The sequence below is a fragment of the Eleutherodactylus coqui genome, chromosome 6 (assembly GCF_035609145.1).
Source record: "Eleutherodactylus coqui strain aEleCoq1 chromosome 6, aEleCoq1.hap1, whole genome shotgun sequence".
NCBI lineage: Eukaryota > Metazoa > Chordata > Amphibia > Anura > Eleutherodactylidae > Eleutherodactylus > Eleutherodactylus coqui.
In genome coordinates this window covers 201,643,129-201,781,761 of record NC_089842.1, presented here as the reverse complement: position 1 = coordinate 201,781,761, position 138,633 = coordinate 201,643,129, and the positions used below count along the sequence as shown (strand labels likewise).

The following is a 138,633-nucleotide window of genomic DNA, read 5'->3' as shown; positions in this document are numbered from 1 at the left end:
AGATAGCAATGTGTGCGGATATCTGCATGCAAAAATTATACAATTGAAAGCAGATTCCACGCGGATTGTATTTTTCAAGTGGACATGAGGCCTAAGGCCGCCTGCAGACGGCTGTGTCGCATCTAGCTGCTCGCAACGGGACCCGACCTGAGCTCCTGCAGAGAGCAGTGCGGAACTCGCCCGCTCCTGCAGTTCTGACGCATGTGTCAGCAGCCGGCGCATGCGCAGAGCCGGAGAGTAACGTTTCTGTACAGGGCTCTGCGAGCCCCGCACAGAATTAGAGCATGCAGCGGTTTGTTTTCTGCACATGACTTGGCGCAGACAAACCACGGCCTTCTGCATTGAAATGCAATCCTATGCAGGCGTCTACTGCCAGAAATGTACGGTGCTGCGTCTGGCATAGACTGAAGTGGCAGCGGTGCTCACTCGTCATCAGCTGATTGGCAGGGATTCTGAGAGGCAGATCACCACTTCACTGCGCATAGATCATCAGTACTGGAGTCCCAGGGAACCCTTTTAACCCCTTGCCACCGCAGCATGTGAATGTATATATGTTAGGAAGCAGCTTTCTGGAATGGACTTGCATCTACATCCTACAGATCTGAGCCCACACCATCTACTGCTGAAGACTGTTGCTAATCACAGTTGGCCTCCCGAGCCACAGCGGGGATGGGTGAGACAACCGATTCCCGCTGTTAATGCTTTGCATGCAACGATTGCTGTTATTTCATTAGGTTTTTGCATGTAATCAGATATACTTCAGTCTAAGCCGACCTGAGTATAAGCCAAGGTACCAACTTTTACCCCAAAAACCTGGGGTCTATTATTGACTTGAGTATAAACCAAGGGGTAATATTAGGTACCTCGGCTAACACTTGGATCGGCTATACTCAAGTATGCATTGTGGCTGCTGCTACAGGCCAAGTGGGCAGTATACCCCTAGGTAAACTAATTAAGGGGTGTATTGTTAAAATTTTGTGGCTGCTCAAGAGCTCTACAACTGTGCTATGGGGCTTTAAAGGCCTTCAAGCAAAATGTCTGTTACGTCTGCTGCTGGTATATGTTGCTCAAAGCTTCAGTTTACTAGCAGCACAGCCCTGAGAGGGTTAATTGATTGAGCTGCCTGGGTGTGGTACTTCCTGCAAGCCAATCTCCTGGCTCTGTGCATACATATAAACCCAGCTCTTGGCAGTCTGTGTCTGGGTTTCAGACTGAGCAGTTATGAATCCTTGGCTTGAGGTATCTGCCTTTTTCCCACGCAGAACTTGTAAGTGGTTATGTGTCTCTCAGCTTCCCCAAGACGGTTTGGACACCTGTAGTCCTTGTCTCTGTTATATGCATTCCATTTACAGCTGTGGCCTCTGTACGTCTTGTCTGCTCTGTGTGTCAGTTAGTGTAACTTGACACAGTCTCCTATCTCACCTTGTGTAGCTGACTGTCTATTCCCCTTGGTATGAGGACACATTGACTTACTGTGAGTTTCACCTGTGTGTATGTGAGGTAGGGGTATTGTCTGTGTGGTTTTCACTATATTTGATAGTTGGCGGTGTGCCCCATGCTATGTCCTGCTCCACTTGCAGTTGGCAGTGTGCCCCCTGCTCTGTCCTGTCCCAGATGCAAGCTTTCTGTGTGATCTGTGTCTTGCAGTTTTATGCCCGTTTGTACGTTTACGTTCTGTCAGTTTAGTGTAACCTCATCTCCTGTGTGAATGTTGTCCGGGTCTCCTGGACTCATGGTTAGTGTAGGGAATAGCGGTATAACCAGGAGCTTAGAAGTTCGCCCGCTAGCTTCACGTTTTGTCTAAAATGTCAAGTAATACCTGTTCTTTATAATCTGTTAGTAGTGGTTGCATTTTTGGCTTCTGTATGCAGTGTTTTCTATCTCTGTGTATTTTGTTCCGTCTCTGTTATATGCCATGCGTGTGTCCTGTTCTGTGGCTCCTAGGATCAGCTATGGCCCAGTTCCGAAGACCGCTGGGCTGCCCTCTTATTTGGGCGATGTCTACGCTTAGGTTGGGCCACTGTCAACCCCCCCCCCCCTTTTAGCACAGGGTCAGTGGCATGGATTCCATGTGAATTTCCTGTGTGCATGTATACTACTAGACTACTAGTCCTTTGGTCACGATGGTGTTGGCAGTCTGCTAAATCTGCCCACACGATCATAACAGTCTGTTCAGAAAGCCACATAGTACTGATTACATTTTGGGTCCCATTTGTGCATACTAACATAACATTAGGGCCACAATGGGTACATTTCTGAAAACAATACAAACAGGGGTATCCATTTTGGGGTGTCAGTGCACATGAAAATGATTTTGGGGGAAAAAAATTTTAGAATAGCACATTACCCGAACACTTTTTTTTTTTTTTTAAATCTAAATTGCATTAATTCCTGAAAATGTGGGATCTAAATACTCCTGACACCCCTCAGTGAACACATTAAGGGGTGTACTTTGTAAAATAGGGTCATTTTAGGGGGTATGTATTCTGACACCCACGAGCCTTTGCAATCTTGGCTCGGTGGAGAAAAAAGGGTTTATCAAAATGAGGAAAAGTAAGATTCAACTTGAATGTCTCCTAAATGGTTCCAAACAAAGGATGTCTTTGCAAATGTGCGTCCAGAATAAAGTGAACAGATGGAAATATATGTTGGCAAAGATTTGTAGAGTATGCTTGCACATAGGAGATAACATTTGCAAATGTTAAAAAATTACAAGTTATTCAAAATTTTGTCAATATTCTTAATTTTAATTAATATACACAACTTCTAACTGCCCATTTTTACCACTTAAACGAAGTACAACAAGGCACAGAAAAAACAATGTAAAAATCACTTCGATTTGCAAACATGCCTATCTTGAAAGCGTCCTACTGAGCCAACATCTAGGACCGTCAGTCTCTCTGCTGCTTCAACAATGAATGTGAGCAAACGCAGTGTGGTAATCTTGAAATAACTTATCAGCTCACCTGTAAAGAAGAAGGAAAAAAGTTTGCTTTATTCCGGTGGTTTGCGTACTTTGTGGCTAATAAATCTCTAAACCGCTATAAGCTACATACTGTCCCTGCTTTTCTTCACCACAACTTTAATAGATCCAGACATCTCATTTGGACAATTGGTATGTTTTTCCGAAGCTTTGTTAGCTGTGCGCTAATTTGGTACAGTATTGTGATGGCACCTGTACGTTTGCAAGAAAATAAATAAAAGCTATTAGTGTATCCAGAGGAGCCTACGTACATACACACACAGTAATATATATACATATATGAACATAATAGCAGATGCAAGTGAAAACCTGCAAATATGCGCCAAATATGCACATATGAGCAGATGCTAGTGAAAACATGTAAACATGCACATATGAGCAGATGCAAGCGAAAACCTGCAAATATGCACATATGAGCAGATGCAAGCAAAAACCTGCAACTAGGCGCAAAATGTGCACATATGAGCAGATGCACGCAATGAAAATTTTGGCAGATGCAGCAGCTTACCTCAACGGGTTATGTCAGCTGGTGTCCGAGCGAAGCAAAATTCTTCTCAAAACGCGTCCAAACGTCAGGATCCTCTCCACACGTAAGTTTGCAAAAAGGCGCACGAATCTCGGGTGGCCGCGTCTCCACACGTAGCGCATGAATCTGCAAAAAAAAGTCAGGTGGCGTGGCGCAAATCTCAGGTGACACCACACGTAGCACACGAATCTCGGGTGGCCGCGTCTCCACACGTAGCGCACGAATCTCAGGTGGCTGGGTCTCCACACGTAGCGCACAGCGCACAAATCTCAGGTGGGTACTCACCACACGTAGCGCACAGCGCACTAATCCCAGGTGGGTACTCACCACACGTAGCGCACAGCGCACTAATCCCAGGTGGGTACTCACCACACGTAGCGCACAGTGCACAAATCTCAGGTGGCGTCTCCACACGTAGCGCACAGCGCACAAATCTCAGGTGGCCGCGTCTCCACACGTAGCGCACAAATCTCAGGTGGCCGCGTCTCCACACGTAGCGCACAGCGCACAAATCTCAGGTGACCGCGTCTCCACACGTAGCGCACAGCGCACAAATCTCAGGTGACCGCGTCTCCACACGTAGCGCACAGCGCACAAATCTCAGGTGGGTACTCACCACACGTAGCGCACAGCGCACAACTCTCAGGTGGGTACTCACCACACGTAGCGCACAAATCTCAGGTGGCTGCGTCTCCACACGTAGCGCACAGCGCACAAATCTCAGGTGGCTGCGTCTCCACACGTAGCGCACAGCGCACAAATCTCAGGTGGGTACTCACCACACGTAGCGCACAGCGCACAAATCTCAGGTGGGTACTCACCACACGTAGCGCACAGCGCACAAATCTCAGGTGGGTACTCACCACACGTAGCGCACAGCGCACAAATCTCAGGTGGGTACTCAGCGCACAGCGCACAAATCTCAGGTGACCGCGTCTCCACACGTAGCGCACAAATCTCAGGTGACCGCGTCTCCACACGTAGCGCACAGCGCACAAATCTCAGGTGGGTACTCACCACACGTAGCGCACAGCGCACAAATCTCAGGTGACCGCGTCTCCACACGTAGCGCACAAATCTCAGGTGACCGCGTCTCCACACGTAGCGCACAGCGCACAAATCTCAGGTGGGTACTCGCCACACGTAGCGCACAGCGCACAAATCTCAGGTGGGTACTCACTACACGTAGCGCACAGCGCACAAATCTCAGGTGGCGTCTCCACACGTAGCGCACAGCGCACAAATCTCAGGTGGCTGCGTCTCCACACGTAGCGCACAAATCTCATGTGACCGCGTCTCCACACGTAGCGCACAAATCTCAGGTGACCGCGTCTCCACACGTAGCGCACAAATCTCAGGTGGGTACTCACCACACGTAGCGCACAGCGCACAAATCTCAGGTGGGTACTCACCACACGTAGCGCACTACTAGTGACAGCTGGCTCCTGCTGCGGGATAGCGCGAGATCTGCTATGATCTCGCGCTATCCCTGTGACATAAGGGTACGTCACTTTGCAAGAAGTACCACCCTGCCATGATGTACCCTTATGTCATGGGGCAGGAAGGGGTTAAATAAACAACTTTTCACACAAAAACAAGTCCTCAAAACAAACATGTCAACAAGAAAAAAAAAAAAAGAGTTCTGATCCCAGGAATGCACAAAAATAAAGACTGAAAAACTGGTTGCTCATTAGTGCTTAAACCAGGTCAGTCATGAAGGAGTTAACTGCGGGCATTCACTGCTGGTCAGTGAGGTTACAGATGGAGGGTTGTTGGGTGAACTGCATGTAAATCTGCAATAGTTTGGAGGACTCCCAGCAGACAGAGGGGTTCTCCTCCAGGAAGCAGGCGGCACATGGTTAACTACCTGAGCCGGGTGCGGGTGGGTGCTGTCTGTCAAGGACCTCTGATGTCACACTCATGTGGCCAGTCATGTGACCAGCCTGTGGGAGGAGCCAATCGGGACTTTACTTCAAGAAAGAATGCTTACAGAACCAGAGAGAAGCCTGTTTGTTCCCTGGACGTCTCATTGGTGGCTGCCAACACGCTGCGGGAGGAGAGGTAACCGGAGAGGAGCCACGTCTGCAGTGTTCTCTGCATGGGTAAGTCAGCCTTGCCTCGCCTCCCCTCCTCGCTCCTCCCTTCCAGCAGCCACACACCCCAGCCGCACCAATCACGCAGCTGCTAGTGTAATACCGGTCGCCCTGCTCCGCCTTCTATAGAATGCACAAGTGTGCATTTTGAATATGGCGGGGCTTCTGGGCCCCCTGCAGAGCAAGGGCCGGGTCGCAACGGCGACCCTTGCTCCCCCTCACGATATGCCTATGCTTAGGGGGAAGTCACACGAACGTATATCGGCTCGGTTTTTACGCCGAGCCAATATACGTTGTCCTCGTGTGCCCCTATGCACTATTTGCAATGGGAAGAGGCGGGGCGGGGCTAAGTTCCAAGAATTAGCCCCGCCCCCGTCCCACCTCTCCCCATTGCAAATAGTGCAGAGGGGCGGAGAGGAGGCAGAGAGGGGGGCAGGAGCTCAGTTCCTGCTCCTGGCTCTTCCACCCTCCCCCCCCCCCCCTCCCTGCACACGAGGACAACGTATATCGGCTCGGCGTAAAAACCGAGCCGATATACGTTCGTGTGACTTCACCCTTATGAGAACGAACCTCTGGAGATCACAGGGAGCCGTGCAGGTGTCATGGCAGCCACAGGGGCCTTCTGAAAGGCCCCAGGGCTGTCAAAGCAGAATGCCTATCCAGGCATTCTCGTGCAGTGGCTTGGTAGACCGCCTGTCAATTTGCAGTATGATGTAACGCTATGGCATTTCATCATATTGCAAGAGCGATCAAAGCATGACATGTAGAGATGAGCGAACGTACTCGTTTAGGGCTATTTCGCAATCGAGCATCGCTTCTTTCGAGTAACTGTCTACTTGGGTGAAAAGATTTGGGGGGTGCCGGGGGGTTGCAGAGGGGAGTGGGGGGGGGGGGAGAGCTCCCCCCGGCGCCCCCCGACTCTTTTTGCCCGAGTAGGCAGTTACTTGAAAAAAGCGATGCTCGATTGCGAAATAGCCCTAAACGAGTACGTTTGCTCATCTCTACATGTCATGCTTTGATCGCTCTTGCAATATGATGAAATGCCATAGCGTTACATCATACTGCGAATTGACAGGCGGTCTACCAAGCCACCCCACGAGAATGCCTGGAAGGCATTCTGCTTTGACAGCCCTGGGGCCTTTCAGAAGGCCCCTGGCTGCCATGACACCTGCACGGCTCCCTGTGATCTCCAGAGGTTCGTTCTCATAAGGGTGTTTCTCACCTCATCTTTCTGCATTTTACATACAAAAATGACAGGAAAGGGTTGTGACCCGGCGGCCGTCGCAGGCAGAAGATGACCATCACCACTGTATGCCACGGAAAGGGGGTGAACGCGCGTGTGAACTGGCATTTCAAGCGCAACCCGATTACTGTAAACCATGTTTATGCACAAATACGCTCCACTGCGACAATAGTCTTGGCGCGTACATTCGTCTGCCGAAGCCCTAGGGCCTCTTTCACACGGCGATTTAGCACGCCGTTTTCTGTGCAGAAAAGCGGTTGCAGAAACTGCGATAATTTTTACATGCATTTGCGCTCCCGCTATTCCATTAGAGTCTAAGGGGGTAAGCAAATGCGCTCTCATATGCATAAAATTGCGCCGAGGGCTCCTTTACACAAATGTACTTTAGTCCCCTTATAATCACAAGCATATAAAAAGGGAAAAAAACGAAACCGCGGATCTCTATGGGATTTCAGTGGTTTCGTTTTCACCACCTCCTTTCCTGCCTGTGATTTCTACGCATGATTTGCCCGTGCCGCCGAGCGTAGTTTCGCCTGTGCTAGTCTGAATAAGCCTTAGGCCTTATTCACACGACGAATTATACATCAGTATTTTGTAAGCCAAACCAGGAACGGGCGCAAAATACGGAAGAAATGAAAATCTTCCCAATTAGACTTTCTCTACACTTCTGGTTTTGGCTCACAAAATACTGAAGAAAAATATGCCCGTGTGAATAAGCCCCTAATTCTGTGCATGGGGGAAGGGGGGAGAAAAAAACCCCTGCAGCTTTAGGCGTTGCATTCACACGCAAAGGCATTGCGTGGAAGAATTGCGGCAGCGCAGCATTGCTGCAATCTAATCCCTTTTGGAATTAGCGCTGTCTCGTCCATTCACAGGGCTGCATCGCGTGAATGGACTCCGCTGCCGCGGTCGGCAGAATGGCTTTTGTTAAGCCTTAATAGCTAAATAGAAGCCCGCTGTCTTCTGCAACAAGCGCCGGTAAACTCCCTCCCCCTCTCTGCGGTTTTCGTCAAAAAATAGGTCATGGCTCATATTTTGATGCTGTGCGGGAGGGGGGGGGGGTAATAATCGCCCATGTGATAGAATGCATTGGAGTCCAATGCTTCACATGGCGACGATTTGTGGGCGACGTTTGTCTGCGTGAAAACATTTGTATGAAAGCAGCTTTATGAGTGCGATATCAGTCTGATTTTCTTGTAGCGATATTGCGCTTGCCCGCGTATGTGTATTCGCATCTGCAGATATTTTGCTGGCTTTTGTGCATTCAGAAAAATTCCCACCGCTGCTCCCAGCTATTGAAATTAGTCTGAGTTCTGGATGTGTTCCTTTCCTGCGCAATTACGCAGCGTATCACGCACCTCCTGGCATATCACATGCATATTTGTGCATCCCCATTGACTTTATGGGGACTTTTGGTGTGCAAAAGTGCCGCAAAATAGAGTATGCTGCATATTTTGTTTTTGCGTGAAATGTAAAGATGCGCACTTGTGAACGAACCCGTTCGTTAGGGCTCTATTCGCTGCATAAATGCGCACGCAAACACACCCATGTGAAGCCAGGCTTAAGAGTTCCTTCACATGGACATTTACACGCGTGTGTTAGCATGCGCAAACTTTCTGAGCACAATATGCAGAGAATAAAACCCATTGATTTCAACGGATTGGTTTTCGTTTCCTTTCTTTGCCCAAATGCGAAAAAACCGCTGCATGCTCTACTTTTGTGCACATTTAAAGTCTATGGGGGGTGCGCAAATGTGCGTGCAATACACTGTTCAATCCCACGAGAAAAATAACACACCTGGAACTCATTAGGGTAAATAACCATTTAAGTCAGGGAGTGTTTGTCTGGTGCACGCAAATGAATAGGCCCCGTGATGCAGAAATGACAGTAATACACACATAAAAAAAAACAACTTGTTCACTGCGTGCAAAAACGCATACGCCCATGTGAAGCCCTGTAAATTTCTTAATTTTTCCTCCGGTAAGTGGCACACCATTGCCTCCGAATCAATAGTGATGCCCAAAAAACTTAAACAAGTTGTGGGCCCCTCCGTCTTTTCAGGTGCCAGAGGCACCCCGAAACGTTTTGCCACCCATTGCAAGGTCCCCAGCAAGTTCGCACAAACCGGCGAACCCCTCGGTCCCACGCACAAAAAATCATCCAGGTAATGAATGACCGACTGCACTGCCGCCGTGTCCCTCACTACCCACTCTAGAAATGAACTAAACGCTTCGAAGTACGCACATGAAATGGAACATCCCACGGGCAAACAACGATCCGCAAAATAGCTCCCTGCCCAAAAACACCGTAAGAGCCTCACACTTTCCTGCGCTACTGGGAGCAAGCGAAAAGCTGACTCTATGTCAGCCTTCGCCATCAACGCCCCCCTACCACATTTCCGAATCCACTGAAGTGCCGCATCAAACGATGTATACACTACCGAGGATAGCTCGGGGTCTATTCCATCGTTTACTGACGCCCCTTTTGGGTATGATAAATGGTGAATTAGACGAAATTTATTCGGTTCCTTTTTAGGTACCACTCCCAATGGTGACACCACCAAATCATGCACCGGCGGTTCTTTAAATGGCCCCGCCATGCGCCCTAACCTAACTTCTTTCATTAACTTCTCTGCCACCACTTCCGGATATTCTAACGCCGAACGCAAATTTTTTAACGAAAAGGGTAGCCCATGAACCGGGGGCGGGATGTGAAAACCATCCCTAAAACCCTTAAACAATAACTCCGCCTGGGTAAATGGTTAAATGTGCGCCCAAAATAAAGTAAACGGGTGGAAATATAAATCTTAGCAAAAATTTCTATATTATGTTTGCACATATTTAAGATATTGCAGTTGGAAATGTGAAAAAATGACGATTTTTTCAAAATCTTCCCAATTTTGGCGCTTTTAATAAATAAACACAAATTCTATTGGTCTATTTTTTCCGCCTAAATGAAGTACAACATGTGGCGAAAAAGCAATGTCAGAATCGCTTGGATATGCAAAACCTTTCTGGTGTTTTTCCATGTTAAAGTGACACATGTCAGATTTGCAAAATTTGGCCTGGTCATTAAGGCGCAAACAGGCTTGGTCACTAAGAGGTTAATGGGGTCGGCTTCAGCATCGCTGGCTTCATTGAAAGCAATGGCTAAACCTCTGCGGCAGTAATAGTGACCCCCAGCGGTAATTGTGACCCTGAAGGGATGCAAGGCTGTTTTCCAATGAAAACTCTTGCATCCCTGGGGAAATCACATGGTAAGCAGCGCGATATGGAGGCGGGATTCACGGCCCCACATCACGCTCGCCCGTGTGAATTGGCCTCAGGGCTCATGTCCACGACCGTATTTTTACGGAGTATCAAGGGTGCGTTGCATGACACGCAGTGAATGGAGGCAATGAAAGTCAGTGGACATGCTCTATTTCTCTGCACATGACATGCAGCCCTTTTATGGGTTGCGTATGATACGCTGTCCATACGCACACATTGCGAGAGGGCAGTGTTTCGATACACATTCCTGCTCTGAACAGAGCGGGAATTAAAAAAAACAAAATCACACTGCGCATGTCCGTGATGTGAGATTAGTGGGCATGCGCAGTGCTATACTTGCCACATACACGACCTCTGCCGGCAGAGAGTATTGGTTGTAATTTGTAAAACACCGTGGGAGACCCACAGTGTATTACGTATACGCCCGTGGACATGAGCCCTAAGGTTGCTTTCACACAGGCGTCTGTTAAAATGCTGCATTTTAAAGCGTTTTCGAACGCCATTTTTAAATGTGTTCAACAGCGTTGTGTAACTCACTCCATCATTACAATGGGTGATATGGGGCATTAAAAAGGGCTGAAACAAACTAAACTAGAGCAGATAGCGTTAGAAAATTGTAGTGTTCGAACGCTCCCTGAGAAGCTCCATTGTGATCAATCAGTGGGTTTTTTTGCGGCTTTTCACAAACCACGCTAAATGCTGTAAAAAACATTCTGTGTGAAAGAGGCCTTAGTGACAAAGTCTGTTTGCTCCTTAACCCCTTATTGACCGCCCTATAGTGTTTTTAATCCCCACAGCCATAAAAACATGCTCATGCTGAGGATTACAGCCCTGGGGGCTGTGGACATGACAGCTCCTTGTTGTCAGCTGCCGCAGTGACCACCAGTCACGCTATTGCCGTTATCCAAGTAAACAGTTAAAAAATTTAAAATGTCATCTTTCCTCATATCCGTGAGTGGAGATGAAATTACATACCTAAAGCCCCCGGATTTATCCGCGGACCTTACCCCAGATTGCCGGGGTAATTTAAAATCTCCCTGTTGCTAGCAAACGTAGCTGAAAGTCTGGAGATTTCACGATGGGCACCGGTCCCGAGTTACGTGTAAAAGTTAAAAAAAAGTTAATGTTTCATCTCCTGTCATGGATCAGATTGGTGAGGGGAGATGAAAATATTTCCGTAAAGCCTGCAGAAATGTCCCCCGACGGGATCTTTATCCTTCATCACATGATCACCGTTATCCAAATGATAATGGTGATCACGTAAAAGTTGAAGTTTAATCTCCCCTCCTGTTGAATGACAGATTTGCATCTCATTAACAGAAGCCCGGGCTCAGTCTCCGATCATGGAACAGATCCTTCAGTCGCTTTGTTGAAATTGTCATTTAAAATTATGGTGGTATCATCATCATCATCACAGCCTTCACAGGCCAACCGTGAATGACAGGATGTTCAATAAAGGCCGCCTGAAACGTTTAGTCTACGGACGGCTTTATGTTCTCTTCACTCGTGTCAGATTTGTTGCAGAAATCTGTCCCATCCGTGTGTAATGGGGTCGTCTCGGCCGCACAGACATGGGTTTCTGCAAACATCACCCAAATTAAATTTCTGCAACAATTCTCTTGTGTGTAAATACCGCCTTAGTGTAGGCCTGCATTGCGTATAACGAGCACATGATACACGGTGAATGGAGTCTATGAAAGTACATTGATCCATTAACACTTGTGTATAATCATTTTGTATAATACGCACATAAATAGGTACGCAGCATGTTCTACTTTAGGGCTCATGCGATGTACGGCCGTGTGACACGTGGTGAATCAGTATATCAGTGAGTATATGGCCGCTCTGGGATTTTTTTTTTTTTTTTGTTGTCTGACTTATTGATCCATTCACATTAGCGTGTAAACACTGTGTGTAGATCCGAGCGAGGAAAAGATGGCAGCTTGCTCTATTTCTCCACATACCACGCAGTGTGAGCCCTATACTTTTGTATGGGCAGCGTATATACAGCACTGTCCATACGCAATACATATGCAACCCCCACGATGAAACAGAGCAGGGAATTAGAAGAAAAAAGACAGTCACACATCGCATGATCGTGTACGTGAGATGCGTAGTCATGCGCAGTACACTCGCTGCCATACGCAGTCTCTGCCGACAGAGTCGGCATCACATAGACCGTTAGTACACTACGGGACACCCGCATTGTTTTATGCATATAGTCGCTTATAAATTCTATTGGAAAATTTTTATTTTTGATTATACAAGGTATTACTTTTATTTGCTGAGATTGAAATACCCTTCTAAGCCTTCAGTCACAGATCTTGTATGTCCAGGTCATTCAGACGGAGCTCCCGGACACAACAATGAGCTTTCATTAGTCAAATGGAGACAAAAAAAAGTCTGCGTCAGTTTAGTTTGGTTTTCTCGCTCCGCCATATTTTCTTTGGGCGACTTTCAGGAATCTTTTCATCTGGATATAATGTATGTCTATAATCTACACTATCTATCTATCTATCTATCTATCTATCTATCTATCTATCTATCTATCTATCTATCTATCTCTATACAAATAGCAAGATTTATTTCTCTATATAATCTATAGTTGGATGGATGGATGGATTTATGTATGTATGGTGGGGGAAAAAAAGGCCTGCTGTACATTTTAACTTCTTCAGTTGACCATGCTGATCTATTCTTATTCTTACTAGGGTCTACTAATGCCAGCCCAGGGGAAGCCAATAAAGCCCTATGGGGTTGAAGCCAATTTTCCTCATTTTTGGGAAAAAGTTTCCGTCCGTCCCCACTCGAAATGCGTCCATCAAAAAGAGATCTCTCAAACCGACCGACGGACGCACCTTTAGAGGCAAACTAGTGCTTGCTTCTAGTGTCATCGCCTGCTTAACCATCCTGCGTAGGGAGGTGATGCGTCCTGCAGGCTCTGCAAGCCTAGGATTTGTGAACCGAGAGCAAGGCAGGTGGTTTGGTCTCCGCAACCAGAAAGGACACACACAGGGTGGTCAAATTAAGAAAAAATGTATTTACTACAGGTTAATAAAGGCAAGTTAATGGTAAAAGAACAGGAATAAGGACAAGCACAATACACAGTATAGTTTGAACAATTCAAGTTAGATTTCACAATATATTCCACGTTTACTATGTCCACCTCCACAGCACGGACACTGAAAGAACAATAGTCCCAAAACTATCCCTAACTGACCCTAACTTCCCATTTGGGTGCGCACCCCTCTTACCAGTGGTCCAGGTGGACTGCTTACAGTTTGTAGAAGCGCACGTTGGGGCCCGATGTCGTCCCTTTCTAGTATAGCGAAGTGTCCTCTCCTCACGGTTATCACAACATCCGAGGCAATAAGATTCTTCTCAGCAGGCAGGAAAACAAAATGGAGGCAATGAAATCCAACAGCAAGTAGCTCAGCACACTGACAGTCCTGCAGAATCCATACACCCCGGTGTGATATAAGCCAGGGGTTGTGCAGTTACCGTCCGGTACTCAACAGCACTGCCAGTCTTTAGCTTTGGCGGCAATGTCCACAGCCACAATGTCAGTATTACTGGTTAGCCACTGGGCACAGTCCTTTCAGCATGGCTCCACTGAACATACTGTCTCTTTACACTCTGTCTGCCTCTGGACTGAATTACACACAGGTTAGCTGCACAGGAAAGTCCTATAAGATCTCCACACACTCTCAATGCAGCACAGACACTTGGTTCTCTCTCTGCAAAGATGGCTGCTGCTCTCTCTGTGTCATCACATCCTGCTTCCTTCTCATACTGGCAGGCTGACCTCATAGGGGTGTGTCCCTCCAGCATCACATTCCCAGTGCAGGGGCTGCTGACCAGAATCACAGAAACACATATACACTCAACTTTAACACAGTTTAAACAAATGAAACTTGGCACATCATTGGGCTGTATATTAGGACAAGTATATGCACAGAAGCAGCACTCCTATTGCCATAAGGCTGGGACACAGTCATCATCCAGCTCCTCAATGTACACTGCGTTGGCCAACCCTCCACCCCCTCCCACAACAGGCAGTGCGGCATGCCACGGTCAGCATAGATTGCTGTGAGCCCCAGCCAGCTCCCTCTGTAAACCCTTTACATGCCACGATCAGCATAGATTGCTGTGAGCCCCAGCCAGCTCCCACTGTGAACCCTTTACATGCCACGGTCAGCATAGATTGCTGTCAGCCCCAGCCAGCTCCCTCTGTGAACCCTTTACATGTTGCGGTCAGCATAGATTGCTGTCAGCCCCAGCCAGCTCCCCCTGTGAACCCTTTACATGCCGCGATCAGCATAGATTGCTGTCAGTCCCAGCCATCTCCCACTGTGGGATAGTACAGGCTCAGATTCTGCTCCCACGAGTTTACAGCAAGTACCAGCCACAAGGACATAAGTTATCTCTTAAGGGGTTAAACCCTTAATGCCACCGGATGTACGTCTGTCCTGGCTGTGTGGTACTTGCCACAACAGGACACAAACGTACATCATGTGGATGGCGTGGGATCAGAAGCTGAGCTCACACCATCCGATAGTGGGCTTCCCACTGCTACAGCGGGGTACATAAGGATAGCGATCCCTACTATTAAACTCCTACATTCTTTTGAGATGGCAGCAAGTAAAGGATTCCCCGAGGGAGCGTGCTCCCTATGTTATGTCGTCTGGCCCTTATAATCGTGGCGGGCCTGATCTGGATTATTTCTCCAGCAGGCTTTGGGGTATTTTGCCGCTTCCGAATTATGTCGTGTGCACACATCGTCGACCAGAATCCGACACAAATGCTGGTCTAAAACCGGGAGAGTCTCTACAATGTGTAGAGGCTCAAGCCTTTTATTATAACACATGACAACCGCCCTTCAATGGGCGTGCAACAGATTACATCAGTAACATATAAGATTCTCATTTGTCGGGTCATATAGAATCTCCCACCTCTCTGCCCACCCTCTCTCACGTCCGCCATAGTATGGACTTTGTCTTCTTTAGCATGCAGACAACCTTAAGGAATTCTGTGTAGTTGACAAATCATTTGTTTAACTAGCTTGTGTTTGAGGAGTGGAAGGGGGCCTAGGTAAACACACAGTATTGAACACAGGATATACACATAACACTATAGCCCTTAACTCTTAGAGGTCTCTTGTGCAATCCCTATGTACTTAGAGCAAATACTATGATTAGATTGTGTGTGTGTCCTTTAAACTCCTCAGAGCTGAAAGTCATTACAACAGCAAAATACATTTGGGCTATACAAATCGATAGACATTTTATAAATAATCATCATGTCTATCACAATCCCCCCTTAAAATGTCTATCCTCTAATTCTCTATCTAATTTTCACAGTTTTCTGCGCATGAGCCTATAACTGGAGCGCGTTGAAGGTTTGTTTTAGAGTCTTCAAGGGGGTGTAGGACTTGTCCACTCCTTCTGGGGATGCATTCAGCAAACTCATGGTGGGGGCGGCTTTTCCAGCATCAGTTTCACAGGTGTCTCTGACACAGGGGATAACACAGCAGACTAGAACAGAAAAGGTAACCATCAGTTCACATACAACAGCGACGCCCGTCTGTGCCAGGATCCTTTACCACCCGCTCATCCATGGCGAGTACTGGTCCCAAAAGTTAGCTCTTTTCAGTTAGCGCGGTCAGCTTTTTAATGGCAAGTGCGTCTTTACCCGCGGGTCACGTGTCGTCTAGGATGTAGGTACAACAAGTCTCCCCTATCATCTTACAGACACTCCCCTTTTTAGCTAAAGTCATATCTAAGGCCATTCTATTTTAAAAAAAGTCATAGTCGAGGTAGGTCCTATTGGTCGACTAGTCCCTATAAGGCGTCTCTAGTATAATTTATAAACCACTGCTAATTATAATAAACATAATTAATCCAATCAACGTTTATTTACCATAATGACCAGGAAAATGGACTCGATTCTAGTTTTAACTTGGTCTCTAATTTTTAAAACTTGTCAGGTATCCCCCTTGGCTATCCTATGACGTCAATGTACACGTGTAGATCAAAACTACCACCAGGGGTCTCTCTTCTCGCTCTAGCATAATGTTACAATACTAGTAGCGTGCACAGGTACGCACGGCGTGGGACTCCCTAATCTTCACCCACACCAATGTCCCTCCTGGAGATAGTCCTAATGGTGAACACGTCCAAGTCGCCTCACCCTTGCGTCAGGGTTTTCCCACTGCCCGTAAGTCCCTACTCCTAGGAGGGGGGATCCCTACCTCACCTCAGAGAGAGGCCATGGATTCCCTGGGCTCATTTCCGGGCATCCATACCCTCTATCTGTACAAGTTAACACCCCACAGGGTGTGCCCTCGCCGGAACCTAAGGTCTTCTGCACTATCCCTTGGCAAATGGGAATTCCACTGACAATCCATCTTAGGAGATCGGGGCAGGCACAGTACTAGTACATTTCTCCTTTTCTTTGGTAGCGTATGTGGTTGGCATTATCGGAACTGGCTCTTCATCTTACGGCGGAGGGGGTTAATTATGGGCACGGGACTAAGTGAAGGCTTCCATTCGGCTGCATCTACCATATCCCTTGTTTTAAACTTCCCTAAGGGATCTGTCCTCCCGTACCGGTATGTCCCCAGACTATAAGTCTCCCCGTCCCCTGGGCTTGGATCTCCCATGGTTAATGTAAAAACCGCATTAAAACCAAGCAACATACTAAGTTCAGCCTTCCAATACCTGCTGTCCTTATTATTCTCAAGGAGGTTTATACGACTAATTAGGGATTTCCCGCTCTTATCTTTCTTATTTAAGGCACTTCGCGATTTATAGGACCAGTCTATTCCTGCGTTCCATCCCACTAATCCCCAATAATGGCAGTCTTCTCCCCAGACATTATCAGTGGCGCAAACATATTGTATTCCCCGGGTATATAAGTCATATAACCAGCTGGACTGAGCTAAATCTGGCCTGCGGTGGGATCTTGCGCCTAGACACGGGACCACAGTACAATAGTCGAAGGAATATGCGGCTACTTGAGCATTGGACGAGTTATACTAGAAGGTAACCATACCCTCATATTCTTCCGACTAAGGATTCCAGTTGCCACCCTCCTCTCTCACTAGCCCTAACCAGAGTAATGTCTTTGGCACAACTAAGACTGGTCTCCCGGATCTGAAGCTTTCTTACAGTATGAAGCATGGATCCATGTAAGTCTTTCGGCTAGTTTCACAGCTGTGGCAGTAGTCAGAAGCACCTGGTAGGGGCCATCAAATCGGGGCTCAGGAGGGTGCTTCCTGAGGAACTTCTTGACGCACACCCAATCCCCAGGCTGCAAGATATGTGTCCCAGTGTCTGCCTCTGAGTCTGGAAGAGAACACCTGTGCATAGGCTTTGGTTAGTTCTTTAACAACGGAAATCACATACTCAGTCAACACATCAGATTGTAATTGTAACCACTGAGGATAGTAAAGACCTAGCCTTGGGGCTAGCCCAAACAATCTCGTAGGGAGATAATGTATAATCCCCCCTGGGTTCATATCTAACACTGTATAAGGCTATTGGATGACAGTCTTTCCAAAGTGGCGTCATTTTTAAGTATCTTACTTTTAGCGTGCCACTAAGTCTCTCCACCTTGCCACTACTCTAAAGGTGGTACAGTATGTAAAAGGCCTGGGATACACCCAGAGCAGACATGACATGTTACATTCACCTGCGAAGTTTATACCTCTGTCTGACTCTGAATCACTTCTGGTACCCCATATTCACAGTTTACCTCGTTCATGAGCTTCTTTGCAGTTACCTACTTGTTTGCCTTGGTAACAGGGTCAGCCTCCAACCTGCAAAGACATCAACAACAACAAGCACGTATTCATACTTCCCAACAAGTGGGAGCTGAACGTAGTCAATTTGCAATCCCTGAAATGGGTAGAGTGGTCCCGGCAAGTGTGATGTGGCAAATTTACTTCTGCCCTGACTCACCTATGGCATAGATCATGCTAAACTGGACAAATGATGCAGCAGCTACAGAGAACCCAGAAGTCGCCCAACCTCTTTCAAGCGTCGTCGTCAGTGCTGCTTTACTAGGTGGGTCTTTGCGTCCATCAGCTGGGCCATCATGGGATACAGGAACTGTGGTGGGCAAGTGCTGTTGACCGTTCACCACACGCTGTCCTGTTTCTGCTGCTCCCATATTAGTCCATTTATTCTTTTCTTCCTTGCTGGCTTGTAACTGTAAAAGTCTTTAGCATATCAAAGTCCAAATTTTTGTCAATGTCCAAAGTTTTTTACCACTGACTCATGCTGTCAGTATCTTTTCTTCTTTCTTCCACGGCTTGAGGGCCGCTGCCTTTGCTGCGCTGTCAGCGAGGGTGTCGTCTCTCGCCTCTCCAGTGTAGGAATCGGTGCGAACTCTCAACTTTGTCAGGTAGAAGCAGGGCCTCCATGCGACTCTGTACCGCTGCACCATTCTCAATTGGTTGTCCTGCTAAGGTAAAAAAAACTGTCTGGCCTTCCATATTGGGCCGTAATCATGAGCTGTGCCAAATGCATACGAGGAGTCAGTGTAAAGGATTGCCGGTCTTACCTCTCGCCACTCTACACGCCTTAGTGATGGCCTTTAATTCCGCTTCTTGTACTGAGACATGCAGAGGCAGAACTTCTGCTTCTAGGACATCTTGTTGTGTGACCACTGCATATCCGATGTGGAGTCATCAATCCTCACCCTGGTAACATCTGCAAAAAGCTCAACATATGCATTATCAACAGAGGTTCTGATAACTGTTTGCATACCTGCACTTTCTTACTGAATTAGTACTAAATAATCGTGCTGATGTTCTATTTCACATGGCTCGGAATCTTGTTATCTTATTCCATTTATTTTTATTTTTTTCAAACCCAATAGCTGATCTACAACACCTAGATCATCTATGGCCCAGATCACCTATGCCTCCCCCCTTTTGAAGCGGAATACTCAATGGAAAAAGAGTCATTGCGTTCAAACTAGTAAACCAAGAGGCACAAAAACAAACACTTTGTAGGTCAAGGTGACATTGTATGCAGCGAAGTCTGAGCGAAAATCTCCTTACAAAAAAAATGTTGTTTTTTTTCCCTTCAGGTCGCAGTTAGTATTTTTTAACACAAGGGGGCGCCACACAATTCAAATTTTACGTCACCCAGTGTAATAGTATTTCAGGGTATGGCCAGCGTTTAGCTTTTACTCTCCTGTCGAAATATAATTATAGCTTCAGTGTAGACTGACACTAGAATATACAAAAGACTTAAAGAAAAACTAAAGAATACGGATGACTTAACATCCTACTCTGGGCAATTCAATCCCTCTTTCTTCACATAAAAAGTTAAATTACTTCACCAAATTGCATGAAAAAGTTTGCTGGGTGACTATAGGGAAATTATTCCATCTGTAGGAGCCATCCGTAACATCATCTGTCTGAGTATCCATTGGAGAAACGGGCAGTGGAAAACAGAGCCCCTGGGAACATGAGAGCGCGTCCCCTGTCATGTATTCCTGGTCTCTGCCCCCCATGCATCAACTCCAATCTTCCATGCACTATAAACCAGCTTAGTCATCTACTATGTCCCAAGCTGCATCTCCACAAAGGTTTGTTTCCCTGAACTTATCACACATCCAAAGTGGCCACATCTTGGAGCGTAACAAAGTCTGGTCAAACAAAACCTTACTTCAGACAATCATGATGTTAGCACTGGATACAGTGGCATTGGGGAATATAAGCCTCCCAAATGCAGCAAAATGGCCGCCATAGGCAGAAAGGGGCGGGGCTACAGATCTCCCAGGTGAGGCAAAATGGCTGCCGGAGGAACGGGCGGGGCCAGGGGCAGCAGCACTTCCAGGTGAGGCAAGATGGCCGCTGGAGGAGGAAGGGGCGGGGCCAGGTCCTGTCCCGGATGGGGAGGGACCGGAAGTAACATCACACACCCTGAAAGTGAGCACATGGGGGGAAGTAACTTCAGGGTGGGGGCAGGCCTCACTACATTTACTGCAGAGTCACACTATGTTGGATTGTAAACATTGCAAGCACGGCCGCCATTACAGGGAGGGGCTGTAGTCAACACAAAGACATTACATTGTTCATAAGCAATACACATACCCCACTACATGCTTTCCCCTCTTCAATCTCTTAACTACGTTATACCTCCTCCTAGCAATCTAAAAACACCTTTCTTTCTGCTGGGCTTCCTGCTCATCTTCTGAAAACTTTCTACAGTCTATCTTACCTGTCCATGACCTGACATTTCTTTCTGCAACTTTTCCTGATCCTTTCCCATCAGCAACCAAATCACAAGCTCTATGACCTTTGTCCTTGCTCACTTTGCTCAACTCTATTCTATTCGAAGTTTCTATTCATTCTATTCGAAGACACAGTAGTGTTTCTCTTGTAAAATCTGCTTTCTTCAAATCCTTCCCATATAACCTCTCTTTCCCACTCAGAATTATAATGCACATTAATTCTACAAAACACAGGGAACGACAAAGTAAACAGAAAGGGTTAATTGGAAAAAGCTTTCAGTTCACTCTTATCAGCAGCCCTCCCCCCAACAATAAACACTGCACATTCTTTCTATAGTACCAGACAGACGGGATTACTGGAGAATACCCACAACGGCTCAGGGTATATATATATATCTCATCTACCTTTATAACAGCCCACCGTATACTAGTAATCCCCAAGAGCACTCCTTGTACACGATCTAGACAGGACATTTAGCTATACACAGAGACTGACGATTATTTTCAATGACCAAAACCTCAATAATATTCTGGAGAAATCAGCCATCACAAAGCACGGCTATACCTTTCCACATATGAGAACATAACACGCTCAATCATAAATGTAAGTATACGTATCATAAATCTTCCTAACCTCACACTAGTTTTACCTAGGAGCACGTGTCACTGGCGTGTTCCCTCAGACTTAAACAGCCGAGTCCGCCCTCCCGACACATTAACCCTCACAAAATTTATCTCTTGGTCTTGCATACACAATTTTTAACCGTCTCAGACACAACAGCATACACAGCGTACAAAATACCCCTAGACAGGTAACATGGTGATTTTTCCGAGTGGACAGAACTAGAGTTATTACCTGTCTTTCAGTGAAGGTCCAGTCTGGATCAGGAACAGGCAGAAAAGCAGTCAGAACCCAGCTCACATCGGTAGATTTACATAAAGCAATCTTACCGTGTTCTGTAGATTTTCGGGCCCCTGAGTTCTGCGTGCCATCTGCCGATCTCTGTACGTTCCAGGCTGTGACGTCACAGATCCACTCGCTCACCCAGGGACTCCACTGATCTGGATTATGATTTCTCCAGCAGGCTTTGGGGTATTTTGCCGCTTCCGAATTATGTCGTGTGCACACATCGTCGACCAGAATCAGACACAAATGCTGGTCTAAAACCGGGAGAGTCTCTACAATGTGTAGAGGCTCAAGCCTTTTATTATAACACATGACAACCGCCCTTCAATGGGCGTGCAACAGATTACATCAGTAACATATAAGATTCTCATTTGTCGGATCATATAGAATCTCCCACCTCTCTGCCCACCCTCTCTCACGTCCGCCATAGTATGGACTTTGTCTTCTTTAGCATGCAGACAACCTTAAGGAATTCTGTGTAGTTGACAAATCATTTGTTTAACTAGCTTGTGTTTGAGGAGTGGAAGGGGGCCTAGGTAAACACACAGTATTGAACACAGGATATACACATAACACTATAGCCCTTAACTCTTAGAGGTCTCTTGTGCAATCCCTATGTACTTAGAGCAAATACTATGATTAGATTGTGTGTGTGTCCTTTAAACTCCTCAGAGCTGAAAGTCATTACAACAGCAAAATACATTTGGGCTATACAAATCGATAGACATTTTATAAATAATCATCATGTCTATCACAGGCCGATGGGTTGCCATGACAACAGGTGTCCCTGCTTGCCATTACCTATGATCACTACTGTAACTGATGAGGCATTGCGGTACAGAAGCCTCTTGTATAATCATGGCTGTTGTGGCCCCTATAGAGAGAGATATAGATATTCAACTTTTCTGTGCATTTTCCTCTATTTCTTATGGGGGGGGGTGAAGACCCCCATATTTGGTATCACCATATCCGTAATGGCCTGTACAATACACTGAATACACTATTAAACACAGAAAAACTGGAGAAAAAGACAAACCTCTAATAAATGGAGGCAAAATACTAAGTGATCAAAAGTATGGACCCAAAATGGGGCAAAAAGCTCGTCACGTAGAAAGCAAGGCCTCACATACCTCTGACCGGGGAAGATGCAGAAGTTATGGGATGCTGAATGCGGGGATGGGAAAAGAACTTCCAAAACCAAGTGTTGTGTTTGATATGGAGATAGTCTGCCCCCAGCAGGACACAATGTATCCGGGCATTAATGCTGGAATACATCACAGGCATCGAGAGATGGGAAAATAAGAACTACACTTCACCAGCCCTCATATGGCCATGTCCTCAAGGGGCTTCCAAGAAATACATTGACCCCCTGAGCCGTGGGGAAGGGGGGGACAAACACAGGGCAGTCAGAATAGGACAGTCATGGGAACAGCCCTCCGGAACAGGACCAATGCTCTCTACAGTGTGAGGAGACCACACAGGTGCCAGGTACAGAAGAATGATGATGTCATCATCCAGCTCCACTACATACACCGCGTCGGCCGACACTCCACCCCTCCCACAACAGGCGTCTGGCAGTGTGAAGGGACCACACAGGCGCCAGGAGCACGATGATGATGTCATCATCCAACTCCGTGCCGTACACCGCGTCGGCCGACCCTCCACCCCTCCCAGGGGAGTGACGCCACAGCAGCCGGACAAATTGTATGTTCGACAGAATGGCTGTGACCAATCAGAGGCAGCTCATTCAGCAGGAAGGGATTTTAAATCCCCGGCTGCTGAATACTACTCACAACTGGTCAGAGCAGTTCAGGAGGACTGCCGCCGGCCGCGCTGAACTCCGTCTGCCGGGACTAGGTGAGTATATATATTTTTTTTGTTTTATTCAGCCCATAAGGGTGACTGCACACTACAGTTTATTTTTTTCACTGCGAAATTTGCAGCAGTTTTTTTTCTGCAGGGGTCTATGGGACTTGTAATGTTAAAATCGCAATCGCGCAAAATCGCAATTTACCGCAAAATCGCGATTTTAACATTACAAGTCCCATAGACCTGACCAATGTTTCCATCTTGGGTAATAGCACAGTCCTAAGCGATATGGAGTGGAATTGGCATACGAGCTGGTATGTGGTTTTGCTTTCAACAGTTTCTACCGCACGCAGATGCACGGTGAATACAATGTTGCGCGCTGGGGAAAACCCCTGGAATAATCCACAGCAGGCAGGCGAGCAAAGTATTAATAAGGGGGGGATTGGTTAGCTGCCTGCAACTCTTGCTTGGACCCGAATAAGGTTTTGCCTGCAACGCGGCCTTCTACTGCTTGAGGCGACGTGACATTCATGCACAAGGCACAGGTGCTGGCCAGTTTCTGCGGGCACCCACAGTGCAGCGTTGCATTCTTGAAACCATTGCTTGACCCTTTCCCTAAAATCAGGAAGATTCGCTTACACCTCTTATGGCGTATAATAGCTGTCTCCTGGGATAACAATAGCAATACTGAGAATAATGAAAATGAAACGCATCATAGGCTAAAGAAATTATACGCACGGCAAGTCTTTTCTTCAGCCTTACATTACTATATATCTATATATGTATACATCCATATATTTGGGTAGAAATCCATAAAAATATATATCGATATATATGTATTTCTATATATTTATATAGATATTTATCTATACACAGAGACAGATAGATAGATAGATAGACTGTATGCAATAACCCTGGATGTCTGACAGTTGAAGCTGACTGGTGATGTCATTAAGGCTCTATTATGACACGTACAGCTTGGAACCATAAATACTACAGCACGGCAGCCATTTACAGCCAGTCTCCATTGGAGATGGAAGTGGGCTGAAATGTACTGGCCTATTTTCCCAAGACACCACAGCAACCGGACAAATTGTATGTTCGACAGAATGGCTGTTTTATTCAGCCCATAAGGGTGACTACACACTACGGTTTATTTTTTTCACTGCGAAATTTGCTGCGTTTTTTTTTCTGCAGGGGTCTATGGGACTTGTAATGTTAAAATCGCAATCGCGCAAAATCGCAATTTACCGCGAAATCGTGATTTTAACATTACAAGTCCCATAGACCCCTGCAGAAAAAAGACGCTGCAAATTTCGCAGTGAAAAAAAACTGTAAGGGGAAGTCACCCTAAGGGGGAAACGGCGGCCTATGAAATCTGATTGGTCGCTGCTGCTACCATTTATAAAAAGGTCGGCTCAGTTCTTCCATGGGTAAGAATAAGGTAGGTACATAGGGAGGCAGGTAGGTTCAGTTTTTGTAGGTTGAGGAACGCTTATGGGCAAGGCCTTATGTCTGAACACTGGCGCATGAAATGGCAGAGAGGCCCGGCCCTGTGCAGTCGCTGATCATTGGCGTCAGCTGCTGTCTGCTTTCAAGCATGAATCAGGGGCTTGACACTTATCAACTGGCTTTGATTGTGGGTCACGCAGGTTGGTTGCAATGCCCTAGTATGAACGATACCTGGAACACAAGCCAGTCCTTAGGATGCATTCTAACTCAAGAGCACGATCACGTTGTGCCTGACCAATGTTTCCATCTTGGGTAATAGCACAGTCCTAAGCGATATGGAGTGGAGTTGGCATATGAGCTGGTCTGTGGTTTTGCTTTCAACAGTTTCTACCGCACGCAGATGCTCGAAGGATACAATGTTGCGCGCTGGGGAAAACCCCTGGAATAATCCACAGCAGGCAGGCAAGCAAAGTATTAATAAGGGGGGGATTGTTTAGCTGCCTGCAACTCTTGCTTGGACCCGAATAAGGTTTTGCCTGCAACGCGGCCTTCTACTGCTTGAGGCGATGTGACATTCATGCACAAGGCACAGGTGCTGGCCAGTTTCTGCGGGCACCCACAGTGCAGCGTTGCATTCTTGAAACCGTTGCTTGACCTTTTCCCTAAAATCAGGAAGATTCGCTTACACCTCTTATGGCGTATAATAGCCGTCTCCTGGGATAACAATAGCAATACTGAGAATAATGAAAATAAAACGCATCATAGGCTAAAGAAATTATACGCACGGCACGTCTTTTCTTCAGCCTTACATGACTATATATCTATATATGTATACATCCATATATTTGGGTAGAAATCCATAAAAGTATATATCGATATATATGTATTTCTATATATTTATATAGATATTTATCTATACACAGAGACAGACAGACAGATAGATAGATAGACTGTATGCAATAACCCTGGATGTCTGACAGTTGAAGCTGACTGGTGATGTCATTAAGGCTCTATTATGACACGTACAGCTTGGAACCATAAATACTACAGCACGGCAGCCATTTACAGCCAGTCTCCATTGGAGATGGAAGTGGGCAGAAATGTACTGGCTTATCTTCCCAAGACGCCACAGCAGCCGGACAAATTGTATGTTCGACAGAATGGCTGTTTTATTCAGCCCATAAGGGTGACTACACAATACAGTTTATTTTTTTCACTGTGAAATTCGCAGCAGTTTTTCTTTCTGCAGGGGTCTATGGGACTTGTAATGTTAAAATCGCAATCGCGCAAACTCGCAATTTACCGCGAAATCGTGATTTTAACATTACAAGTCCCATAGACCCCTGCAGAAAAAAAAACGCAGCAAATTTCGCAGTGAAAAAAAACTGTAACGGGAAGTCACCCTAAGGGGGAAACGGCGGCCTATAAAATCTGATTGGTCGCTGCTAGAGATGAGCGAACGTACTCGGATAGGCACTACTCGTCCGAGTAATGTGCCTTATCCGAGTACCGCTGTGCTCGTGCTCAAACATTCGGGACGCGCTGCGGAGCGGGGAGCTGCAGGGGAGAGCGGGGAGGAACGGAGGGGAGATCTTTCTCTCCTTCTCTCCCGGCCGCTCTGCCCCGCTCCCCGCTCCGACTCACCTGTCAGCAGCGGAGCGCCCCGAATCTTTGAGCACGAGTACAGCGGTACTCGGATAAGGCACATTACTCGGACGAGTAGTGCCTATCCGAGTACGTTTGCTCATCTCTAGTCGCTGCTGCTACCATTTATAAAAAGGTCGGCTCAGTTCTTCCATGGGTAAGAATAAGGTAGGTACATAGGGAGGCAGGTAGGTTCAGTTTTTGTAGGTTGAGGAACGCTTATGGGCAAGGCCTTATGTCTGAACACTGGCGCATGAAATGGCAGAGAGGCCCGGCCCTGTGCAGTCGCTGATCATTGGCGTCAGCTGCTGTCTGCTTTCAAGCATGAATCAGGGGCTTGACACTTATCAACTGGCTTTGATTGTGGGTCACGCAGGTTGGTTGCAATGCCCTAGTATGAACGATACCTGGAACACAAGCCAGTCCTTAGGATGCATTCTAACTCAAGAGCACGATCACGTTGTGCCTGACCAATGTTTCCATCTTGGGTAATAGCACAGTCCTAAGCGATATGGAGTGGAGTTGGCATATGAGCTGGTCTGTGGTTTTGCTTTCAACAGTTTCTACCGCACGCAGATGCTCGATGGATACAATGTTGCGCGCTGGGGAAAACCCCTGGAATAATCCACAGCAGGCAGGCAAGCAAAGTATTAATAAGGGGGGGATTGTTTAGCTGCCTGCAACTCTTGCTTGGACCCGAATAAGGTTTTGCCTGCAACGCGGCCTTCTACTGCTTGAGGCGATGTGACATTCATGCACAAGGCACAGGTGCTGGCCAGTTTCTGCGGGCACCCACAGTGCAGCGTTGCATTCTTGAAACCGTTGCTTGACCTTTTCCCTAAAATCAGGAAGATTCGCTTACACCTCTTATGGCGTATAATAGCCGTCTCCTGGGATAACAATAGCAATACTGAGAATAATGAAAATAAAACGCATCATAGGCTAAAGAAATTATACGCACGGCACGTCTTTTCTTCAGCCTTACATGACTATATATCTATATATGTATACATCCATATATTTGGGTAGAAATCCATAAAAATATATATCGATATATATGTATTTCTATATATTTATATAGATATTTATCTATACACAGAGACAGACAGACAGATAGATAGATAGATAGATAGATAGATAGACTGTATGCAATAACCCTGGATGTCTGACAGTTGAAGCTGACTGGTGATGTCATTAAGGCTCTATTATGACACGTACAGCTTGGAACCATAAATACTACAGCACGGCAGCCATTTACAGCCAGTCTCCATTGGAGATGGAAGTGGGCAGAAATGTACTGGCTTATCTTCCCAAGACGCCACAGCAGCCGGACAAATTGTATGTTCAACAGAATGGCTGTTTTATTCAGCCTATAAGGGTGACTACACAATACAGTTTATTTTTTTCACTGTGAAATTCGCAGCAGTTTTTCTTTCTGCAGGGGTCTATGGGACTTGTAATGTTAAAATCGCAATCGCGCAAACTCGCAATTTACCGCGAAATCGTGATTTTAACATTACAAGTCCCATAGACCCCTGCAGAAAAAAAAAACGCTACAAATTTCGCAGTGAAAAAAAACTGTAACGGGAAGTCACCCTAAGGGGGAAACGGCGGCCTATAAAATCTGATTGGTCGCTGCTGCTACCATTTATAAAAAGGTCGGCTCAGTTCTTCCATGGGTAAGAATAAAGTAGGTACATAGGGAGGCAGGTAGGTTCAGTTTTTGTAGGTTGAGGAACGCTTATGGGCAAGGCTTTATGTCTGAACGCTGGCGCATGAAATGGCAGAGAGGCCCGGCCCTGTGCAGTCGCTGATCATTGGCGTCAGCTGCTGTCTGCTTTCAAGCATGAATCAGGGGCTTGACACTTATCAACTGGCTTTGATTGTGGGTCACGCAGGTTGGTTGCAATGCCCTAGTATGAACGATACCTGGAACACAAGCCAGTCCTCAGGATGCATTCTAACTCAAGAGCACGATCACGTTGTGCCTGACCAATGTTTCCATCTTGGGTAATAGCACAGTCCCAAGCGATATGGAGTGGAGTTGGCATATGAGCTGGTCTGTGGTTTTGCTTTCAACAGTTTCTACCGCACGCAGATGCTCGATGGATACAATGTTGCGCGCTGGGGAAAACCCCTGGAATAATCCACAGCAGGCAGGCAAGCAAAGTATTAATAAGGGGGGGATTGTTTAGCTGCCTGCAACTCTTGCTTGGACCCGAATAAGGTTTTGCCTGCAACGCGGCCTTCTACTGCTTGAGACGATGTGACATTCATGCACAAGGCACAGGTGCTGGCCAGTTTCTGCGGGCACCCACAGTGCAGCGTTGCATTCTTGAAACCGTTGCTTGACCTTTTCCCTAAAATCAGGAAGATTCGCTTACACCTCTTATGGCGTATAATAGCCGTCTCCTGGGTAACAATAGCAATACTGAGAATAATGAAAATAAAACGCATCATAGGCTAAAGAAATTATACGCACGGCACGTCTTTTCTTCAGCCTTACATGACTATATATCTATATATGTATACATCCATATATTTGGGTAGAAATCCATAAAAATATATATCGATATATATGTATTTCTATATATTTATATAGATATTTATCTATACACAGAGACAGACAGACAGATAGATAGACTGTATGCAATAACCCTGGATGTCTGACAGTTGAAGCTGACTGGTGATGTCATTAAGGCTCTATTATGACACGTACAGCTTGGAACCATAAATACTACAGCACGGCAGCCATTTACAGCCAGTCTCCATTGGAGATGGAAGTGGGCAGAAATGTACTGGCTTATCTTCCCAAGACGCCACAGCAGCCGGACAAATTGTATGTTCGACAGAATGGCTGTTTTATTCAGCCCATAAGGGTGACTACACAATACAGTTTATTTTTTTCACTGTGAAAATCGCAGCAGTTTTTTTTCCGCAGGGGTCTATGGGACTTGTAATGTTAAAATCGCAATCGCGCAAAATCGCAATTTACCGTGAAATCGCGATTTTAACATTACAAGTCCCATAGACCCCTGCAGAAAAAAAAACCGCTGCAAATTTCGCCGTGAAAAAAAACTGTAGTGGGTAGTTACCCTAAGGGGGAAACGGCGGCCTACAAAATCTGATTGGTCGCTGCTGCTACCATTTATAAAAAGGTCGGCTCAGTTCTTCCATGGGTAAGAATAAGGTAGGTACATAGGCAGGCAGGTAGGTTCAGTTTTTGTAGGTTGAGGAACGCTTATGGGCAAGGCCTTATGTCTGAACGCTGGCGCATGAAATGGCAGAGAGGCCCGGCCCTGTGCATTCGCTGATCATTGGCGTCAGCTGCTGTCTGCTTTCAAGCATGAATCAGAGGCTTGACACTTATCAACTGGCTTTGATTGTGGGTCACGCAGGTTGGTTGCAATGCCCTAGTATGAACGATACCTGGAACACAAGCCAGTCCTCAGGATGCATTCTAACTCAAGAGCACGATCACGTTGTGCCTGACCAATGTTTCCATCTTGGGTAATAGCACAGTCCTAAGCGATATGGAGTGGAATTGGCATATGAGCTGGTCTGTGGTTTTGCTTTCAACAGTTTCTACCGCACGCAGATGCTCGGTGGATAGTTGTTGCGCGCTGGGGAAAACCCCTGGAATAATCCACAGCAGGCAGGCAAGCAAAGTATTAATAAGGGGGGGATTGGTTAGCTGCCTGCAACTCTTGCTTGTACCCGAATAAGGTTTTGTCTGCAATGCGGCCTTCTACTGCTTGAGGCGACGTGATATTCATGCACAAGGCACAGGTGCTGGCAGGTTTCTGCGGGCACCCACAGTGCAGCGTTGCATTCTTGAAACCGTTGCTTGACCCTTTCCCTAAAATCAGGAAGATTCGCTTACACCTCTTATGGCGTATAATAGCCGTTTCCTGGGATAACAATAGCAATACTGAGAATAATGAAAATAAAACGCATCATAGGCTGAAGAAATTATACGCACGGCACGTCTTTTCTTCAGCCTTACATGACTATATATCTATATATGTATACATCCATATATTTGGGTAGAAATCCATAAAAAAATATATGTATTTCTATATATTCATATAGATATTTATCTATACACAGAGACAGACAGATAGATAGATAGATAGATAGACTGTATGCAATAACCCTGGATGTCTGACAGTTGAAGCTGACTGGTGATGTCATTAAAGGGGTTGTCTCACGCCAAAACGGTTTTTTTTTTAATTCAATAGGCCCCCCGTTCGGATCGAGACAAACCCAAGGGATGGGTTAAAAAAAAAAAAAAAAAAAAAAAAAAAAGGTTATTACTTACCCGAATCCCCGCGCTGCGGCGACTTCTTTCTTCCTTTACCAAGATGGCCACCGGGATCTTCACCCACGATGCACCGCGGGTCTTCTCCCATGGTGCACCGTGGGCTCTGTGCGGTCCATTGCCGATTCCAGCCTCCTGATTGGCTGGAATCGGCACACGTGACGGGGCGGAGCTACGAGGACCAGCTCTCCGGCACGAGCGGCCCCATTCACCAGGGAGAAGACCGGACTGCGCAAGCGCGTCTAAAAACGCCAGAAGACAGCGAATTTAGACGGATCCATGGCGACAGGGACGCTAGCAACGGAGCAGGTAAGTGAATAACTTCTGTATGGCTCATAATTAATGCACGATGTATATTACAAAGTGCATTAATATGGCCATACAGAAGTGCTGAACCCCACTTGATTTCACGAGACAACCCCTTAAAGGCTCTATTATGACACGTACAGCTTGGTACCATAAATACTACAGCACGGCAGCCATTTACAGCCAGTCTCCATTGGAGATGGAAGTGGGCTGAAGTGTACTGGCCTATCTTCCCAAGACGCCACAGCAGCCGGACAAATTGTATGTTCGACAGAATGGCTGTTTTATTCAGCCCATAAGGGTGACTACACACTACAGTTTATTTTTTTTACTGCAAAATTCGCAGCAGTTTTTTTTCTGCAGGGGTCTATGGGACTTGTAATGTTAAAATCGCAATTGCGCAAAATCGCAATTTACCGTGAAATTGCAATTTTAACATTACAAGTCCCATAGACCCCTGCAGAAAAAAAAAAGCTGCGAATTTCGCAGTGAAAAAAACTGTAGTGGGTAGTCACCCTAAGGGGGAAACGGCGGCCTACAAAATCTGATTGGTCGCTGCTGCTACCATTTATAAAAAGGTCGGCTCAGTTCTTCCATGGGTAAGAATAAGGTAGGTACATAGGCAGGCAGGTAGGTTCAGTTTTTGTAGGTTGAGGAATGCTTATGGGCAAGGCCTTATGTCTGAACGCTGGCGCATGAAATGGCAGAGAGGCCCGGCCCTGTGCATTCGCTGATCATTGGCGTCAGCTGCTGTCTGCATTCAAGCATGAATCAGAGGCTTGACACTTATCAACTGGCTTTGATTGTGGGTCACGCAGGTTGGTTGCAATGCCCTAGTATGAACGATACCTGGAACACAAGCCAGTCCTCAGGATGCATTCTAACTCAAGAGCACGATCACGTTGTGCCTGACCAATGTTTCCATCTTGGGTAATAGCACAGTCCTAAGCGATATGGAGTGGAATTGGCATACGAGCTGGTCTGTGGTTTTGCTTTCAACAGTTTCTACCGCACGCAGATGCTCGGTGGATAGTTGTTGCGCGCTGGGGAAAACCCCTGGAATAATCCACAGCAGGCAGGCAAGCAAAGTATTAATAAGGGGGGGATTGGTTAGCTGCCTGCAACTCTTGCTTATACCCGAATAAGGTTTTGCCTGCAACGCGGCCTTCTACTGCTTGAGGCGACGTGACATTCATGCAGAAGGCACAGGTGCTGGCAGGTTTCTGCGGGCACCCACAGTGCAGCGTTGCATTCTTGAAACCGTTGCTTGACCCTTTCCCTAAAATCAGGAAGATTCGCTTACACCTCTTATGGTGTATAATAGCCGTCTCCTGGGATAAGAATAGTAATACTGAGAATAATGAAAATAAAACGCATCATAGGCTGAAGAAATTATACGCACGGCACGTCTTTTCTTCAGCCTTACATGACTATATATCTATATATGTATATATAGCTCGGCACCTGAAACATGCACGTCGTGTTTGAAAGAGGATTCTGGTTGCTCGTCCAGCCTAGAGCAGGAATCCGAGCCCGATTTACGTCTAACACAAACTTACTTTTTTAACCATCCTTTAGCTCGGCACCTGAAACGTGCACGTCGTGTTTGAAAGAGGATTTTGGTTGCGGTTCCAGCCTAGAGCAGGAATCCGAGCCCGACTCACGTTTAACACAAACTTACCTTTTTAAGCATCCTGTAGCTCGGCACCTGAAATGTGCACTTCGTGTTTGAAAGAGGATTCTGGTTGCACTTCCAGCCTAGAGCAGGAATCCGAGCCTGATTCGCATCTAACACAAACTTACTTTTTTAATCATCCTGTAGCTCGGCACCTGAAACGTGCATGTCGTGTTTGAAAGAGGATTCTGCTTGCGCTTCCAGCCTAGAGCAGGAATCCGAGCACGATTCACATCAACACAAACTTTCCTTTTTTAACCATCCTGTAGCTCGGCACCTGAAACGTGCACGTCGTGTTTTAAAGAGGATTCTGGTTGCGCTTCCAACCTAGAGCAGGAATCCGAGCCCGATTCGCGTCTAACACAAACTTACTGTTTTAACCGTCCTGTAGCTCGGCACCTGAAATGTGCAGATCGTGTTTGAAAGAGCATTCTGCTTGCGCTCCCAGCCTAGAGCAGGAATGCGAGCACGATTCGCGTCTAACACAAACTTACTGTCTGAACCATCCTGTAGCTCGGCACCTGAAACGTGCAGATCGTGTTTGAAAGAGCATTCTGCTTGCGCTCCCAGCCTAGAGCAGGAATACGAGCACGATTCGCGTCAAACACAAACTTACTGTTTTAACCGTCCTGTAGCTCGGCACCTGAAACGTGCAGATCATGTTTGAAAGAGCATTCTGCTTGCGCTCCCAGCCTAGAGCAGGAATCCGAGCACGATTCGCGTCTAACACAAACTTACTGTCTTAACCGTCCTGTAGCTCGGCACCTGAAACTTATGCGTCTCCTTACTTCGTTTGCAGTTGCTCTCCCTAAGGAAGATTGATTCAATCTCCCTTATTTGCATATTACCCAGAGGAGCGTGCATGGCCATGTGCGCCTCTTTCTTAGTTTGTAGTTGCTCTCCCTAAGGAGGATTTATGCCAGCTCCCTTATTTGTATATTACCCAGAGGAACGTGCATGGCCATGTGAGTCTCCTTACTTCGTTTGCAGTTGCTCTCCCTAAGGGTGCGTTCACACGAACGTATATCGGCTCAGTTTTCACGCTGAGTCGATATACGTTGTTTTCGTGTGCAGGGGGGAGAATGGAAGAGCCAGGAGCAAGAACTGACCTTCCGCTCCTCTGCACTATTTGCAATGGGAAGAGCCGGGGCGGGGCTAAGTTCCGAGAATTAGCCTCCGTCCCACCTCTTCCCATTGCAAATAGTGCAGGGGGGTGGGAGCTCAGTTCCTGCTCCTGGCTCTTATACGTTCGTGTGACTTCACCCTAAGGAAGATTGATTCCATCTCCCTTATTTGCATATAACGCAGAGGAGCGTGCATGGCCATGTGAGTCTCCTTACTTAGTTTGTAGTTTCTCTCCCTAAGGAGGATTTATGCCAGCGCCCTTATTTGCATATTACCCAGAGAAGCGTGCATGGCCATGTGAGTTTCCTTACTTGGTTTGCAGTTGCTCTCCCTAAGGAGGATTTATGCCAGCTCCCTTATTTGCATATTACCCAGAGGAACGTGCATGGCCATGTGAGTCTCCTTACTTCGTTTGCAGTTGCTCTCCCTAAGGAAGATTGATTCCATCTCCCTTATTTGCATATTACCCAGAGGAGCGTGCATGGCCATGTGAGTTTCTTTACTTCGTTTGCAGTTGCTCTCCCTAAGGAGGATTTATGCCAGCTCCCTTATTTGCATATTACCCAGAGGAGCTTGCATGGCCATGTAGTTGCTCTCCCTAAGGAGGACTTATGCCAGCTCCCTTATTTGCATATTAGCCAGAGGAGTGTGCATGGCCATGTGAGTCTCCTTACTTCGTTTGCAGTTGCTCTTCCTAAGGAGGATTTATGCCAGCTCCCTTATTTGCATATTACCCAGAGGAACGTGCATGGCCATGTGAGTCTCCTTACTTCGTTTGCAGTTGCTCTCCCTAAGGAAGATTGATTCCATCTCCCTTATTTGCATATTACCCAGAGGAGCGTGCATGGCCATGTGAGTTTCTTTACTTCGTTTGCAGTTGCTCTCCCTAAGGAGGATTTATGCAAGCTCCCTTATTTGCATATTACCCAGAGGAGCGTGCATGGCCATGTGAGTTTCCTTACTTCGTTTGCAGTTGCTCTCCCTAAGGAAGATTGATTCCATCTCCCTTATTTGCATATTACCCAGAGGAGCGTGCATGGCCATGTGAGTTTCCTTATTTTGTTTGCAGTTGCTCTCCCTAAGGAGAATTTATGCCAGCTCCCTTATTTGCATATTACCCAGAGGAGCGTGCATGGCCATGTAGGTCTCCTTACTTCGCTTGCAGTTGCTCTCCCTAAGAAGGATTTATGCCAGCTACCTTATTTGCATATTACCCAGAGGAGCTTGCATGGCCATGTAGTTGCTCTCCCTAAGGAGGACTTATGCCAGCTCCCTTATTTGCATATTACCCAGAGGAGCGTGCATGGCCATGTAAGTCTCCTTACTTCGCTTGTAGTTGCTCTCCCTAAGGAGGATTTATGCCAGCTACCTTATTTGCATATTACCCAGAGGAGCTTGCATGGCCATGTGAGTTTCCTTACTTCGCTTGCAGTTGCTCTCCCTAAGAAGGATTTATGCCAGCTCCCTTATTTGCATATTACCCAGAGGAGCTTGCATGGCCATGTAGTTGCTCTCCCTAAGGAGGACTTATGCCAGCTCCCTTATTTGCATATTACCCAGAGGAGCGTGCATGGCCATGTGAGTCTCCTTACTTCGTTTGCTCCCTAAGGAGGATTTATGCCAGCTCCCTTATTGGCATATTACCCAGAGGAGCGTGCATGACCATATGCGTCTCCTTTCTTAGTACGTAGTTTTTCTCCCTAAGGAGGATTTATGCCAGCTCCCTTATTTGCATATTACCCAGAGGAGTGTGCATGGCCATGTGAGTTTCTTTACTTCGTTTGCAGTTGCTCTCCCTAAGGAGGATTTATGCCAGCTCCCTTATTGGCATATTACTCAGAGGAGCGTGCATGGCCATGTGAATCTCCTTACTTCGTTTGCAGTTGCTCTGCCTAAGGAGGATTTATGCCAGCTCCCTTATTTGCATATTAGCCAGAGGAGCGTGCATGGCCATGTAGTTGCTCTCCCTAAGGAGGATTTATGCCAGCTCCCTTATTTGCATATTACTCAGAGGAGCGTGCATGGCCATGTGAGTCTCCTTACTTCGTTTGCAGTTGCTCTGCCTAAGGAGGATTTATGCCAGCTCCCTTATTTGCATATTAGCCAGAGGAGCGTGCATGGCCATGTAGTTGCTCTCCCTAAGGAGGATTTATGCCAGCTCCCTTATTTGCATATTACTCAGAGGAGCGTGCATGGCCATGTGAGTCTCCTTACTTCATTTGCAGTTGGTCTCCCTAAGAAGGAGGCTATATGCCAGCTCCCTTATTTGCAAATTACCCAGAGGAGCATGCATGGCTATGTGAGTTTCCTTACTTTGTTTGCAGTTGCTCTCCCTAAGGAGGATTTATGCCAGCTCCCTTATTTCCATATTACCCAGAGGAGCGTGCATGGCCATGTGAGTCTCCTTACTTCGTTTGCAGTTGCTCTTCCTTATTTGCATATTACCCAGAGGAGCATGCATGGCCGTTTGAGTCTTCTTACTTAGTTTATAGTTGCTCTCCCTAAGGAGAAAAGATAGTGTTTTTGACCTCCATCCCAGACCTCTCACTAGGAAAGGCAAAAACCCTGAAACAGCTGTATGTACATGGAATCTGGCTTTGTTTGTAATTCCTGGTCATTATAGCAAGGCTTGTATAATACGTCTGACTTTGGCTTCAAGGAATGCTGCCTTTCAATAGGTGGCACTATGGAGGATTTATTCCATCTCTCTTATTTGTGTATTACCCAGAGGAGCGTGGGTGGCCATTTGAGTCTCCCTACTTAGTTTATAGTTGCTCTCCCTAAGGAGGATTTATTCCATCTCCCTTATTTGCATATTACGCAGAGGAGCCTGCGTGGCTATTTGAGTTTCCTCACTTAGTTTATAATATATAGTTGCTCTCCCTAAGGAGAAAAGAGCGTTTCTGACCCCCGTCCCAGGCCTCTCACTGGCAAAGCCAGATTCCTACTGTACACTGATGAAAGGCAAAAAACCCTGAAACAGCTGTATGTACATGGAGTCTAGCTTTGCTTGTAATTCCTGGTCATTGTAACATGGCTTGTATAAAAAGTATGACTTTGAGGGTGTGTTTTTGCGCCCAATCGTATATACGTGACCATCTGAGGCGTTGGTTTCGAATGTATTCGTTCGCATGGGCGATTTTACGGTGCGTAAAAATGGCAACCCGAAAAAAACAGAACATACGCGACTGAAATACGCGCCAACGCAAATTCGATGGCCGAAAAGATAGTTTGCAAAGTAGGAACAAACGATAATACGCTTTCTAGCACTGGTCATGATCGCCAAAAAACGTTCTTTCCGGCGATTATACGCTGCAGACGTGCGAACGAATGCCATTTAAGTCTCCTCACTTAGTTTATAGTATATAGTTGCTCTCCCTAAGGCGGAAAGAGCGTTTCTGACCCTCTAACCCCTTAATGACATAAGTAATTTTTGCCTTAGGCTAACTTCACACGGGCGAGTGCGAAATCGGGCCAGGGGTCACAGCCCCATATTGTACTCACCAACATGTGATTTCCCTGCAGATGTGAAGCGGTTTTATATGAAACGTTGGGGAAATAGTGATCCTCCGCCGCAGAGTGTTTTCCATTGTTTTCAGTAAAAGATCTCGCATTGTATTGCGTCCTCCTAGCACGTGGCATGATGCTGCCGCTGGCCCTATTGGAAACAATGGGTTCTGCGGTGCGAGATCACGCTCCAATGATGGGCAGTGCTGTGATTTTTTTCCCCAGTGTAGTGCGATGTGATGCCGAAAAAAATGCTCATGTGTATTCGTGCGAGTTTGAGTTTTCTGTACTGCCGATGATCCGCACGGCTCGCCGTTGGACATGCGCAGTACAGAGATTTTTTTTAACTCCTGCCTGCACACACAGGTACCCGCTGCGGTCAGGGCCAGATTCCGTGCGGGATTCTGCAGGTGGAGTCCGGACCCGCTGTGTGCATGAGGCCTAAATAGTTCTACTTTTACTTTGTAGACACATTACGTATATTTTTTGTTTTTTTTCATCATTTTTCTGCACTATTACACAATTTCTGTAGCAGTTTTTCCTGCAGTTTTGACCCCAAATCAGCAGTGGATTCAATAGATATGGAAAATATAAGGGATTTCTACTTCCATTTCTAGCTTTGGCTCAAAAATGTGTATCAAAAACTGCCACAAAACACCGTGTGTGAAACCAGCCTTAAAATAGGCATTAGGCTACGTGCACACGAGCGCAAAACTCGCAAAATTTCTGTGCGTTGCCATGATTTTTTTGAATGGAGTCATACACATGAGCAATGTTTTACCTTACAGCAATGCTGCGAGGTAAAAAAAAAATGGAATTCATCGCCTATTGGCGCAGCTGCATTTTTGGCCAACTGCCCGTGTAAGGCTGCATTTACACAGGCAAGTGCAATATCGCTCCGAGAAACTCAGACCGCGCTTGCAAACATGCAAGTTCGCCTGCAAGTGCAAGCAAAACACATCATTGAGGTTGCTTTCACACGGTCAAGAAAATCGCGCGAGATTTGTGCGTTGCAAGACACATCAATTCTCACATGAATATGAACACCATTATTTTGAATGTGGTCATACGCATATGCACATTTTTTTCTCGCATCGCAGTGCGGCAAAAAAGTTGCGGCAATTCCTATCTTTGGGCATTCCCTCAGAAGCCCTCGCCAATTGTATTCAATTGTGAATTGAGGTTTCTCGTTGAAAACAATGGAAAACACGTGCTGATCCTATTTCGTTACTTCCCTGAAGTGGAAGCATCCATGGAACATTTCACGGCCTGATACCCGTCTTGCCCATGTGAAATTAGCCTGAACATGTGATTTTCACGCGTGTGAAAATTGCATGTTATTTCTGTAGGAAAAATAGAAATTGCATCATCTTCGCATGAACATCGCATCTGCAAATGAACATGATAAGATTTTTTTTCTTACTCCCATAGGAAATAATGGGTGATGTCGCCCCGGAAAATAGGACATGCTGCGACTTTTCTACCTTACGCAACAAAAATAGCCCATGTTAATAGACCTATTGCAAATAATGGGTTCTATTTTCTTGTAATGCAAAATACTTGCACAATTAAATCGGCCATGTAAATACGTCCCAACACTGAAGTTGTGTGCTTTATTTTTTCATTTATTCTAGTCTAGTAACTGGGAATATTTTAGCAAAACTTCCGTTTACTACATACAATGAGGCATTTCTGCCTATTGCCACAGGAGGGCAATGCTGAGCCATTATGTTGTATTCGGAAGTCATTCATGAAATACACCAGTTATCACAGCAGTCTCAGCATATCAAAACTTTTGAAAACTTAGTGTGACTATGGCTGATTTAAGAAGGCAGAATGAAATCCCAGCCGTTGCTCACACCACTATAAATAACCGGCTCACACGGCACCAGTTTGCTGCAGATCCACATCAGAGACACTGTCACCAACCTAAGTCATTATTCTTCCTTCTCAATCCATGCATCAGAGTAGAAGATGATAATGTCCCTCTTGTTTCTCATCTCAAGCTGTCTGAAATAAGAAGACTTTCTATTTATATCTAGTGAAAAAATTTCCATTCCTTCACATTGCGGAAGCAGAATAGGAAGGACAGACTATGGACTGTCATTGTACAGAAACACCAACCCACAGCCCCAGCAACAGATGAACCACCGCACATGTCCCCCATTCCAACACCCACGTTCTGGGGGAAGGGAAGTGGTAACTGTACCAATTGCTAACTTCTACATCTCTCAATTTTTTTAGGACATGCTGGGGCTCCCCATCTATGAGGAAAGTTGAGCACTCTGCCTCAAGTAGCGCCTATTCTCAAATGCAGGGAGCGGCAATCCAGCTGCCTGCATACATGTCGGTACTGGTAGTCTGCCCGATTGGGCAGATTCCCAGTTGGCCGTGCTGCTGTATAGCCATTTAACAGGACGGGAGACAGTATGGCTATTTATTATTAAAGGGGACAATATGGCTATTTATTACTATTTCTTACTACAGGGGGGCAGTATGACTGCTATTTATTACTACAGGGTGCATTATGGCTATTCATTACTACAGGAGGACAGTATGGCTATGTTTACTACAGGGGAACAGTATGGCAATATTGTTACAGGAGACAATATGGCTATTTATTACTACAGGGGACAGTATGGCAATATATTGCTGCAGGGGGACAGTATGGCTGCTATTTATTACTACAGGGTGCATTATGGCTATTCTTTACTACAGAAGGACAGTATGGGTATTTTTACTACAGGAGAACAGTATGGCAATATTACAGGGGACAGGGCGACAGTTAGGCTATTTATTACTACATGGGAACAGTATGGCTATTTAGTACTTCAGGGTGCATTATGGCTATTCATTACTATAGGAGGACAGTATGAGTATTTATTACAATAGGGTGGTAATATGGCTATTTACTACTACAGGGGGTAGTATGGCCCCTTATTTACTATTGGGGGACAGTGTGGATAATTTTTCATTACAGGGGACAGTACGGCTTGCTGTTTATAACTCAGGGCACTGTGAGTTGCACTGTTATACAGAATTTAGGGGAAACCATGCGTGGCACTGTTAAAAGTTTATCTCATTACAGGGATTACGGATATGGGAAAACAAAAAGCCACAGACATCTGTGTGGCAACCTCTGAAGAGATACAGTTAGGGCCAGAAATATTTGGACAGTGACACAAGTTTTGTTATTTTAGCTGTTTACAAAAACATGTTCAGAAATACAATTATATATATAATATGGGCTGAAAGTGCACACTCCCAGCTGCAATATGAGAGTTTCCACATCCAAATCGGAGAAAGGGTTTAGGAAGCATAGCTCTGTAATGCATAGCCTCCTCTTTTTCAAGGGCCCAAAAGTAATTGGACAATGGACTCTAAGGGCTGCAATTAACTCAGAAGGCATCTCCCTCGTTAACCTGTAATCAATTAAGTAGTTAAAAGGTCTGGGGTTGATTCCAGGTGTGTGGTTTTGGATTTGGAAGCTGTTGCTGTGACCAGACAACATGCGGTCAAAGGAACTCTCAATTGAGGTGAAGCAGAACATCCTGAGGCTGAAAAAAAAGAAAAAATCCATCAGAGAGATAGCAGACATGCTTGGAGTAGCAAAATCAACAGTCGGGTACATTCTGAGAAAAAAGGAATTCACTGGTGAGCTTGGGAACTCAAAAAGGCCTGGGCGTCCACGGAAGACAACGGTGGTGGATGATCGCCGCATACTTTCTTTGGTGAAGAAGAACCCGTTCACAACATCAACTGAAGTCCAGAACACTCTCAGGGAAGTAGGTGTATCTGTCTCTAAGTCTACAGTAAAGAGAAGACTCCATGAAAGTAAATACAAAGGGTTCACATCTAGATGCAAACCATTCATCAATTCCAAAAATAGACAGGCCAGAGTTAAATTTGCCGAACAACACCTCAAGAAGCCAGCCCAGTTCTGGAAAAGTATTCTATGGACAGATGAGACAAAGATCAAGCTGTACCAGAATGATGGGAAGAAAAAAGTTTGGAGAAGAAAGGGAACGGCACATGATCCAAGGCACACCACATCCTCTGTAAAACATGGTGGAGGCAACGTGATGGCATGGGCATGCATGGCTTTCAATGGCATTGGGTCACTTGTGTTTATTGATGACATAACAGCAGACAAGAGTAGCCGGATGAATTCTGAAGTGTACCGGGATATACTTTCAGCCCAGATTCAGCCAAATGCTGCAAAGTTGATCGGACGGCGCTTCACAGTACAGATGGACAATGACCCCAAGCATACAGCCAAAGCTACCCAGGAGTTCATGAGTGCAAAAAAGTGGAACATTCTGCAATGGCCAAGTCAATCACCGGATCTTAACCCAATTGAACATGCATTTCACTTGCTCAAATCCAGACTTCAGACGGAAAGACCCACAAACAAGCAAGACCTGAAGGCTGCGGCTGTAAAGGCCTGGCAAAGCATTAAGAAGGAGGAAACCCAGCGTTTGGTGATGTCCATGGGTTCCAGAATTAAGGCAGTGATTGCCTCCAAAGGATTCGCAACAAAATATTGAAAAAAAAATATTTTGTTTGGGTTATGTTTATTTGTCCAATTACTTTTGAGCTCCTAAAATGTGGAGTGTTTGTAAAGAAATGTGTACAATTCCTACATTTTCTATCAGATATTTTTGTTCAACCCTTTAAATTAAACGTTACAATCTGCACTTGAATTCTGTTGTAGAGGCTTCATTTCAAATCCAATGCGGTGGCATGCAGAGCCCAACTCGCGAAAATTGTGTTACTGTCCAAATATTTCTGGCCCTAACTGTAAGTTTCGTCCAGGATAAGTTGTCATGTCAGTCTGAACTGGATGGAAAAGAAAATGACAATGCTTATTCGAGATGGCATCATGTGAAAGTCGAAATATCTTTGCTTATTCTGCCACTGGCTGCCTCAGATAAGTCATATAGTCATTATGGTCTGCAGAGTGATCATGGTCAGTAGCATTCTTGTTTGTGAACTTACAATTTCCATCATACCTTACCTTTGTTCAGGAAGTATGAAATGAAATAGGAGGGACTGACTTGGAGTCACTGTTTCAGCACTTCCCACAGATGCTCAATCGGACTGAGATCTGGAGAATTTGGAGGTTGAGTCAACATCCTGAACTCTTTATCATGTCACTCAAGTCATTCCTGAACATATTTTGCAGTGTAGTTGGGTACATCATCCATCTGAAAGAGGTGACTGCCATTAGGGGACACCATTCTTATGAAGGGGTGTTCTTGGTCTGGAACAATGTTTAGGTTAATGGTTTATGTCAAAGTAACATCCACATGAATACCAGGACACAGGGTTTCCCAGCAAAACATTGCCCAGAGCATCACACTGCCTCAGCCATCTTGTCACCTTCTCATAATGCATCCTGGTGCCATCTCTTACCCAGATGATACACGCTCCCGACTGTCTACATGGTATAAAAGAAAACGTGATTCATCACACCAGGCCACCTTCTTCCATCTATGGTCCAGTCCTGACGTTCACAAGCCCTCTGCAGGAGCTTTCAGCTATGGACAGGGGTCTGCACAGGCACTTAAAGGGGTTGTCTCGCGGCGAAAGCGAATTTTTTTTTTTTTTTAAATGGACCCCTGCATTATGCCCTGTGAAAAAGAAAGCATTTGTTAGTTTTTAAAAAGCACATTGCGCTTACCTCCATCAGCGTTCTGCAGCTTCTTCATTTCTTCTTTTAAAGATGGCGCCGCTGGTCTTCTCCCACGGTGCACCGCGGGTCTTCCTATGGTGCACTGTGGAGTTTCTTCTTCTGTCTTCCGCGTTCCACTGCCGATACAGCCACCTCATTGGCTGATCGCCACCATGTTACGGAGGCGGAGCTTCGCCGACGACGCGCAGACCAGCTCTCCGGCGCGCGCGGCCCCATTCACCAGGCAGAAGACCGCACAGCGCAAGCGCGTCTAAAAACGCCAGAAGACAGCGAAATTAGACGGAGCCATGGAGACGTGGACGCTAGCAACGGAGGAGGTAAGTGTATAACTTCTGTATGGCTCATATTTAATGCACGATGTATATTACAAAGTGCATTAATATGGCCATACAGAAGTGTATAACCCCACTTGCTGCTGCGAGACAACCCCTTTAAAGGTGAGTAGCGACAAAGCAAGATGTGATGCACTGTGTATTCTGACTCCTTTCTATCATGGCCAGCACTAACGTTTTCAGTAGCTTGTGCTATAGTAGATCTTCTATGGGACTGAACCAGATGGGCTATCTCTCGCGAGCATCAATGAACCTTGGGTGAGCATAACCCTGGCGTTGTTCCACCGATTTTTCTTCCTTGGACTACATTTGCTAGGTACTACCCCCTGAATGTGGGAAACGCCCCACAAGACCTTTTGTAGATGCTCTAATCCAGTTGTCTCGTCATCACAATTTAGCCCTGGTCAAATCACTTAGATCCTAATACTTGCCCGTTTTCCTGCTTCCAACAGATCAACTTCAAAATCCGAGTACTCACCTGCTATCTAATATACGTCAGGCAGACGCATGTGGATCTGCCTTGCCACACACCGGTTTGGCTGTGGGCTATGTGAGGTGGCATCACCCGAGGAACCTCGCTATTAACTCTTAACCCCTCCAAGCGGAATACCGGCTTTGGAGCGAGGTTTCTAAGCCTTTACGCACACAGATATGTGGCTGCTGACACTGCATTGGCCCGAGGTGCAGTACCTGTGGGTCTGAACAGGACATAGTCAGAAAGCAGGCTGAAGTCAGGGCTGGCAACACTGATGTGTAAATGGCTCCAAGCCAAAGGTCAGGCTGGGCAGTAAACAGTAGCAGAGTCCAAAAACAGAGCCGAACTTCGGCATCCTCCATAGGGGAAGGATGCCTAATATAGCAGGTGTTGGCTGAGGATTGGTGGAGGTTGAGCGCTGGCCCTTATCTTAATATAAATAAGCCTACAGGCTTTTTCTGGCACCACACTTTGACCTCTTTGTGTGACCTTTGGTGGATGATTTTGGTGTCATTAGATTTGTGACGTCCTCACCACTGCTGTAAAATCATAAATTTTGAGTTTGATGCATTGAGCGACCTGTCGGGCAAGGTCAAAGTTCCTATGTTAAATCTAGCGGCAGTGCTGTGTTTTATCCAGCAGCGCCACTAGGGGGAGTCAAGCATTGCTAAGCGATGTTCATATCAAGTGCTTACCAGTTTGACTGTTGCCATGTCCCCAAAACTTGGAGGACCAACTTGTGGACGGCAAACAGTTCAAGCCGAATCCTCGGCTCAACAGTTCTTAAACCATTTACAACCATTTTTCCAAACATTTTATGTTTACATAGCAAAAATTGGGTCAATCTAGTATGAATAATACAGCAGCAAATGGAGTGCAGTAAACACCATGAATTAGGCTTTACGGAAGCTCAGCACAGGAATGGAAAGCAGCAAATCAATGGAGTATATATACAGCTGTATAAGACCGGTCTCACATGGGCATATTGTCATTGCGTGTCATGCAATTCTTCAGCACACAACATGTGATGCCAATGGTCCATTGATTTATATTAGGCTACTCACATCTGCAATTTTTTTGAGTGAGAAAAAAAGTTGCGGTACGTTCTATCTTAGCGCATATTACGCATAAACACCAAAATAGTGCATGAGGATTGGTGGTGCACAAGCACACATTATTTCCTACTTGCTGCGTGCTCGCTCGCGGCACATAGCTACTTATAACTGTGTGAGCCTGCCCTAAAAAAAAAAGAGAGATGGACATTAGATCCATGCCATGTTTAACTGCACTTTGACATAACTGACACATAAACAGAAGTGATGAGTGTTGCCCCTCGCATTAGGCCCCCTGTCCACGGGCGTTGTGGTATCCTGCAGCGGATCTCTGCAGCGGGAGCTGCCGCCCGGGAGCAGGAGTGAGCAGACGGATCTCCGCTGTCAGCCTATCTGACAGATAGGCTGACCGCGGAGAATCGCGACAATTCACAGCATGCTGCGAATTGCTGGCCGCGAGCAGAGAATCGCAATGATTCTCCGCTCGTGGACAGGGGGCTGGCGCTTTCCATAGCAACGCTATGAAAAGCTGTAGATGGCGTGATTCGCTGGCGATTAACCGCCGGCGGAATCACGCCCGTGGACAGGGGGCCTTACTCATGGCACCTGCCGTGGTTTTAATGTTATGGCTAATCTAGGATGTATGTAATTAATTTTTCATTTTTTGTGTAAATTCTCTATAAGGCCGGTGTCACACAGGCATATTTGCGCAAACAATACACAGTGAATAGAACCCTTTGATTTCAAATATACTAGGATATGGGTGAAAAATGGCATAATTGCACAGAAAAAAGAACACATCTGGAGCTCATTAGACTAATTAGCCATTTCAGTGGCTGGGAGCATAGATACGTAATTTTTGGGCGCACAAATGCGTATGCGTTGTGTTTTCAAAAACGAGCCAAATAAACGCCGATGCATGGTTAAAAAAAGCAACATTGGTTCCGCTCATGCGTGTGCAAATAAGCATATGCTCGTGTGAAGCCAGCCTAAACCTGACATGAGGTATACATCTGATATACACCAGTATGGTCCCTCATGTGTAATCCAGAAGTAGATCACTCACCACTTCACAATTCCGCTGAAGTTTCCTTCATTAGGTTGGAGTGAACGGCTCGTCCTTCCAGACATCTGCTTATATTAACGAGTACTACTCATCGTTATAGCTATGCAGTGCGCTGTTTGGATGAATTCATCTGTTGTCACCATTCCCCATGTGGGAGCCGGGTCCAGTCACTGTGTGTAAGCTGTATAGAATGCCATTTGGATGGGAAAAGTCTGACTGTGTAAATGTGAACAATCTCTAAATGTTTCAGGAGTTTATCATCAGTAGGAGAGATACTGGAAGTATAGCCCGGTTATAGGGAGACATTCTCCAAGACTTTTAGACTTTCCACTGAAGTTTGTGGCGTAGCAGTCTAAACAGCCTGTGAGCTAATGTTCAAGGTATCCAACTATTACATACATGCTAAATCACTGTGAACTGTTGTATTCTCCAAACTACTCTCATCAGTCATGCAGTTGCAGCAATTACAGTTTATAGACACTTGGATATCTTTCAGTGTTGATCACATGCCTTATCTTGCTCTTTCTAGAAGTAGTGTACTGTATGTCTTTTAAAGGGGTTGTCTCCTGTCCAGGACAGTGAGGAGGACCTACAAAGATCCGCATTCTGACCTCACATGTCCATTTATTACAGAAAAAGTTTATCTATTTCAAGGGCAAATGTGGATCAGGAAGAGCATCGTTTCTCCTTAAGGAGAGCACCTAGAAGGTGGGAGAAGACTTATAAGGGCAAGCATGCTCCTGTTGGAAATATGCGAATGAGAAGATGGAACAATACCTCTACAGCGCCACCTATTGGAAGGCAACATTCCTGCAAATCAATGTCAGACTTTTTAACATGCCTTGTGACAATGATTAGGAATTGTGAGCCAAAGCCAGAATAACCATACACAGACCATCAGTACTGTTGTATTATGTCGCCACCAGAAGTGGTGGGTGTCGACAAGTCTTAGGCTGCTTGACAGCCAAGTGACGCCCCCACTTCCTGATTGGCTGCACTCAGGGCTCCGTCGCTGTGCCTCTGCAGCTGGCCTGATGTACTTTTTCCTGGTGGCGGCTGCTGTAAGTGACACAGTCAGGCATGGGGGGAAAGGAGCGGGGACCCCAGTGACACCGCAGGCGCGTGGAGCGACCGCACCAAATATACATCGTCCCCACTGGCAGTGGCCGACCAGGAGGAAAACGCCAGTGGAGGTGCCAGTCCACCGAGGACAGATGCAGGGAGCTGAGTGACAGCGGTCCCACCTGCAGTGGCGAAGCCTGGATGGGGCGACCAAAGGAAAGGCAAGTTGAGGTGGCAGTCCACCGGCGAGACCTGCAGGGAGCTGAGTGACAGTGCTCCCAGCTGCAGCAGCCGAAGCCTGGATGGGAGCGGAGATGGCAGTGGCAGTACGGCGGTGGGGAGAGGTATGAGTTGTTTGACATCAGGGGAAACAAGCTGGTCCCACTGTCAGTGTCCTCCCTGCCGCACTAATAGCCAATCAAAAGCTAGGGGCCCGACAGGGGGCTTTCCCTCCACCAGAGCCCACTCCACCCCTAGCTTCCGGTGGCGTCAAGGTACAACAGCACCCAGACCATCAGTGTGCAGCAGGTTTCTAGCTTGGCTAGTGAGAGGCTCCAGTCCTTGTTACAAGGCTTGTTGAAAAGCTTGACATTGAGTTGAAGGAATGCTGTCTTCCAATATGTGGCGCTGCAGAGGCATTGTTCCATCTTCCCAAAGGGCAATTGTGCAATGCTTCAATTCTCCTGCAGTGGAACTGAAAACCAACTGCTAAATTGCCCTACAAATTAGTAGTGATTGTTGCGTGTACGATTAGATCTAACAACTGTGCTTACCAGTCCATTAAACACTCTACTCCAGCTCCATTATATTGGGTGGCATAATGTTGTTTATAGAGTGGTAAATCTTCTGTGTCATTAATTCCCATCTCCCAATCAACCGTACCCTTACAATACCCCCTTTATGCTTGATAGACAACTTCAGAAGCCTTCCATTTGCTGTAATTTAAAACATCACTATCTTTTCAACAACCTGTACTTATATAATAGCCAGTGTGATTATCAGCAAAACCGCTATGTACTTTATTTACCTTAAATTATGTTTTTGTGCAGAAAAATCACTGCAAAGTGCTATCTCCATTCTCCCTGCCTTGCCGTCTACTAGTTCTTGATTGACAGGGCACACCAGGACGGCAGCACTGATAATGAGTCATCATGCACTTTGAACTGTATGCAGAGAGGAGGAAGGAGAGATGCTAAAAGTGTTTTTAGGCGGAATCATAATTAAAAAAACAATTGTTCAAACAAGTGTGAGTGCTTGATAATAGTTTGGTCCAAATTCAACTCAATGATAATCGTTCACTTTTCATTCATCATTCATTTTATGTAGACAGAAAAATCATCATTGGCTCGTTAAGTTTATCGTTTGGTTTAAACAACAATGGTTCAGTCCCTCTTATTCACTTATACAGCAAATGTGAAAGACTGAACAATTTTTCGTTTGAACGAGCCAACGGTGTATCTGCCTGTCTAAGCAGGCTGAATGATAGTGAACGAGCTAGTGATGATGTCACTCACTCATTAAAAATGATAATCACCTTGTCTAAAAGGACCCTAACACACAGAGAGCTGCAAGTAGAGGTAATGGTGAGATCTTCTGCTGTCTATACACATGCACCCTGCTAAATCTTTCTGCACACTCCTAGATGATGAGATTATGTCTGTGTAATAGGCATTTAGAAAGCAAGATCTTTGTAGTTACCTGCATACAGTCTATAGAACACATAATGCAGCAGCAGCTCCTCCCACCAGTACTGAGAGGATGAAGATTCAGATACACGGAGGGGGGGGGGGGGAATGGGAAAAAATACAGAATATAAGCCATATAACATTCAGAAAGAGGGTTACCCCTTATGTATACACACAGCAGCTTATTTTTGAAACGTTATCCGAAAACTTGGGTATGCTTCAAACCTTGTGAGATCACCTAAGGGAGAGTTCACACACTGTGGAATTGTTGCAGAATTTTGGCTGCAGAATGAGAGCCAAAATACCACAGTAATATACAGAATGATGTAAGTGAATTTGGATTGAACAAATTCCATTTACTTACAGTAAGAAAAATCTGCCGCAGAAAATAGACATGCTGCTGCTTTTCAACATGGATTTCATTCACTGCAATGCAATCTGATTTTGCTGTGGATTTGTTCTGTGATGTGTGATCATACACCAGCTGTAGACTCTGATGTTCTTATGCTTTTGCGAATTTCTGCATCTCAGGCTTTATTCACATGAGCGTATATCGGCCGCGGTTTCACGTCTGACCGATATACGCGACCATCTGAGCCATTAGTTTACAATGCATTCGTTCACACGGGCGAGTATACAGCGCGTAAAAACATCACGCCATAAATAATGGAACATACGCGACCAAAATAGGCGCCGGTGAATATACGGTGGGTAAAAAGATAGTTCTGGTTCTATCTTTTGACTGATATACGGCAGTGGCTCCCATAGACTCCTATGGGGGCTTGAAAAAAAGGGGAGAGGGAAGCAGTTTAGCAGTTTGCAACACAAAAGCTTACAGGTGCCTCTATTTAGACTTTTGAAGTAATTTTAAGGATTTATGCCAAGCGAGGATTTTCCGGGGTGCAACATATTCTTTTGCTAAAAACTACGCACCCAGTTGTTTGAACGGACGAGAAAACACAAATTAAGCACGGGACTTGATCGTGGATGAATCATCCATTCATGTGAATTCACGGCATGGACGAGAGAACACACAAACTGATACGCTCGTGTGAAAGAGTCCCTAGCCTATCATGGTTAGAGCCAGGTTGTCTCGAGATGGTAGTGTCACAAAAGCAATGCATTTTATTATTGATTCCAAGCTTGACATTCACTTGATGTAAAGTTTGCTATTGCTACCTACATACAGAACTTCTGCACCCCTCCATTTCACAGGCGTTGATCCTCAGAGCTGGAGCATGTACCCTCAGGATTTTCTATAATGTTTAATGCAGCATCTGCTAGAAGAAGAGAGAATGCGGCAAAGTTTTTCTGTATATCTAATGATCCTCAATACATTTAGAGAACTGGTTACTACAGTTATTACATAGCAATCTCACTTCATGAAATCATTAGCAAAACCTTAATCTATCATCACATAAGATGGAAAATGATCCATGTGTCTGGTTCTATCCACAAAACTAATGGTTAACAAGACTGAATGTGAGCCAACTGGCTCTGCCGCCTCCATTCTTGGTTGCTGGAGGGGTCAGTAGAAGCATTGTTCTCCTGTGAAATGTGTAACTTGGACCCTGCTACCCTGGAGAAGAAGAACCTGCTTTGTGACATTAGCAGGTGTGACGGACAGGGAGGATCAGTAATGTCATGTAGTTACCTAGACTTTACCTTGACTACTCTTAGCATTCGGTAAGCTGCGCCAGAAAGATTCCACTAATGGATCTTTCTAGTTTTTCTTTTTACTTTGGTAACATTAGGAGAATTACTGGTAGTTCTATATTTCAATGGTTAATCCCTACAACTATGCTGATGTGTTAAAAAGAAAGCTCTGCTTTTCAACTTTAAAGCTACATAAAGGTATCGGTGCGTTTACGTAGAATGATTACACTGCGCAAAAAACGTTAAAAAAAATTCGTAAAAGTAATTGAGATTTCTGTAAAATTAAAACATGCTGATTACACTGGTAAAACTGAATAGCAGCAGCACCTCTCATTTTCATGTTATTTAACCCCTTAGTGACCAAGCATTTTTTTTTTTGTTTTAAAAAAATCGTAACCGTTATTTATTCATCAACGTCGCTGTATGAGGGCTTGTTTTTTTGCGGGACGAGTTGTATTTTTTAATGGTGCTATTTAATGTACCATATAATGTACTGAAAACTTTTAAAAAGTTCTAAGTGGAGTAAAATGGTTATGCAAGAGCTCATTTTTTTTGGGACGTCCTGTAGTTTGTGCTGGTACTAGAGATGAGCGAGCATGCTCGCTAAGGACAATTACTCGATCGAGCATTGTTCTTACCGAGTATCTCCCCGCTCGAAAAAAAAAGGTTCGGCTGCCGGCGCAGGTGACAGGTGAGTTGTGGCAGCGGGCAGGGGGGAGCCGGGGGGGGGGGAGAGATCTCCCCTCCGTTCCTCCCCGCTCTCCCCCGCCCGCTGCCGGCAGCCAAATCTTTTCTTCCGAGCGGGCAGGTACTCACTGAGGGCAATGCTCGATCGAGTAATTGTCCTTAGCGAGTATGCTCGCTCATCTTGATCACTTTTTATTGCATATTTCTTGGAGACAGAATGACCAAAAAAGTGCATTTCTGTTCTTAATTTTTTTTTGGATGACGTTCACCGTGAGGGGTAAATAATGCATTACTTTGATAGATCGGACTTTTACGTACACAGCGATACTAAACATGTGTTTTTGTTTTATGATTTTGATTCTTTATTTAGTCTAACCAATGACCTGTAAAAACACAGTTCATTAATTAAAACTTACTGGTGGATGATCCGCAGTGTTTCCGCCACGTGGAAACATACCCTATATGTTACATAAATCTACCCTTATAGTGTTCAGTCAGCACGCTGCGTGTAACAGTGATTATGAAACAGTTGCGTGTCACTTTTGTTATTCTGTTTATTAAGCAAAGTTAATGGCGAGCCAACTGGACTAATTGTATAGGCAGATTTCCAAAAAATACAATACAACGGCAATTGGATTACATTATTCCCCATAAGTGAAAAACCTTACGTGGCAGAAAAAACGGATATGATATTTAAATTCAGCGTACTAAAGTTACTTTAAGCCGCCTATCTGCTTATCTGTTACAAGAATTGTGTTGCACAGTGTAATCGTTGATAAAAAAAACAACAACTCTGGATCATTCAAATTTGAATGATAATTGTTCAGTGTAAACACAGCCAACAACTGTACAATCATTTGTTCTCTTATCACTCATTTCACACAAGCATAAAAATCATTGTTGGCTCGTTCCCTAAATGTTTGGTTTAACCCCTTAGTGACCAAGCTTTTTTTTCGTTTTTCCATTTTCGCTTTTTCCTCCCTCCTTTTAAAAAAATCGTAACTCCTTTATTTAATCTATCGCCGTCACTGTAGGAGGGCTTGTTTTTTGTGGGACGAGTTGTATTTTTCAATGGTACTATTTAATGTACTGAAAAACTTTAAAAAAATTCTAAGTGGAGAGAAATGGAAAGAAAAAGAAATTCCGCCATCTATCGGCACACAAACTGCAACAAAAATGGCATGATAACTTTGTTCTATGGGAACATCATCGGAAGCTTTAGGTAAGTAATTTTACCTCTCCTCATAGATCAGATCCGTGATGGGAGGTGAAATTGTATCTTTTTTAAAAACTTTTATGTGATCGGGATATCCTTTGAATAATGGCGATCATGTGACCGGGAACCGCATACAGCGGTCCCCGGTGATATCTCTCTGCTCTCGGCTACACATGGTAGCCGGCAGCAGAGAGATTTCAATTTCCCGGGTCGCGAGCCCTTCTGTGCACCTGCCCGACTTTTGAGTGTGTCACACATGCACAGAAGGTGACGTAAGGTCTTAGAAGGATCAGAACATCGTGGGACATCACGGAGGACAGAGGGGAGTACTTTCAGCTCCCCTCATGAAATTTTATCCATAAGGGGAGCTGAATCTTTAACTTTATTTGACTTTTTTATGCAATCGCTGTTACCGGGGGTCGCTCACCGTGGCCCTCCATGACAGCTCTAGGCTCTGAGCTGCCTCCGGCAGCCGACAGCTGGGAGCTGTCAAATCCACAGACACTGCAACTTTAATCCTCAGGGCTGTAAAAACACGCTTGCCCTGAGGATTAAAGCCCACAAAGCCAGGATGTAAAAAGGCAATGGGGCAGTTACTAGTGGGCTAAAGTAATTTACAGCATTGCTAGCATCACAAGTACCATTTTTCACCATCTCCGGCTTACATGACTCCCTTGGTAGTGCTGAGGCTGATTGTGGACAGATTCAATCTTCTTACCCCTCTGGCAGCTGAAAATATAGTCCTTTCAAGCTCAGACTAGCCCACCTGGGAATTGGTGAATCTTCCAGTTGGCCATTGGATATTTTTGCATATTGTAATTTTGCCATGTTCTGTACCAACTTGTTGCATTTTTGCCATGATTTTGAGCAAATCACAGCAAAACTGCAACTAGTAAAGCTGCTTCAGGATCTTCTGTGACATGGTAGTCACACGTCAGAAGGTCCAGGACAGCAAACTAGGGGAGGAGGAGAAAGAGGCCGGGGCTGCTGTGAACTGCACAGTGAAACATTTTTGACAGAAGGTAAATGAGTGCGAGTCCTGCAGAGCGGTCTATGAGAGGGGCCCTCAAAAGTTTGGTTCTGGAGCTGTGGACATGTAACAACCTTAGTCCTAGTACCATACATACATGCCGAACTCTCTTTTGGTGCTGTGGATATGTAAGAAGCTTGGTTTTGGTACGTTAAAGGTGTATTCCATTCTCAGAAAATTATGGCTGAGGTGGGAATATCCACCTGAATGTAGTGGTCAGCTTGGCTGTTTTCATATGTCTAGCTGCCACATCGAGATAATTATTCCAATCCCAAAAAGTTGTGGATTTACTATTTTATTCATCCCCCCTCTCCAGAAAAAAAGAATGAAAGTCACTCAGTAAATTATATGTACCCCAAAATGGTGCTAATAATTACAACTTATCTCCCAAAAAATCTCCCCAATTAGTGGAAAAATAAAAGTCATGACTGTTGGAATGTGGTGACACAATTTTTTTTTCTTCAGAAGGCATGCTTTTATTGTATAAAACTACAAAAATGTGAAATAAATTATGCATATTTCTCACAATCACAATGACCTGAAGAATAAACTTGTTACTTGTAATTTATGGTGTGTCCCATTAAAAAGAAACGAACAGCAGATTTATTATTACCCCCCCCCCCCTGAAAAAAATAGAGAATCAAAAAATATGTGCGCTTTAAAAAAATATAAACCTTCATATGACTACATAAATGGGAAAAAGATAAGGGGTGCATAGTCCCTTCTTACGTTCCCTGCAGAAGGAGTCTTCTCACCCAAACTGCCATTCTGTGCTCCTTCCAGGCAATCAGGGAAGAAAACCATTTCTATTGGCTTCCCTACAGTGAACAGAGGATCAGTATGTAGAGCGGTGGAGAGTGACTGAGCATGTGTGTCCTCCAGCACTCAGCTCATTAGCTGGACTTGTACATTGCTATACATTGTGAACGCCAAATGGCACCATTCTAATTACATATCATAATTCTTCATTGTACCAGCATATAAAATGCCATTTATTGTTCATTTTTATGATTAAATAGGATACTTAATGGTGGGACAACGCCTTTAATATTTTTTTTTCTGTTTGTTGCTGCAGGTTTCCACTTACCAATGTGTAATGCAATGTAGAAACACAAATAACATATACAGTAGTAAGACCTAAACTGATAGGTCTGTCAGACCTGACACAGGTAGCATCCCATGAATACCTTTGCTATTTTAATTTGGATGTGAATGGAAAAGAGATCACAATGCAACTCAAGATTAGTAAAACAAAAACTGTGCAGGTTACTTATCTTTCATGTGGCTCTGTACAGGTAATATAAAAATATTTTACAGCAGAGTCTTCCTTTAACCCCTTAATGACATGGCCTATTTTGGCGTTGAGGACCAAGCGATTTTTGGTATTTTTCCATCTCCATTTTTCAAAAGCCATAACTTTTTTATTTTTCCGTCGACGCGGCCGTATAAGGGCTTGTTTTTTGCGTGGCGAGCTGTATCGGTGCCACTTTTGGGTACATAGACTATATCGTAAAACTTTTATAATTTTTTTTATGATAACAGGGAGAGAAAACGCATCAATTCTGCCATAGATTTTTTTTTTTTTACAGCGTTAATCATGCAGCATAAATGACACACTAAATTTTTTCTGCGGGTCGCTACGATAACAACGATACCAAAATTCTTATATTGTGTTTAGGTTTTTACACTTTTTTGCAATAAAAACCCTTTTTTTTGGAAATCTTTTTTTTTTCTCTATAGCTGCATTCAAAGTCCTGTAACTTTTTTATTTTTCTATGTACGGAGCTCTATAAGGGCTTATTTTTTGCGAGACGAGCTGTAGATTTTGTTGGTTCAATTTTGGGGAATGTACGGCTTTTTTGATCACTTTTATTGCATTTTTTGAGAGGCAAAATGCTAAAAATTAGCATTTTGCCTCTGTTTTTTACCGTTTTTTGTTACGCTTTTTGCCGTACAAAATAAAAAGTGTGTTCAACTTTTTGTACATGTCGTTACAGACGCGTCAATACCCAATATGTGGGGTTTTAATTTTTTTTTACCTCTTTTTATGCTAATATTAGAAAAAGCCTAAAAAAAGGGGGGGGGTTTTTTACATTTTTTTTTTTACATTTTTCTTTTTTTTACATTTTTCTTTTCTTTTTTTACACAATTTGAGTCCCTCTGAGGGACTTGCAGCACTATGCCTATGATCGCTGTCATAAGGTATGGCAGAGCTACTGCTCTGCCATGCCTTATCGCTTATACAGCGATCATGGGCATAGGCAATACAGGACACCAGTGTCTGGCGTCCTGTTGCCATGGTGACAGGACGTGCTCTCGCGATGTCATCGCGAGAGCCGGCTGGACACACAGAGGGAGCGCGCTCCCTCTGGGAACTCTTTCCCTGCCGCGATCTACTTGGATCGCGGCAGGGAAGGGGTTAACAGCGGCTGGCGCATCTCCGCTGCAGGATAGCGCGGGATCATATGTGATCTCGCGCTATCCCCAGGACGTACCTGTACGTCCTGTTGCAGGAAGTACCAGGCTCCCAGGTACGCATATTTCTGATTTCAGCCGCACTTAAGCAGCGCTGCTGATTAGAGCCACCTGATTGGCTCTTCGGCACCACGTGACTACACAGCGTGCACGTGGATTGCCTTCAGCAGCCGTGTGCACTACACACTACAGTTAAGCAGATGTGAACTACACACTACACTTAAGCAGCACAGGGTTAGGTTTAGGGTTAACTAAACCTAACCCTAACCCCAACCCTAAACCTAACCCTAAACACTAACCCTAACCCTATACCTAAACCTAACCCTAAACCCTAACCCCAACCCTAAACACTAACCCTAACCCTAACCCTGTGCTACTTAAGTGTAGTGTGTAGTGCACGTCCGCTTAACTGTAGTGTGTAGTGCACATGGCTGCTGAAGGCAATCCGTGTGCACGCTGTGTAGTCACGTGGTGCCGAAGAGCCAATCAGGTGGCTCTAATCAGCAGCGCTGCTTAAGTGCGGCTGAAAACAGAAATATGCATACCGGTACGTCCTGTGGCTGGAAGGGGTTAAAGTGGGCAGCTAACGCAACATTCCTTTCATCCCTCACTAACCCTAGCTATTCTACATGGATGTTGGGACACTCTTAGGCCTGGCCTTGAGGAATGTGAACCATAAACCTTAGGCACTTTGAGACATACGAGTGCTTTTATGCTACCATGGCTGCAGAAAGACTGCCATATAGCCCCCATCAAGACATCAGATGATTACTGGGTGACCACCCTCCTTGATCCCATCTTTTACATCCCAATGACTTTAATGGGAGTCAGAATCGTCTGTCCTGATTCATGATGATTTATTTTTAAGTTGGCCCCATACCAACACGAACCAATTATTCCACTAAATGCTCATCACAAGTTAGGAGTACTGGATTACCGGAACAGTCATGACAACACGTCTATGTAGGGACACACCAGCAGAGATCCCTCAATACGTGAAACTGACATTTCACAGAGAGTGTCATTCAAGATCAAAGAATATGGTCAAGCCTGATTGACAAGCAGGCCAGCAATAAAAAGTGACATGGGAAGGTGTGGTCCCTCCTCTTCAACTTGAAATGTCAGGCAGTAATGGCTTGTGGACGCACTGGATGGGAATGACTTTGGTAAGGTAGAGTGACTGCCCGACCCTGCAGGGCTGCTTTACTGTTTTCCACTTGACTACCATTGCTCTACTGGATGTGAATATTTGGGACTGATATGGCCGTAAGGTAGAGTAATTGCTTCACACTGTGGGGCTGCCTGGTACTCGGATAAGTAATGCCCTGTGTTGTATGAATATTACACCTTATATCATTCCCTGAAGCGGTATGAAAAATGTTCGGACCGAATAGGGAATTTGTAAGGCATTTCCATTGTAGGGACAAAAAAATGGCCGTGGTTGTCCTTATGAGGACGGATGCCCTGTGTCCTCATAAAGGTCTGTACAGATGGTTTGGTAGTGTGCAACAGGGTGAGGAACAAGCTCCCATTATGCACATGTGACTATCGGAACCCTTTTTGAACCATATCTGCAACGTTCTGGATACCTGTGGATGAAGATGTCAAGACCGGTGAGACCACTTTATGTCTTTATGCGTTCTTATGGATACGACGATATATTTTAATATAGGACAATAAATGTTAACTTTTAATGGAATACATACACATGTTGACAGAATCTCATCATTCGGCTACTATATTACAACCAAAAAGCTAAAAGAAGAAAAAAAAAATTTGCTCATCGCCATCTTGGATGAGATTTTATATTATATATATATTTTTTTAAAGGAGATGTCCCGAGGCAGCAAGTGGGTCTATACACTTCTGTATGGCCATAATAATGCACTTTGTAATGTACATTGTGCATTAATTATGAGCCATACAGAAGTTATAAAAAGTTTTATACTTACCTGCTCCGCTGCTGGCGTCCTCGTCTCCATGGTGCCGACTAATTTTCGCCCTCCGATGGCCAAATTAGCCGCGCTTGCGCAGTCCGGGTCTTCTCCTCTTCTCTATGGGGCTCCGTGTAGCTCCGCCCCGTCACGTGCCGATTCCAGCCAATCAGGAGGCTGGAATCGGCAATGGACCGCACAGAAGCCCTGCGGTCCATGAAGACAGAGGATCCCGGCGGCCATCTTCAGCAGGTGAGTATGAAGACGCCGGACCGCCGGGATTCAGGTAAGCGCTGTGCGGGTGGTTTTTTTAACCCCTGCATCGGGGTTGTCTCGCGCCGAACGGGGGGGGGGGGTTTAAAAAAAAAAAAAACCCGTTTCGGCGCGGGACATCTCCTTTAACATAAAACAACTTTGCAAATACCTCAGGCTATATACCTCAATATGCATTTTGACCTGTATATCTGCATTGTCTGAAAATGGCATATGATACCTTATCAGAGTTTTGTGTTTACTGGAAGGCCTCATGTATATGGTTGTATTACTGCTATGTGAGACACATCTGTAATACAGAGCCCGTAGACTTCTATATGTACCTGCAATGTACAAGCTGTGCCTCTGATTTAATACAGGGACACATTTTTTCTTCTTCAAGGAGTGCTAAAAAAATAAAGTCATAGCATATTACATATTATGCCATATTATAGATTTGCCATCATAGACGCAATGCTTTTACAGAAGGAAACAGCGCCTTGCAGTATGAAACAAAAGGCCTAATCTTGTGAAATTAAGGCACACAGGTAGGCACCATTTACTATTACAAGCATGTATTAAATACCACTTTGTTCAAGTTATATTATTTTTAGTACACTTTACATATAAAATCTAACAATACAAATAAATTTACAAAAACTATAACTTTTTTAGTTCAATAAGTTTTTATTGAGGCTTACAGACGGACAATTGTTCAAACATTCAAACAAAGGGGCGGTTCGGACAATGAATCATTTGTAACATAGGCATGTTAAAATTGCACCTGCTTTCCACCCGCCGTGGAGTTTGTGATTCGTCCGCCTCCGTCCAGCTTATTCTTTTACATGCAAAGATCTTCTCCACCTCGAGGTAGGACTCCAGGAGGCGGTGATAAGAAGAGATAGAAGACAAAATGGAAAAAAGGAAAGAGAAAGAGAAGAAGGTGAAGGGAAGGTTAACCGAAGGAAGTGCTTTGGAAGGCACAGGGGAGGGGAGGGGGGGTTGGGGGTAAGGATAGGAATAGGGTGTGGGAGCTCTGGGAACCAGCTTATGCCGCTACTTTGTGTGTCTGATTGCATATTCTTTGTGTCAGACATTGAGTCGCCCGAAAGCGATAGGGTCCCAGTGTATACTATTCTGCCTTTTTCAGGCTTAGGGAGGGGGGCAGTGCACTCCAACCTCCATATGAGGCATTGTTGGGGACCCGCATGACTATGACATGGTTTCCTACCGAGTAAAAAACTATAACTTTTAATTGTACCAGGATAAGGCTCAGGGCTTGTTCACACTGTTGCATTGTCACCCTTCATTCTAAGGGCAGGAAAACGGCACCCAGTGGCCAAACAGAATAGTCATATGACAGAACTGAACAGACCCCACTCACTATAATGGGGTTCATTTGGTTACCAAGTCAGGTGCAACGCTATTTGGTCCCATTTAATGGCATTCAGCGACAGAGGTTCCAAATAGACCTTCTGACACCAATGTGAACAAGGTAGGTAGTGGCACAAGGTGGCGGTGATACAGTAGTGGTATGGGGTGTATGTTCTACAGAAGATTGGCTTCAGTGATATTTCAAAATACTCCTAATTCAGTACAGAGCTGTATGACTGTACTTGTGTAGCAATCTGTACAAATAGTCGCAAAGGGTTACGACTATTTTGGTAAATTATAGTAAATTCGATATAGACTGAGCAATGTGCAACAGCATAATTACCACAGAGGCAGCCCATGCAACTATTATGGAAGCCGTAGGGTGAGATGGCTCAGTAAATGGTTGGTCACATACTGTACCTGTTGGTATTGGGTGTTAAAAGACTTCATATTCACTGCAATTGTAACAAACTGGGAAGAATTGGCACTAGCAATGAGCATACAAGGCCCAGATCCCATATTTATGGTGCAGTACAATGGAGCCTGAGGCAAGTACCACTTACAACTGTATGTTGTTGTGGCATTTTCTAGCTCTGCCATCACGGTTTTCATGTGTCGTACAGGTGGGGTCATCCATGTCAAATTTTGTAATGGCAATTTCTTTTTCAGGCTGTCCTATCAATTCCGTTACATTAAGACTTTCTTGCCTGGAATTTTTTTCCCCTGTAATCTGAAGGCAGCATGCAAAGGGTTAACCTGGGCTCCATCCTACTGGATAGAAGACAACAGGTCAATAAGCGGTAGTCAGTTAAACAAATTACTGCTCAACGCAGGCTACATGTATAGTCTACAGCACACAATTAACATGCAAGTTGTATGCAGCTCTGTTTCCTGACCCTTTGAGATTCATAGCGTAGTTTATGAGGCTCAAAGGTTATGATGGGTTGCCTTAAAAGTAGGGAAGTCTACAAGACAGCCTGCTGAGACAACAAGCAGACGCAATCGCCACCAAAAGGAATGCCTTCCAAGACAGAGTGTGTTCTAAACACATTATTTTTATATATATATATATATATATATATAAATTATGTGTGGGTGTTGAGTATTAAGCCCAGTTTCATTGACTATTGCTTGTTAACCTATTATCCTCTTTCCAACTGTAAAAAACGTAGACTTAAGGAGTACCTGTACTTTCACTTTTGAGCCCTCCTACTCAGTTGGCCATTTTTGGCTCCTGCCGGCAGCTGAAGACAGCCCCATATACAGTAGCACTATATGGGGAAATGTCTTCAGCTGCCAGAAGGATAAAAATGGTTGACAAAGCAGAAGTGCTCCGAAGTGAGAGTGTAGGTACTCTTTAACCCTGTGTGTTTTGACTGAGGGCACCCAGGAAGTCAGTTGCTCTAGAACAGTTTTATCAGAACTCCAGTTCTCAACCTGACCATCTTCGGGGTTTGTGAGGGCAGAAGTTTGGAAAGCACTGCTCTAGAAGATTACATACGCACATCCTTGGGGTATTTGTGCTTTAAAAATACATGGAGATTTAAAAAAAAAAAAAAGTTGCATGAAATTAACTGTGTTGTGCACAAAAAGTCATTTTGGGATGATGTATTTGATTGAACATGTTGGAGATTCAATGTGACCCAGATGTTCAAGGTTCACTTTACCATTATTGACACGTGGAATTGTTTTCACTTGATTGAGCAAACCAAAGTACTCCATGAAAGCATGAGCATAGACTCGTTGGGATAAGAGGGTCTTGAATCCACAGCCAGATAAAAAGGAAATACACAAAACTTTATTGATGTTACAAAGCTCATGGGTCAAACTTGTTTTTCTTCACCTTTTGACCAAAAATGTTCTGACCTTGTCCCAGCTTCTGTTATGTTTGGGTCTTAACTGGAAGAGAACATAATTCAGGTAATGCGGCCAGACCCCTCCCAATCCAGATGTATTTCTGTGAAGCTTCATTGATGACATTTATGGTCTTCTTCAATATCAAGATGGGGAAATCACTAGAAAGTGGTCATGATTGTCCTTACCTGTCCTCTCCAGCTCCCTTCCCCGTAGCATCACAGTACATTACCTGCTCCGTCTGACCTCTGTGCCATCATTTAACCAGAGTTGGAAGCTAGATATACAACATTTGTATTTTTCTTACCAAAGATGACCAAAAATTATGCAGATAGGAGGTTTCACAGTCCTGGAAATGAGCTGGGATATTTGAACATTTGACAAGCGTTGCTTTCTCAGTTGTGACTTTCTGCCATTAACTTTTTTGGTGTAGAAGTAACAAATAGATATATACGGTTTTAGGCACATCATACACTCCTGCATTTATTCTTTCTTGCTAAATCATGAATAACAGAGGAGTTTGAGATTAGAAGACCAAGCTGTTCTTGTCCGTGGGCTGTGTGTTCATAGTACAACTCAGCCTCAATCATGTTAAGCCATACACTGCAAATTGAATAGAGTGGTGCTGTTTTGGGGGATAAAACCCTTTATTGTTCAAAAAAAATTTAAAAAAAATAAAGAATTACCACGCAAAGCACACTCCAAGGTTTTGCAAATCTTGATGTCAGAGCCTGACGATTAGGCCTCTGCCACACTTCCCGTGTGCAAGTTGTGCCCGAGAGGCTCCAGTGCAACATATATTGAACAGCACATGGACACCTGTCTGTATACTGCCCAACTTACACGGTTCTCGTCTGTGGTATGGACAGGACTAGGACATGCAATGAGTGCTTTTAAAAAAAAAGACGAACAAAAAAACGTCCATGTGCATAGTCTTATAGGCTATAATGGGGCCGTGTGCTGCCTATGAATTAACATGGCCACAAATACATTAGCGTGTTTGAGGCCCTATACAGAAATCAGCTACCCTACACTGATACTCTCTTGCTCCAGTAGTAGTCTTTTGCGGATCACTTTTTTAATTGAATACTGAATGACATGTAGTGCTTCTTCTCTCAAGAGGTTCTTCAACAACTGTAGTATGCTGTTGGGTCCCTCCCAGCTACTACAGATTATAATTTATACTGCCTTTTAGGGCTAATGCCCACAGACTGATTTCTGCCACGTTTTACGCGGCGTTGTCCTGCATCTATTCGGTTCTATTGGACCTAATGTTCACGCTGCGGAATTGCGTGAAATAAACCGTGGCATGTTCTAAAAGCTGCGGGAATACGTGCGACTGGCTTCCATTGTAGTCAATGACAGCCAGCCATCACGCTATACTTCCGCTGTAGCACAGGGAAAGTATCGCATGAATACGCATCCCTGCACACCGCCAGCCGTGTCATGCATTGTACTAGAGATGCGCGCTGGCCTTCCATGCTGGATGTGTATGGCGAATCCAGAGTGGTAAGTATAAGGGTATTGGGGGACACCGTGGCGGACTCCGCTGCGATATTCCACTGGCGGAGTCGGTCACGGCCGTGGGCATGAGGCCTTAAGAAAGTACGACGGTGTTTCATATCAATTGTGGACAGGTAGCAGCCCCTTATATTGCTATATATGTATATATCAACTCTAGAGGTGATTCCACACTTTAAAGATGACCTGTTATGGGGTAAAGTCGGTGGGACTTGTGGCATGGTGCTGCTGCCACGGCTCCGCTGAGTTTATCCCCAATTTTTATTTTGTTATACTCGCCTCCCTTCGCCCGGACGGCTCTTCTTAGATAGGGCTCCCAGTGCAATACTCCAAGTGGGCAGTCTCCACTGCTTACTCTTAAAGGGTAATGATGGACTGTCAATCAAGCCAACTAATTATCATCTGAAAACTTCTCTGCAATGAAGACATTATGAAGGGCAACAAAGTTATGAGTTAATCTCTGCACAAGTGCCCTACCAAGCCCTGGCAGTTATTTCATGGGCATAATTTTGCTGACAGACTTCCTGTAAAGTGTACCTGAGCTTTCTACAAGTTTTCAAAATCATACCAGGTTTTCCTTACCCTCTTATTTGCTGCTGTTTGCACTCCGTTTAATTTATTTAAGTTCGGATTGTTCAGGTGTTCTTCCCCATTTTTCTGCTGCCCTGCTGTTTGCAATCCACTTTCAGGCAGAGGGCATGTAGAAAACCTAGTATTTTGCCAGTAGTTCACTGTCCTGTACTTCCTTTCCCCTGCTGAACTGCTCCGTCTCTGGTCCAATATGCAGGGAGGCACTATCTGAAAGCTCACCCCTCTGCTCATACAGTGGATTGCAGAGGGGCTGGAAGGGAGACTGCTAGTGGCAGCAACTTCAAACTTGATTTAAAACTAAAATTTTCAATCAAACTAGACTACATTACATGATTGAGGAGACCTTCACAGGAACATGAAAATAAGTTGTCTGAAAAGTTAGTGTCCCTTTAAGTTGGATTTCATAAAAAAAACGCAAACATGGCTAGGCAACACCTTGACTGCCATGTGTGACTATGACTCAATAGCGCTAGAACAGAGAATCTGATTAAAATAACAGAAGCTAGCTCTGGTCAATGTCATACTGATCCATCACAAAAGAATAAAGAGACAAAAACAATTATCGGACACTTGTGTTATATTCTATGTACCAGAGTGTATAAATAATGTGACATAACACAGGTAGATTTGAGAAACAGATAAAAGCTGAATAAACAGTAAACCATCAGAAAAAAAAATACATTGATAAAACAGCTTTGTTTTAACCGTTCAGCTGCCGGAGACACGTTGGTCACCCTACACAGCAGCAAGACTCAGCCCTATACCGGAATGTCCCAAATTTCAAGAGGAAAACAAGGGAAGCTGGGTAAGGGGCGCACCGTAAGAAAAACTTTCTCCCAAAAGTCATAAAATTTTCTTGTACCGTACATTTAGTTAAATATAGACATTTGTTATTTATACATAAAATCACTTGAATAAAACTAGAAATTATTTAGTTCCACTAAAAATTCATTCAGATATTGTGTATTTTGTAGGTCATACAATCGCTCAATGTCTATACAATATTAGTTCATCTCTGGAAGTACCAGACACATTATTAAACTGCGAGGAGAGAAGATGGGGCATGGAAAAGTATACATACATACATATATTTCTATATATTTGTTCTATAATTCCCTCACCTCCTCTCTCTACCCATAAACATTCAAAATTTTGATCCATTCAACAAACATTCTTCTCTCATGGGGTTGTCTTGTAGTTCGTATGTTACAAGAGGATTGAATAATCTGCATTCATACCGGAATGGCAAATAAAAAATAAAATATTAATTACAAAAGGAAAAAAAATAAAATAAAATAATATTTATATATATATTTATATATATCTAATGCAAGACTGGCACTGTTACATATTCTTGCTGGTCCTATTGGAACGCAGACAGCTCCGGTACAGTCCATCTCATGTGATCCGCTTAACAGTATCACCTAAAGCTGCCCGCGTCGGTTCCAGCAGCCACCTGGCAAATTGAGAAACTCATCCCGAGGTTTGTAGAGTCACCTTGTCATCCAGCGGCTTTGTGCTTACCCCCGCAGCAACCGCACATCTCCCCACAGTGGTGACAGGCTCGTAGAGGGAGGTAGCAGCACATACAGGGGGCAATGAAGGATAGAGTGACTAGAGCCAGCCAGCGCAGGCACAAGTTCTCATCGGAGGCGTCACAAGAACAGGGGTCCGAGAAATCCCCCTCCGAGTCTGACATGCAGTGGTAGAGCATACTCTCGGCACACAGCATGCAGCTGACCTGATAGATGCACCGCCGGATTGGATCGGGAGCATCCTGGCACTTTCCCCTCCCGTTCTCTTCATGGTTAAAGCGCTCCTGGCAGTACACGCACCGGGAGCGCTCGCCGTCCTCTTTCCTTCGCTTTTTTGAAGAAGGTGTAGGCTGAGTTTTAAAGACACCAGATGTTTTTTGCTCCTTGAGCGAGTCTCTGCCATTCGCCGGAGAGTAAAAATAGTTGCTTTTCTTACTGTCCGTCTTGGTGAAAGGAGCGCTTATCTCGTGTTCTTCACGCTCTGTGTCGTTCCTCCATATGTCAGGATGGCGATAGTCCGCGTAGCGTTGAATGATGTCACGAGGGTTGATACGCACAATCTCATCTTCATCCTGAAAGCTGACGTGGCGGGGGGGTTTTAGAGGGACCTGGAAGAGATGGTGGTTCAGGTAAGTGATCATAGGACATGAGCAGTAGTAGACCTCAAAACTATACTGCGTCACTTACTGTGACTTTAAGGCCAAATGTCCATGGGCGGATTTGAATTGCGGAATCAGAGTGTCACCCGCACGGATGATCCACAGTTCTAGCCGCCCATAGGGAAACATCGGTGTCCGCAACTGAATTAAAGCACGTGGATTTGATTTGTGGACTTTTTGGTCCGGACAACATCGCCGCAAGCTCCATTTCAGTGCGGTCAATGGAAGCCGTCCAATCTGCGGCCCATGACATCGCTGACGGGCTACGAGTTCCACGAGAAAAGCAGGAGATTTAAGAAAAAAAAAATCACTAACTCACATGTCTGACGGTGAGCCGTGCTTACCATCAACAGTACAGGTAACCCGGAAGAGGGGTCTAAGCGGACACTCCCGCCTGCACGCACAGGTAAGCAGGGTCTTCCACTACTTAGATGAAGTCACAGACCTGCGCCGTAACAATGCCCGCCTGTCTGCACACTAGCGTTATCCTTTACTTGCTGGGACTTCTAGAGCCTGGTGGGCATACGCTTTACAACTATTACTTGCACTGTCAATCTGTGAGGGAACCTGGCAGCAAGACCCTTTCCCTGCAGCGCCACCACAGGCAGAAAGAAAGCATTACACAATGCCCAGTGAAATCAATGGGGTGTCCGTGCCATGTATGAATATGTCAGGCACTCTTTGTAACTGCTCACCACTCTGGCTAACAGTGGAAGTCGTGTATAGGAGACACCTATCAATACAGAATCCCATAAAAATGGGTTTTCTAAACCAGACACCTTTAAATAAAAAACATTTTATGTATGCAGAAATACTTTCTAGATAACATGTCTGATTCGTTTATTTTTAAAGGTAATATAAACTGTAGAAAATCACTTATTTTGTAAATCAGCTAATGTTAAATATATTTTTAATTGATTTTTTCTTTGTTTCCAGACCATCATCTATATTAAAAAGAAAAAAATTCTAATATCCTCCAGTTTTCACACTGACCACAGAGACTAATGAGACTTTGATACTTCCTGTTCTGTAGAGAAAACTTTTCAGCAGTCATCTCATTATCATCACAGGCAGGATTACACTGAAAGGCAACACCTATATGTAGAGGACACAGGATCCACCATTTACAATAGGTGATCAGCTGTGACCATCTACTCTCCTCCTGGCAAAATATCCTCTGTACAGGTCACAGAGCATGCCTAGTATAGTCTACCATATAAGTCAATGAACATCTCCAGGCTACAGGTTCCTATGTTTCTGTGGGTACAGTAGAGCAAATCTTAACACTGTAGCTCAGGCAAAATGGTTGCCCCCCAATAACGATGTACAGAAGATAGAATTAAAAAATATAATGTGTCAAAATCTGGTTTTAATGAACATCTCTGGGCTACAAGGTCCATATTTAAATGAAACCTGTCACCAAACCAAGTTATGGTGCTCATGCGGCAGGATTCCTGGAGGTATCTCTTACACTTAGCCCGCTCCTCAGTCAAACACAGTCATCCCCGAAAGTCAGTGTGGACCGTGAAGCCAAACCACTGGCTGCACTTTGCCCGAGTACACTCCCATAGCCAATCGCTTACAGTGCTGGACTGGGAAGCTGGGTAAGTATAAGAAAGACCTCCCTGCACTCCAAGGAGCCTGCTGTATGAGTGCCATAACCTAGGTTATGGTGCCCAATCTGGTGACCGGTTCCCTTAAACAGATATTATATAGGAAAAAAATAATGTGGGGTTACTTGAATTTCTTTTGTATGCAGCACCAATCTGTTAATTACCAGTTCTTCTAATAGTCATTTCTATGAACCCTTTAGTAAACCCCCCATAAAGGGACATTCCTGTGATACAAATCTGGTGGCATTGAAAAGGGAACCTGTCCTCTTCTATAAAGGACCGTGAACTAAATTATGGTGCTTATAAGATAGGCCCGGAAGGATCAGAGTGTAATTTTTATATTAAAAACTGGACTCCCCGTGCCTACGATAAAATTGCACCCCCAAATTCAACCATCCCTATCCTATAAGCACCACAGGCACAGGTTGGATTTTGAAATATGCCCATAATTTGACTGTGTGAAACCCAAGTACCTAAATCTGCGGGAGTAAGACTGTAGAGTTCATTATAGATTTCCTGTCATTAAAGAATTGCTTCCGGCCTTTACACAGACGGAACTAGAAATCAAATGCATTCCATATCCTATGGCACTGTATAGAGTGTGGTATGATGTGTTTTGTTTCATCTAGTCAACACCTATTTATACAGCCAGCCGTCTCACCTGGGTGTGCATGTAGGTTCTTCTTGGATTAAGGTTCTCAAAAGGTGAAGGCCTGATGGCAGAGCTGCGATAGAGTTCTTCTGTTGGAATTGAGTCCCGATGGAAAAAGGTGTCATGGTTCTGAGTCTTGCAATGATCTTCTTTGCTCATCTAAAAAGGAGGATATAAAAAACATTATATCCAAATATGCGCTTTAATAAAAGATGTATAGAACACCATAGAAAAAAACTAACTGAAAAATTACAATCCAAATATTACAGGATAAGCAATAACTGATACTGCATGCACCCGTATGCCATGCATGGTCTAAGCCATTCTATAGACTAACCGTGAAACATGCCCATGATTCTAGCCAGTACTCAATAGCTGAATTACATGCTGGAAAGTGATTACTGTGGAACAGTGCTAAGCAATGAGTCCGCTAATTTATTTATCTACATGGGTTACAGTATCTATTAGCAGATTGTAATATGGAACATCTTCCAAAATATTACTAACAGGTCTGTTTAGGCGAGTGCTTCCGTGAAAACACAGGATCACTAGTAAAGGGAAATACTGAATTTCTGTTAAAAGTGTATTCCCATCTCAGCCACTCACGAAAAGAGAATACCCGTCTGCATACCAAGGCCACCGGGAGTATAGAAGCACCCACACTGGCTGTTCTATGCAGTTTCTTTAAGTTTCATAGATTTGAAAGGAAGTTGCGCAACACAGTGAGCTACACGGTTTTGGGGGAGTTTACGAAAAAAGTGTAGAATTAGCAATTGGGACCTTAGTCAGCGGACAGGAGGTGGTGGGCCAAGGGTGGAGGGTCAGAAGAGGGCAGTTAAGGAGACCGGTGTGGGTCCCCAAAGTAGGTCCCGCATCTATCAGACATTTATGGCATTTCCCCCTTGAACACCATTTCGATGTAACCTAAAAGGTTTTAAGTTTTTCAATCAATTTCCTAATATTTTTATAGTGGCTGAAGGGTCAGTTTATCTGAGCTAAACATTCCCTGCATGGACACATATAAAAAGTAATGCCCGAGCTGCCCCTAGAGGGGCTGACTGCACTGGTAATACAGTATACTCAATAATAAAACATTGACTATAGGGGTACTAATGCTGAGGCCAGTGATTGGCCGTTGCGGTCAAGTGCTCCCGGAATGACGCACGATCAGGTGCCTGGATGTAGACGGAGGAACAGTAATTGGGCGACTTTAGGTTGTTACTGTAATGTATTCCACGCTTTTAGATTTTTTGTTTCCACTCATCCTCCCTCCGGATGCCAATTGCCAGGTACCTTCATATGTACAGTAAGGTAGGGCTCACATGAGGCGGACTTTGTCGCATTAACAGCAGCAAAGTGGACAAGAGTTTCAAAACTCATCCACAAGCTGCGGGAATAACCTGCACAAAACCCGTGCGGAAATTGCCTTCCGCAGTGTGTCAATTCACGAACAGGAATATGTGATAAAACCTGCTTCAAAATACACAACGAATGGTGCGGGTTTGGAGGAAGGCGATCCGTGTCTGATCTGCAGTGGAATACCTGCTGCGGGCATTCCGCTGAAAATCACCCATGTGTGGTCCCGCCTAAGGGCCTTTTTAGCATTCAGGTAAATGTTGGATTGTGCAACACTGTACAATAACGGTTCAGTGTAAACACGGCCAATAATCGGACGGCAAACAATTAGTTTACTTATCGTTCCCTTTATGCAGGCATAAAAACCGAACGATAATTGGCCTGTGTAAACAGGCAGCGGTGCATCTATGGACCACTGCCTGTTCACTCTGAACAGAGGTGGGCCACACGGAAGAGATCTCCAATGCTTCATTCAACGAGCGAGTATTGCTCCTGCGTGAAAGCACAGAAGTAATCATCTTTGGAACAATTTTCAGTGTTCAACATGTATGCTAAGCAATGGTGTGGGAGATACAAAACAAAAATAAAAAAAGCTGTACTGCGCATGACCGCCTGCATGAGTACACAGTCATACGCAGTACATTACGCGGTCATACACAAGGTCATGGCTGGGCTCACAGCTGGAATACGCTGCAGGCCTCTGCAAGCGGATTCCACATACGGCTGTGAGCCCGCCCTTACACAGAAGGAACTGTTAATTAGCATCTGGAAGGAAGGGGAGATGCATATATGAATAGAACATGAGTGTCACTGGACTCCTCTCCAGTTCTGCAAAGTTTTAAAACTAAGATTTGCAAAACCATTAGCCCTATGGGTATAAGCAAAAGGCTGCTGAAATCCATGTGTTTGGATTAGTTGCCTTATAAGTCTCCTCACTCACTTTCTAGGTGTCCCCACACCCCTTTTGGGTGCTCTCCTAGGAGAGAGACTATGCCATCCCCTTACCCATTCACTCCCTAGGTGTCTCCAGACACTTTTTGGGTGCTCTCCTTAAGGAGACACAACACCCCTCGTGATCCACATTGCAGGCCTCTAACCAGCCAAGCCAGCCACCTACTGCAGACAGCTGTTTGTGCATGATTCTCTGGTTTGGTTTCCTATTCCCAATCATTGTTAAGACTTGTTAGAAAGTCACATTGATTCGAAGGAATGCTGCCAACCACTAGGTGGCGCTGCAGAGGTATTTTTACATCTTCCTTATTTGCATGAATTACCTAGAGGAGCTAGCACGGCCTTGTAAGTCTCCTCACTCACCTTCTAGGTGTCCCCACACCCTTTTTGGGTGCACTCCTTGGGGAAGGACGATGTCATTCTCTGACCATTCACCCCCTAGGTGTTTCCACACACTTTTTGGGTGCTCTCCTTAAGGAGACAGGACAGCCCTCTTGACCCACGATTAGTGGGACTACATGGGTGTGTTCAAGCATGCAGGTTTTATTCAGGTTTTTTGATGCAGTTTTTTAAGCCAGAGCCAGGTGAGAATCATAAAAGGAGAGAAAGAATAAAAGGACTGATACGTAGTCTCGCTTTTGGATCCACTCTTGGTTTTGACTTCAAAAACCTGAATAAAAACTGCATGTGTAACACTAGCCTATATGCAAGCAATTACAAGTCTGAGGCATGGTATAGGTAACAGTTTGACTATGGGAATATGCTTGAAGAGAACCCATCGTCACTATACTAAACCAAGCCCAGCGTTAGAATTGTCATCTACATCTGTTTAGAAAACTTGTTTCTTCATAAATCCATACCTGAAAATCATTGTTTAAAAATTTCCCATATGGTGTGTAAATTTGACATAGCGGTCTGGTGGGCGGGCCGAACCGTCAGTCTTGTCTGCAGGCTCTCTGCAAGTCCGCTCCTCTCTTCTCCTATCGTAGCGCATCATCCATGTAGCGCTGCAATCCCTTGCGCCGCTGCCAACAGATTATAATCAATCCTTTTGTGGGCAGAATCGCTGTGCTCATCTTGCATGTATGGGTCACTGAAATTTTGCAGCGCTGTGTGGAGGATATCGAGTACATCATCCATGTCATAGGAGAAGAGAGGAGCAGACTCATAGGAAGTACCTGCAGACAAGCGTGATGGTCCAGCCTGCCCACCAGACCGCTATGTCTAATTTACATGCCACATGGCAACTTAAAGGGGTTGTCTCGCGAAAGCAAGTGGGGTTATACACTTCTGTATGGCCATATTAATGCACTTTGTAATGTACATCGTGCATTAAATATGAGCCATACAGAAGTTATATACTTACCTTCCCTGCGCTTGCGTCCCCGTCTCCATGGCTCCGTCTAATCGCCCGATTAGACACGCTTGTGCAGAAGGGTCTTCTGCCTTCTGCTCAGTCTGGCACGAGCGGCGTTCTGGCTCCACCCCTTCTACGCATCATCGCGTAGCTCCGCCCCATCACGTGTGCCGATTCCAGCCAGTCAGGAGGCTGGAATCTGCACACATGACGGGGCGGAGCTACGCGATGACGCGTAGAAGGGGCGGAGCCAGAACGCCGCTGCTGCCGGACAGACCCGAAGGCAGAAGACCCTTCTGCGCAAGCGCGTCTAATCGGGCGATTAGACGCTGAAGTTAGACGGATACGGGGACGCCAGCGCAGGGAAGGTAAGTGAATAACTTCTGTATGGCTATTTAATGCACAATGTATATTACAAAGTGCATTAATATGGCCATACAGAAGTGCTTAACCACCATAGCAAAATACATGAAAATTCTAGTGTTGGGGTTGGTTTAGTAAGGTAAGAACCCATGATAGGTGCGCATTAAATCAGCTAGAGGCTGTGCGATGCCATCTAATCACTAAATTAGCTAGTTTCTTATAAACTTTAGTTTTAGATCCAATTTGATGTCACTTTTATACTTCTATGGTCATAGCGAAATACTACTTTGGAGTAACTCAAGAATGACATGTTGCCCTAAGTAATATCATACCAAAGTTGGCCATGAGATTTTTGGGATGTCATGGCCAACTTTGTGCGGTTCATGGGAAGAACCAAACCATTACCAACATCTTCCCTTGGGCTAAACTGTGATCGAACAGTTTTGCTTTTAACCCATCTACTCCTTTGACCCTAAAGTGGGTGCCATAAAAGATGCCTACCCAAGCTCATGTTTAGGGGGAGACAGGAAAGGTAGAAATTTGTGGGGACTACTGCTTAATACTAGTAGTATGGCCATCAACAAATAAAACAAGCGTTCTGTTTTAATATGTATAGAAAATATAACTTTTAAGATACGGTCATGGTGATTCCGGCTTTAGGTTCCTTGCTGGTGAACAGGTACAAATATATTAAGGAACTACTCGTATAACAATTCTGTTATACAGTATATTATTAACATCAGATTTGGAAGCTTGAGCATAGTTTATTGTGAACTGACAGACTACAGACTGCCATAAAGAGCACCCTGTAATTTACAAGAGGAATATTTTTTTTTATTGAACATGTGGGACATTGCCTACCAGAAACACAACGTAAAACACTTGGGTGTGGGATCACAAAGAGAGGACCTATTAATGGCTGTTTGTGGCTTCCACATTAACGCCTTTACTTGAAGACAACATATGAATAGAGATGAGTGAGCATACTCGTTAAGGCGATTTACTCGAGAGAGAGAGAGAGAGAGCGCATCGCCTTTTTCGAGTACCTGCTGGCTTGTCCCTGAAGATTTGGGGTGGGGTCTGCAGGGGCCGGCGGAGGGGGAGCAGGGTGGAGAGAGAGATCTCTCTCTCTCTCCTGATCCCCTCCGCAACCCCCCAAATCTTCAGGGACGAGCCAGCAGGTACTTGAAAAAGACGATGCTCTCTCGCGTAAATCGCTTTAACGAGTATGCTTGCTCATCTCTACATATGAATAAATAGAATATTTGCACGTCCCATTGTCGCACAAATCCCAGATGTGTCTTTCCTTAACTTTTGGCCCTTTTTTTTTTAATAGATATTTTGAGATAAGTGGTGTGAAATGACCAGCTTTTGTCAACTCAGGCTACTTATTTCGAGACCTCTCCAAAAGGTATGGAAAGAAGGACACATCCATGGGTTACGGTCTCTAAGAGAGTCTCAGTTTTTAACAGCTACCGTATGTTCTGAGGTTAATGTGAGAAGATCTGACAGGAGACTGTCCTCGCAACTTTAATGTTTCCTTGCTACAACACGCCAATGTCTAGTGATTTTTGCAAAAGTGATCGCTTGCTGCAGAAATGAAGGACAGATGCCGGACATTAGTACATTCAGTCCCACCGAAGAGCTGAAGACTGGCAGAAACAAGAGATACAGTTCTATGTATCACAGGCAAAGTATGGAGCTGCAAGTGAGTGGGCAGCAGCATGCCAATGAAGACCCACTTTATAAACAAGGCGACGTTACCATGGAAACACTCCATGGCGACACAGCAAAAGACGAGAAAAAGAGAAAAACAGAGGAGAAAGAATGAGACAAAAAAAGTGCTCAACTGTTTCTAGTAAGCTATGGCCTGGGACAAGATTTAATATGGAATGGTAAGAAACATGTACTAAGAGGACGCTATCTGAATTGAGAACCCTGCTTTTTGCGATGAGTCTACTAATATTAACAGAAGTCACATACATGAAGTTTGGTGCGAGGTCTATTCACATTACATGCATAAAGGACGAGGGGAGTCCGGGTAGAAGTGGTTTAATGCAGGGATTCCAGTATAGGTCATATTTTGAGGACTACCTAGAAGTAGCCCTCCAGTAGATATAAATTAGGACGCGTTCACACATTGCTGATATGCTGCAGATTTCACCCCTTCAATTTGAATTCAATTGAAAGGGTGAAATCTGCAACAAAATCCGCAACAGATCAGCGATGTGTGAAAGTAACCATTAAAGGCTTTCTCCTGCCAAGGCTTTCTCCTGCCAACTCTTCTACTGAATCACAGTATTATATAGTCCATATCTGCTACTGCAGTCATAATGTCTATAGGTGGAAGTCTTCAAAAATGTATCTCCATTTCTATAGCTGACTCACTAAGACAACTCCTCTCCATACGCTCCATTGGAGCATATCGGTAGAGGCAGAGTGGCAAGCTACCAAGTATTACAGGCACCTGCTAGGCCAGACTTGGGCCCTCATTGATTTCAATGGCTTAATGTACTATTATAGGAAGTAATTAATATTCAATATATGACTGTCCACAACCCCCCACACCATTCCCAACTGAGTACAGCGGATCGGGGGTGATTGTGTTACAAAAAGCAGACCTGTGTGATCAGCTGATTACTGGGCCAATTTTGAGAATACAGCAGATTTTTTGTGGCGACAGGGTTGGCATTCATTGTCTGGGTAGCTTTACAAAGACATACAAAAATTAAACATATCAGATTTATTAAAAGGTCTCACATTTCACAAATAACTCAGAAAACTAATCCTAGTATATTGTTACATTACACAGAGGACCAACTAATCCTTCTCTAGGCTGCCAATTTGCTCTCTCTATGCTAAACACAGTCTTGGGAGAGAAAAAGACAAGAGGGTTTCTTAAGAGCTCCGATCTCACTGTAGTGCTCCGTGCAAGCGGAAAGTCTTTAAACCAGGTCTATGTCCACCTGCCCACGGATGGAGGTAGTTACTAGACAAACCTTATAGAGTTCTACAGTTCCCACAAATCACGCAGCCAGTTTGCCCAAAGCACTTCTGGGCCCTGTTTGTAGAAGTTATTTACATTTATGCCCATGGATGAAAAACTTTCCTGCACCATCAAGGCATCTTTGGTGACACTACAGTTGACTAACAAGCATACTTTGTCCAACCATGCTAGACTGTCTTAAAAAAGGGGTTATCTGGGACTTTGTTTTTCCTATTTATCGGGAAAGTTATACTCTCCAGTTCCATCCCACGAATACCTCTGCTCCGGTCCTCCCTGCTAGGCTTTGTTTACACCATTGCAGCGGTGATTTCCCATAGACGCACATGATCAATGCAGCCTATCATTGGGCTCAGAGACCCCATGCCGTAGAGTCTACGGCGTAGACCACGGCAGCCATGTCTACAAAGCCTGGGAGAAAATAACTGAACTTTGAGCACTGATGGACAGTATAGTTTTTGGGGTTTTTTTTAACTTTTCTTGCCCTGAATTTTTAAATATCTCGGAAATCCCTTTAAGTTAATGTTGACAACACAGAGGGTACACACAGGGTTTAAAGTAAAAAACGTTCTGTGGATGTGTCCCATGTAAGTAAACCCAAGAGTGTGTGTAGCTGTAGAGTTTGACAGTGTTGACAAACCAGGGAGTTTCAGTGAAGCAAGGAAGACATCATTTCAGTCTTCCCTGCATTTTCCTATGTATGTATTACTGATGTGTTATCAGATGGCCACCTGCCTTATAGTACTTCTCGATGGAGCAGGGTCTATACTGTTCTGTGGCGTAATGTCTGGCGTCACCTAGCACATGTAATGCCGCGACAGACTATGCAAGCATCGAGTCTAGCCTGTCATTCGAGACTGGGACTATGGGTTTGAATCCAACCATCTACATGCAGTTTGTTTTACTGAACTTCAAAAAACACTGAAAATTTACTGTATTCCTATGAAACAAGACACATATACACCAATCAGCCATAACCCTAAAACCACTCACAGATGAATGTATCATTGATTATCTAGTGACAATGGCACCTGTCAAGGGGGTGAGCTATCCTAGGAGGAACGTGATCAGTCAAGTTCTTGACCTTGATGTGTAGGCAGCAAGAAGAATGGCAAGTGTAAAGGATCTCAGAAGCTTCAACACGGGTCAAAATGTGATAGCTAGATAACTGGATCCCTATCCGGATCCCCAAAACTGCAGGTCTTGTGGTATGCATTGGTTATTACAGACCAAAAGTAGTCCAAGGAAGGACAACTGGTGGACAGGCAACTGGGTCGTCCAAGGCTTATTAGGTTATGTGGGGGAGAGACAGCGAGTCCATCTGGTCTGATCGCCCAGAGGAGCTACTGCAGCATGAATTGCTAAAACGGTTAATGCTGGCCATAATAGAGGGGTGTATTGAAGCTTTGGGGCTGCATAGCTTAACGCGGTTGTTCAGTATTGGAAAAACATGTCCGCTGTCTTCAAGAATCACAGCCACACCTAGACAGGGTTGTTTCTGATACAGCAATTACATTAAAGTGAATGGAGTTTATCTGCAATACTAGACACAGCCTGTAGACAGGTGTGGCACTGTTTTTGGAGGTGGCAGCCATGTTTTACTAATCGTGAATTATCCCTTTAAAAACCAGCCAGACTGCCTATGCTGACCCCACCCACTACCAAAAGCACCTATAATAAAGTACATGAGCTTCAGAACTGGATGATGGAGCTATAGAAGAAGGTGGTTTGTTCAGTTAAATCAGGTTTTCTTCATGTGGACAGATGGGAGTGTGTGTCGCTATCCTGGGCAAATAATTGAATCAGGATGTACTATGGGAAGACAAAGCGGTGTGGGTCTGTGCGATGCTCTGGGTAATGTTCTGCTGGGAAACTTTGGGTCTTAGCATTCACGTAGTGGTTACCTTCACATGTCTCACCTACCTTGCTACAGACCAAGTGCCTCATTCATGGCAGTGCTATTCCCTAGTGGCTTGGACCTCTTTTAGTAAGGTAATGTACCCTGTCACACTGCAAACTTTGTACAAGAATGGTTTGAGGAACATGATGAAGAGTTCAAGGTGTTAAACCAGCCTCTAAATTCCTCGGGTCTCAATCAAATCCACCATCCGTGGAATGTTCTGGAACGAGAGTAGCCTAATCGGTGGAAGCCGACCCTCGCAACTAACAGAACCTGCCACTAACCTCCTCGTCGAAGATACCTTGTGCTTTGATGACTCAGAGCTGTATTGGTGGCTTTAACGTGGTTTTAACGCTGGTGGTTTTAACGCTTCGGCTGATTGATGTATGTGAGCGCAGGTGTACAGTGTTGTAGAATAAATAAAAGGAGGAAATATACTTATTGAAATTTTTCTTTAAATATAATGGTCATGCTATCAAAGTAGAAAACTCATCCGTTGCACCATTTCTACACCTTACAGCCCGTAAGACCTGTAAACAAAGTTTGGAATACTCTCTTGGGGAGGGGGAGAGAAAGTCTGCACCTTGCTCACTGCCAGCTTTTAATGCACTTCGGAAATCTGCTTTCTCCCAGCTGCTGGTAGAACAATTATGGCAGTGTGGTTACTATGAGATTTGTTTGATTTCTCCCCTTCCCCTTCTGAAGCCGCGGTTCTGTGCAGGGGCAGGCAAATCTGTGGAGAAGCTATAAAAGTGTCTCCAGCTGCAGAAATGGCAGCCAGATGAGCAAGAAAGCGGGAGTGGGGGGCGGGAGGATGTAGAAGTATTCCCTCCACCCACTCACAGCACACAGAACTTTTCTCCTATCATCCTTGAGCATCCTACAGGCTGCCGAGAAGCTAAATTTACTATGACTGCGCCCGGCCAGCAGGAAGTGGGAGATTGGGAGATTATATTATATTGCAGATACTTTAGAACTTAATCTCCACTGGCCCAGGGACACGAGAATCCATGAACTGGAAGGGCAAAAGAAGAATATGACAAAACAACTCAGGACAGGCAGGGAGGAAACAGGAAGTGGAGCTGGAAGGAAGCAGTAAATAATACAATAATAGGGAACAAATGGGGGAAATAAATTAAACCTTGAAATAAAATATTGGATCTGGTTTGCATTTTACATATTTCTCATTTCCTTTCTCCAGTCAGGGACTTTGATATATATTTTTTTTTGTTTTGCAAAAAATTAGGAAGGGGGAGGATGTACGAATGAAATCTCCTGGGGTTCAGAATGGCTTCTTTTTCATATATCAGCCACTTTCTTCACCATTCATTTGGTATTTGTCATGCCAGAAACATTAGTGACTCCATCACAAGACACAAATTACATCCCAGGCTCCAAATATTAGCCTGGAATCTCTTTGAAATGACTTGTTGTGTCTGACATTCACACTGCAGTATTGTTCAGATGGCTTCTTAGTGAAAAAAAAGGTTTTGGAGAGTTTTAAAACATATGTCAATTGTCTATTTGCTTCTAAACAGCTTGGGAATTTATAAAGTTGACAAAGCAATTAGATAGTTTTCATAAATTAAGTCCAATGATTGCTACAGAATCCAAAACGAGGATAAGCCCCAATTTCAAATTTTGAGAAATGACTGTATATGGTTTCGGAGATTACAGCCAGAACCCCCTACTTTTATTTCTGGCAGCAACAATTAAGATACATTACATACCTGAGATCCTTCCTCTGATCCAACATCTGATTCAGCATGGGATGTAGGAAAACCTGCACACAGGAGGGGGAAAAAAAAGAAAAGTAGATTTTTAGTACTGTAAATATATATTTTAAAATGTAATCCCCCATATACAGGTTATTACTAATGATCTTCCCCATTGGAAACACTCATAACTCACATCCAACAACACTCGGATACATAAATTCGAAAACTCAAAAAGGTGATCAAAGTGGGACTATTTGTCACTCGACTCACATGGAGCCTGTAGTCAAGTTACTGCTATACACATTGAAGCATATCACGACTGACTGATGCAATGGCTTTTGTAATGTGTATTCATAGATCATAGTGGGTGGTAAGGGAGGCACATAGACTCAAACTCCCCCAAAGAAAAAAAAACAGAACAAGATGTAAGGCCCAGGGAATGTGGAGGCCAAGGCAGAAGTTCACTACCGTCACCACCAATTCATCCGTTTGTCAGAAAAGCAAAAGCAATAAGATTTTTAGTAACATGGGGATACCTTGAGTGAGGTCTTCAATGGCACGACGTATCCCCCTATCGAAAGCTCTAGCATCTGCTGGACTCTGGAATGTGAGGCCAAATTTCTTGTCTCCAATCCTCCAGTGGTGGAAAGTAGGGGTGACTTTATTATAGACCAGTTCCCTCTTCAGAACACACTCCAGGACCACCTGGAGAAAGCAGACAAACACTATAAACTACGATAAAAGCTAAGTCACAAGAATCATAACATTTCATATATTGGTTGCTTAAACAAAATGGCCAAACTTATGCAGCGGAGGTCTAAAGACTAACCCCGAATCTGAGCAGTGCAACAAAGTCTTCTCCACCACTGATATTTATGATAACTACCATCCACAAGTCAAAAGTCTTCGTTAATGGAAAGAACCCTTTACATTTATTACGCATAACTGGTTATACATTACAAAGGGGCTGTGACCGCAAACAGAACTTCTCAGAACAGGTCAGCCCATTATAATCTATGGGAGTTTCTGGTGTCTCAACTGCCAGCAGCATCCAAAGGGGCATAGGGAAGAGTGCCGGCAATTGTTGGAGGTTCTAGAGGTGGGACTCCAAGGGTGCTTTTACACAGGACGACAATGGGGTGCTTAAGCACCCGACAAGGATCATCACTCCTGTGCTTTCATACAGAAGCATTAGAATTTCAGGGAACAAGGGCGGAGCGTGCCAGAGATCTTTTCTGGCCGCCTCAATTCCTTGTGAACAGGCAGTCATTCAAAGAGGAGTAACTGCCTGTTTATACCGAGCCAGAAGTTGCTCATTAGTCGCTTTTTTTCAGTAAGCATGAAACGTAGCGATAAGCAACTAATGAGCGATTTCTAGCTCAGTATCCTGTTGGGTCCCACTTTTAGGCTGTCTTTACTAGGGAGATTTACATGCACAAGTTCTGTCCAATTGCAAGAGGGACAGAACTTGCACAGGAAAAGAAACCATTTATTTCAAGGGGTCTATACACATAAGCAATTTTTATCTTAGGCCCAATGTCCACGGGCAGATTTGATTCACGGAATCCCGAAGGGGCATTCATATGTAAAATCCGCAATTCAAAGCGCCTATAGGTAAGCATTGGCATCTGCAACTGAATTGAAGTACGCAGATTTAATGCGCGGATGGTCCGGAAAACAAATCGCAGCATACTCCATTTCAGTGCGGATTCCCTGCAGACGGGCTTAATATAAGTAAATGTGTATGGGCGATCTGCAGTGCATCCGCAAATACAATTGCAGATGCACTGTGGATTTGAAGACTAAAATAAATTAGGGAGGTGGGGTTGCAGACTTTTTTTCCCGCACGGATGACCCTGTGCACCCGCTTGGTAAAACTATTACATCCGCAATCTCCTGCAAATGGTTTCAGCAGGTCTCCCGCTGCAGACATCTGCATGTGAAATCCGATCTGCCCGTGGACATGAGGCCTTAGACCGATAGTCCGAGTTACGAAAATTGCTGCATGTTCAATTTGTGTGTGATTCTTCAAGAATTACCCATTTTCTATGAGTGTTACAAAAAAACCTACAAAACAAGCACTGCAATTGCATGCAATTTTCATGTGAGTGTGATGCATTTTTAACACCGTTACTATTGGGACCACATGAAAAAAAGAACCAGGAAGTACAGAGCAGAGAAAAACCACATGGAAGATTTTATGTAACGCCGAATTCACACGACCGTATAGGCATTTGCGTGTACAAGAAAAAAAAACAAACAAACCAGGAATGGTCCTGTACACGGAAATGGTTAATTAGCCGATTAGAACCTAAGAAACTATTTACCTGTGCCAATGCGAAGAAAAACAGGACATGCTGCGTATTCTTTTTTGCACGATAGAATTGCGCATGTATCCGAACTCATTGAAATCAAAGGGTTCTATTCACTGCGTATTGCGCACGCAAATTTGGTGTGTGCAAATATACCCGTATGAATCCAGACAAAATCTGAAGAAAAACCACACATTTTTCCTTGCAACATGCATTGTGCACGCATGACAATTGCATGTTGAGTGGTTAGATTTTAACTGACCTACATCGCTCTCGCACATATAGCCTTACATGGGCTGACAATCGCCGGAATACACTCATTCCAGTGATTTTTCGGTCGATAGTTGGCCCATGTAAAAGTACCCCAACTAATCCATTATGGTACCATACAGACTATCGGCATAAACATCCGTGGTGGATGCATTCTTCCACGTGGGAACTCCGTCACAGGACAGGACTGAGGGTGGCCCCGAGACACTCATGAAAGAACTCAAGAGATGTGCTCATTAACATTCCTTGTCTGCGGGTTTTAGGCTTTTTATCAAACCCTCAGATGTACTTAAATGTTTGTGTTGCACATGGCGAGAACAATCATCACATGGCCTTCAGAGGAGAAAGCTTGGACTTCTCACAACTAGTGATTGCCTGGACCATTCCGCTTACACCTCTATGGGAGGAATGGAAATGTAGAAGAGTATATGAAACGCCAGCCCCCCTGCTGGGATCTCGCTGGAATCGAAGACGCTGAAAGTGTTAAAAATATTATTTAAACGCCTCATTTCTATGCAACATTTATGGAAAGGATTACAATGGTTAGTACTGGATATGGAGAGTAGAATTACGTACAATTATAGGATTTGCAAAGGACCTAATATGTATGATGGATGAGAGAACATCTCAAACATCCATCTCAAACATCCACTATCGGGGGAAGACAACCAGCCACGTTGGATCTTCTAGCCAGTCCATTTGCTTGCCTTCCAGAGAGAAGGGTTTCTGTTGCTTGGTATACATATGGATTATATAATACCACATAACGTCATTCGCACTGTGTTAACCCATTAAAGACCAAGCGCTGTAAATATACGGCGCCTGGTTCTGTGCATTAACCGTGGTCGATAGTAAATATATGGTGCTGGATTAAAAGCTCCTGCAATCTAGCTGGAGCAGGTCAGGTTTTCAGCTGTTAGAGACAGCTGAGGACCCAAAGGAGAAGACAGAAGCAGTTTCTAACTGCTTCTGCCCTCTCTTTTACAGGGTACATAACGTTCAGTGAGCGCTATGTAGCGAATCAGTTTCCTGCACGTTGTCGCTGGCATGTCAGAGCTGCAGGGTCCAACAGTGACTACTGTCACACTTTTTTCAAGAAATCTTATATGCCATCGAGGGGTACATAGATATTTTAAAAAATAAAAAGTTATATTATATATCATATATACCTTATTATATATCAAAATGTCTGAAACAAAAACAAACCCATTAGTGGACTTTATTTTTATGTAAAATATAATTTAAAAAAATAATGGACACTTTACACCTAATAGAGAAGAATAAGGGGGAAAAAAGTTATTCAAAATAGACTTATTTGTGGTGAAAGCTAATTTAAAAATTTTTTGGCAGAGCAGAGGGTAAAAAAAAAAAAAAAAAAAAGCCCATAAAACCACATGTGTAAAATCGCTAAAAAGGTGTCTGGTCCTTTAGGACCGAAACATTGGTCTTAAAGGGGTTAAAATGAAGTTTCCTAGAGCTGACCTCGGCACTCCTGCTGCGGGATGGGGGGGGGGGGGGGGCCTTGCCGCTTGTCTATATAGATGGCTCTATGAATTACTTACACTTCTAACTGCCTGTAAATAATCTCTTCTGCATCTACGGTATATGGGATCAGCTTTCGGGGCTGTTTCCGTACACATTAGGAAGTCTAAGGTTTCATTTACACTTCTATTCAGACTCCAGAGGCACACCGTAGAATAAAGTCAGCTGAGCTTGTCATTTTGGGTGGGATCGTTAGATGATCTATTGGGGGCAGCCAGGCAATGTGGATTCCAACATGTCAAGGATAAAGCCTCTCTATCCGGTGGAACAAACACGCTCAGGCTGAGTGTATGTGTTTACCAAGGAAGTCCGGACAGATGGCCATCAGCTAATCAAATACAGCTGATGGCCATCTAATACATATTGTCAATCAGGGGAACGCAGGGAAATATTCTCCAAACGTTTTGCAGAACGTTTTCTTGCCCTCATCTGACGGCATCCAATCATGTGGGGAGTGCGAGTGAAGCCCAAGTAGCACATAGTCTCTATTTTATAAGTCTTAAGATGCTTTTATACAGAATGACCTGTTGGGCGCAATGTCCAACAGGTCATCCCAGCGATAGTCTCTCCTGTGCTTTTACACGACAGCGATCATCACTAGTGAATGGAAGTGGAGCGGATGAGGGATCGTTTCAGCCCGCCTGCTTCCATTCACAGTAACCAGGCAGTCAGTCATAAGTGAACTTCCTGTCTACACGGCCAATCCCTCGTTCGGCTTTCTGCATGCAAACGAAGAAGCAAACAAATTCTCGTTCAGTCTGTGCCGATTTTTGTTCAGATTCTCTAAGTATTTTGGAGCCATGTTCTGTCTATATTATTCCACGGACAGCAGCACCCAGCCCTATTATAACCGGTGAGGGTATAACACATGGATGTTTTTTTCAAAAAGTCCCGATGACCTCTGTGATTAACCTCGGCATGTCCTATTATACTGTCCATTTCAAGAATAGGGCACGCCAATGCATGTGCCGTGTATATCGGACCGGACACGGACTGGCATTGGTAACTTGCAATGGCGCTGGTGTGCCACTTGCCTTAAAGGGGTTGTTCAGCGGTAAAAGATATATGTTTGAAGGTAGCTAAAAGTTGAATAAATTAAAAGTTCATACTCCTCTAATGCCCCCCATCCACTTTTGGTCTCCCGGTAATCCAGTTCCATGTCCTTGTGGTCCGCTGCCAGTCTCCATGCTCCCCTACAGCCGCTTATGTTTTGTTTAACGACGTGGCCATCGCAGCGGCCCACGCAATCAGCTGTGAAGAGAACAGATATTGGCAGGGGACCGAAAGGAGTCAAAACCGGATAAAAACCGGGTTAGAGATCTGTAAGACAAATTTGACTTTAACACTCGACAACTTCTTTAGGTATCAAAAGTATAGAAAAATATATTAACACCCTAAAAATAAGAACTATGATGTCAGTCTTGTGGGAAAGTCCCGTAACATCATTTCTTTTCTTCCGTTCCTATAACTAGATCTATGTAGGGAAAAAATAAGACTTTTTAGAAAAGGGGAAAAAAAAAGCAGAGGCGGAAAAGGGGGGGGGGGGGGGGGGGTCAATAAGTCCGGGATGTATGGGAAAAGACGGGTCTAAATAGAGAATCAGACAGTAAGATCCCACAATAGACAGACATATAATTCACACTAATAGGTAGTCGCAGTATATTTGTACACGGCGGGAGCTGCATCAGCAGGATGCCATGTGGATTTATTCCTGGGTGATAGAGATCAGATGGAGGCATTGCAATGGCTTCCTGTAGACTGGCTGGAGCCCAGAGCAGGAAGGTGACAGTAATAGTGCAAAATGTGTGGAAGCAACATGAGGCCTGACCCGAGTCTGGCCGGCCTCCTGCATACAGAAGGCTGCAGCTGCTCCCAGGAGGACACCTCTTTGCTGCTCTCCAAAAAATAAAAAGATCGATACCCCCCCACCCCCATCCCTCCGGCCGCCTCTGGAGGTCACATTCCTCTCCAACGCTTCTGTATTGCAAGAGAACAGAATACAATCAGGACGCTGTCTCTCAGTATTACCTCTCAGATCCTCGCAAAATTGGTGTATTTAGATGTGCAGTTTTATTATTTTTTCACATGAACCAACGCTGCACGTATTTAAAAAAAAAAAAAAGGAGCATGTCCCATTGTGGCGCATGCCAAAATTGCCCATTAAAGTCATGGTTGAGAATTTAAAAAAACAAAAAGACAAAACTGAATACACATGAGAATCTATCTATCCATCCATCCTCCTAGATTTCTGTGGGTTGTGACAAAACTAGTATCACTTGGATGTTCTCGCATATATTAAAATGCTATGTACAGGGAAGCAACATGGACGTATAAAAAAAAATAAAATAGACTCACCAAATATACACATACATTGAAAATGGTGCATTTTCCACAGACCCAAATTGCATACCCCCATGTGAATGAGCCCTAAGGTAGGCGTCACTCAGGTGTATGCGTATTTGCCCGTGAATAAGTGCGGTGTTCTAGCAAAATACTCCCCCCCCCCGCAAGTATCTCCTAGTGCATTTTGCGCATCTCCCCATTGACTTCTATGGAGACTTCTAATGTAAAAATGCCCAGAAGAATAAAGCATGCTGCAAGTTTTTTTTTCCGCAAGACCAATAGTCACAGCAAAAATACGCACATGTGAACGAACCCAATGAAATCAATGGGTTCTATTTCCGCGCATTGCTTGCTCAAAGTTTGCATGTGCAAATATCTACGCATAAATATGCTCATGTGAAGCCAGCCATAAGGCCCATTTAGACACGATTATTGCTCAAAATTCGCTCAGAAGCCGTCTTTTGAGCGATAATCGTTGTGTGTAACTGCACTGACATCATGCAGTTTTCGTTAAGCCGTCGCTCATCGTTGTCTGTCAGCGTGCTGAAAGACAACGATGAGCCTTATCAGGGATTCACAGCGGGATACAGCTGATACTATTGTTTAAGCTCTATCCCGCTTCCTGATGACAGGTGGGGTATGAAGAACACAGCGGTCCAGCTCGGTTCTTCATATCCGGCGTGGAGTGCTCGGCTGTATAACAGCCGGGCGCTCTGTGCAGAGAACAGCTGGATGCAGAAGTCAAGTGGAGACACCCCGCTTGTCTTCTGCATCCTCCACTCGCAGCGCTCGGCTGTATAACAGCCGGGCACTGCAAGCGGGGAACAGCTGGATGCAGAAGACAAGCGGGGACACCTTGCTTGTCTTCTGCATCCTCCGCTCTGAGCGCAAGGTGATCACTCAACGTTTGAGCGATCATCTAGTGCCTTAAATGGCACAATGATTATCACTCAAAAGACATCATTTGCGCGATAATCTTTGTGCCTAAATGGGCATTAAGGCTGTATTCACACGAGTGATATTCATGAACGTGGTCTGTGCGACTACGGGACACACTGAACTGACGCGTGTAAAGAAGGCATTGAAATTAACATGAGCAATTTTTCAGCTCACACTAATAGTGCATGTTGGAAAAATCACAGCAAAGTCCTATTTTTCGGCAATTCAGCTGCAAGAATTGGCCAATATTTCTATGGTAGCATAAAAAAAGGCATCACCCTCGAATGCCATGCAATCTGCGTGGTATGTGGTCACAGAACAGGAAGTGAGCGGGGTGGATCTAGCGCTGATCATGCGTACATTGTAGAAAGAAGTCGTAGGCAATAAGAAACCTAGAGGTGGAATGAGGAGAATGGGGGAAGATTCAAAGCGGAAAGTAATGCAACTTATTGACTACAGTATTTATGACATTTTGGCCAATGGAAAAAATAAAAGTTTGAGACTAGTAAACCCCTTTACTGCACTTCTTAGTGCTAATGTGCTTTATTGTATATGGGACTAAAATGTTTGTTTTTTTTGGGGTTTTTTTTTTTATAAACTGTCTCCAATCATTAAATACAAAGAACGTAGAAGAGCATTACCTGATGGGACAGATGACAGGAAGAGGGCTGCAGATTTTGGGGATTTATGCAGCCCACGTGTACTCCGTGGGGCGTCTGGAAAGTTGGGGAAGGACTTCTAGAAGAGGCCATAGTAAGTGAAACCTGCTTCTTGCATTAGCCGGATCAGTGTATTTACTTACGGGAAATCCACAGCAGGATCCAGCTGGTAAATGCTGTCTCTCCAGCCAGGCTTGTAAAACCATGCTCTCCCACAAAGTACGCAGATAATCAATATGCCCGCTGTAAGTCTGCAGAGAGCAGAACTGTACTAAGCAGGGCCGATGTCTCCTGGCATTCCTGTAACCTATACAAACTATGCAATAAAACGGCCCATCGGCTCCAGATCTCCAGGTACTCAAAGCTTATTTGTATCTGAGAACCAAGCCATAATCTCACAGAGTGAAGGTACTAATGGTGCAGATTTTATTAGGAGGGTTGTGCTGCAGTTCCTCGCTCAGTGGGTGGCCCAGAGCTCCACTGTGCAGGGAATAAGACCTGAGGGGACGCTGCGCTAAATCATCACCTTCATTCTCCGGATTGATAGGTCTCTCTCAGGGGTCCTACATTTACCAATCATAAAAGGGATGGCATATTCTAGCGATATAATAGCAAATATATGGACACCCCTTTAACTAAATTCACCCATGTAGGGCTGGGCGATTAATCAAATTAAATTTGATTAATTTGCTGATTGAGTACCCCACGATTCATAAAATCGATTTTAGTCCTGCTCCTCCCATCGTGCGTGGTAGCAGATGCTGTTGGAAGCAGCGGGGGAAAAGGGGCCTGCCAAACCTGCATGCACCGGTACATGAAGCGGATTCTGATGGTACTGTAGATGTAGGAGACATCATCCACATCAGAATGGTTGGGGATTGGTGCACACTATGGGCAGCAGAAATGGTCAGGCACGCCTATGGGACCATCGGAGCGTCATTTACATAGAGCAATGGAAAAAGGAAATTTCCATTTTACAAGGTGTGAAGTCATGAGTCGCTATAACACCACCACCGCCTTTGGAATGCCCTGTAATCGATTGTTCCCTAGCAGTTATTGGTGTCAGGTTCCCTTTAAAAAGGAGCTGTCCAGGCTACAAAAAAAAAAACAAAAAACATGGCTGCTCCTTCCAAACACAACGCCACTCTTGTCCATAGGGTTGTGTCTGATATTGCATCTCAGTTCCCATTCACTTCGATGGAACCGAGCTGCAATACATAATCCTATGGACAAGGGTGGCACTGTGTTTGGATGGAAGCAGCCATGTTTTCCTAAGCTTAGACAACCCCTTGAAGCACAACTAGATGTGAGCTACTTCCAGTACACATCGGACAATTCTTTAAAATCTGGACATTCTCTGTAAACTTTTTTTTTTTCTTCTAAAATGACCCTTTTCCTGCTAATAATGTCAAATTCCTACATAGAAGACAACTAATAGTATCAGCGGATGAGGGCATTGTCTTGTGCCCATGCTCTACATCCTTGTACTCCGGGCCCCGTAGTATTAACGGGACCACACATGCCCGGAGAGTCGAATCCCGCAGGATCTTGTAGCCCATCTCCTATAGACTCATTACCTTCTGTCAGAGACAGTGCACTGTCGCCATGGAGACAAGTACTTGGCAACCGGCATGGTGACCAAGGACCACAAGCATGTTTTACTGAAGCGAGATGCACGACACCCGAAACCATGTACTGTACTCATCTCACCTGCATTATTACAGCATTTAAAGGGAAGGTTAGCCAGATAGCTTACATATTACAACATTTAAAGGGAAGGTTATCAGCCAGATAGTTTACAAATTAAAACCATTTTTTTCTAATCTGATTCTAGATTTTTAGGCCGTTTTCTGTACATGGCTAAGGGGTCGTCCATCTTGCCTGATCCGCAATTAACAGCATACAGAGAGATAGATCTTACAGCAGCCACATGTACATAGGAACCAGTAGACTGGAGAGGTTTGTTGACTTCTATAGGAGTGTTATGGGCACGCAATAAAAGAACAAACAGCTGACTTTGTGGGTAACTTTAACTTGGGCCTTTAAATGCCTGACAATCATCCCAACGATTAATGGTCCTGGAGCCATAATTGTTCACTGAATGGAGGCGGAGTGCACCGGAGATGCGTAACTTGTATGGGCTGATCAATTCCGCTATAGCAGCTGGAGCAGTTAGTATTACATGGCTGCCCGTTGGATGAATGGCTGGCATATACATGCCTGATTCGGACAGAGCAAGTGACATCAGCTCTCCAGTATGAATTGAAAGTCTGTGTTATCAAGGATTAGACTTCTGGCCCTTTTATATGGGACGACCTTCAATTAGAATCATTCAAATTCTCGTGCTCTCGCGGAATCTGAGCAATAATCGCCCCGTGTAAGTGCATGCAGCAACTGAGCGAGAAGTGTTTAGTCATTCAGTTTCTGCATACTCTCCGCTTACTGTAAATGAAGGCGGGTGGGGAGAAACGCTCGACAGGCCGTCCTGTGTAAAAGGGCCCTACTTCGAGGTGCTAGAGGTCAGGTCAAGGCAATTTCTTATTTTTGTGCCTTTTCCTTGAAAATAAGACCCACCCCCAAAATAAGCCTCAGCATGATTTTTGGAAGGCTTGAAATATAAGCCTTTCCCCAAAAATAAACCCTAGTTACACTATACAAAAAAAGAAAAGGAAATACATTACCTAGTAGGCTCGGTTCAGGTCCCTCTTGCTGCTCTCCAGGGCTCAGATGCAGCCAATTCATAAATCCCGCCTCCATAACGCGATGGGGGTCGATTGGTTCTTTGAGCGCCATGGCTTAGCCAATTAATGCAGCGCTCAAAAAACCAATCAAAGCCATACCTTCCTGGAGGCGGGATTTATGAATTCCCGTAACCAGGAAGTGATGCTGCATGAGCGGCTGAGGACTGCGGGAACTGCGTCGGAGCTCTAGAGAGCAGCGGGAGGGATCTGGACTGAGCCTGCTAAGTATAAGACTTCCCTGAAAATAAGACCTAGTGCCTCTTTCGGGGCAAAAAATTGGGTCTTATTTTCACAGAAACACTGTTTTTAAACAATTTTCTATTACAGCGTTCCAAAAGGCTCCAAGGTAAAGCACTGCTAAATGTGGGAAAGATACAGCAACGCAGGTAGCATTAGTGAGTGGTATAAAAGTAATGTCTATTGAAGGGCAGAAGTGTCGCAGCACGCGGTGCAGCATGTTGCACTTCTTCGCTCACCGTTTTATCTCGGAGTCTCTCTCCATGGACAAGAAAGTCTGTGCTACCGTTATCCTCAGGATGGGAAGTTTTGTACACGGTGACACAGCTGAGTCCCCCTCCTGCAAGCGGCAACCACCCGCCACTTGAGTCATCCCGTGTCATCACCACAGCTCGCACGCGTGCATAACTGTCACTGCAAGAGATAGACAAACACAAAGCAAAAGATTAGAGGCCGGTATAAAAGAGCAACCTGGAATGGAGAGAAACTGATGAATATTCTTGGATCGGTCTTGTTAGAAGCCTGATGAAGAATCCCAAGTGGATTGGAAAGCTCACATTAACATCCTGTATTTTTGTTAGATCACATCTACAAGATTACTTGGTGTAACTTTTTACACTACTGGCTTAACAAGGTGCCAAACTTTTTTCTTTCTTCTAATTCTGTGCACAGGTTTTATTAAACAAGTTCCAGTTGTGCTAAATAGATTAGTGATCAGGTTTAGCAGTAATCCCATAATATATCAATGTGCGCAGTCCACGGCAGCTCCACCCTTAGTGAATACATATCATAAATAGATCCTAGATATACCGGAGGCAGATTGGGCGTAAGAACCAAACAGATACTTCCCTTCAGCAGTTAGCGCTTGGGACATGTTAATGCAATACGAATGTCTCTATACATTATACTATATCCATGCGATATTGAAAGCGCTCAAACTGGCAGATAAATAATCTGTGTTTTCGCTGTAAAGCTGAGGAAGGTACTTGCACGCATATTTGGCAGCCATAGTGCGCCCCCTTAGGTCAGGGGTCCTGGCTTTTCTACATAAATATGTGGGATTTCCTAGAATCTTATCCGCCCCGCTGTATCTGTTGGGAATTATAGACTTCTTAGAGTTAGGCCCTTATAAATTATTGACATGGAAATCATATGTTATGTGCTATAAAATACTATCCAAGTCCCTTAAGGCTGGGTTCACACAGGGCGTATTTTCGTCGGAAATCTCGCGGTTTGGCCGCAGCAAAAACCGTGAGATTTCCGCCGGGAGAACCGCCGCGGCTTTGAAGCGGTCCGGCCGCATGCTTTTCCGTTGCGGCCGGCTCTCCCATAGAGGAGAGCGCGGCCGTAACATAAATAAACAAAAAAACGAATGTAAACAGACATGCTGCTTCTTTTGAAACCGGCCGCAGCCGCGGTTGCAACCGGATTTACCGCAGCAGATTAGCCGTCCCATGTGGACGAGGTTTCTGAGAAACCTCGTCTACATGGCTGGCTAATCCCGAGATTAGCGGCCGCGGGCGGTTTTGCCGCAGGCGGATCTACTGTGGCAGAACCGTGGCAAATCCGCCCTGTGTGAATCCAGCCTAAATTTTCAGGGAAGTTTGATCAAGTCTGGGTGGACTGGCTTCAGGTCTCTGCTTCTGCTGCTAGGATGGGAGACTAGGGGCTTGGGAACTTTGGAGGGGAGGTAGGCTGCCATGTCCATGTTAAAGGGGTTTTAGCACAACAAAAGGCTATCCCATGTACATAGGATAAGTCATAACTTGTTGATCAGTCAGGGTCTCACCACTAAGACCTCCGCTGATCTCCTGTGGATTGCCGTTTCTCCAGCAGTGATGTCACTCGTTTGTGCTTTGGAGCCTCTTGTTGTGAGAAGAAGCGATGCGTGAGAAAAATTGCAGCATGTCCTATTTTTGGGTGATTCTATTTAAAAATCTATCATTCTTCGCTATGGTAGTGGAAAAATGGGAGCAGATGTACACCGTATCGTCCACGTGCAAGAAAGATCATAAGCAGGGAATAATATCAAAAGTCGCCCAGCCCCCTGGAAACACCCTTCTATGGCTCAGGCCACATTCTCTTGTGCTACTGTGGTGAGAGCTGTTGTGAGAGCCTTCAGGACGGGAAGTTGCTCTTTTGACTTGGCTGCTTTTAGGCTGAATCCAGACGGTCGGGTCGGATTCTGACTGCAAGATCCGGCAGTGGCTAACCTGTCTGGCGTCCTCTCTCTGAGCTGCAGATCTGTTGGCTGGAGCACCGCTGCACATGCTCTGTACAGAGCAGGCGTGCTAGCATTGGCACAGATTCACGGTGACGCAGTGGAAGCTGTCCGGGCGAGCCTCGTACTAGAATAGGACATGCTGCGATTTTCCCCATGAGCGGAAAATCGCAGTTGATTTCCGCTCATGAGCATGGAAAATTGTTTTGCTTAGCATATCCTATGGGCAGTATTTGCTACGGGATCCAGAAGCAAACGCTCGCTACAGATCCCGCAGTGCAAATATACCTGTGTGCACTGGGCCTTATACTACTTTTCTGGAAGTAGTATAAACCACTTAAATAAAAAAATTTTAAAAACAGGAGGAAGAGCCCTAGATGGTGTGCTGCTCCCCAGACTGTCCTGCACTGTCTGCCCACAAATTCCTGCTTTCCTTCTACCATTTGTATCTGGTCTCCTCGCAACTTGCGAGCGAATCCGCGTTCATACCCAGTGTTAATTGTTTATGCACTTCGGATCAAACACATTCATAGAGATCAATGGAGCTCATACGCACGGAATCCGCGGTAAAACACAGCATGCTGCGATTTTTCTACTGCTCCAGAAATCTGCAATTCCTACCCGCAAGCATGAGAAAACCAGTGAAAGTAAATGCATTTCAATAGACTGTGATTGCGGAATCCGCAATTCAAATAAAAATAAAATAAATCTTGGTATTTGTAATAGCGCCAACTTATTCCACAGCGCTTGCAGGTAATTTTTTTATTTAATACCCCCCACCAAACTGGATACTCATTTCATCGACCTCGGAAGAATGGAAGGCTGAGTCAACCTTGAACCGGCTACCTAAACCATGCGGCGATTGAACTTTTGAACTTGCAACCTTCAGGTCATGAGCGAGAGCTTAGGACTGCATTTCTACTACCTTAACACTCTGCAACACACGAGGCTCGTGTGAGACCCCACTTAGGGTCGACAAATTTGTAGCACGTAAACTCAACTTTGCCTAAACTGTTAGGCTGCCTGTCCATTGGCGTTATTGCATTGCGTTCCCTGAGGCGATGATCCGGCCGCGTGGAACGCAATGCACACTTTCCATACCTTTCCTTGATCGGAGAATCGTAGAGATTCTCCACTTGCGGCCGGCAAATTGCAGCATGCTGCGAATTGCCATGATTCTGTCTGCTGGCTCCTGCTACCAGGCGGCGGCTCCAGCAGCGAAGATCCGCCGTGTGATATCCCAACTCCCGTGGACAGGCAGCCTTAAGATAAACCATATTTTACAACAAAGTTGCAAGTTGTAGACTAGAGCGGAGGAGTCATTGGATCTTATATATCTTGATTTTTCCATTCTTGATCACTATGCCACATAAAATGCCAGACAGCTCAACCTTTCACCGGAAGAAAAGGCGTCGCAAGCAGCACTTTCTTTTGTTCTTTTGAGCCGGATCTGCGGCGGAACCTCCGAGCGAAGATTCCAACACAGATGTGAAACCGGCTTAGTAAGTAAAAGCCCAATGATTTTGAACTGGATCACTGTTCCATTTAAATAAGTCAGTGTTCAGCTGACAAATGACCAAATGCTTGCTTGTTGGCTGATCAGATCTTTTGTGCTCATGCAAAAATCATCATTATCGGCGGCTTAGGATGTAAGCTACTGACAATGCTGAAAATGTATGGGGAGAAACAACGGTTCATCCTTCATATGGTCCATTTAAACAAGCGCCAATATCAATGATTGCCGCTCATCCTCAAGATGGATCGAACCATCTTCAATGGCTGCTACCATGTGCTCTTCTTTTTAATAAATGGAAGAATTGAAAAATAAAATATCCACATTTGCCGAGGATACAAAACTGAGTAAAGAAATCACAAGAAACAACACAAGGCGATTGCAAATGGATCTGGATAAGTTGGGGGCAGAAAAGTGGCAAATGAGGTGTAAGGCCGCCTGCAGACGGGCGGGTTGGATCCGGCAGCGAGAACTCTCGCCGCGGGACCCGACCCCACCGCCTGCAGGGACCAGTGCGTACTCACCCGTGCCTGGCGGCCCCGGCTCTTTCATGTGCCGGCTGCTGGGCAGCCGATGCACGTGCAGACCGGAGCCGGCGGCCGGGTGAGTGACGTTTCTTTGCGAGGCTCTGCGAGCCCCGCACAGAAATAGGACATGCCGCGGTTTGCTTGCCGCGCGACATTTCGCGCGGCCAAACCGCGGCCGTCTGCATAGGAGTGCGTATTGCAATGCACTGCTATGCAGGCTTTCAGTGGCGGAAATCCCGCGGATAATCCCGCCGCGGGATTTCCGCCCGTGTGCAGGCGGCCTTAACACTGATAAATGTAAGGTTTTGCACATGGGCAGAGGAAATACATGTCACCATTACACACTACATGGGAAACCAAAACTAACATGAAAAAGGACTTGGAGTTTAGCTGACTGTAAACTTACAGGGATTTTCCAGGGAAAATACTACTGATGAGCTATCCTCAGGATAAGTCATCAATGGTTGATCAGCTGAGGTCCATCGCTGTGGTCCCCATCGATCAGCTGATTGGGCACAAGCTGATAGTGCCACAAATACACAGAGATTGGAGTGGATGCTGCTGCTCCAACCACTATGTAGTGGGTGACCCATGTAATTACAGGCACGGTTCTTAGTGAAATCAAGCAACAGCTTATGCTCCTTCCCCTGTATATTTGCAATGCTGTAAGCGGGTGCCTGATCAGTTTATCTGTTGAGGTCCCGAGGCCGAAACCCAGAAGATCAACTATTGACGACCTATCCTGAGGATAAGACATCAATAGCATTTTTCCTAGAAAAACCCTTTAACTGGAGCAAACAGTGTCAGGCAGCTGCTACCAAGGCAAATAGGATCATATATGCGGTATTGTTGTACATTGACGCCACCAGAAGCTGGGGGTTTGACAGGGCTTAGATAGAGGAACGCCCCTGTCAAATCCCTGGCTTCCGATTGGCTGGCGACCCAGTACAGCTTAGAGGGCCGACAGCAGTATGGAAGGAGTTTTGCTGTGGGATGGAAGGTTAGGGTTAGTTTCACAGGTTTACATTATTAGCTGTAAATGGTTCCATGTGAGTGCTTACACCTAATAAATGTAAGCTTAACTGTGAAACTACCCCTAACCCTCCATCCCACGGCAAAAGTCAGTGCATGCTTTTCAGAACTTCTCCTGCATTCAGAACCCCCGCCAGGCTGTGTCGTTGACGCCGGTAGCACCTTGCCAGGCGTGTGAGCTAATGTCCCCTGCTGGGGGCTAATGTCCCAAGCACCTTGCCGCTGCCACGCAGTCCGCTGCTGAGGCAGAGCTGTCTGCTACTGAGCCAGAAAGGATGGGGGGGTTGAGTCGCTACACCCGGGAGGCCCTGCACGTCTTAAGGGGAGAGAGCAGGAGGACAATCCACAGCGCAGCCCTTACTCACCGCAGGCCACCAGAATACACAGCGCCAGAGGGGTGTGTGCAGGCCATCAGCGGCGCGCCGGAGTAGTGAGTGACTGCAGCCAATCAGCCACTGGGGGCCTGACCTGCCTGTCAAGCTTCCTAACTCTTGGCTAGACCCACCACTTCTAGTGGCGTCAAGGTACAATAATACACATAAATGCATAAAAAGATGTCTAGGGACACATGACGAGAACATTGTTCTTCCTCTTTACAAGTCACTGGTTAGACCACACATGGAATATTGTGAACAGATTTGGGCACTGGTCCTCAAGAAGGACATATCAGAGTGTATATCAGAGGACAATACAAAGATCGCATGGTCTAGTTACATCCAGAACTGTGACTGTAACAAGGGGACGCCCTCTGTTTCTAGAGGAAAGAAGGTTTCTACACCAACATAGAAGGGTGTTCTTTACTGCAAGAGCAGTGAGACTATGGAACTCCCTGCTTGAAGATGTGGTGATGGCGGACTCGATAAAGGAGTACAAGAGGGGCCTAGATGCCTTTCCTGAGTGTTTCAATAGTAAAAAGGTATAGTCCTCAGATTACTAGAGATGGATTGTTGATCCGGGGATTTATTCCAACAGCTGAATTTGGAGTCGGGTAATAATTCTCTCCCCCCCCCCCCCCCCCTCCCCTCAAAAAAAACAAAAAAAAACAAGAGAATTGGTTTCTACCTCATGTGGTTTTTGCCTTCTGGAAAAAAAAAAGAAATTAGGAGAACAAGAGGATGAACTTGTGTTTTTTAAGCCTTACAAACTTTGTCTCACTAATTGTAATTAAAGGAGATGTCCCGAGGCAGCAAGTGGGTCTATACACTTCTGTATGGCCATAATAATGCACTTTGTAATGTACATTGTGCATTAATTATGAGCCATACAGAAGTTATAAAAAGTTTTATACTTACCTGCTCCGTTGCTGGCGTCCTCGTCTCCATGGTGCCGACTAATTTTCGCCCTCCGATGGCCAAATTAGCCGCGCTTGCGCAGTCCGGGTCTTCTCCTCTTCTCTATGGGGCTCCGTGTGGCTCCGTGTAGCTCCGCCCCGTCACGTGCCGATTCCAGCCAATCAGGAGGCTGGAATCGGCAATGGACCGCACAGAAGCCCTGCGGTCCATGAAGACAGAGGATCCCGGCGGCCATCTTCAGCAGGTGAGTATGAAGACGCCGGACCGCCGGGATTCAGGTAAGCGCTGTGCGGGTGGTTTTTTTAACCCCTGCATCGGGGTTGTCTCGCGCCGAACGGGGGGGGGGGGTTTAAAAAAAAAAAAACCCGTTTCGGCGCGGGACATCTCCTTTAATGCATGAAAACACCAGTGAATTCTGTGTTTCTCACAAGCTCCAAATAGAACACGTCAAACGGACATCTACAAATACACCTCTTACATTAAAAAGGAACGTCAAACACTTTATTCTCAGACAGATGATACTAATAGCTACTCGGACCTATTTTTGCATTCGGCTTCCTGAGCCGAGATCTGTATCCCGTAGATCTAGTTATTGAAATACCAAGCTCAATCACGTAGGAAGCTATTTAAGGCAGATTAATCCTAAGGGTCTGTTTAGACCTGCCAACTTCTTATTTGAACGAGTCAATGACATCAGGGTTTTGGGGGGTGCCTCATGCGAACAGATTTTAATTGCGGGAATCTGCGATCGCGGTCTGCACAGACTGTCCGCGGCAAAACACAGGCATTCAAAAGGTATGTAGTTTAGGTCTTTCCTTCGGACTCGCGGATATGAATTGCGTATTCCATGAGTGGAAGAAAAAAAAAAATTTAAATCGCAGCTTGTTCCATTTTGTATTTTCTATTAAAAACCAGTACTACGCATGACCGCTTGCCAGCCTAGGCGACCATATGCAATTCAGGTTAGTGCCGTCCGTAGGGTCACCGGCCGGGCTTCCAGACAGAATCTGCTGCGGGCCTCCCACATGTGGAATCGTTGACTTGTTCAAACGAGAAACCGTTCTCATTCACTTAAACAGTGAATAACTGAACTGAACGATTTTTATGCTTGTATAACACGAATGAAAATCTATTGTTAATCGATTGATTGCTGGCTGCGTTTACACTGAATGATTATCATTCATTTTCTCTCGTTTGAAAGATTTTTTGAATGATAACATTCCGTGTAAAAGTGTTTTCATTTACAAACCGGGAAAAGGCTTGTCCACAATAAGACAACGATGTTGTAATATTCCACTGGGACTTTACAGACACATAGGATAAATATTTTATTCTTCTAAACGGCCTCGGAAACAAATCAATTCAAAATTATAGTCCTATTAGTTCTGGGGAATACATGAACTCATTGACATGAAATTAGCCACCTCCAATAAACCAGATATGCTGCTACCAGGAATACCAATTATAGGAACTACTAACCACTTTATGGGTGTACTTCATGTCTTCCATGACACTACTCCGAAATTGTGCAACTCTCAAGTTCATGGTTGCCATAATCCAAAAAGGAGCCAACAACTAAATATAATCGAAAAATAAACAAAAACAAAGACCATATGTAAGTAAGCCTGCCTGTGGCTTCATAGCTTCCAATGGTAAACGGCTGATGATGGAAAAGCTGCCCACATACATTAGCCCAATATTAGTGGAGAACAACCACCTTATGTATTGGGGCCTGCTGTGCGTCCCTAAGTGGCAGACACTGTTGATTAGCAAGACCGGTCGTACTGGATTTGAGCATGCCCTATCCCTGGGGAGATAAGCTGCTGCTGTAGCCCTCTCCTATGTGTAGATAAATTTGTAAAAGTGAGCACCAAGAAAAGGTATAGTTTGTTTTTAAAAAGTGACGAGCCAGATGCCTTGAACAGTAAAATAGAAGACTCTGCGACTAATTCACAACACAAAAGTGAAAAAAGTTGGATAATTGGGTGTATTGGAAGCCCAGCCTTAGACGAGTAATAGTAATAGCTTATGTTAGGCTGAAAAAAAAGACATGTCCATCCAGATCCACTTATTACCCCCCCCCCCCCCAATGTTGATCCAGAAGAAGGCAAAAAAATAAACCATTGAGGCAGAAGCCAATTTCCACGATTTAAGGGAAAATATTCTTTCCCGAGAAAAAAAAAAACAATTCTGACAATTTTCAGGTGGTCATAGAAGATTTGATCACCCATAGCAAGCGAATTCTCACGATTGTGCAATCACTGCACATGTTTACACTGGATGATCTGTGACATTCGCCCAATTTAACAATTTTTTTTTTAAAACATAATGATCACTCCATGTAAAATGTCCTTAAGTCTCTGGAAGTGGCTTGTCTAATCTTCAATCCTCAAGATTTAAGGGATTTTCATGGAGGGGATAGCTAGAGCAACAATCCATGTAGTGACACAAAGTTGCACAAACATAAGGAAACCCTCAAAATACAATCTGTTGGGAGTAGTGAAAGATTGGAATTGAAAAAGGTTAGTGGAAGTCTCTAAAGCAGACATAATTCAGAGTTTGTTTAGAAATATAGTCCACACGGTCAGAATCAGAAAGTACTCATTGATCACCTGTACTTCCTGACAGTGAGGGTGATGAATGAGTGGAACAGGTTACCACTGGAGGTGGCGAGTTCTCCTTTAATGGAAGTGTTCAAACAAAGGCTGGACAAATATCTGTCTGGGATGATTTAGTGAATCCTGCATTAAGCAGGTTGTTGGACTCGATGACCTGGAGGTTCTTTCCAACTCTACCAATCTATGATTCTACAACAAGAGGCTGTTGGAATTTTTAGAAGGCGACAATAGCAACGAGGATATTCTTTAAAAAGGTAACCTTAAAACCTGTTCCAGCGATGGTTCAATTGCCACAGCCCGAAGTTATAATGTAGTACAACAAGTCTTCGTGCAAACACCAGGAGACTGAAAATCCCAAATTGAAGTCAACGGTAATAATAGTTGTTGACTCCTTAGAACCATGCTGGTCCCAAGATTTGGCTGAACTTCATCGTATTCTCAAATCTGAGATCTCAAAGGTCTTTATGATTTAGGTCTACAAGGTTCACAGTAGACCGGAATAAGTAATAGGTTAACAACTGCACTAAGATTATTATGCCTTTAAGATCATTCATCAAGTTAATTCCAGGTCACGAAGAGTCTAGAATCAATGTATCGAGGCGAAAATAGAAGAATGAATACCCTGCAACTAGATTTTCTGAATGGACTGGATGCAACAAGCACATATTTGAGTATGTGAATGTATTTTCTGAACCTCTGTGGCAGACATGTGAAATACGTAGAGTAGATTGTGGCGGCTGTGTTGGCATACGACAGCAGGAAAGTCTCATATCCTAAGTCTTGTTTATGCCCATGGCTTTACATCAGTATTTTGAAAGGTGCCAGTGTTGGACAGTCTATTTCCTTCAATTATGCTGCGTGCACTTTTTTCGCAGGGCGGCTGAATGGCAAGCTCTGTGCATCCTGGTCTCATTCATTTACAGCCTGGAGCTAGGAAATGGTTACATAACTGTATCAGATGCACACTTAAAGGGCCACCGATCCCTCGCAAAACATATGCCTAGCGTAGCAAGATTGGAGATTAGTAGGACTGGATATGAGCTACTCACTGGAGGCTACCAAACACAGAACTCTGGACTATTAGCTTTTCAAATCCTTCATTTAGGCTCCAAATTAGTCTCAGTTGCCACTTAGCCCTATACTACTACCTTCTATTTTTTTCTTCATATAGGACCTCCATACGCCTCCAATTTTATACACAATTCAATCTTTAAAAAAAATAAATAAATAATGCCAAACTAAGAGGTAATTCAAGTAATGCTGTTAGGGGAAAGAACCTACAAGGCTGCATGGAGCCATCGTGCTGGATGCATGAGCCCGCTATATGTATACAGTACTGTGCAAAAGTCTTAGGCAGGTATGGAAAAAATGCTGTACATCAAATCTGATAATGATCATCATTTTTATATGTAGGTTCAAACACAGTCATTTAAGAGATTGCCCGAGTTAAGGGAAACCCCCATTACCGAATCCCCCACAGTGTAAAAAGCAGTTACTCACCTCTCCCTGCTTCCCCATTCATTCTCCACCAAGAGCTCTGATCTCCCTGGGACATCGGTTTGCATGCCGAGTCCAACTATAAACAAGCTGCAGCAGCCAATGACCACGTTCTGCGACCATGGCTGAGTGCTGTCAATGGTTGCTGCATTAGGCCTCCCTCACACAGGGCATTTTTGTACAGCGTTTAGCGCTGCCTTTTCAGCGCTGCCCTAAATGCTGTACAACGCTCCGATTCATTTCAATGGGGTTGCTCACACAAGCGTCAAAACGCAGCGGCTTCAATGCTGCACTTTTACAGCGATGCATATTCTATCCTTGCCCATTTACAGCCCTGCGTCGCCCATTAAAAAAAAATGGGTTTCAGCGATGCACAAAACGTGGCACAACTTGGTACCACGTTTTTGACAGCGCTAAAATGCAGGCACTAGCTGCACTACCTAAAGAAAAAAAATATAATAAAAATCAATACTCGCCTAGCTGGCGCCGTCTGGTTCCCTGACGCTGCTCTCCGGAGCTCTGGGCAGGCTTCCGGGCATTTGTCATCCCCAACAGAGCATCTTTTGCTAGTGTTTGTAGACCTCGCCTCAAGCAAGAGATTGCTCAGATTGGTTCATCAAGCGCTGGCTCAGCCAATCAAAGCCAGCGCTCAATGAAGCAATCACAGCCATTCAATGAATGGCTGTGATTGGTGCATCCAGCGCTGGCTGTGATTTTTTGAGGCCGCAAGCTCAGCCAATCTGAGCAATCTCTTGCTTGAGGCGAGGTCTTGAAACCTCGTCACTAGCAAAAGATTTTCCGTTGGGGATGACAAGTACCCAGAAGCCTGCCCGGACTTCCGGAGAGCAGCGGCAGGGAGCCATATGGTGCCAGCTAGGTGAGTATTGATTTTTTTTACAGCTACCTTGGCTGCGTTTTCAGCTGCCCTGAAAACGTAGCCAAAATGCTGTAAAAAAAAAAAAAAAAAAAGCATGCCAGCGCTGCTGAAACTGCAGTAAACGCAGCGTGGAAAGACGCTGCATTTCTGCAAACGCCTATGTGAGGAAGGCCTTAGGTTTGTGGGATGTCACAGTTACCTGCTAACAGGCAGTGGAGACCAGAGCCGGCGAATGAAGGGGGAAGCAGGGAGAGGTGAGTAACTGCTAATTTGTTATTTTATGGACCCGATGACAGAGCTTTTTCTAACTTAGGCAGCCCCTTTAACTGAAACCAATGTGTAAGAGGCTAAAAAGCGAGGAACAGCCAAACCGATACAAAGGTGAGGCTGTGGAAGACAGTTTCCTGTCATAGTTCATACGCCATGGCAAGACTGAGAACAGCAACAAGACACAAGGGAGTTATACTACATCAGAATGGTCTCTTCCAGGCAAAGATTTCAAAGCAGACTAGGGTTTCAAGATCTGCAGTTCAAGCTCTTTTAACCCATTTAGGACCATATACTGTAAATTTACGGAGCTTGGTCCCAGGCTTAAAGCCCAGCCATATGTAAAATTACAATGGGATGAAAGCTTCCTGCTTCTGTAATCAATCAGAAAAGCAGGATGGGTTGTCAGCTGTTAGTCAAGCTGATAACTGGAGGAGGAGGAGGGAGAAATGGGTTTGAACTCTTTCTGCCTCCTCCTTTCTTCTGTACACAGCACTCAATGAGCGATATGTACTAAAGTGAAAGTGGAAGGGGGGGGGGGGGGGGGGAGAGGGGCATATTAACTTTTTCCATAGCACTTCTGCCCTATTCAGCAATTCCAGCAACCTGATTGGTTGTTTGGGTTGGCTAATTCACCGTCTCTTCACTGCCCCCTTTTGGGATGCACGAGGCTAGACTTACAGAGATGTGCATGAGAAGCACGTGCTGAGCCATCAGTGGCAGTCACCGCAGCACGATCATTGCATAAACATGACCAGATGCTAGCACACCACCACGCACACTCCACCTCCGCTCCTCTCCAACTTACCAAGCTTTCGATCGCGCTCCGGTGACTCCTCCAGTGAAGGGGCGGTGAATCAGCCAACCCAAACACCAATCAGGTTGCTAGAATTGCTGCATAGGGCAGAAGTGTTATGGAAAAAGTTAATATGCAAGGGGGGTGGGGGGATGTCACATGACTGCAGGGTCATTGTAGACCCTGATCATCTCTGTCAGAGACTACAGGGGATGTTTTTCCCTGTAACTGGGGCTCCTATGGATGCCTCAGCTACAGCTGGAGAGTATTATTAAAAAAAAAAAAAAAAAGAAAACATGTGAATGTCCCCCTGGAGGTCTTATATGACGTCATGGGGGACAAAGATAGTTAAAAGAATGATTATATACATCAGTAAAAAAAATTACAGAATACAACAATATATACATAAAGAAAGAAAATAACCCAAAGCCGACGCCAACCAAAACAATCGCCGTATGCGCCCTGTAAACCAAAACCATACATATTATATATCAAAATGTCCGAAACAAAATGAGGAACCCATTCCCGTACTTTATTTTAGTGTAAATATACTAATTTTAAAAAAATTACTAGAAATGTTAAAATAAATGATTTTTTTTTTTAGCTTTTTACCTCCAATAAAACTAAAAGGACGGAAAAAGAAAGTCAGTGAAAAGGATATTTAAAAAATAGCCCTATATGTCGTAGAAAAAAACCCACAGCAAAAAGAATTTTGAAAGCTAAAGGAAAAAAAATAGGGCAGTAAAACCGCCACATGGGTAAAATCCCTAAAAAGTGTCTGGTCCTTAAGGTACAAAACAGTCTGGCCCTTAAGGGGTTAAAGAAGCACAAAGAAACATGTAATGTTGAGGACCGTAGACACAGCGGTCGGGCAAGGAACTCAAAGACACATCATGCTGACCTCCCTACAAAATCGGAAGATGTCCAGCAGTGCAATCAGCTGGGATCTGGCAGAAACCAGTGGGAACCAGATACACCAATCTACTGTTCTGAGACGTTTGGCCAGAATTAGTCTTTCTGGAAGAGTTGCAGCTAGAAGGCCATTCCTTCGACATGGAAACAAGGCGAAGCAACTCAACTATGCGCAAAAATATAGTAACTGGGGTGCAGAGAAATGACAGCAGGTACTCTGGAATGAGGGGTCAAAATCCGAAATATTTGCCTGTAAAAGAAGGCAGGCTGAAGAGCTGGAGAGTGGTGCAATGAGTGTCTGCAAACAGTGAAGAATGGTGGAGGCTCCTTGCAAGTTTGGGGCTGCATTTCTGCAAATGGAGTTGAGAATTTGGTCAGGATCAATGATTCCTTCAATGGTGTGAAATACGGGCAAATAGTTATCATGTAATACCATCACTGAGGAGTCCAACTCCAAATTGATTTATTCTGCAGCAAAACAACCACACTAAACATACAGCCAATGTCACTAAGAATTATTTTCAGAGTAAGGAAGAACAAGGAGTCCTGGAAGTGATGATATAGCCCCACAGAGCCCTGATCTCACATCACCCAGTCTCTCTGGGATTACATGAAGAGACAGGATTTGAGCAAGCTACATCCACAGAAAAAGTTATCAACTAATGCACAACTTACAACTAAATTTATTTCCATGTCATAAAAACAGATATTTTTAGGTTTCCATATTTCTTAAATCTCCATACAATTACTCCCTTGGATGTTGTCGGTGTGGCGGCAGAAGGTCAAAGAAATGTAGGTGTCTCATCATGTAGGACTTGCTTTTTAGACCATACTACATAATATTTCAAATGGCAATGTACAGGCAAGAAGAAAGTATATTTTCCACCCTATTTCAAAATCATGTTTTTTAAAATCCATACACACGTGACAAATTTTAGCTTGATTGTGATAGTACGGTGTAGAACACCTCATCTTAACCCTCAGTCAAACGCTGCTGCGTAGTGGCCTTTACAGTGACATATATGGCTAGGAGGGTATCATCTCTACTTGAATAGAGCACCTAGAAGGTGAGTGAGGAGCCCTCTAGGAAATATGCAAATAAGAAAGATGGAATACCACCTCTGCAGCGCCACCTATTGGATGGCAACATTCCTGCAAATCAATGGCCGACCCTCTATACAGGCCTGTGCAACAACGATTGGGAATTGTTTAAGGCCAGGTGGACACAACCCCAGTTGCAGTGCGGACCTGGCCCTGTAGTGTCGTTACAGGCTCCTAACATTTAGAGCAGGCTATGGGGCGTTCAGATATCCCATGTGCTAAAAAGTTTTGTTGAGGAACAGCAAAAAAAAAAAAAAAAAAAAAAAGGAGCAATTCATCATTAAGGATAAAAATGATACAAAAGAATGAAAAAAAAGAAGAGGTATCGGCCTCCGTGAAAGAGAAAAAGGTGTTGAGGCATCTAGCAACGAAAGGGGTTAATCCTTTCTTTCCCCTGAAGCAAAAAGTTGCATGTCTCTCTTCTATTACATAAAACAAACAGGAAGCTTTTTTTTCTCTCATTGACTTTCTTCAGTCTGTTTTCAAACCCCTCAGGCAAATGGTTAACCTATTTCTTCATAACCAGCTCCCGCCTACCACCAGCTTTCTATCAACACCAGGGATTTCTTTCATGGCAAAGGAGCGTAAAAGCTGGGGTGGGGGTGGAGGGTGCAAACCGGATGGTGGAAAGAAAAAAAGCAGTGGAAGAAGAAAGGAGGAGGGAGAATACAAGAGCAACGATAAAGCAAATCCACTGGGAAGCCATAACACGTCAAAAATATGTTAACTATGAGCACTAAGCAATGTGGAACATGCGGGAGACACATCCGGGAAGAAAAAACACTCTTCCAAAGTACTCCTGGAATCACTTTGTATTACACAATGTGTCGTGTGAATCACATCTGAACTTGTGTTTCCTTTCCATAGTAGGCTAATAGCAGAGCAAAACACAGACTCAACCGGATCTCCTAGAAAGGGTGGACACCCCCGAAGGTCAACTTACATCAACAGCAAGCCAATAAAGGAGAAAATCATGGTTCCCGGAGTGAACTAACAGGGTTCACGGGTGATGCAACATACGCCATTTATTAGCCCATTCACATTTTGTCTATGAACAAGTTTTTTTTTAGGGTTTTCTACACTACAATACTTTAAAGAAAATCAGCTCAAAACCAGCACATCTCAGTAGTTTCATGTGGTATAAGCTCAGGTAGCTGCTTCGCTGGCCATCGATCGCTATCACTAGGGGAACCCGCGTCTGGCCATGCATCTCCTATGCAGCGGTCGTGGGACTAAAAATGTAGCACTTCTGAATTACCTGAATGCCTAGTTAGGCTGTGGCCGCCAGTACTGAGGGGAGCCACCTTTATGGTGCCGAAAACAATTTGCCATCATGAGAAACCACTTAAAAAAAAATGTTCACACCCCCTCTCCAAGTTTGTAAAAAACGTTTTTTTTTTGTTTTTTTTTAGAGCATATTTTAAAATGCATTAAAATGCATATCCTTCAGTGGCTGAAAACAAACAAATTAAACCTGCCTACTGTTCCATCTACAAAAAAGGTCACCAACTTACGGCTCACATTACCACTAGGGGCTTTCGTTTTCCAGTTTTATTTGGGAAGAAGGAAAATGGCACCCCTGGTCCGAGTGGACAATCGGGTCTGTTCCGTTTCTCTCCAGTCGACATTTTGTCAGTCCGGTTTTTAAGCAGATATCTGTGACGGAAGTTCCAAAGCCGTTGTGACCGAGCACATAAAAACACAAAAAAAGTGAGAAAAAAAATAATATAGGTTTGTAGCGCTTTTCAGGTATGTGTGCATGCAGCAGACATTGTTATCAATGGATAAATAAAGGAGTTACGATTTTTAAATGGGGGGAGAAAATGAAAAAAAAAGCTTGGCCACGAAGGGGTTAAGGGTAAAAAAAAAATAAAAAAAATTCCTGACTCCAATCTGGCAATCGGAATAATCCTCGGATCAACAACCCTTCTGCGGTTTTCCGTGTGAACGTTTTGTAGGAAAATCCACAGCATTTCCATTCCATATAGAAATGCTGCAGAAATTCTGAAACATCCCTTTTTGTTTAACTACTTGTTGGACTTGGTTGCAGATTTTTGTGCCAGCAGAATGCATCATTTTCACAACAAAGTGCATCAAACCAGCCACATGTGAACGCACCCTTAAGCCATTTCGACCTAAATTTAAAAAACGAACTTCTAACTGGACGACCCGTTTAATATTCCTTTATCAGCCAGCATCAGGTCACGGCAAACAAAACTCTGTTATGCAGTCATAAAGTAACCCTCACCAAGGTTCGAACCAATTTATTAGCTACATATACCATATCTGCAGATGTGGCAGACACTAGGCGAGTGTGGCTTTAGGATAGCCCTCATATCTGATAATAATCAGATAGTAAATGTGGGTGAGGGGAAAGAGGAAATCTGGTGACCTCCTGTGAAGTCACTTGCCAACATTTTGGCTGCTTTTCCTGGTCATATTGCTGGAGGACGTCCAGTGCGGCCACTTATGTTTGATGAGCAATAGCATTATAGCATATGCAATTAGCAGATGTAAACAGATCTATGATACAATCAAAATAAACAAAAGGCGGTACCCCGTTTCCATGAAAATAAGACCTACCCTGAAAATAAGCCCTACACTGAGTTTTCAGGATTTTGGGGGAGGCTTGAAATATAAGCCCTACACCAAAAGCAAGCCCTAGCTGCATTACATTAAACAAAAATCAATACATTACCTAGCAGGCTCGGTCCACATCCCTCTCGCTGCTGCCCGGAGCTCCAGCATGCTTCCTGCAGTCCTCGGCCGCCCACAGAAGGTCACTTCCTAGTTACAGGATTCATAAAACCCGCCTCCAGGAAGTGATGGCTCTGACTGGCTGCATAGATTGGTTCTCAAGCGCTTGAGAACCAATCTATGCAGCGCTTGTGGAACCAATGCGATGGCTACGATTGGTTCATTCAGCGCTGCATTGATTGGCTAAGCAGCACTTGAGAACCCATCACAGCCATCGTGTTGTGGAGGCAGAATTTACAAATCGGCCAATCAATGTCGCAGCTCAGGGACGTGGACTGAGCCTGCTTGGTAAGTATAATAAGACATCTGCCGAAAATAAGACCCAGTGCCTCTTTTTTGGCAAAAATTAATATAATTTTCGGGAAAACATTGTATAAACAAGTCAACCATTGGTAATAAATCGTAGCATTTCAACTGGTGTTGACTGGATGGTATAGGGTGGTTTTATGTCTGCGCTCAGGATTCCATTTTCCTGGAAGCACGAAAGGGGAAACACCACGGCCGAACTGCTCCATCTCTAGAAAAAAAAACAGGGCAGCGTTGGACGCACCCCATTGACTATAATTTTCTTCCAGTACTTTGAACCGGATCAGACCAGAGATTCAAACGCAGATGTGAAGCGAGCCTAAGACCCCGATCTTTCTTAAAAGAAGTTTATTATTTGAAATTTACCTTACTAACCATTAGCACTGTCAGATCAGCGCACAGACATGGAGGGGCGTCATACCATGATTTCTTCTGGAAGAGATTCCATCACGGAGAAGTTTTTATTCTTCTGTTCCATGTGCTGTATACAAACAAGGCCAAGGCTGTCCGATGGGCGGGCCGCTTGGCTCAGAGTCATCCTGCGTTTCTCTGCTCACTCTCTTCCTTAGCAGCTTCTCTTAATGACGGACAGCTCCCTTCTGCAATCATTACAGGGCTTGTCTGCCTTCTTTTCCACAGATGATCTATCTTGTAGATACATCATCAGTAGTTGATGGACGGGGGGGCCAACGCTCGGAACCCCTATCCATCAGCCGATTGTGCGTTCCGCTGTCCTGTGCAGTGGGCCGGACGTTGCCATCAGTGGTCATTACGGGAAGTGTGGGCACCAGCTTGAAATCAATGGGAAAGACGCACTGCTTCTCTTCTGGTCAGGACATCATATCTAGTCCTAAACATGAGAGGAGCAGCATGGCTCTACGATTGATTTCCTTGGGAGTGAAGCTGGCGCCCACACTTCCTCCTCTGTCCACTGATGACAATGGGGCGGGATGATCAGCCGATAAAGGGGTCCCAAACAGCGGAAGGGGTCCCATCAAGTATTGATGACCGATCCAGAGCATAGGTCATCAGTGGAAAAGAGGGCCGACAACCCCTTTAAGCAAGGGGAGGGGCTAAGGAAGAATGAGAGCAGAAGTACAGGAGTCCGAGCCGAGCGACCCACCCATTGAAGGGCTTCGGGCTCGTTTCCATACAGCCTATGGGGCAGAACAATAAAGATTTCTCTGCCAGAAGAAATCATGGTATGATGCCCCTCCATGTCTGACCGCTAATAGTTAGTTGGATTAATTTTACATGACAGACTTCCTTTATAAGTGCCCACCTATGTTCCTCAGATGTTTCCTGGAGGTGTCATTCCCCCCCCCAGGCACCTTTTGTCATTTGTCGCTTTAATGCCCTACGCGCTCCCACTTTTGGAGTTAGGTGAGGCTTGTAATTGATTTGACTTTGAGTCCCTAACCCAAAATTTAGACCGAGGGGACATGACTTTTCAACCTGGATGCTGACAGCTGCCAAACTATTAATTCTGAAAGAATGGTGTTCTGACACGCCCCTAACCATCCAACAGTGGTATTAGAAAAATAGACCAACTTTATAAAGCTTGAGGAATTGTTAGCATGGGAAAATAACCCAGAGCCACTTCATTTATGCCTGCAGCAAATGGGCCACAGCCAAATCGCTTACTGTAATAATAAACACAGTTAGAGGGGGTTGTCCAAATTGTAGCTTCGTTATAAAACCCCTTCTGCATGCAGTAACAAACAGACACACACACGCCTCTCCCTGCTCAGTCCCGCCCAGTTTACGGTACATCACAGGTGCTGCAGCCAATGAGAGAGCTCGGATCGAGTGCTGAGCTCTATCATTGGCTGCAGTGCCTGTGATGTCCCGTAAACAGCCTGGGGCAGCCTGTAAACATGAGGTCAGTGGGGAAACTTGTAGCGGGGAGAGGTGAGTATATGTCTATTTCTTATGTTACTGCATGCAGAAGGAGTTTTACCAAGAAGCTATAGCTCAGACAACCCCTTTAAACGCTCACGTTTTCAGCGATTAGGTGCAATTGTTCTTTTGTGTACATCCCATGTCCGCATGCTTAAACGTTTTTCTGTTATTGAATATTAAAAAAATTCCGTTAAAAAAAAACTGATCTGAAAAAAGCGTTCATGCTTTATCATATCCTTAATCAGCTGATACGCAGCCAACAAACTGGAATAAGCAAAAAGTATTGAACAAAGACAAATGGATGAATCTGACAAGACAGTCATAACTACACTTATCAGGTACATTTTTTTTAAAATAAGATATATATTTATTAAATATACATCGTTGGCCACTTTTAGACATAGTAAAGGGGGTATTCTGGGACTTGAGCCTAGGTCGTCAGTAATTGATAGACTGGAACCAGTCACTCGGATCCCTGCCGATCACTTTGCCCACTGTTGGAGTGGAAGGGCCGGCATCGCTGACCAGTGCCAAAATGTACTAACTGGCTTCACTCCCACTGAAATCAACGGGAGCAATGACTCCTCCTATTACATTTCTCACGGCGGTCCTGTGCTCCCCCTGCAACTATATTAATAAAACTGACAACATTAACATTTCTCTGGTCAAAAGGGTTAGTCCGTACACAAGTCTGATACAGTCAGTAAAACAATGCCAGAGAGTATTGGCATAATCCATGGACGAGGGGAATATGAAATTTATGCCTACACTTCCATGCGGAGTTACAGAGGAACGGCACAAGGCAGTATTCTGCGAGGAAGATAACACAGAGCTCATGAATCCCAGAATGAACAGGTTATGCTAGCACAGACTTGTCGGGAGCGCCAACAGGTGCGCCATCACAATACACTACTTGCTTCTTAGGATTTGTCAAGCCTTGCTCCAAGGCACAAAGTTTGCAAGTAGTACAAACAGTCTTCAGTAGCTAAGGAGCAATTGTAAAAACTGGCGACTAAAGCTAATTTATGTTACTTCTAAAATACAAAACTAAAAGGTGGCCATTTGCACAGACAGAAGTAGGTGGACGGTGGAACAACTCGTGAACGATCATTTTGCCGACACTAGTGGTTGATTTTCCGTTATTCTGTTCCGTCCTATAAGCAAAAAACAGGCGAAAAAAAGCAACCTGTAAAATCCCACTTACTTTCAATGGGTCTTTTTACATTTAGTTTTTCTTCATTTTCCAAATTCCACTTGGTTTCCATCTTTTTGACCAAAAAAAAAAAAAAGAAAACAGTCCTACTGGATCTTATTTTCTGTCCAAAATTTTGAAAACTGAATGGAACTGAGCTTTAAAGGGACCTCATCACCCACCTAAAGCATCTCAAAACTAACTTATGGTGCTGTCAGGCAACGAGGCAAGCTGGATGCTGTATTTTTTATGCATGCATGAAAATCGAAAGTGTAGCGTTATGTTTTTTCTAAAAAAAAATTTCATTGTACTCGCATAAAAAAAAAAAAAAAAAGAAAAAAAGATAGGTGTTTGATCGATGTCTCACTTTTACAGTTTATTGGGCCAATATCACAATTACTTGTGTGAATACACCCTTGAGCCAGTGTCACACAAGCGTGAGCGCATTTGCGCCATTGGAATTGTGTATCTGGAAGCGAAAAACAAAATGCAACCATGCTCCCGCTCATTGATATGGGAAATTAGGTTAATTAGTTCAACATACGCTATTTTTGTGAGTAGGAAAATAGAGCATGCTACAAAATTTTTTTTTTGCAGGAATGAAATGAGAATGGAAAATACGAGCATGGGAATGAACCCATATAAAAATCAATGAATTGTATTCACTGCCTATTGCGCGTGCAAAACGTTGCGCACAGAATGTACTGCTAACACAGGCTTTAGGACGCTCTCACACATCCTGCTTTTTACAGCGTTCACACTATAAAATGCATTTGAAAAAGTTGCGCAAGATTGCAACAAAACAGAACGAATGTGTGAGAGTCACTCGACAAACGACTGAGATTGAAGATGTTCTAAAATAGGGTATAGGTTTGAAATACACACATTCAATGACACTAGGTGCAGGACAAACGATCTCCGTGTAATCGCTGGCCGCACCATTGAACCATATATACTCAGGATAGATCATCAATATTAGACTAATTTGGGTCCGCCGCCCAGGACTCCTGATCTGAAGTGGGTGTAGTACTCGGGAGAGCTGTGTGGCCCTTCATTTCACGCCAGACAGTGACTTACATATCATAGCAGCTCTGTGCCTGGTATAGCAGCTCAGTCCCATTCACTTAGTACAGAGCTGCTCCTAGACTAATGACATACCATCACATGGCCTAAGAAGCCGCAGCGCTCACCCTTGCACTGCGCCTTTTCAATCAGCTGATCCGATATCCATGACCTATCCTGAGGATGCTTTGCGGTCACAATATTGCACGTGATGGAGGAATAGACATTTTTATATTTTTGCACCCAGTATGCTTTCCTGTGCACTTTTATGCTATCCTTCATTAAAATGTCTAAAGGCAGCAACTTCTAAAAGGGGTCTCTGGTTACATTACTAAAATTAAATGTCAAGTACAGATGAGCTAAAAAAGCAAGTGAAGCTATACTTACCCATCCTCAGCCCGGCTATCCAGTACTGCAGTCTTGCCGTTCACTTGTTTTCTACTGACAGCGAAAGTCAGGTGATTGCTGCCTGCCAATCAGAGGCCACAGCGTCACTGCCCGTTCTCCTGTCATTGTGGCGCCTAGGATGTGAGCTCAGATACCAAGAGAACGGGCAGTGAAGCTGCGGTCTCCGATTGGCAGACAGAGGTAACCTGACAACTGTCAGTAGAGATAGGGTAAATAGTGGCGCTGCAGTACTGGATCGCGGAGGATGGGTGTGTACTGCTTGATTTGTTGTTTTAGGCTATCTGCATTTACCAATTAATTTTTTTCAAAAAGGAAACCAGACCACCCCTTAAACAATCCAAAACATGTTGTTGAGTGATATTTGGTTATTCTTCCGACTACAAGATCTTTCCTGAGCTGCACATGTTCTTTGGAATGCGCTACCCCAGACAATCAAGTTAATCCACATATAAACAGTTTTTAAAGTGTGCCCTATAAGCACATCTCTTTAGGCAGGCCTATCACATTCCCTAATCTGCCTCCTCTCCTCTAGCCCCTCTTCTGCATCCCCGACCTCACAGTATCCCCAACATCCTATAAACCCTACATATCTGTACATAAATAGGTACAGGGTGAGGACTATATTTTTAGCAGCGATTCAGCGGGATGTGTCCTGCCAAGCTGTAGGTTTTTATTTTTCAAGGATCATATATTTAAAGACAAGAAGGCTGTAGGAGTCTATTTCTGGCACTGAGGGAGTTAATCCGCAGCAAGACTCAATGAACTGCTTATCAGTCATTTCCTGTCCAGGCCGCTCCCTCTGTCCAATGGTTAATCATTCATCCTTTCTTGCAGAAATTTATCAAGCAGATAACATTTGCAAACAGCCCTGCCAAGTTAGGAAGCAGACTGAGGCGAACTGCATGGGGGCGGCTGTACGGAGGACTAACCAGATCATGAAATCCTGTAGACCCCATGTCAGCAAATCCTTTTCACAGTATCAATGTGGTCAAAAAATAAACTGTAAATCCCTGCTAAACACTGTGCTAGAATATAATCTCTGCCGCCAACGATAAAAAATTATTTACATCGAATATTCTGGAGTTTACATGACCGACATAAAAATACTAAAAAAAAAACAAAAAAAAAACAACTAAAAACAACTATAATGAGAAGGACTGAAAGAACAGATCGCTCATGCAGCCGTCCCACCAGCGTACTGTACCATCTGCCACATTGTAAACGTGTCTCATACCTGGCACTGCAACAAAAATACTGCACGATCAACACTACAGTATACTGCACTATAGATGACCTATATGGATATCTAATCCCATGTTAGCGTTCCATGTGTGTAGTAATCAGACATGCAATTAGAGCGTAACAAGTGGCAAAATACCGCACCTATAGTTTATGGGGCCATACTATACCTTCCTCCATTCCCCTAGATTTCACAGGACAGAAAGAAAAAGGTGTTCCATCAGATGCCCTCTCACCAGCTTCAAGAGGATAAGAGCTCCATAATACATTGCTGAGGCACCTTATAGCAAGGGCCCATGGGTGTTTCCACATGGGACAACTATTGTTTCGAATAGTCACTCGAAAGAGTGAATGTGAGCAATAGATCTGTGTAGACATGGCTACCTTACTTAGATCTTCCCAAGCCTTCGGCGCATTGTGAAAAGAGAGAATCCAATCGTAGACCATTTACTGCTGCCTTTGATTGCTAACAGTATGCAAGTTTTCTACAAATGTACGTCACCAGGTGATCTTTTGCCTTCCCCGTCGACGCTTTTTTTTTTTTTTTTAAACTCCACGAGATAGCGATTGCCACTTTTGTCTCAGGGAGGTGTAGAATGCCGAATGTGTCCAGCAAAACAGAATCAGTGTTCAATGACTTGGGAGAGACATTGCACCAGAGCGGTGGTAAAATTCTTAATTCGTAACTCAATCAAGGTAAGTGGCCACTAACAGGTGACAAGGACATCGTTGTTGGACAACGTTGAAAAAGTCATGTAGTCGCTTTCCACAGCGCGATCCTGCTGGCATTCAGATGTCGTATCTTCATTTGGAAAGTTGCCCACACCTTCCCGATAAGACAGTGGACATAATGTCCAGCATCGCCATTATTGGGGACTGTTCTAAAGTAGACAAACTTGTCAACCTCTTGGAACCACTGTTCTTGGTTGACCCTGATTGAGGGATTTGTGGGTGTGATGTATCCAACCTGCACGATCTGTGCCTTCTTGCAGTTAATCCGTAAACCAACCATCGCCACTTCTGGCTCCAGAGCTGTTGATGTTCGTTGGGAGTTTGGTGAGTGATGGTGCAAGGAGAGCTACATTATGTGCAAAGCATAAATAAGTCAATGGTTGTAGTGGGGTGAATAATGATAATTTATTCACGAGTTGCTTCTTTTGAGCTCACTAAAAAACAGTTGCTGGTTGATTAGCAATCGTCTGACGTAAACCGGCAATCGCTGATCTTTCAACAGTCACTTCAATGGCTACAAAGTTGCACTTCAATGGCTGCAAAGTTGAAGTACAATTCCTTCATGTAAAAGCACACAATCAATCATTCTAAGAACTCGCTGTAGCGACTATTTCCAGTGACTATTCGAAAAATCGTTGTCCCGTGTAAAGCCACCTAAACTTCAAGGCACAGAACCACAAATGGCAGAAAAACTATGGTGAATCCATTGCAAAAACCCATATATGTGTAACACATGGATTTGCTTCAGACTTCCGCCAAGTACATTGAAAAAGGTGTGAAATTCGCAACTGTAGATTTAAAAATCCGCGATGCAGGCCAATTTCCATGTGCAAATTTGTTTTTAAACTGCATTCAGACAATATATGTTCTAATCTCATCTACCAGTCAGGTACAATAATCCACTGTGCATCCTCTCTGCGCAAATCCACACGGAAAACATGCAACATTTCTGGTTTGCACCCTACCGCTGCCTCATCAGACTTATCGGATTTATGACCGATAATGGGGAGAGTCAGCAATAACTGTAATGCTTGGAATATATCAAGACGCTTTACGTTTTTACTACAGTCATCTCCCGGCTGTTTATGACTGTACTGCGAGTACTGACTACAGGATGTCAGAAAGAACAGTCTGTAGTCTGGAGTTAACAGGAAGCAGGAAGAGCAGGTCTGCATTCCTCTACATCGGTATCCAGCTGCTGTACTCAGAAATATGACCCCCAATTAGGAGTCAATAAACGAGGGGAAAGCGAGTGCATTTGGATGATTCCGACAATATGACCACTATATAGTCTATGTATAAATGCTATAATGGTCATACAGTCGCTGTATACAGCTGGTTCCATTTTTGTTGAGGCTACTACAAGTGCAAATGTAATTTTTTTTTTTTGCAATTGTCAAAGCACCAATGTGGGGGCATTATTGCGGAAGGAATCACCCATCGTTTCCTATTGGATCCTTTAAAAAAAAAAATCACATAGCACTCGCATGCCATGTGATTTTTCCCAATGGAAAACACTTGCGATATTTTCAAATGCGTGAGGAAAAAATAAATTTAAAAAAAAAAAAATCTAATTGTGAAAATCTAATATGAGCATTTACAGCACGTGTGAAAGTGCCCTTCTAGCACCTTTACAGAGCCTTTGACATGGGCAGATGATCAGGTGTAAATATTACTTCACCTAATCATTGCCCTGCGTGATCAGCCGATAAGCAAGCGAATGCTGATTCCCTCAGCGATTGCAATTTATTTATTTAAGTAAACCAAAATCCGTTCAGTTCAAAATGTAGCAGTGTAAATAACGCTGCGCTGCTATTCCGAATGGAACAGTATGCATCTCGTCGATCGCACTAATGACTGAGCACATACAGCAGCGCCAGTTGCTCCAAACAAATGGGAGTGAGCGAACGCCAATCGACTTGCAAGCAAGAAATGCACACAATAAAGGCAAAGAGGGCAGCCGGCTCGTGTATATGTCCGGAAGCATATGACAAATGAGTTTATATTTATTGGCTGTACCTTCTTGCCATCTCCTGCAAGCATTGTGCTGGGAGACGTAATATGTGAATCTGGAACGGATAGAGTTAAGTGAGCAAATCCAGATGAATCAAGACTGACCCACAAGCAGAAACATATGAAGCAGTAATGAGATGGGGAGAACATCCACCCACACGTGAGCCGGGCGCTCACAGCAGCTGCTATGTTTTCAGGAACTGTATGTATCACTGAGTCACAGAGCTCACTGCCTCCTCTTACTGCCATCATTCAGTGCTGGAACAGCAGACCCACAGGGAAGAAAGCCGAGAAGCAAAAGCTCTTCAGCCTAGGCCTACATCCTCAAAAAAAAAGGAAGCCGTTTTTTTTATGGCTCGGTGAGAAAAAAGAAAAAAAGTCAGTAAATAAGTCATCCAAGTTGTTATTTTCCGTTAACTAGTTAAGGTAAACCCTCAAAGAGACAAACTTCCAGGTGTTCCTTCAGCAACATCTCCCATTGGACCTTTTAACTAAAAACAAAGAAATATTTATGGTGTACCCATAGACTTGAATGGGTTAAAAAAAAAAAGTTTTTATAACTAGGCTGTGGAGTTGATCAAAATGTAGCAACTCTGACTCTGGCTTCAAAATAAAAAAGGGAATTATATGTTAATGTGTAAAGTCGATGTAACTGTTTTATTAAAAGAAGTTGTCCAGTTACAGACTGAGTTTTTAAAATTTGATCCAAATTAATTCAAACAATAAACAAACCGCTAGTAATCCGTCCTCAGCCTCGGCGATCCAGCCTTGTAATTTATCTAGAGTCTGTTGACAGCTAAAGTCATGTGATCGCTACCTGCCAATCATAGGCCACAACTTCATCACCCCTTTACCTGACACCAGCGCTTACATTCTGGGTACTGTGAAGCCAGGAGTTCCGAACGGTAACATTGTGGCATCTTAAATGGCAGTCAGCAGCTGCCAACACAGCGCTCCAATATCATGAGAAAAAAGTTGCGATTTTGCCGTGATGATGTTGCAATCAGCAGTGCGAAGTAGCTCTAACTTTGAAAATTGCACGTATACATGGTAGTCAACCACTGCGAAATTGTTACAAAATTCGCTGTTTTTCCAAAACTGGCAAGTCACCATTACGCAGAGTCAAACCATTGGTGCAAATTTTGACTCAAAACCAGCTGCATTTCAAAAGATACAGCGCTTCCTTTACCTCTTGAGTCTGAGTGGTCAGCGCTCCACCGCTGGTCAGTTGGTGCCACTTCCACATCACCTAACCAGCAGCGCTGCCGGTTGCCAGGGAGGGCCGACAGCGCAAAGACTACATTCCCTGAAATCAGCTGATTTCAGGTTAAAGTCTGCAGCAATGGTGTGGGTTTTGGATGTGTAAAGGCTGCGGAATTTGCAGTGGAATTTTCAGCTGCGGAGATTCCGCCGCATTTCTGCTATGTGTACACGTCCCCCATCGGGGCTGATTCTTCGAATGCTGGATGATACACACCGGGCATTTATTGTCATCAGATAAGAAAAATACACAGAGCTAAGAACAGCTGGGTTTTATAAGTTCAGCCTACATAATAGGTGCAGGAACTAGGTGAAAGGAGCTTCATTTCGAAGGGATCATGTCAACGTGTTCGACAAGCCATGATATGCGAGACATTCAAATCAAAGCTGAAATAATCACCAAATATGGAGAAAAACGCATTTCCTGCAAAACAATGCTAAAAAGCATACTGCATTTCCCTAGGGCCTCGGAACACCAGTCTGGTCGCAAGAGCAAGACAGAAGGAAAGTTACTTTTTATTACAGTGCTTTGAATGATATAGAACAATAGGGTTAAAAAAACTAAAATTTACGATTGATATAATCTAGACCTCATGCACACAAGTGTACATATTTAGCGCATTTATCTAAGACTGCTGTTTTATACGGCGATCGTAGGGTATTTTTACAAGGGCTATTAGTTGAAAAAAATGCTAAAAAAAAAGCAATTTCCAGTGACACGTCTCCGGGGGTAAAAGTAGGACGTGACAGGGTACTGAGCAATAAATCAGTAGTCACTTCACTTTAGCGAGCGATTTCTTGCTCAGTATGAACAGGCAGTCACTCATCTATGAATGACTGCCTGTTCACATTGAAACTACAGAAGAGATTTCTGGTGTGCTGCGCTTTCATTCACTTAATGGCGCTTGCTCTTGGGTGAAAGCACAGGAGTGATAGTCATTGGGACAGCGGGTGCTTAAGGCCTCATGTCCACGGGCAAAATTGAATTGTGGAATCCGCAGTTTAATATGCCCATAGACAATCATTGGGCATCCGCAGATAATTAAATACCTGCAGATGTCATTTTATCCTGGCATGCAGATCACAAAACTCAATATGCTCCATTTTCTTCAGATTCCCGCATGGATGGCTTTCATTGAGGTCAATGGAAGCCTTCCGATTTGCGGACATGCCGCAGATCCAGGGAAAAGCAGGAGATCTGAAAAAAAATTGCACTGTACATGCCCGCGGCACGCCGGCCGGCATGCCCGCATGCTCCTTGATGCAAAAGAAAAGAAGATCCAGTCAGGACGGGGAAGACCCGCAACCGCATTCGGGCAGATGTGAAAATGTCCATGGCTGCGAGCACAGGTGGAATCTGCTACGGGATTCTGCACTTGCTATCCGCGCGTACCCGTGGACATGAGGCCTAAGCGTCCAACAGTTGCCCCATGTAAGAATACCTTTAGGAAAGCACCGCTCGAGTTAGGCCGAAAGCACACAGCCAGGTCGGATTCCGATTGCGAGGTCTAACAGCGGAATCAGGCCCTGGCACTGACTCCCGCATACCTGTCTTGTCTTCTCTGTGGATGTGCCGGCCGGCGCGCCACCGCACATACGCAGTGCAGAGTGTCGCAGTCGATTTCTGCTGCTAGCCATGGAAAAGCGTTTTGCTTAGCATGTCCTATGCGCAGTATTTGCTGCAGGATCCGCTCGCTCCGGATCCCGCAGTGCAAATACGCCCGTGTGAATTGGGCCTAAGAGGAGTGAGCCTCTTAATTTATGCCAGTTTTTGACAACACCTCCTGCTAAGCTCACCAACTTTTTTTTTTTTTACCAAAAATGCAAGGGTGGTGGGAAAATGCAGAAAAGTCAAATCTCAGATCAAAAATGTGCAACTTTTTTTTATACCAGAACTGTGGCATAACCGCTTTATGAATTCCCACCATAGTTTATCATCAATTGTTTCTAAGGAGATTTTTAAATCACCTCCATTGATATTTGGGTTCTGACAACAAACACATTTAATACTTTCAATGTGGAATTGTTTTAGAAGTACACGACAAATATTTTTCTCGGCCTCTCAACTTAAGACAGCTCCTTTCACTTTTACGGGGGTCATTTGTGATTAGAGGCGGTCATCTTCACAGCAGTGTGGAAACAATTATGTTCAAGTTAGGAGTCAAAAAAATTCCTAAAAGACTTTGTAACTTTAAAAGGTTAGAACTAAGACAGTCCTGCTTCTCAGTTCCTGGAATTCCTCAAGCTCCATTTTCCATGTGTTCAAAACATTTTTATGTTTTCGATGGTGGGACACAAGAATCTGATACTGATGACAGAAGCAGCGTCTCCAGTCAGTATCTCTGCCACGGGTACAGGTTCATTGCTCCTAAAGGCTGAGCTATTCTTCCTTGTAAAAGGTGTAATTATGCATTTGTGTACTGAGCACTATTAAAACAAGTCAAACAAAAGTATTTAACAATCGGCTAAAAAACCCAGGGAACACTTTTTGCCAATTGGCATAAACTGCCCAGGCATCCGACAGCCTCCAGCTTTTGTGTGAACAAAGTTAGAAGCCCAACCCTTCTATTCAACTTGACTATAAAATTTTAGAAAACCTCTGCATAGGCTTAAAGTAATCGGAGCCCCCAATATTGCCCCAAAAATATGTAAAACAAAGACAACAAGCACAGACTTCCTTGAAAACCAAACACATTGAGAAGTATTCTTCTTCTGCCTTCTCAATCCCCCCAACATAAAACACATTACAAGGCGACAATTATTTAGCTTTTTCTTCACAATTTCCTCGGCCATAATATGCAATCCAGTTAAATAATGGCCCAAATGTTGGTAAATTATTAATTGGCCAATTTCAATGTCTTCCGTAACATGCAACATTGTAACTGGAAAACCTACAAAGCTTTGCAAAACCTGCGACTCCAACTTCTGTAAAACTACAACTTCCAGCAGCCAGAGACAACTGGCGCTAGAGATTTCTGCATTAAACATGTATATTAGGAGACAAAGGAACAAGGCACTGTTGCCTTGCAGCTCTGGGGTCCTGGGTTCATATCCAGCAAAGGGTAGCATTTGCATGGAGTTTATGTGTTCTCCCTATGTTTCCATAGGTTTTTGGAGTGTGGGAGGAAACTTAATAGCTTCATTTGCAATTGAGATTGGCATCACTTACGCACTGTGCTTACAATCTCTGTACAGCGCTGTGGAATATTAGATAGATATACATAAATACACGGGAAAAACATTAGAATATTGTCACAAACCAACAAATTCCTAGACTAATAGCCAAAAGGTTATCCTACATCTGTATATTAGGGAATTGCAACAAAAGCCAAATCCTTTACAAGCAGGACATTCTGATAATGGAGCAAGGCCATTTAACGCCCCATTTGCCCCTGTACAGTAACTATAATCATCCTTCTACATGGAACCCTTAGTGTCACCTGCGATTTGCACAACTTCAAATCATTCACTAATATCAAATTATTTTATGACATTGGCAAAGCTTTTTGCCCTATAAGAAAACACTGAAGTCCCAGTGTAAAACCAGCCAAGTTTGAAATTTTATTGCAAAACTATTATCACTATGGAACTGTAAGTTAGGCCGGTTCCACATCTGCGTCAGAACCTGCATGTAGAGCTTTTTGATCCATCCAAAAGCCAGGCGTAAAGTGGACAGACCCCTTATAGTAAATGGGGTCCGTTTGGAGCCTGAACCTTTCGGTTGTGGGGATTCCCTTTTCCTGCTCCCCATGAGGAGCAAGAAGCCGGAAGCCCGAGTGCGGATGTAAAACCAGTCTCAATCTGCTTCTGCTACAACAAAAATGGCCTTTAGGCTAGATGCACACCAGCATATTTTGTAGCCATGTGCTGTGTATGTTATTCCACAGACAGCATAGAGCTTATGAGATGGATGTTTTTTTGTTCACACTGTTCCATGGTCCGCCTGAAAAATCTCATGGCATGTCCTATTGAATGCCAGTGAATGTGCCGCATCCGTGTATATCAGATAACACACGGAATGGTGTCTGATGCAAGTTGCGACCAAATCGCTCAGGAACAACTCACACTTAGGGCCCAATGCACACGAGCGTATTTGCACTGCGGGATCTGGAGCTCCGGATCCCGCAGCAAATACAGCAGAACATGCATTGAAAAATGCATTTCCATGCCCACGAGCGGAAATCAACTGCAATATTCTGCTCACGGGGTGGAAATCGCAGCATGGATCGCACTATCCACGTCATCACAGGCTCTGCACTGTGCATATGTGGCACATCCGCAGAGGAGATGCTGGACAGGTAAATAGGGAGGGGGAATGGTCACTGCAGGGGCACATCCTGCTGCGAGGATCTCGCAGTCGAAATCCGCCCCAAGGCTAGTGTGTGCCTAGCTTTATTATGCTTGCCATACCTTCTTCTATTGGCGTATTTTACTGTCCTTTTTCTGTGTGCAGTTACGCAGTGTTTCACACACCTTCTAGCCTATTTTTCCGCATTTCTGCGCACCCCCAATTGATTTCTATGAGGACTTTTGCTGTGTGATCGCGCAGGAAAATTATTACTCTTTTGAACGATGTATCTGCCTAAACGAGAGTGAAGTCAGCAGTGATGTCATTCGCCGTTCAAACGAGAATTGGCTAAATGGACCCTTAGGTGCTCAAACACCCAAAGTAGTGAGGGACTTTCCACGAGTAAGCCCGAACGCCGCAGCCAAATCCGGGGTATTTCACGCCAAAAGGTTTAGGTCAAACTTTTGATGTGGAATTGGAAATGGCTTCAAATCTGCCTGCAACTCCACATCAAAATCCGCAGGTAGCCAGTAGATTTTGGTGCGATATTTTCCGCGGTTTATCCTGAAAAGGTCCCTGATGGATTAATTTGCACGCTTACACAAAAAAGCTAAACTCTTCCCACACATTATTTTATGTAGACAATCAGGAAACAATGGTGGCAGCACATGCAGCCTGACTACACGGCCTGAGTTTACACGCATCCGTCCTGATGAAAATGGAGAACACCACCCTTTGTGCCTCCTCCACCTCGTGGCTATTAATACACGACGCGGGATCACCACACACCCAGCGAAGCGCACGCTCACGACCGTCCTCTCGGCAGGTGTCTCATTATGTGACACTGTACTGCAGTGTGTGAATGGACACAGGTATTTTATGAATGGAGGAGGAGAAGGATATCACGTGACGCCAGAGCCTCCCTGCTCTGATATTTCCCACATAGCTGTGTCAACAAGAAAGGGAGGGGAGCGCGGAGGGAGAGGCCTGGAAGGAGGAGAAGACAAGGAGGGAGGGGGTGAGACAAGAGGAAGGAGGATGTGGGGGGAGAAAAGTAAAAAAAGAAAGGAACAAGGAGAGGGAAGGAGTGATTGATAAAAAAAATAACACCACATAAACGAAGTCCTTCTAGAGAACTCGCCCTGGGAAGCCACCATTGACTACAGCGCAGAAAGCGTACACATTGTGTCAGGGTGAAGGAGTCTAGTACATGTATATTCGCAGCTCACACTTCCCCCTCGACCCCTTCCTTCGCACGCTTCCCTTTTTCCACCCCCCTCCATTTTTAAAAAAAATAGGCCTAGTTTTGCTCCTAATTGTCCGTCGCTGCGCCCCTTCACCCTGACAGAGCGTGTAAAGGTAACACCGCCACCCAGCATTTTATGAATGGGATTCTGCTATGCAAATGAGGGCAATTCACAAAACAGAAGCACAACATGGCGGCTGAAGCAACTGAATACACGGCACAGCAAAGAGAAGAGTGTCAAATAAAGAGTCGAAATACACCTAGAAGGAGCAGCGCAGGACAAATACGGCTTAGGTCTCGAATCCTGTGGTAAAAACAGGAACGACCGATTTGCTACATGATAAAATCTGTCACCACATGGGATCCATTAGAACGTGAGGAGAACTTCATACAGCTACATACTACAGTCACGGACCGGCTACACACCTGACGTATTACATTACTCATGGGGTTATATAAGAGGACACGTCGACTCACGACTAGCACATGGAGGCGGTTATGGGTCATATGTACTAAGAAATATCGGTACACTTCAATGACTACAGAATAGGCACTGAAACAGACATGAAGCAGATGGGCCCCTGGCATTAACGGGGGACCAATCACTACTCAGTAATGAAATAGGACGGGATGAGTCACCCAGCAACACGCCACAGAGAACATGTATGAAGCAGGGGACATGAATGAAGACATGAGATGGAGGAGATATCAATAGACCAAAAAATAAGATGTCGAAGAGTATAAAACATATACTTATATACACAAACAAATATTATATGTACACATATATAAATCCCGTACTATGTAGAGTACGTATAATAGAAGGCAGAAGTGGACACCTGGATATCCTGCCTATTAGTACATACGTATACTCGGTACATACTCATCTAAACATGAATCATACAGGCCATACAGTTGAAGACCCCCATAACACACAACTGCCATCGTGATTAATAGATATACGACTTTAGCATTTTTCCCCAAATCTACACGGAGGGGTGCGGGCGTCAAACAATTGCTGCAATTCTATAAAACTTACCGTACAGGATGTAAAAGCTTAAGGATTAAGACAGAAAATAACTATATTTAATACACAAGCCGTGTGACTACTTTGCTTTCATTTCCTTAAATGACAAGAATTTTCCATTTCCTATTATTTTAGCTTCCGAACCCAAAAAATGCGACATAAGACGACAACCCATAAACAGTGAATTGTGTCACATCCAGTTTCAATGTCACAGTCAAAAACACCACCAAAGGAAATCCTAAAGGGAACCGGATTTTTAACCAAAAAAATTGCCACCCACAACCTATTGCATTTTTTTGCAAATATGCCATATATATTATATAGATAGATATATTTAAAGTGCAGGATCCAGGACTAAACAAAGATGGTGGATCGTTCGTTAACACGATCCATGCGTGCGGAGTAACAAAATAACACTCAATCCCAAGTAATAAAAGGTTTATCAAATGAATTTGAAGAATATTTTGGGGGCCTGCTTAAGAATAATACTTGGCCGCTTCCTTGAGCGTAAAGATCAAATGCGAAATCGGAACGGAGCCATCTTTACGAGTTTATAGATTGTGTTCCGATATCGGAATGTTGGTGGTCAGAATGTTACATTTCTATACCTATAAAGGCATGTGATGTCATGACAGGTGCCAAACTGCCTAAATGCCATAGGTAGGGGCAATAAAAATTCTATAGGGCCAATCCGCCGTGCACATATGGATGGACACGAGGCTTTATATAGGTGTCGGATGATTCCTACATGGGGCATATGGATGGGGAGGCAGAGGCATGTAATCCATAGGATGGAAGGTCATGCTATATATGGGCAGTGCGGTACACAGTACACAGGTGCTGGAACACTCACTCTGGCTCCTGCTCGCCGCTCATTGTCCTCCTCTCACCGGGCACCGATCACCAGCTGCCTGGGCACGGCCGGGGCGCAGGGAGTCTCCCGGGAGAGCCGCATGGTGCCCGCGTTCTAGATTGCAGATCCGGGTGGAAGAATGATCCGAGGAAGCAGCCGGTGAGTCCCCGAGCAGCCAGCGGGGAAGTCGATCCCGAGCGCCGGGCCAATCCTGCAGCATCCGTGTGAGTGCGCACCAGGGCGGCCCCTCCTCCTCCCCGGCCGGGCACTGCCCTCCGCCATCCCCTCCTCCTCCTGCTGGGGGCGGCCGTGCAGGCGGCTCTGCCCATACACCGCATTCTTCCATGTGCGGGGCTGCTGCCTGCAGACTAGTAGGAGAGGACTTCAGGACGAAGCGTCTTGGCCTTGCATCCAGCGCGAGCCTTAGGACCTTGTTCACACTGAGGTTTCCATCTCCTCTTCCGCTGGGCTGCAGGATTTTACCGGATGAGCGTATTTTTAATGCTGTATTTGCTCCGTGTTTTGCAAGGGCTTAAACAGACGAACGCGTGAAAATGACACCCACAAGACGTGACGATGCAAAGCCACTGCAGCTCTCCTTTGCCCTGTCTTTCTCGCACGTGTTTTTTTATAGGCGCGAGGAAAGATTGGTCCTGCTTTTCTTTTTTTTGTTTGCGCAGAATAGATTGAAAAGGAAAAAATACCCCACACCGGCAAAGGCTTGTTCATGCGCAAATACGCTCTGTTTAAGGCCTCATGTCCATGGGCGAATTGGATTCTGCATGCAGGACCCCGCAATGGAATCTGACCCTGCCCGTGGCCAAGGAAACTGCGGGTCTTCTGCTTACCCATCTGGGTCTTCATTTTCTTCACTGCAGATGTGTGTGGCAGCATAGTCGCGCCACCGCACATGTGCAATGGACTTTTTACATTTTTTTTTTAACTCCTGCTTTCCGGCAGATTGGACGGCTTTCATTGACTTCAATGGAAGCCGTCCGAGCGGAATCCACAGTGAAATGTGGCATTCTGCGATTTTTTTTTTTTTTTTAAATTTTTTTATTTTTTTCTCCCAGGCCAAAAGGCCTGCAAATTAAATCCACATGCTTGGTTACATTTGCGGACACCCAAGTTTCCCTATGGGCGGTTGATTTGGAATGGACATTCGGCCTTAGGGCAGCTTCGGACTACGTATTTCAAAATACACTAATTCCTGCGCAAGAACGATTGGATTTTGCACACGTGCCTACATAAATACTGTTTTTGCGCAGGTACTGCTTGTTCACAAGGCTTATTGCCCCGCCTGATTAAAATGGCTATTTAGCAAAATGAGGTGCTGCTGCACGCAGGTAGGCACAGTGTTTTGCATATACCCACGAGCACACATGTGTGTGTTTGCGCACTTCCATGGGGTCTTTGCACAAATATGCACAAAAATAGAGCAGGTCCTATTTATTTTTGCACCCGTGACAACTTGTCCGCAAAGAAATGAGAAAGCTAGAAATGGGTTTTTGTCTCCGTGTTTTTCGTGCAGGATTCTCCAACTTATCTGAAGGAGCCCTAAGGCTAACTTCACACAGGCAAGTGCGATATTGGACCGTGAATCGCCACATGCATTTAGTACGTGGCACAATGCCACCTCCAACCCCTTTGAAAACAGTGGGAGTTACGATGTGAGGACACACACTGAGGGTACTGTTGTATCTTGTCTACACCAGAATAATGGGTGTAAGGACACGCCCCCAGCGTCTAATTGGCTGCCGCAGACGTGCCCTTTTGAGCTAGACCTCCTGCCTCATCCTTCTGTGTCGCTCACAGACATATGCCACTGAAAGCGAGGTTGGCCCTTAAACTGTGGCCGCTACTGCTGCTAGAGTGACAGCGGTCCCCCTCTGCAGTGGCTGCAGGTAAAACGGGGAGAGTAACAGCATTGCCGGTGGCAGTGCCGATGAGCCAGCAGGGCCCTGAACAGCGCCGTTTGGAGGCAGCTCAGCGGGGATGGCATGGGACCATATAAGATGGTGGGGCTGGGGGAGAGGGGCAGTCCCGGCTTCAGCGTGGACGGAGGACGCCATGGGAGACCTCTGCAAATGTGACAAGGAGGTGGTGAGCGGAGATGCCACCCCGCTCCCGGTGGCAGGACGCCAACAGGGTTGTAAAAGTCTGTGATCGCTGGCGAGGAAGAGTCAGAGGGTCACCAGCAGCTGACATGGCATGCCGCAGAGGCCACTAGGGAACCTACATGCCAGAGGGGGGGGGGGGGTGCACAGCTGTCAGTCTGGCCTTTCCCTACTGCTGTCCCCAGCCGACCCATGTCTACACCCCTACTTCCGGTGTAGACAAGATACAACAGTACCCACACTGAGATAGGACATCCCGCTGTGCAAAGCAGGTAACAATCGCTCATGTGTATGACCCCATTAAGAAGAATTGGGTTCATATTTGTGCAAGATTTTCTCGCCCCCCTGAAACCGCCATAAGGCTGCCTTAACGCAGGCTACAAAATTGTGCGATTTTTTTTCTCGCGATGCGACAGTGCTACAAATCGTATGTATGTGAAGCCCATGTTTTCCAATGGGTTCCTTCACATCATGTGGCGAGGAAATACATGCTCCGTCCTGCCGGAATACTTACCTACTACCTGGCTGGGTCCAGGTCCTTCTGCTGCCCTCCGGAGCTCCACCAGGCATCCTGCAGTCCTTGTTTGCCCACAGAAGATCACTTCCTGTTTGTGGGATTCATAAATCCCGCCTCCAGGAAGCGATGGCTCTGATTGGTTTATCCAGCTCTGCTCAGCGAATCAATGCAGCACTTGATGAACCAATGCAATGGCTATGATTGGTTCATCCAGCGCTGCATTGATTGGCTGAGCAGCGGCCTAAGAACCAATCAGCAGTCAGCGCATTGTGGAGGCGGGATTAATGAATTGGCTGAGCTGCAGCATTGATTGGGGTAGGGCTTAACCTTCTTGCAATAAAATAGCGCGATTTTATCATGGGCAGCAGCGATGCGCGATTCCCCCCCCCCCCCACACACACACACACACAAAAAAAATAGCAGACACTACAAAATTGTGGGGAGAAAGCTGCGTTATTGCCGGGATTCTGTAGCGCCAATATTGCTGTTGCCCGTGTGAAAGTTCTAAGGGTCATTGCACACTAGTGTTTTTGTTTTCCGGCGTGGGAGCAGCAAAGTGGAAAGAAAACAATTCCTTTTTCATGCCCATAGAAATGTAATGAAACTGAAGACCTTCAGATTTAATCCGTTTCTCAAATTTCTGTCTCCATTCCGTTTTTCTACACTACAAGAAAAGCGCTTTTGTTCCAGTGCAAAAAATGGAACCAAAAAAAGGATGTGTTTTTTTTTAAAATTGTCGTCTTTGGGAGGGGACAATAAACGAACCAAGCAGTGCAAAAAAAGGATCTGTTTAAAATGATGAAAAACAGAAGTGAAACGGAAAGCATACTTTCCTTTTTTTGGAGGATCTGTTGGATGGATGCGCCAAAAACAAGGAAAGAATGCTTACCGTTTATTTCCGTTTTGTGAAGTACTGTCTTTTTGTAAAACAGAATCCGTCAAAAAAATGCTACTGTAAACTCAGCCAAAGACTGGATTCCCACACAAGCATGTGTATTTTCACTGCGTTTTTGCAGATAAGGTGCTGCGTATATACGCACGCAGTTGCGTTTTTTAGTGTACTTTTTGTGCATGAAAATCGGGCACATTTGCATGCGCAGAAAAGCGCAACAGTTTTCTTAGCCATTGAAATGGACAATTAATGTAATGAGTTTAAAAAGGGCAGGAAAATAGAGCATGCTGCATATTTTTTTGCGCAAGCTAAGTGTGCATGTGAAATCAATGGGTTCTATTCTCTGCGTATTGTGCGTGCAAATACATCCGTGTGAAGCCAACCTAGGGCCGGCTACACATGGGCGTAAGTGCATTTGCTCTGCATATTTGCGCAAAGGGTGTTGTGTTTTTGGGGGGTCCAGACGGCCATATTTGTCAGTGAAAATCACAGTCACAAAAAGTAACGAAACAAAACCATTGATTTCAGTGGTTTAGTTTTCAATAGCGTGATTTTCGCCTATGTTGTATATACGTGTGAGAAAAGATAGGTCCTGCCCTATCTTTCGTCTTTTTTTTTCTCACGAGCAATATTTGCATATGTGCCTGTGTGTTTAAAGGAGATGTCCCGCGCCGAAACGGGTTTTTTTTTTTTTAAACCCCCCCCCCGTTCGGCGCGAGACAACCCCGATGCAGGGGTTAAAAAAACCACCCGCACAGCGCTTACCTGAATCCCGGCGGTCCGGTGACTTCAATACTTACCGCTGAAGATGGCCGCCGGGATCTTCTACCTTCGTGGACCGCAGCTCTTCTGTGCGGTCCACTGCCGATTCCAGCCTCCTGATTGGCTGGAATCGGCACGTGACGGGGCGGAGCTACACGGAGCCGCTCTCTGGCACGAGCGGCTCCATAGAAGACTGCTGAAGACCCGGACTGCGCAAGCGCGGCTAATTTGGCCATCGGAGGCCAAAAATTAGTCGGCTCCATGGGAACGAGGACGCTAGCAACGGAGCAGGTAAGTAAAAAACTTTTTATAACTTCTGTATGGCTCATAATTAATGCACAATGTATATTACAAAGTGCATTATTATGGCCATACAGAAGTGTATAGACCCACTTGCTGCCTCGGGACAACCCCTTTAAGCCCTCAATTGTGCCTCTCACACACAGCGTTTAAAATCCGCAATTGCGCACTGCCTATTTGCTGCATGCTCCCTCTCGTGAGATACAAGCTCAGAAAACGCCCATGTAAGAGAGCACTTAATGGTTTTGATAAAGTCTAAATCAGAAGTGGATCCACCGGGAAGGAGAAGTAGAAGTCCTTCCTTTATATTTCTCTTCTCTTTTGAAACCAGTTCTGGCTTTGGTTCAAAAAAACTGCAGCTTTTTTTTTCCGAAATACAGATTTTTGAAACCACACTTTTGGTGTGTTTTTGAGTTTATTATGGTAAGCTGTTTTTTTTTTTCTTTTTCTGCATAGACTGCTTTATAGGACTTGTGGCTTGGCTTCATAGACTAACATCAAAAAGTATTATAAGCAGTGCATCTGTACTGCAGTATTTGTCCCCTCATGCATCTAAATAAAAAAGTTTAACAAAATTTTGAAAAATATAAAAGTACCATATATACTCGAGTATAAGCCTACTTTTTCAGCACATTTTTTATGCTGAAAAAGCCCCCCTCGGCTCATACTTGAGTGAGGTAAAACAACAAAAACCCCGCAATACTCACCTCCCAGCCTGCGTCTGTGTCCCCGGCCGATGGTCTCCCCAGCAGTGCGGCAAGCTGCTTGAGAATTCTCCCCGCTGTCATCTCCCTGCTTGGCTTTGAATTCTCTAGCCGTCTTCACTGTGTAAGTAAGCGCTGTGATTGGATCGAGTGCCAGCCAATAACAGCTGGCGCTTGATCATTCACAGTCATTCAGTGGATGACATCACTAAATGGCTGTGATTGGTTTAATGAGCGCCGGATGTTATTGGCTGGCGCTTGATCCAATCACAGTGCTTAATTACACAGCGCTGACGGCGGGGGAATTCACAGCCCCTATTGGACAAACCATCAGGAGTTTTGGCCTCAAATACCACCTGTACGCTGATGACACCCAGCTATACACCTCTGCCCGTGACATCTCTGCACCCTTCCTCCAAAACATCACTAACTGTCTGTCCGCTGTCTCTAACACCATGTCCTCTCTCTACCTAAAACTAAACCTCTCTAAAACTGACTTACTGGTATTTCCACCCTCCACTAACCGACCTCATCCTGACATCTCCATCTCAGTGTGTGGCGCCACCATAACTCCTAGACAACACGCCCGCTGCCTTGGGGTCATATTTGACTCTGATCTCTCTTTTGCCCCCTACATCCAATCTCTGGCCCGAACATGTCAGCTGCACCTCAAGAACATCGCAAGAATCCGCTCTTTTCTCACTGTGGAGACGTTAAAAACGCTTATTGTCGCCCTCATCCACTCCCGGCTCGATTATTGCAACTCGTTGCTGATCGGCCTTCCCTGCACCAGACTCTACCCTCTCCAGTCCATCCTGAATGCGGCAGCCAGGCTCATCTTCCTGTCCAGCCGCTACTCGGACGCCTCTGTCCTGTGCCGGTCACTGCACTGGCTGCCCGTTAAATACAGAATTCAATTCAAACTCGCTACCTTCATCCACAAAGCCCTCCACAGTACAGCGCCACCCTATATCGCCTCCCTCATCTCAATCCATCAACCAGCCCGGGCTCTCCGCTCTGCTAATGAAACCAGACTGAGCGCCCCTTTAATTCGAACTTCTCATTCCCGCCTCCAAGACTTCTCCAGAGCAGCACCGGTCCTCTGGAACGCACTACCAAAGGCTACCCGAGCAATCCAGGACTCGCAGAACTTCAGGCGTGCTCTAAAAACGCACCTCTTCAGGGAGGCATACCGCATTCCCTAAACAAACCTCTCTGTACTCCGCCTGATAACATGCTCCCTGACCTACTGACTGCAATCCCTGCTAGCCATCATAAACCGCTCCTGCAGTCACACCGTTTCTGCCGTCACACGGCTAAATGTCTGACCATTGTCTATGTGTATAGCATCGCTCACTCTCCACCTCGCCATACTGTGCACATCTCCAGCCCCTTTACCCTCTGTATCACCCCATTACTTGTAGTATGTAAGCTCGTTGGAGCAGGACCCTCACCCCTATTGTTTCCATCAACTGATTACTATATGTAACCGTGGTTCTGTAATGTTTGTATTTTGTCTTTCTGTATTCCCCCCTGTCTATGTAAGCGCTGCGGAATATGTTGGCGCTATACAAATAAAGATTATTATTATTATTAATTCAAAGGCGAGCAGGGAGATGACAGTGGGGAGAATTCTGAAGCAGCTTGCCGGAATCACCGGGGAGACCATCGCGCCGGGGTCACAGATGCCGGCTGGGAGGTGAGTATTGCATTTTTTTTTACCTAGTAAATACTCGAGAATAGCTAGGCTTATACTCGAGTAGAGATGAGCGAGCACCAAAATTCTCGGGTGCTTGTTACTCGAGACGAACTTTTCGCGATGCTCGAGGGTTCGTTTCAAGTAACGAACCCCATTGAAGTCAATGGGTGACCCGAGCATTTTTGTATATCGCCGATGCTCGCTAAGGTTTTCATTTGCGAAAATCTGGGCAATTCAAGAAAGTGATGGGAACGACACAGAAACGGATAGAGCAGGCGAGGGGTTACATGTTGGGCTGCATCTCAAGTTCCCAGGTCCCACTATTAAGCCACAATAGCGGCAAGAGTGCCCCCCCTCCCAACAATTTTTACTTCTGAAAAACCCTCATTAGCAATGCATACCTTAGCTAAGCACCACACTACCTCCAACAAAGCACAATCACTGCCTGCATGACACTCCGCTGCCACTTCTCCTGGGTAACATGCTGCCCAACCCCCCCGCATGACCCAGTGTCCACAGCGCACACCAAAGTGTCCCTGCGCAGCCTTCAGCTGCACTCATGCCACACGCTGGCCTCATAGCCACACCACCCTCATGTCTATTTATAAGTGCATCTGCCATGAGGAGGAACCGCAGGCACACACTGCAGAGGATTGGCACGGCCAGGCAGCAACCCTCTTTAAAAGGGGCGGGGCGATAGCCCACAATGCTATACAGAAGCAATGAGAAATCCAATCCTGTGCCACCTCCATCAGGAGCTGCACACGTGGGCATAGCAATGGGGAACCCATGTGCCACACACTATTCATTCTGTCAAGGTGTCTGCATGCCCCAGTCAGACCGGGGTTTTTTATAAATAGTCACAGGCAGGTACAACTCCGCAATGGGAATTCCGTGTGCACCCACAGCATGGGTGGCTCCCTGGAACCCACCGGCGGTACATAAATATATCCCATTGCATTGCCCATCACAGCTGAGGTAACGTCAGGTTTAATGCAGGTGGGCTTCGGCCCACACTGCATGCCCCAGTCAGACTGGGGTTCTTTAGAAGTAGACACATGCAGTTACAACTCCATGTGGACCGACAGCATGGGTGGGTCCCAGGAAACCACCGGCGGTACATAAATATATCCCATTGCATTGCCCAGCACAGCTGAGGTAACGTCCGATTAAATGCAGGTGGGCTTCGGCCCACACTGCATGCCCCAGTCTGACCGGGGTTTTTAATACATAGACACTGGCAGGTACAACTCCCTAATGTGAAGTCCCTGTGGACCCACGGCATGGGTGGCTCCCTGGAACCCACCGGCGGTACATAAATATATCCCATTGCATTGTCCATCACAGCTGAGGTAACGTCAGGTTTAATGCAGGTGGGCTTCGGCCCACACTGCATGCCCCAGTCAGACTGGGGTTCTTTATAAGTAGACACATGCAGTTACAACTCCGTGTGCACCGACAGCATAGGTGGGTCCCAGGAAGCCACTGGCGGTACATAAATATATCCCATTGCAGTGCCCTGGACAGCAAAGCTAACGTCAGATTAAATGCAGGTGGGCTTCGGCGGTACATAAATGTATCCCATTGCAGTGCCCTGCTCAGCAGAGCTAACGTCACATACAATACAGGTGTGCTTCAGCCCACAGTGCATGCCCCAGTCAGAGTGGTAATATGTACCTTAACAGTAACCCCGTTGGTGGGAATGTGGTGGCGACTGCAGACCTAGTAGTGCAGTTTTATTTGTTGGTTTTCGGAATGTGGCCAGGATTAAGTGGGCCATGGTGGGGGGGGGCTCTCGTTGTGTCGGTAAAGGTGAAATTCTTGGACTGCCACCAGACGGACCTATGCAAAGGTATTTGCCAAGAATGTTTTCATTGTTGGAGGAGGAGGGGGATGTTTTTGAGGCACTACGTGTCCTCTCCATGTGTCCGTGGTTATATGCACCTTAACAGTAACCGCGTTGGTGGCAAATGGCCTCGCCACCATCATGTCTTTGGGAAGCCTCCGTTTCCACACCCCAGTGACATAGCATTAGCAGCGGTATAGGTAGAGCCCAGAATTAGTAACATTTCAGCAGTAGCATTAGGGACAGGCCCCAGTAACATATCACTAGCAGCATTATAGGGGGAGCACAGTATTAGTTCCATTTCAGTAGTAGTAGCACTCAAGACAGGCCCTGGTAACAATTCCGAAGCAACAGTATAGGGGGAGCACAGTCTTAGTTCCATTTCAGTAGTAGTAGCAGTCCAGACAGGCCCCAGTAACAATTCCGAAGCAGCAGTATAGGGGGAGCACAGTCTTAGTTCCATTTCAGTAATAGTTGCACTCAAGACAGGCCCTGGTAACAATTCCGAAGCAGCAGTATAGGGGGAGCACAGTCTTAGTTCCATTTCAGTAGTAGTAGCAGTCCAGACAGGCCCCAGTAACAATTCCGAAGCAGCAGTATAGGGGGAGCACAGTCTTAGTTCCATTTCAGTAATAGTAGCACTCAAGACAGGCCCTGGTAACAATTCCGAAGCAGCAGAATAGGGGGAGCGCAGTCTTAGTTCCATTTCAGTAGTAGAAGCAGTCAAGACAGGCCCCAGTAACAATTCTGAAGCAGCAGTATAGGGGGAGCACAGTATTAGTTCCATTTCAGTAGTAGTAGCAGTCTAGACAGGCCCCAGTAACATATCACTAGCAGCAGTATAGGGGGAGCACAGTATTAGTTCCATTTCAGTAGTAGTAGCAGTCTAGACAGGCCCCAGTAACATATCACTAGCAGCAGTATAGGGGGAGCACAGTATTAGTTCCATTTCAGCAGTCAAGACAGACCACAGTAACATTCCCGTTGCAGCAGTTTAGGGAGATAACAGTCTCTTGCACATTTCAGTAGTTGCAGTATAGACAAGGCCCCAGTTACATTTATGTAGCAAAAGTGTAGGCCAACCCCACACACTTTGCTGTACCATTAGTGCAGGTGAAGCCCATAAAAATTACTAGGATTACACTGTAGGCGAGGGCCCAAAAAAATTGGTGTACCAACAGTACTAATGTACCTCAGAAAAATTGCCCATGCCCAACCAAGAGGGCAGGTGAAACCCATTAATCGCTTTGGTTAATGTGGCTTAATTTGTACCTAGGCCTGTAGGCAGCCCAGTTAAAATAAAAATTGGTTCAGGTGCAAGTTTCAACGCTTTAATGAGAATTGAAACGTATAAACATTGTTTACTAAAGTCATATGACTGAGCCTTGTGGGCCTAAGAAAAATTGCCCGTTCGGCGTGATTACGTGAGGTTTCAGGAGGAGGAGCAGGAGGAGGAGGATGAATATAATACACAGATTGATGAAGCTAAAAGGTCCCCGTTTTTGATGGTGATAGAGAATGATGCTTCCATCCGCGGGTGCAGCCTACGTATTGTTTAGGTACCGCTGCTGTCCGCTGGTGGAGAAGAGAAGTCTGGGGAAATCCAGGCTTTGTTCATCTTTATGAGTGTAAGCCTGTCGGCACTGTCAATTGACAGGCGGGTACGCTTATCCGTGATGATTCCCCCAGCCGCACTAAACACCCTCTCTGACATGACGCTAGCCGCAGGACAAGCAAGCACCCCCAGGGCATACAGCGCGAGTTCAGGCCACGTGTCCAGCTTCGACACCCAGTAGTTGTAGGGGGCAGAGGCGTCACGGAGGACGGTCGTGTGATAGGCTACGTACTCCCTCACCATCCTTTTACAGTGCTCCCGCCGACTCAGCCTTGAATGGGGAGCGGTGACACAGTCTTGCTGGGGAGCCATAAAGCTGGCAAAGGCCTTGGAGAGTGTTCCCCTGCCTGCGCTGTACATGCTGCCTGATCTTTGCGCCTCCCCTGCTACCTGGCCCTCGGAACTGCGCCTTCTGCCACTAGCGCTGTCGGATGGGAATTTTACCATCAGTTTGTCCGCCAGGGTCCTGTGATATAGCATCACTCTCGAACCCCTTTTCTCTTCGGGTATGAGAGTGGAAAGGTTCTCCTTATACCGTGGGTCAAGCTGTGTGTACACCCAGTAATCCGTAGTGGCCAGAATGCGTGTAACGCGAGGGTCACGAGAAAGGCATCCTAACATGAAGTCCGCCATGTGTGCCAGGGTACCTGTATGCAACACATGGCTGTCCTCACTAGGAAGATCACTTTCAGGATCCTCCTCCTTCTCCTGCTCAGGCCATACACACTGAAAAGATGACAGGCAAGCAGCATGGGTACCTTCAGCAGTGGGCCAAGCTGTCTCTTCCCCTTCCTCCTCATGCTCCTCCCCCCTCCTCCTCCTCAACGCGCTGAGATATAGACATGAGGGTGCTCTGACTATCCAGCGACATACTGTCTTCCCCCGCCTCCGTTTCCGAGTGTAAAGCGTCTGCCTTTATGCTTTGCAGGGAACTTCTCAAGAGGCATAGCAGAGGAATGGTGACGCTAATGATTGCAGCATCGCCGCTCACCATCTGGGTAGACTCCTCAAAGTTTCCAAGGACCTGGCAGATGTCTGCCAACCAGGCCCACTCTTCTGTAAAGAATTGAGGAGGCTGACTCCCACTACGCCGCCCATGTTGGAGTTGGTATTCCACTATAGCTCTACGCTGCTCATAGAGCCTGGCCAACATGTGGAGCGTAGAGTTCCACCGTGTGGGCACGTCGCACAGCAGTCGGTGCACTGGCAGATTAAACCGATGTTGCAGGGTGGCAGCGTCCGTGTGAGACTTGCGGAAATGTGCGCTGAGCCGGCGCACCTTTCCGAGCAGGTCTGACAAGCGTGGGTAGCTTTTCAGAAAGCGCTGAACCACCAAATTAAAGAGGTGGGCCAGGCATGGCACGTGCGTGAGGCTGCCGAGCTGCAGAGCCGCACCAGGTTACGGCCGTTGTCACACACGACCATGCCCGGTTTGAGACTCAGCGGCGAAAGCCAGCGGTCGGTCTGCTCTGTCAGACCCTGCAGCAGTTCGTGGGCCGTGTGCCTCTTCTCTCCTAAGCTGAGTAGTTTCAGCACGGCCTGCTGGCGCTTGCCCACCGCTGTGCTGCCACCCCGCGCGACACCGACTGGTGGCGACGTGCTGCTGCTGACACATCTTGATTGCAAGACAGAGGTTGCGTAGGAGGAGGAGGAGGGTGGTTTAGTGGAGGAAGCATGCACCGCCGCAGATACCAGCACCGAGCTGGGGCCCGCAATTCTGGGGGTGGGTAGAACGTGAGCGGTCCCAGGCTCTGACTCGGTCCCAGCCTGCATTAAATTCACCCAATGTGCCGTCAGGGAGATATAGTGGCCCTGCCCGCCTGTGCTTGTCCACGTGTTCGTTGTTAAGTGGACCTTGGCAGTAACCGTGTTGGTGAGGGCGCGTACAATGTTGCGGGAGACGTGGTCGTGCAGGGCTGGGACGGCACATCGGAAAAAGTAGTGCCGACTGGGAACCAAGTAGCGCGGGGGCCGCCGCCGCCATCATGTTTTTGAAAGCCTCCGTTTCCACAAGCCTACACGGCAGCATCTCCAGGGTGATGAATTTGGCTATGTGCACGTTTAACGCTTGAGCGTGCGGGTGCGTGGCGGCGTACTTGCGCTCAAACAGTTGCGCTAGCGACGGCTGGATGCTGCGCTGAGAGACATTGCTGGATGGGGCCGTGGACAGCGGAGGTGAGGGTGTGGGTGCAGGCCGGGAGACGGTCGTGCCTGTGTCCTGAGAGGGGGGTTGGATCTCAGTGGCAGGTTGGAGCACAGGGGGAGAGGCAGTGGTGCAAACCGGAGGTGGTGAATGGCCTTCGTCCCACCTTGTGGGGTGCTTGGCCATCATATGCCTGCGCATGCTGGTGGTGGCTCCCCGGCTGATCTTGGCGCGACAAACCTTGCACACCACAGTTCGTCGGTCGTCTGCACTCTCAGTGAAAAACTGCCAGACCTTTGAGCACCTCGGCCTCTGCAGGGTGGCATGGCACGAGGGGGCGCTTTGGGAAACAGTTGGTGGATTATTCGGTCTGGCCCTGCCTCTACACCTGGCCACCGCACTGCCTCTTCCAACCTGCCCTGCTGCTGCACTTGCCTACCCCTCTGAAGACCTGTCCTCAGTAGGCTTAGCAAACCAGGTGGTTTGGACGATGAGGTCACCTCATCGTCCAGCTGCTCTTCCTCCGAATCCTCTGTGCGCTCCTCCCTCAGACTTACTGCAATTACTACTACCTGAGTGATAGACAACTGTGTCTCATCGTCATCATCCTCCTCACCCACTGAAAGCTCTTGAGACAGTTGCCGGAAGTCCCCAGCCTCATCCCCCAGACCCCGGGAACTTTCCAAAGGTTGGGCATCGGTCACGACAAACTCCTCCGGTGGGAGAGGAACCATTGCTGGCCATTCTGGGCAGGGGCCCGAGAACAGTTCCTGGGAGTCTGCCTGCTCCTCAAAATGTGTCATTGTAATGGAGTGAGGAGGCTGGGAGGAAGGAGTAGCAGCAGCCAGAGGATTCAGAGTTGCAGCAGTGGACGGTGTAGAAGTCTGGGTGGTCGATAGATTACTGGATGCACTTTCTGCCATCCACGACAGGACCTGCTCACACTGCTCATTTTCTAATAAAGGTCTACCGCGTGGACCCATTAATTGTGAGATGAATCTGGGGACCCCTGAAACTTGCCTCTCTCCTAATCCCGCAGCAGTCGGCTGCGATACACGTGGATGAGGAGCTCGGCCTGTGCCCACACCCTGACTTGGGTCTCCGCGTCCTCGCCCGCGTCCACGTCCTCTAGGCCTACCCCTCAGCATGGTGTATTACGAGTAGAGCAGAAACAGAATGCTGTAATTAAATGTGCCGCTTATTGGCCTGTGGTTGGAGGCTGACTTCGCTTACAGAACGCACAGCGGAGCCAGGAAACAATTTTGCGCACGCCTGTAGTGAGACCTAGGTGCGTAGGACTGAGCTAGTGGAATTCACAGCGCAGAAGCAGTCAAGTCGCCAAAGGGCAGTGGTACGCCTTAAGTATTTGGCTTCCCTTTTTTTAAATGGTGAGCTCTAACAGCAGACAGATACTGTATGCAGCGTATATTATGTTTACTGTTTCCCTCTGGTGCTATGACGGCGGTGATGTAACGGGCACAGCAGAGCCAGGAAACAATTTTGCGCACGCCTGCTGTAACGCTTAGCAGCGTATTAATTAGTACTACTACCCCCAGCAGACACGCAGTACACTGAAGACTGTCACAGGCAGCCTAAAGATAGTATTTTTCCCCAATTTTTTTGAAAAAGGCCACTGCCTATATAGACAGTATATCTCTTTCACCTTTCCCTCTTTCCCTGCCTCACCAGTACTGCCCCTATACTCTGTACAATGACTGCAGACTGAGGACGCAATGGTCTGCACGCCCGATATACAAAAAAAAAAATAATTGTGCAACACTGCTAAAAGCAGCCTCAACAGTACTGCACACGGTCAGATGTGGCCCTAAGAAGGACCGTTGGGGTTCTTGAAGACTAATATAACAGCTAACGCTCTCCCTATAG

The 138,633-nt window shown here is 45.2% G+C and overlaps 1 protein-coding gene across 1 annotated transcript; it reads right to left on the bottom strand.

The window, feature by feature from the left end:
- Positions 1–63,624: 63,624 nt before the first annotated feature.
- SPRED1 (sprouty related EVH1 domain containing 1) lies at positions 63,625–124,402 on the bottom strand. The gene is made up of 6 exons (XM_066608596.1): positions 124,155–124,402; positions 89,456–89,630; positions 78,710–78,878; positions 78,186–78,238; positions 67,534–67,683; positions 63,625–65,208 (listed from the first exon to the last, which is right to left on the bottom strand). Exons 1-6 carry the CDS (start codon positions 124,175–124,177, stop codon positions 64,567–64,569), a joined length of 1,212 nt encoding a protein of 403 aa, XP_066464693.1. The 5' UTR covers positions 124,178–124,402; the 3' UTR covers positions 63,625–64,566.
- Between the last annotated feature and the right edge of the window lie 14,231 nt (positions 124,403–138,633).

Bases quoted from the DNA above. Each gene is read 5' to 3' on its own strand.
- SPRED1 (XM_066608596.1), bottom strand. From the start codon at position 124,177: ATGAGCGGCGAGCAGGAGCCAGA. The intron at 78,879-89,455 runs GTGAGCGAAGAA...TGCTTTCTCCAG, and splicing joins AGAGACTCCGAGATAAAACG to GTGGTCCTGGAGTGTGTTCT. The intron at 65,209-67,533 runs GTGAGACGGCTG...CATCTCTTCCAG, and splicing joins GAACCTACATGCACACCCAG to GTCCCTCTAAAACCCCCCCG.